At 37.8% G+C, this 144,179-nt stretch overlaps 2 protein-coding genes across 2 annotated transcripts; both read left to right on the forward strand.

Moving 5' to 3' along the window:
- Positions 1–10,862: 10,862 nt before the first annotated feature.
- LOC145982299 (uncharacterized) lies at positions 10,863–36,649 on the forward strand. The gene is made up of 5 exons (XM_083115870.1): positions 10,863–11,769; positions 25,468–25,554; positions 31,842–31,948; positions 35,291–35,432; positions 36,513–36,649. The coding sequence occupies exons 2-5, from the start codon at positions 25,479–25,481 to the stop codon at positions 36,647–36,649; spliced, it is 462 nt and encodes a 153-aa protein (XP_082971996.1). The 5' UTR covers positions 10,863–11,769; positions 25,468–25,478.
- A 1,025-nt stretch (positions 36,650–37,674) lies between these two features.
- On the forward strand, positions 37,675–84,477 carry LOC145984440 (uncharacterized). The gene is made up of 12 exons (XM_083118103.1): positions 37,675–37,893; positions 43,789–43,930; positions 50,938–51,179; positions 65,866–65,966; positions 67,272–67,407; positions 68,144–68,244; positions 69,553–69,688; positions 70,425–70,525; positions 71,833–71,968; positions 77,176–77,248; positions 80,538–80,596; positions 84,265–84,477. The coding sequence occupies exons 1-12, from the start codon at positions 37,789–37,791 to the stop codon at positions 84,325–84,327; spliced, it is 1,395 nt and encodes a 464-aa protein (XP_082974229.1). The 5' UTR covers positions 37,675–37,788; the 3' UTR covers positions 84,328–84,477.
- Positions 84,478–144,179: the final 59,702 nt, after the last annotated feature.

Below are 144,179 nucleotides of genomic sequence, written 5' to 3' on the forward strand. Positions count from 1 at the left end.
TATTTAAGGTAAATTTATAAATACAAAAAATAGTATTTTAAGGGATAAGTTCACCTAAATTCTTCTAACAAACATTTCGTAACGTTACCAAGTATACAGTACTAATGTATGGTTCGAGAATTATTATGACTTTTAACTCGGAGTTATTCACATAAAGTATTATAGTGAGTTTTTCTACAAGACCACTATTTTTATTTTTCAAAAATAGATTTATTGATATATTATGAAAGTTTACACTATTTGGAGCATTTCTGAAAAATCCTGAAGTTGACAGGTGCCACCGTTCCCGAGATATATCAAATCAAAAATATCCAATATGGCGGATTCTTTTCAAGATGGCGGCCATGAGCACGCAGATGGCAATTGGCTACTCGACTGAACATGTCTTAAGTAGTATAACAATTGATTCTACCAAGTCTCATGCTTATATGGAAAAGTCAATGATTCCGGACTTAACCGCTGGACTGTGATAAATGCACACTTTTTTGGTGCTGTCCTCCATTTGGAGACACATTTTATGGCGCATCTTTCATTAAAATATATTAAAACTGATATCGTTTTAAAGCTTATAAATTAGGCTACAACTTTTATTCGAAACAATTTTTTGTCATTTAATTTGTTCAAAAGTTACAAGCCAAAAACTTCAGACAGTACTAGAAAAAAATCACTTTTTGAAGATTATGTTTTAAATTACAGCAAAACCACCAACATAATCGAAAAATTAAACATAATCTTTTTTGTAGCCCATCTAATGAGGATTAAGACTAAAAAAGATTACCTGCCTCCGACCATTGACAGATATAGGTTAATAACTGAGAGTCTGCGAAATCGATGCTTGGAGGGCGCTGGGGGAGGGGAAGCACCGCGAGGAAGGGCGGGGATTTTTGGGATTTTGCACTACTAGTAGTGTTCTAACGACTGACAAAAATTCAGCTTTTACCGAATTATTCCCGACATTGGCCTTTTTTTGCCCATTGACTGGGCTATTAGAGTATAGAAGGTATAGAGAGAGCATGTGTGACGTCAGCTGAAGCCAAAATAGGTTGCGGCGGCCGCCACACGGCTGTTGCGTCTATTTGTTAACATTCAGCGAGAGGGAATTTCGTCGGGAAAAATTAAGGCTGCTTGTTATGTTTCTTTATGTTTAAATCGTCAGAAACAATAACACAAAGTTCTTAGTAACTACACTGCTGTTTGTGAAAATTGCAACACCAAGAAGGAAACGTATGATTGAAGTGAACTTTATAGCATAGATTAGGTACATGCCAATACACAAATGATTAGGGTTACAGACTTCTACATGGTCTCTGACCTTGAGAATTCAGTATGGTGTGAAGCCCCCATGTGCTGCAAACAGAGCCTCTGCACGTCGTGGCATGGAATCAAGGAGGGCCTGGATATGTTCCTGGGGAATCTCCCTCCACGCATTTTGTATGCGAGTCCACAAACCATCAACAGTGTTTGCTGGAGGACCATGACGATCAAGTTGCCGACCAAACATATCCCGGACATATTCGATGGGTGACATGTCAGGCGAACGTGCAGGCCAGGGAAGCAGTGGTACCCGTCATTCTTCGAAGACGGCTTGCACATTCCTCGCCACATGTGATCGGGCATTGACCTGCTGAAATATGGCATGTGGAGTTGCCTGAAGGAGGGGCAGTACCTCGGGCTCTAAAACCTACCTGACGTAGCAGTTGCTGTTCAGATTGCCTTCAACACGTATGAGGCGAGATCACATGTTGTATCCAATGGTGCCTCAAACCATTACACTTGGCGTTTGTTCGCTATGCCGCTCAACAATGCAGGCTGCCAGATTGCGTTCACTACGGTAGCATCTAACACATATGCAGACATCACTGTAGGACAAGTTGAAGCGAGAATCGTCTAAAAACACTACATTTTGAAATTCAGCATGCCAGCAACGGCGTTCACGTGCCCATTTCAGTCTGAGGCGTTTGTGGTTTCTGGACAATGGAAGCCGACGCAATGGCATGCGTGCCACCAGTCCACCCTGCAGCAGACAGCATCGAATTGTCGACGCAGACAAGTCCACAGCCGTTGCAGTGCTCCAGCGTTGAGCCAAGACTGCAAATGAAGCTGTACAGTCCGTTACAGCCATGCGGACAAGATGGCGGCCATCCTGTGCTGTGGTCACATTTCGTGGTCCAGTACCTGCCCGTCGCTGTGTACAACCCTCTTCTATCCACTGGCTCCAGACACGGATCACTGTTGTAGCAGCATGTCCTGTACGAGCCGAAATGTCATGGTATGACAAACCCGCTTCCAGGAGACTGATCTTTCTGCACCATTCGAACTCACTCCCATGCTGATATTGCACCCTTTGACGTCGACGAGGCATACCAGCAGTGTAGTTTTGACGAAAAAAACAAAGAGATCTAGACCTTTATATGTTCATTTACCATATGTAATGCTACGTTAGTATACTAGAAAGACTTTAATGAAATAACAATAGAATCAAAATAGGATCCTACACTCGTAAATGCATCACAAAACATAATTATATGAAAAAATGAGATATTGTACAAAGGTTAACACTATTTATTAACAATTTACGCCACCTCAATAAGTAAGCCTAAGTCAAGATAATAGGTACTAGATTTCGGAGTTAAAGATCAGGCGATACGCGACATCGTTCATTCAATGGAAGCATTCAGACCTAAGCGACAGGCAACAAGTGATAAGTGTCTCTTGGCAACCGACTCTCAGAAATGAATGCAATTTTTTAAACCGAAGCGACATGCCAAGCTGCACGTGTCGCTCGGACTGGGCCGTTTTCCTAATACAGCCCATCGTGTCGCCTCGGTTTGTTGGTGGCCTATGCACGGTTATTATTATTATTTTTTTTTTTTTGCTTCAGACTGAATGGACTCGTGTCGCTTGTCACCTCAAATAATAGAGTTTTCAGATCTAATGTACACGCGACTCGTGTCGCGTCGGAACGAGCAATCCAACGTTTACACCTGCCTTAGCGGCAAGACAGACAGCACAAGGCTGCATTGGTTAAATCCTTAAACTCCACGTCGTGTCGCTTTGGTATGAATTCTCCTTTAGACTTAAGGGGCCCTTGTCGCTTCTCGCTTGCCACTCCGGTGTGAATTCTCAGGTGCTCGCGCGACACATGCCGCTTGGGAACGAGCCAATCAACAGCAACGTTTCACGCCATAGAGACGTGACAGGTCGCACTAGGCTGCTTTCGATTGGTGAAAACCTTAAGCTACACATGCCGCGTGTCACTTCGGTGTAATATTTCCCTAAAAGCAAGCATTTACCGTGCTTGCGGTACAAAGAGACGGAGGCGACACGATAAACGCTATTGGAAAAACTGAACAGTCTGAGTGACACATGCAGCTTGCTGTGTTGCTTCGGTTCGAAAAGTTGCATTGATTTCTGAGGGTTCGCTTCCAAGCGGCACATGTTGCTTGTCGCTTCGGTCTGAATAGAGAGATTTCATACCCAAACAGCAAGCGATATAGAGAGATTTCATACCCAAACAGCAAGCGATACGTGCCGCTTTGAGGATTTCACCAATGCAGGCTTGCCTCTAAGGCAGGTGTAAACGTTGGCTTGCTCATTCCGACGCGACATGAGTCGCGTGTACATTAGATCTGAATACTCCATTATTTGAGATGACAAGCGACACGGGCTCCTTCAGTCTGAAGTAAAAAAAAATAAAATAACCGTGCATGCGCCACCAACAGACCGAGGCGACACGTACAGCTTAGCGTGTCGCTTCGGGTCGGAAGGTCTCATTTATTTCTGATTGTTGGTTTCCAAGCGACACATATATCTTTTTCCATGTCTGAATTCTCTCTTTGTTCGTTGAATGAATTTACATTCCACAACGTTCTCAACACGTATAAACATTTATAATAGTTACCTTTATGAAACGTCCAAACGATTTTCCCTATTCCGATATGTCACAATTTTGAATTAAAAAATTTATACATGCCGTTAATAATAATACCACTAATAAAATCACAGCAGAAATGCGTGTATAATAAACGTAAATATGCTGTAACTGTAAGCATGTTTATCTGGGGACCTCTCAATTCCTTCTTTTTTTAAATAAAAATTCTTGCCACTTCTATTGTTGCATCCGAAAGCTGCGCATAAAGGCATAGCTTCTTATTTTATTATCTACTCGCAGTATCACTGAAATGTACAGATATTATGAACTATAAACGAACATTCCACGCTCAAATCCCTACTCCCACCACTGTATCAGCTGTAACTGTGGCGCATCCCAAGATGGCGGTTTTACCTCACCCCCTTCTCCTCACGGCTTCATCCCCCTTGTCCAGAAAATACGCTTATGCTCTCTCTATTCCTTCTATACTCTAAGGGCATGGTCAAAGCAAACTATTGTAGGTGACTGCCAGCATCCCTGTTGTGACCCCACGCTTTTGATGGGCAATTGTTCTCCCATTTAAATACATGCATGGGGAATTTGATGCTGAAGGTGCTGCTATTACCTTAAATTACAAGTTTAACATTTTAACCTCAGAAATTGTGTCTGAACATCAGGCCCGTAGCTAGAATTGATCTCCAGGGGGGCTCAAAGGTTATCAGGGGGGCTTTTAAACCAAGTCCATTTTTCCAAAGTTTAACATTATTAAATGAAGGCAAATTGTGTGTGTGTGTTGGGGGGTGGTCATTAAGTTACATAAATTTTAGAAATATACAAATACTACATTTTTTTATATATCTTTTAAAATATCACTTGAAGTGTTAATTGAATGCTACTGAAATCGTCCCTTACTACACACTCCATACTACTTTTGATAATACAGATACGTATTTATATCATGCAAGAAAAAATGGACAATATTTAATCATAGTACCTACAGTACATTCCACCTCCGGCTGAAGCAATGAAGCACCTCTTCATTCCCAAAACTTGGTAGCTGTTAACCTTTGGTGTAGATTCGGAGGGAATTTTCATGATGACGTCAAAGTCACAGATTTCTGTATAAACAGGAGGTCGTAACAAAGGCAGCGAAGGTACAGATAAATAAGTTCCCCTATGAAGGAACTATCTAAAGTCTACAGAAGAGAATCTTCTAAATACTTGCCGCTGCTATTCATGCTCTGTGAATTTATCCTTCACCCAAGTTGTGAGCAAATGATATCTGCTGTCTACATTTTCACTCTTCACTGCAAAGAAATTGTACAAAATAGTTTTACCTAATGTCTAGGGGGCTGACGGCAATGCCAGGGGGGTCTCACGATACTTCCAGGGATGCTCAGCACCCCCTGGTCCCTGCCTGGCTACGGGCCTGCTGAACATGATAGTTGAATAATAAGTGCTGTAAAAATAAGATTTTTGAAATGACGAACGTCAACAACAGAAAATATATCGGAACTCAAAATCCGGTAAAAAAAATAATACATAATCATTCCGCGCGACTATATTTTTATTTTTATAGTTGTTTTAATAACTGACCTCTTCTCTTCACGTGATATCATACTTTTCAGCATGACTAGTAGATATGGCCCTCTGTTTTATATATACACATTTATCGAGAATAACAATTATTACAAATAAATAGTTTATGTTCTGTTTCATGTCTCGCAACCTCTAGGGCTTTCTTATTTAGAGGAATGGACATTTCTACTCTAACCTAAAATATGATTTCAACTGTATCACTGCAAGTCATTCATTTTATATTAACGTTGTGCAAGATAGTTTGTGTTAATTCGAAATAGTTTGCGAGAAATTGGCCTTAGAAGTTGTGCCAAATTCATTGTGTACGTCACGAAAACTGAACGGCCTCTGATTGGATATTCCAGTTATGACGTTCTCGTTCGGCACGGCAGTGAACCCGGTCGTCTGCTTAGCGCTCTAGAAATCCATGCCTGAAGGCGTTCGTTGATTCTAGTGTTTGTAACGCTTAATATTGAAGAGGATTTTCTGTGATTTTCAAAATTAACGTTTCGATTTATGACATGCGAGAGATGTACGAAAGCCAATTCCGGCAATCTAACATGTGAAGATGCATTCACGGTAGCTCCATATTTTTCACAATTGATACATGGACGTCCGCAGAATCATTACCAGGGAGGGGCAAGCAAGGTAATTATTTTCCAGGGGGTCAAGGGAGACATATTTTTCCCCATAATAGTGATGCCCCTTCAATGAACGGTATTTCAGTCTGAAATTATCATGTTCCTTCAACGTATTTATAATAATTAACATAAGTTGCTGTCGCTGAAATGAAAAGATGTGTGAAATATATAATTTTCAGGTGGACATTCATTTTCCAGGGGGGGTGCCCCCTTACCCCCCTTCCAGACGTCCATGGTCTTATGGCAAGGAGCTGGCAATATAAAATAATTGCTTAAATCCTTGCAGAAAAGGGTACGGAATTCTTTCACTGGATATATCTCCATAACAGTGCAAGATATGTAAACAACTGTAAGAATATTGTTTGTTCCGTTTTTAATTCTGAACAAAATATGTCTGTATGCAAAATTGTCAAAAACCAATTTTAAAGGAGTTATGATCGATTTCTTTTGTTGGTGCGTGAAGCGGCGGCCATCTTGAATATATGGGCCCCTAGAAAACTTGGGCCCGGTATGCCAGATGTCTACCCAAGACTTTTTCCTTTCTTTAGGCATGCCCTAACAGGATCAAAAGAGAAAACTCGACCACCTCAAAATTTTTGCGGGACTTATGGCCAGGGACCGGATTAATTCGCCATTAATGAAAATAGGTGGGGAAATAAATGTTTTTTCGTTGTTGTTACTTTACGTCATTTTTCTGTCGATTCTGAGTGATGATATGATGAAATTTATGAATGAATACTCATGTAGAACGCACAGGCCAGGATTCATTCTAGGGCCTCCCTGTCGTCGCCTTGTAATCAAGGGGTCCCAGGTTCGATTCCCGGTGGAGGCACATAGTGGTTCGGATCCCACTTTAAACTGTAGGTCCAGTCCCGATTAGCCTTACTGTGCATAAAGTGAACTTAAAACAACGAATCAATCCAATCCAAGGATCCATTCTAACCCGGAACCACTGCCTAATATGTTGGTGTTTCATGTCCACTTTATTCACAGTAAGGCTAATCGGGACTGGACCTACAGTTTAGAGAGGGATCTGAACCACTATGTGTCTCCACCGGTATCGAAACCGGGACCACTAGCATCATAGAACCCTGTGTTAACCATTCTTTTCATGAACACCAAAACCTTTAAGCAGTACTTTCCCCTATCTTCATATCTTTTTCTTATATCAGGTTTACTCAATTCTCTATTTTCTCATTTAAGTCAAACACAAATATACATTCTTTGTCTTGCCTGGGCCCCTTGTGCTAACCACTCCAACATGGAAGTTGGCAAAATAAGGTAATCAGTCATCTATAAAAAACGACACTCTGCAAACTAACACCACTCGGTGCACGTATGTTACATATGGTGTATTGAAGTACTTCATATTTCATGTTTAATATAACTTGAATTTATATTGCATTACAATATTTGATCTACTCAAATTGCTTCTGCATAAGTTTCACTCTTCTTTTTTTATATAGAGACAATGTGCATGGCAGCTCAGAAAACTCGGAAGCTGATTGAACAACAACAATGGAGCCGAGCGCCCGAGATAAGATATTTCGAGCATTATTCGATTGTTGTCGAGCGCGTCAGTTAGAAGCAAGCTTGTTGTTGAACGTATCGGACGTAGTTTTTGCTCTGCTTAGTTTGGCTATTAGGTAAGTAATGGCTGAGGAAATTAACTTTTTATTATGTAGTTATAGTAGTAGTTGCGAATGGAATGTAAATCTAGGATGTTCGGTAAAAGGCACAAACGTTATAAACTGCTATTTTCAGTTGCTTTCATTTAAATCACACTGGATCAATTAAAGAAAATGGTATACGTATAATTTTATATTAAGGACATGGGTAACGATTCTAAACAGTGAATATACAACATGTATATCATGTCTGCAATGTTTGCTATTAAAATAATAAACATAAATGACTGCTTTATGTAAAATTGCATTTCTGACTTGAGTGTTTTTTCCCGAACAGCCTAGAATTGTGCTATTAATGTATGTATTCAGTGATGTGTATGATGAATATTGTGATTATCGTTCATTGTGATTATTCATCGTGAAGCTCGGATCGCAAAGTGGCTTTAGTAGTTTAAATATATCATGAAACGATGAAATAAATAAGTTCCTGCTATTTATATAGATGACCCTTCGGTTTCTGTTAGTTTCCGCATATGAGCTATGTGACTTATGACGCCATGTCCACAGAATGATTGATTTAGGTGCGATTGATACTGTACAACGTGAGATTCGCATCGCGAAGTGACTCTAGTTTTCGATTTGGTTTACTTTACTTCATTTTTCTGCCATTTTTTGCTCATCGCGAAGTTGAGGATGAGTGATGATACAATGGGATTGATTCTCAATGAACGCCCATGTCCAACGGAGGTCGGTTGTGGTCACAGAAAGATTTCATAAATGTTAGCATGCGTTGCGTATGGAAACGTAAGAAATCATCGTTGAATTATAGGGGAAGGAGATCGCAGTGCATAATATACCAGTGTCGTACATATACAACATGTATTTCTCTGTATTACTGGTCCTCGCTTCCGGCATATTTAAATACTGTAAAGTGTTTCGTAGTTTTGTTTGACTTGTTGCTTTTACATAACATGTATCTACTGGTCGCTCAATAAGCTTAAAAACTTTAAACTTATTTAATGCACAGATATAAGCTACTCGAGAATGAACTGCAGTTTGAAGCGAAATCCGCCGGGAATCGAATGTAAAGTGAATCGGTAGTCTCTGCTGCACGCAAGGCAACGTACGTCAGAGGCGGTTTTAATTTCAGTGACGTAGGAGGTGAATTTCAAGGATGTTTGAAAGCATATTTCTCAAGAACAAAAAAAGATATCGCCGAGATATTTTGCACCTCATTTTTGTGTCATGATCCGTAAAATGAATGGATTTAACATGTTTTTTATGTTGTAGTGGAAAGGTCCATTCTATCTTGACAGCTAGGGTGACGAGGAGAAACCACGGAGATACCCGTACGCATTGCTTCTGAAAATTTACACAAACGTTCTAACATCAGCGCCTTTTTTTTTTTTTTTGACCTTTGAAATAGGTCTGAACATCTGCAAGATGTGAACCTGCTTCTTGACTAATAGTATCATTTACAGGTATCGATATTGAACTTTATTTACAAAATTCGCGGGGGGGGGGGTTTACATCATCATTTAATTTTCTCTCCGCAACTGTCGCAGGAGAGTACATATCTTGTGTTCCCAATACCCAAAAAAAGAACATAAAAACATTAAGCAAGACAAAACAGGACAACACTTTGGGCCTCATGGCACCATTTCGTCGGCGAGTTTGGCAATAACTCGTCGGCGAGTCGAAGTGTCCGATGCAGATCGAATTTGTTGCAATCCCTGGAGTAATTGCAACAGTCCAGGAATCACGTCGGGTTTCGCCAGCTCTTGAAGAAGTTCCAGTAGTGACGCATGATGAGATGTCGGATGTGTAGCTGGGCGTGGTGCCGGTCGAGGCGCTTGAGGACGACGGTCTCTCTGGCTGGTTGCAGGCTTCTGATTGGTCGAGTTGTAAGAATTGCGCGGACGATGTTCCCGGGCGGGTGTCGTCACGGGAACATCACGTCGAATGGGCCGGGGTTCTACTCGGCGTGGCTGGTTAGATCGGGTCTTGCGATCTTCTTTTACCTTTTTGAATAGGGCACATCCCCTATAGCTGGCATAATGTTGGAGTCCACAATTGGCACATCGCGGTTTGGTATCCCGATCCTTCTCTGGGCATTCGGCGAACTTATGCGGCCCCGCACACTTAACGCAGCGGGGTGTGGCGAAGCAGTGCCGCTGCCCGTGCCCCACCCGTTGGCACGCGTGGCACTGTAATATCATGGAAGAGCGGTACTTCTCCACCTGGATCTCATAACCGTGGATACGGTCCATTTTGTAGATTCGGTACGAGTCTGGAATATTAGGCAAAACCACCAATAAAAGTGGTGATGGTTGTTTTGTCGGAGCGGGTCGTTGTGACTCTGTTGAGGCCTGCTTCGGGCGTCGAATGGAAGTAGTAAGGTGCTGTATACTATGGATACGTAATCGAAATTCTGTTGTCAGGATTTCCTGGAGACAGTCGAGAGGGATATCAATCGGAAGGTTGCGAATGATGACTTTTAATTTTTCGGCTGCAGCAGAGCCGTAGGCGAATCCAATCTTGTTCGTTTTGAGGTAGTCACAAGCTTTTGTGAATACTCCATGGTCGAACGTGGTGATTCGGCAGTGTCCTTTCGTATATCGAAATAACAGTTGACCTTCAACTTGTTCATCTATATCTACAGCGAAGTCGTTAGTCGTCATATTATATACAGTTATGCAGGGGGGCCTGCGTGTCTTCTTAGGCTGAGCGGTAACTGGCTCGTTACCACTAGTCTGACTTCCAGAGCGGCGATTGTGCTGCGACGCTGTCTGTCTGTCGCTGACGAACTCGGCTGTAGTATCTGCTACCCCCTCTTCTTCTGCTGGTTGTTGTCGCTCATCGCGGGCTCGTTTTTTCCTACGCCCCCTGTCCATGACCGGGGTTTCGGAGACGAAGATTTCCCGTTTCTACCACAGCGTGGTATAATTTCCGTGGTGCGCAGACCTCGGCATCAATGGGGTGAGTGAAGTGGGGAAAGGGAAAGGGAAAGAACATCAGCGCCATCCTACAGTCTCTTTATAAGGTCTCTGTCTTCTAGACAACTGACTGTCTATAACTTCAGATGTTATCACCATGTGGCGACACTTTACATTTTGTTTTTTGGTAGTTTTGCTGCGCGTTCGTTTCAAAGATTTCAGTTCGTAATACTTCTGAAATTTTGATTTTTTCCAGTGCTTTATACTTTGTACTCCAACAAAAGCTTATGTGTACACGATGATAAATCATCTGTGTGTTTTGAAGTTCTTACAGTGCTTGGTAAAAGGCTTTATTTTCCCGTGTGTGCCCGTGCAAGTGCATACATTCTGTAATCAGTGACATTTCTCATCTTGGTAACACAAATTCGGAGATTTGTCACTACAGCCTATATCGAGATTGAAAGTTATTTTTAACATTTATTAGGCCAGAAGTATTGGTGAGGGCATGCCCTCTTATTGTCCTCCGATGTTGAAGAAACGCCATGAACACTCGGTACGAAAATTGCAGTACCGACGACGGAGGAAAAAATAATTTTTAACATGCTGATTTGGAAGACACTAATTTTTTTAAGGTATGATTTCGAACATTGCAACTGTATTCGTGAGAATACTGTACTCAAAATAAATACATTGAACTGGATTTGACAAGACAAGGACCTATTCAATTTTTTAAATTGTGGTCTTTTAATAAATAACTGAAATAATACAAGTTATGTTTTGAATAATAAAAGAACCCATGTTTATAAATTAAATATGTAACATTACATACTGTGCGGTTATGGCTTACACATTATTTTTCCTTTCGCACAGTTTTCACCAAAAAATATTTTTTTTCTGCAGTTAAAAGGTTTTATCGGATTCTTTCAATTTCATTGTTGAAAAAAAATATATTTGGAAAGAAGAAACATTTCCGACTATTTTTTTTTTACTGTAAATGACACTTGCGAATCATGTTATACAAAAAATATGAAAGTAGTAGTCTGCTTGGATTGGTTTGTAATGACAGAATCTTCTAAACGAAAAAAGTCGAATTGATTTTTGTATAATTGAAACAGGTAAATTAGTTATTATTAGAGGTGGATTTGATGTGTGAATTGTAGATGTGAGTATAGAAATCTTTGTGTAAAATGCTAACATATCTGTGGTTTAATATAAACACTAAATATAAATGAGGAATACCTAAGAGTTCATATCACACCTATTGTAATCTTTCTAAGTAATTACGGACTTATGCATTTCAAAAATGAGCTTTTAAAGGTTTGTTTTGGTAAGACTAGTTTACGTCCTTTGGTAAATATGCGATAACGCACGGACACCTTTAACTCATTTATTTCCTTAATTTTACCACTGGTACTTACCTTTTCTGCATTGCAGAACATTCTTTAAGGTGAAGTTATGCCTTTTTCCATAAAATAGTGTCAACTTTTCATATTACGAGTGATTATTTGTCTTCCTTGTTCCGCTTGGGTAACAGACAATATGGCATGCACTCGTCATGGATCATCGCGCCGTGCTTGTGTTTTGTCGTTTTGGAGTGGGTATGCAGTGTTTCAACCTACTTAACCGAAAAATACCTACTTTCATGTTCATTATGTCATCAGAAACCACTGACGGATAGCCCCAAAAAAACATTCACGATAGCCCCAAAAACCATTCACATTAGCCCCAAAAACCATTTCTGGCAAGGTTAGGTTAGGTAAGCATAGTTAAAAAAAAGAAAGAAATTCTCGTAAAAAAATGCACGTTTGGAAACACTGACGAGACCGTGTGACTTTTGATGCTCTCGCCATCTGCACGCACACAATGGAAACAATGGCATAATATGGCAGGCAATGCAAGTTTCTCACGTAAAAAGTGATTAATTCTTGTTCGGCAGCATTCAGATACGAAGTTTTTAGTTTCCCGTGAAAGAAAATACCTCCAAGAACATCCAGAATGCTAAAGAAACTCATTTCAGTAAGTACTTTCTCCTGTACATTTGAAGAAATCCGTCTGGGCGATATCGCATTTTTACCAAAAATACATGTTGGGCTGGTTAAAAAAATTGTAGAAATCATTGTTTGGTCATGTCAAGGTATGTTGTATTATATCTTATTGTATTTTTTATAGTCATGTTATTGAAGTTATTTTCACTAAGTAGATGAAGTCTAGTTTGGCATGTACTTATTTCAGTACATGACAACTGGATTTCATGTACTTAGTAAAATGGTGGCATGAGGTGTAAGCTATGCCTTAACTAAGTTAAATTGTTTAGTTTTAGATGTTCGTCTCTCTGATGGAAAAGAAATAATGCATGCAAGCCCTTGTGAGACAAGCAAGCACATAAATACATCATAGAAAATGGTAAAATCTCATGCAAAACATCATAAAAATATTCAAGATCTAGACACTACCTTGTGTATATATGTATCCTTTCAAATGCACATACATTAGCACAAGGTTAAGGCTAAAAGTAGAGATTACTGGTGGTCAGCAATTTTACTATATTTTAAACCCATGTGTATTTAATATTCTCGCCTAGGTGGGTTTGAAAATTCTAACTACAATGGATCCTCGATTTTATATGTTTCAAGTGACCAACCTAAAATAAAGCTTAATATGCAGGAAATGTAGAATCTAGGAAAATATTATACTTTGCTGTGTTAGGACCATCAGAATTGAATGTTTAATGAGAGAAAATGTAAAATCTGTGAACGTAATATCGAGGTTCCACTGTATTTATAAGGTACATGTCTAGACAATAGTCCTTGCACATTTTTGTGAACTGCTTTTTCTGCTTGACTTCGGGTACTTTTCAGCACGTATGTTTTTTTTTTGGTAGAGCATAATACCATTTTTTTTTACAATAAACTATTTAACAATTTACCATTTTCTTCTAATTGTGCTGTTCCCTTCCCGCAAGAGTGAGATAGATTTTTTATTTTTTTAAGAACTCCAACTCTCTTCTATGATTTTATTTTATTTATTTACTTGACGTAAATAAAAAAAAAATTATATGAAATCATGCACAAGAAGAATGCATAGTTGTTAGGTTAGGCCTGTTAGGTTTGGTTCTCTTAGTATAAATGTCATTGATTGTCATTCTCATGATTTTTAGCACATGGAGATGCATTGTAATTGAATAATTAGAGATTTTATGGCGTCACATTCGAGGAATGCCTACGTTGCTAGGTTTGGTTCTCTTAGCATAAATAACGTTGCGAGTGGAAAGTGTGCTACCCAACATGTTGCCATGTTGTGCTATGACATTTCAAATGTACGATTTCTTCAATAGAGGGCCTGCGTGTACATTCATGAGTTGCCAAGAACAAGAAATGTGTGAAGTGTAGCAGATGTTATTTTAAAAGATTTACACTTTTTTTTCATGGTAATAGTAATTACTTGTTATCCTTCGATATCTGCCATTTATTTCTTATATGTATGAAAATTTCTTCATATAAGTGGTGAGAGATGCAAACAATTGGACGTACCGTGGTCACATTTCAACAATAAATTACTTTCTTATTTGTGGTTTCCGCATGTTAAAATCATTTTCAAACAGCTTAAAACATCGAAATGTGCAGATTGGAAAGAGAAAGGTTGGAATTTTCGAGGGGGGTACGATCGGTCACCAGCTCCGATTTCACTTTAAAAAAGCAGGGTACATGAAGACCCAAGTACCTTTTGTTATATTGCGATTTCATGATGCTACATATGCATATTTTACATGGTTTGGTTTCAATTTACGTCTGTTAACACGCACTGCAAAATTTTAGCAATTACTGTGTGTTTCCTTGACACTGGATTTTCACTTCCAAATACTTCTGCAAACCCAGCCAGAAGTAGGAAATGGTGAAGGATTATGATACTTCTGTACTTGCCAAAAGTCGTTTGTTTAGTATCGTCTTAGTTATGAACTTAGATCGCTCACTGTCTGGTGTTCAATAAATGCTTTCGTAGTTAAGATTAGGCAGGTCAGGTTTAGTTCGCTTAGCATTTTAATAATTCGACTTTTTTAAAATGAAAACTGTGCTGATTAGTTGAAGGAAGGTTCCAATTTATTTCTACATTTATTCCCACTAGTCTACCATACTTACTGGTGCTTCTATCAACAGAGAATGCCTTGTCCATGGGAAGCATTCATGCTTTTGCAAGGTAATGTTTTTTTCAACACAATAACTTTTTTTGAAAAAATCCAAACAGTGCTAATTACTTTAAGGCAGGTTCAAATTTCATGTGACAATGATTGCCAAAAGTCTACAATAATTAGACACACTGCTAGGAGAATTTGGAAAAAAACATAAAACAATTGGAACCGTTACCATGAAAGCACTTATTGAACAAAATCTTCAAACATTTGGACTGCAAGAAAGTACAGACGTTATTCAGAATCGAACCATATAAAAAAAATGCATACGTAGCATGATGAAATCACAATAAAACAAAAGGAACTTGTGCCGAATGGAATGTGAACAATAATGGGTGAAATTTTCTGGCTCATTTTGTGCATTATTTTTGTGAGGCAGCTCAACTTTCAATTTATGGATGCCAGTCTTGTACATATGATTGTGCCTTTTCCATATTATCGAATCACTACCATACATGTACTCCTGCACATGCTTCATAATGAATACTTACTACATCTTCGTTGCAGCACACATTTTCTATCTTGTGTATTTCCATATACATTTTACATTTTATTTAAACAGTGAATGGCCATTTGTCATCCTGATAGACTAATGATGCTATCTTTGAAACATTGAGTATGCTTTTTTTTCTGCATTTTCATAAAAATTTCTTTCGCTTTGCTTGACACATTCCATCCATTTATCTCCTATCAATTAATAACCCCCATGGAAATACCAGAGTTGGCTATAGGCAGGTGAGCGATTGTATGATACCATGCTATTTTCTAACTTCCTTCTCCTCTTTTTTTAATCCAGAGAATTATCTTTTTAACAGTTCCAAATGTTTAATGATTTTTCGCAAGTTTTGTAGGAGTATTAGGAAGTGCTCTAGAATACTGAAACAATTCTGGGAGTAAGCTTGAAGCTTGGCGAAACTAATTAGCATGGTTAAAACATTCACTATGTATTAGTTACTGGAGAAATTGATTTGAAATGTAGGTTGCATGAGCTGGCATTCTTGGTTTCCGGTCAACTTAGACACAAGGTTTTTGTGGATTTCCATGGGAGACTCATAGGAAATTTTCTTGTTCGAGACCAGATATTATGCAATCAGGTGTTTAAAGTATTTAGGGGTGTTATTTTAATGCTAAGAGTCTTGACCCTGACCCACCTAACCTAACAACAAAAGGAAATTGGGTTATTTTATTGTGCTAAAACAATGCACCTCACCTGCCTAGCCTAACAACATAAATCATTTAGTGAAGAAATACCCCTCTGCACCCCATACACATGAAGTAGATAGCAGCAGCAATCTCTATCCAAGACGACAGTAAACAAATAGCTGCTCGCAAGCAAATAATCACATGGCGGTATATTTAAGGGGGAAAATATTCTCCAGAAAACATGCAGCAAGTATCACTAAGATTGTGAAGTATGTGTTAACAGGCTTGATTTGTTTATGCTACGACGAACTCTTCACGTGCTTAGCGCCAAGCGGCGTATTGTTTGAGTATTATCATGTGCGTTCTGCTGGGAAATAGTTTAATTTAACAAGCAAATGAAAAATGTCAATATTAATTTGAAAATTAGGTGAAAACATCTGCACTTGTTGCACTTGGCCAGCCGCCACTGCTGTATACCTAGTACAGTGTAGAAAGTAGAAAGTTTGTCCTGGTTGATGACTATCACATTTCATATGAACGTTTTCTGTTGTATTTCAGTCTCATGAATTTGCTATAATTTTGTAGTGTTTTTATATGATAGTGTTTACATTGTTACCAACTCCATGTGATATGAGCTGCATGTTGGAATTATGTATCTCACTCTTTTATTTGAATTGCTGTTTATAAAGTTTGTTGGTCCCAAGTTTGGATTGTTTAATCCTGAACTAATCATCATACATACCCAGTTTTTTTTTACATGATTCCATTTCTATTTGCCTGTTAACCCTTTCTAGGCGTATGACGAAATATTCGTCATGCATGGAAATTCCACAAGGACGGGGCTCATTTTAAGCAAAGTGTAACATGTTGAAAAGAGTTGTAATAACACGATAAATGCCAACGAGGGCTCATTTTATTCAGAATTTCCAAGGCTTTCATTCGGCAAGGTAAACATGTCTATGTGTACCCATTTTTGGAGCAACAGACAGAGGGATTTTTTCCCCCCCCAAAGTTTGGCTAGCTCCCATCCGGTAGCACTCATTGATCTGGGCAAAACGCTACTTGTCGCTGATTGCCCCAACTGGCAAATACATAGTATCAAAACGATAATACAAATAGTATTTTTTTTTTAAAAAAATGAAGAAATAAACTCAAGGTCAAGGAGAATGTTTACCACAACTGACCGGAAACTCCATCGGAAATTTGCCCATCGATCTGGACATACCACCACTGGTAGCTGATTGTCCCAAGTTATACAAAGGTGAATACGTAGTATCAAAACGATAATACAAATAGTATATTTAAAAAAAAGGAAGAAAAAACTCAAAATCAAGGAGAATTTTCATCACAACTGGCTGCAGAGACGTCATCAGAAATGCCCCCGTTGATCAGGGCAAACCACCACTAGTCGCTGATTGCCCCAAGTTATATAAAGGCGAAAACGACATCACAACAATTAGCCTGGCAATGCAAGAATGACGTCAGAGTCTACTTGGCAATGACGGCAGATGTGACCTGAAAGCTTGGAGAATAAACCAAAAAAGATTGCATGTGTTTTTTAAATTCAGTATCCTGTTTATTAAACTTTTATTACCAAAACATTTGTTTGACAAAATATTCATCCTCCGTCCTTGAATTACTTCTGGCATCTATAGGCCCTGCCCTGAAAGGGTTAACAGATTTCTGAATCTTAGTGATTACTTACTGCATGTCTTGTGGAGAACATTTTTTTCCCTTTCTCATACGCTCATGGGCCGGCCCCCGTGGTGGAGTGATTAGCACATCGCGCTACATCGCCAGGAGTCCCAGGTTCGAATATTTCAAGCTTACAATAGGTAACGCCACTCTCATCTTCAGGGTAAAAGTGAAGATGAGATTGATATTAGCTCTTGAAAGCTTGGAATCTTTTCCACAACTCACTTGGTCAATAGCTCAAGAGGATCTTTTCAACAATACACAAAAATGTTAGATTTCTTACCCAGATTTTACATTTTCTTCCATTTCAATTTTTTTAAGTCTCCAGCCACTGAAGAATGTAGAATCAAGATAGGTTGCACCATGTACTTTTAAAATAATCAAGTTGAAGAACTTAGAAGTTATTTTGCTTTATTGTGTGGCCTACAAAGAATTTGGTAACATGGACATTGTGAAGAATCCAGACAATTTTCAAGTTAATAAAATAAAAGAAGGAACAAATTAAGAAAGAGTAATTTAGATATTAATGGATTGATATAACAGCTTAGGAAGTGGATATGGTACTCGCATACATGTTATTCTTTTTAGCTAAAAGACCTAGAGTCGAGTGGGTTTAAGTTAGAAACCTACATAAGTATAGATGTTTTATTGGTTTATTTTCTAATTTTGTATTTTTTATTCCAGAAATCATAATTTAAAGTAATAAACATGACACTGCTGCATTTCAATAAACAATTTTAAAAATGGAATAAATTAAATATATAAATTGTTCCCTCAGAAATTAACTTCACATAACACCTGCTGGTTACAGTTAATTTTGTAATGCTTCGGGCAGTTGTAACTTTGAGTAACATAAAAGGATAAAGATTACTGAATAGTATGCCTCTACATCCAGTTACTTTTGTTTTGTTGCATGTGGTTTAGTTGAAAGTTAGCCAAGAGAATCAGGTGAAGGCTCTCTTCCTTCTCCTGAAGCTTATACAAAGTGACTGCATCTTGTTATCTCAATTTGTAAATGAGGATTGCCACTACTTCTGATAGTGGCTTCATAATGTATACCTCATTGTCATATACAGAAAATATACTCTGAACCATAAGTTTCTGCAGGAAAGTATCATAAGATTTGACTTTAACATGTAAAGGTGATGTCGTTAATCTGTTATTGGCTAATATCTATGATGTTCAGGACAAGTCACAAACTGCAATTTTCTGTTGCTTTCATTCAAGTCACACTGAATCAATTAATGAAAATATTACAATTTTATATTGGAAATAGTTAAGGATTCTAAAAAAGTGATTATTCAACATGTATATCATGTCTCTAATGTTTGCTATTAAAAGAATAAACATTAATAACTGTCTTCTGTAAAATTGTATTTTTTGACTAAAGTGCTTTTTCCCAAACAGCCTAGATATGCACTACTTTTTAATTTGAAACTCAATGTTTTTGTGCTGAAAGGATCGGAATTTAGGTAAATTTCATTATGAATTTAACACACGTGCATGTACACGCATGCACACACACACATACATATACACATGTATAGAAACAGATTGATAGAGGGATGAATGGATGCAACTGCTGGTGAAATTGCTGCACATGATAGTCTGTTTTACATTTTTTGTGTAAAATCTACATGGTAGATTAAAGTGGTCTAATTGCTACATCAGACATGCCAACCTCTGAAAATTGAGAAAATGCAGATAAAACTAAAGTCATCATTATTTAAATTTCTCCCCCAATAACATGATGTAATATTTCCTTTATCACTTGTACATTTATTCATATCTAATTTTACGTTATAATCTGTAAATTTTCATACACAGTGTGTTTCAAAAGTCACGCAACCCAAAGTTTGACTCTTGTAACCGGTATGTGAATTAAGCTTTATACTTGGAGGGGATGCCGAATCGGTGCTGTATTTGCGATTTTGTTTCCGAGGAGGGGGGATAGGTTTTTTTGGGTATGAAATTTTTGTATATGTTGCCAGTTAGTCACCATTACTATTTAAGTTTTAAGTACCTAGGACATTAAATCTTATGATAACATTTAGATGTAATTTAGAAACAGGATGTTTAGCTACATTCTAAGAAAACCCAAACCCATACACAAAAAGAGGAATATACTAAAACAGAGAGAAGTTAACAAAATATCTATTGCACGTTCAACTCAGGTGGTTGCAAATTAATTAGCGGTGCTTGCGCACCCCTTGGTTTTCTTCAGCACCCCTTTTTCAAAACCTATGTTCAACCAAAACCACTAATTCTTACAGTGTCATATTATGTCATGCTGTCACATTGAGCACTGAATGTTAGGTATTGAAGTGAGACCGCTGTTCTTGCCTCTCCCTGGAGAAACTCCTCTGGTCAATCCATGTATGTCATTGGCCTCCCTTGAACAAGCTGTTCCTTTCAAATTTCTATATACGGCATTGTATTAAAATCAAGTAAAAATGAAGCAAGTCACTAGTATTTTTCAGTTTTAATTGGTGCCTACAAAGGTTGATTAGTATTTTAATTTAGTGGCTAAAACATGCATACATGTTTCATTTTCTCTTTATTATTTTGAACATCACACCCCTAAATTTCATCCCGCATCCCTGCAACACCCCTAGATGATTAATCCTGACAATGCTGGTTCAACTCAATGATGGCATCTGGCGAGAAATGTGAGAAATGGTATACTATATGCTTTAATTCAATTTTCTTTGGTGGGGATGAAAACATCCCTGGCAGGGATTATATTTTTTTTGCCCGGGTTAATTATTTTGTACACTTCTTTCTCCAAATGTTACTTTACCACCCTGAAAGATTTCTAAGTCCAGGAATCGTTAATTTGGCAACATAGCCCTGCAGAACCAGCCGAGAGTAGCCAACTCTACTGCAGATCCCTCTACTAGATGAGAAACCCCGTCGTGAATGATTTACAGTCTTGTTTATAAGAAGAAGTCAGAAACTATATTCGCCCAACATATTAATAGAGAACAAAACTGAAAACTAAAGTATGAGGAATAATTTAAGAGAATACATGCGATTCGGCATGTTAAAATTGGGATCAGAGAAACTGTTGTGAGGTGGGAAACACTGCACTTGCTCATGGTCCACCTGGACGAAATCGTTGTCAAATTTGAACACAAAAGTGCATAATTACGAATAGTTTATGCAAATAAAATATAACACCACCTTTGCAAATACTGTGCAATGAGCGAAAAGTAACAATACTCACAATTTCCAGTGAAAATGTATTCGTCGGATGGAAAAGTGGTGGTTTGTGCAGTCATCAAGACCTTTCAAGGCATTTGCTACAAGCAAAGTTGTAGAGTATTGGTATCTTTTTTCCAATAAATTAAGGGTCGCAGGTTCAAATTCCAGGATCCTCCATACTTTTTTAAAACTTTTTTCTGTAAGTATGGCATTCAGATACATTGAGTATTTAGATTAGTAATTAAGTTGAATAATTTAGTTTCAGAATGTTCACAAAATGTAATTCGGTTTGGAATTTGATGAATGTTTCCAGGAGCTCAATGTATTTTTTTTTTTAGTAAGATATACAATTTATTTCAAAGGGGAGAAAATATGCTTTCATAAATAGATTTTTTTTTAAAAAAATCTATTTCTTTTTAATGCTAAAAGAGATATAACAACTTTCTTATACTCTGATTTGGAGCTATTGTTCATGTAAGGAGATGTTTATTATATTTATTTTGTGATTCCACGATAACGTGTTACAGGTGGACCATTAGTTCCTGTAAGTAGTATACGTAATTTTCCTTGCACTTAATTGAATAACCTACGTTGTGAAATGTAAAATGTGTTTGCGTTTTCCCGAATGGAAAGAAATATTGAAACAACAATGGCTTTTGTCCTCTCGGATGTAAATTATGCTCAAAACAAATAATATTCGAAGTAAAATATGTGTTATTTATATATCGGGAGGAGAGAAAGATTTACCAACTAAAATGCAACGTGCTTGGTTCATAAAGCAGTAGATATATACACTATAGCCAAAGTTACATGCTCTGTTCCATTCTGCGGACAAAATTGAATTGCAATGACACTTTGCTGGATACAATAAAGCGAAATGGTAATATTTTTATACTCCCTCTTCATCCCATCACAAGGTTTACAATGATATCAGCAAGAAAACTTCAGCGGGTCATATTTTCGGTTTGTATCAACACTCGATTGTTCTCAAGTTACTTTTCTCTGATTGTGCAATTAAACAATTTTACAATATGCTCTTGCAGTCATTTAAGACAAATTTGAAGAAAAAAAAATACATGGCATTTCAAACAGTAAATAACAATGACACACGATATATCATATATAAGGAAAGAAAGAAAAATGGAAGAAATATTTATCATCGTTCACCTTGTTGTGCATGCTGCTTCTTTATTATTATGGAAACAGGATTTTATGAATTGATTCTCCTGTCTTGCGGCATATGTTCACTTGCAACACATTTTACAAGCAAATATTCATTAGTACAGCCATGTTACAGCAGCTGAACGACGGTCAACGTCTGCTGATCGGAAAAGAATCGCAGGTCAACTTTGATCGCAGATCGCATGGACTTAATCTCAGTTCAACTTTTATACAACACAAAATTAGAGTTCAGCGTGACTGCAGATCAATTTTACTGGCTAATCGAGGATCAACTGTTTTATACAATCAGGCCCTAGTCTGTCAAGTGTGACCCAGGTTGCATTAATAGAAAAAGCAAGTCTAATTCTCTTGTTTAAATACAGCTTGAGTTTTCATCTTAACTGGCTTCTTGATGGGGGGGTTCATTGAATAAATTTATTTTCTTAATTGCTAATTGCCAAATAAATAAAGGCTAAGAAAAATGATTAAAAAAAAAAGGTCAAGAAAAAGTCAAGAATTTTGGATTTGTTATTTTGGTAGACACCCTGCATCCTTCTTCATGGCTGTTGTAGGAACAGCTATTTGAACCGGATGCTACATACGTTTGATGATGCAACTCTCTGTCAGTGTGTTCACCCACTTTTTTTTTTTAACTATGCTTGCCTAACCTAACCAAACCTAACCTAACCTTATCAGAAATGGTTCGTGGGGCTATCCGTGAATGGTTCATGGGGCTATCCGTCAGCTACCCATGCATAATGTACAATTTGCACACGTGACGATCAAGATAGTAGGTATTTTTCAGTGAAGAAGGTTGGAAACACTGCATACCCACTACGGTAGTGAAGATGTGTCCTCCATATTGTGTGTTAAGTAAGCGAAAGAAGGAATAAGAAAAATTACTCTGTATGTGAAATATTGTGTTTTTGTGTAAAAAGCATAATGGCATCGTGAACTATGTTCCGCAATACACAATTGGTAAGTACGAACCATGTGAAACACAAAATATCTGATTTTAATGTGTTTCCGATATACAGAACTGGTACCATATCTGATGTCCGAAGTTTTTGTGTGATTTCGGACAAACAATTATACAAACGGTTTGTCTGAATTTGTACCTTTCTATGGGTGATTTCAGACACAAAAATGAGTTTTAAAGACAGCACAGGGCTACATAGAGACAAAATACATGCATAGAAAAAAATATCAATTACATTATCTGCATATTAAACAAGACAATCACAATCACATCCTTTTGTGTTTAATTGTTCTATCTTAAAACATGCTTCCAGTAAAAAATCACAGAATATTGTATTCAAATGTGAATTTTCCTCCCTTGTCTTGTGGATTTGGAAGGACAATGGAATCTTCATCTTCTACGGTAGGAAACACAAAGACTCTTCTATTGTTATTGTAAAAACATAGAAATTTCACATCAACCTTTTTTGCATCCACACCAGTTACACCACCAACATATTTTTGTGATTCCTCTTTTTTGTTCTCTGTGTACATATAACGCACTGTTACCAACCTGTTTTCTTCTAGAACAGGATTGCAGGTTCCTGACATGGGCTCTATCTTGTTAGTCTGGTATTTTGGATTCATCACTGCTGTCTACGTACATTGATTCATCGCTGCTGTGTACAAATCCTTCTTATCATAGTTTCCATAATTCTGTCCTCCAACTTTTTATCTGTACACATGCAGCACTGTCCGAATTCACCATACTGATGCACTGTCTTCCACTTTCACTGCTGCTACACATCCACGTGCAAGTGCAAACAGCTTACACTATCACAGAACTGTCCTTACTCCTCCATTGTTGACACATTCCTGGAACAAAAATTCCTAACTTCCATTATTTGTCAGCTATGGCCCAAAGGACAACAATGTGAATTCTCTTTTAACTTCCAACATGCCTCACACACACAATGACACATGTGCACAAGTTCAACAACTCTAAGTTATCAGCTACATATCTCGGCAATGCCACAAGCAACAACGCGGGAACTGACAACAGACTGGTGATGTGTTTCAGGCTTGACAATGGAGGAAATACACTCTCGTCCTAATTCTCCCCAGATTACGGTAATGTTTTCTTGTTCTAATTGAAGGGAAACAGACTGATATCAGGTTTAGCATTGTTATGATGGTTCAGAAAATATGATTTTGCATCAACTTCTGAGCCCTAGTAATCACATTACATCTTTGACCAAATTCTTTGTGTTGAATTATTATTAGCATTCACTCTAAGTATTTTTTTTATTATTTTCTTTAAACATTAATAATTAATTCTTTTGATCTGAATCGATGAAAGTATTAATTATTGCTGTTTAAATCAAATAATAAAAAGAATTACTTAGAGTGAATGCTAATAATAATCAAGGATATGTTATGTAAATTAGTTTAACAACAGTTGCAGACTTTTCAAATCTAGCATGCCCAGATTGAGTGAAAAATTAGTGCTTTGAAATAAATCTCGTCTCTCTTAGTGCCAGAAAGATAGAAAAAAGCAAAAAACAACAACAAACAAACAAAAAAAGTTGAGCAGATGGAAACATTCATAGAATTCTACACTGAGTTAATTATTGTGAACATTCTGAAACAAAAATATTCAACTTAATGACTAAACTCCATACTCAATGTATCTCAATGCCATACCTTAAAAAGAATGGAGAGTCTTGGATTTCAATCTGCGACCCTTAATTCCTAGGGAAAGACAGCTCAGTTGACACCAGTAATCTACCAAATGCTCTACAACATCGCTGGTAGCAAACATCTTGAAATGCATTGATGACTGCACAAGCTGCCACTTTTCTATGTGACACATTTTTCCTGCAAATTGTGAGAATTATTAAATTTTTGCTCATTGCACAGTACTTTGCAAGGTATTGTTATATTTATTTTGGATAAAGCATTTGTTCATTTGTGTTCAAGCTTGACAGTGATTTCCTCCAGGTGGACCACTAGCAAGTGCAGTGTTTACAACCTCACAACAGTTTCTCTGATTCCAATTTTAACATGCCAAATCGCAAGTATTCTCCAAAATTATTCGTTACACTAAAGTTTTCCATTTTGTTATCTATTAATATGATTGTGTGGTGAATAGGTTTCTAACTTCATGTTATCACGAAGCATGTTAATGTTTTACCACAATGTTTCTCGTCTAGTATAGGGACTTCTTAACAGAAAAGTGATGTACAATATCAATAGAAATGCACGTCATTATAAAATGCCTTTATATGAATAATATATACTGCTATTGATTGTGTCTACTTCATATTATGGAACTTAACAGCATTTTTTTTTTTTTTACAATGAATGGTCAGGTATTGAAATTTTGTAGCTGTGTAATTATATTAGAAACATAAGGCTTTACTCATATATGAAATATGTGATCATTGTTTTCTTGTTTTTTTACCAGGAGTGGACAGCATGGACCCTAGGTACTTGCCTGAGATGATTCCCTATGAGGAATATAACAGTGAAGATGAAGACCTGAATCACTATTGTAAGTGAAGGGGCTAGTATTTTTTATTTATTTGGAATTACCTTCCTAGAAGTTAATTTGAAAATGTCATCACTAGAGGCATGAATATTTTGTTTTTGACGAAAACATGAAATGTGAATTGTGAACATTGTAATGTTAATTTTTCACATTTCTGAAATGTGTGAGGTGCATTTGACAACCCTGTTTTGTCACGAAATAATGCTTAAGGAACTGCAAAATGTGAAATAGACTCTCCAACTTGAAATTTAGTTTATTTACCAACCTGACACTTTCTGAATTTTGAATTATCCTGTGAGTTGTGCAATTCATCGAACATTGATTAAAGGCCGAATCACACGCAATTGGATTTCCAGTAGGAATGCTTTAGTTGGCACTGAACTGGCTATCTGGGTGGAAATTATGGCTGCCCGGCTGGTTGCTTGACTGGTTTTGAGGAATAGACCATACTATAATTGCAACTGGCTTTCCTTGACTGGATTCTGTAGAACAGCTAATCAGAGCAAAGTTTTTCCATGTGAGGATAATCTGTGAGTTTGCCAATGGAAAGTTTTTGTCTAGTTTCTGAGTATTGGTTGTTTTAGTTCACTTCTCGATAAAATAAAAAGTGACAGAGATGATTTGTGTTCAGTTCATTATTATTTAGGCATTTATGCAAAGTGATGACATTTGTACGTGACAAATATAATTAGCCGATAATGAAAATCCTTATTGTGTATTAAATGATTGTGACATTTAGTTGAACAAAATATTTTTTTATGAATGAATTCTGTTAATCTCGTGTATGAATATGCATACCTGAGTTTATTTAAAAGCTTGTTCAGTATGCATTGTTTTTTTTTTTTGCACAATACATGTAAATAATTATATGTTTTCCAAAGTTTAATATATTTTTGATCAGACCCTTTCTTTCTATAGTCTATACATAGGATGTTATGCTGCTTATCAAAAGGAATTTCCATATAAAGTTTTCACATCAAAACAGTGAACGTGTACTTTTTTATTTTCTTATTATTTTTTTACTGATTCATTGTTTGTGCTTAATTTGAAGAGCAGGATGTAATATGTTGTCATACTTCTCATAAACGACCTCCATGGTGGAGTGAAGGGGTGTAAGGGGTGACCTTTTCCAAAGACACCCAAATGTAAATCTCCCTTCAATCACTGCATTTTGCAGACTAGCGAGGCTTTGACATTTGGCCAGTACAACTTCTGTGGGGACCATGTTTGTCATCCTTACAGTGTTTGTCTTTTCATCCATTTCATTTTATCACCATTCATCCTCATCTTTTCAATTAGCCAAAAGTGGCAGAAAAGGGAAGTAAAGTAAAGCAATCAATCAATCAATCAATAAATCCATGGAGTGATTAGCACAGCACGTTATAATGGAACCACAAGCAGACCCGCGACTTCTGTGCGATACTCCCACATGGAGGGGAGGGTTAGAGTGGAGCATGCTTCCTTATGGCCCAAGTTGAACTGATGAAGGGGGAGGTGTGTGGAGACTTTTCGCCTAAGGTTCTTTTCCTTGTTGTCACTGTATACAATGCCAGGGGTCCTGGATTCAGATCCTGGCTTTGGAATTGTTGCTGTTTGTGAGTGTCCCTTCATCAGTTTCATAATATCACTCACCCTCGTCGTGATTAGCCAAAAGTGGCAGAAAAGTGGCTCTAAATAACAAGAATTAAACCTTACTTCTCAGGAAACTAAGATAATAGATTTCCTTTTTGTATTTTAAAAGCTGTTTGTGGCAGAAGACTGCTTGCATACTTTCATAGAACTTAGGGTTTTTTTCAGATCTTAAGCTCTGTTGAAAGGTTACCCTACTTGTTTCTGCCCTTTGATTTATGGACTTTCTCCACCCAGAAATCTAGGTACTTTTGTTCTAGTAAAAAACAACATTATGGCTACATACAACTGTAACTTAAAATAGCAAGGAATTAGTCTTATAATACTAACAACACATTTTTTTGGGTCCTTGTTTACTGAATTTTGTTGATTTTTTTAGATGATACTTTGCTGAATACAGGGTAATTATAAATGATTCATCGGGTTTGAAAGGCTGCATTAAAAAAAATACATATAACATACAATAAAGAATGATACCTGAAAATAAAGAGAAACTGTCCACATTTTAGACATACTTTCACAAATGTTCAATGTGGCTTCCTTTCAACACATGACACACATCTATGCGATAGTCTAGTTCGCCCCACACGTGCTCTAGCATATCCCTACTAATGAATGTAAATGTAGCTGTAATGTGATCCTGCAGCTCAACCAAAGTTGTTGGTAGTGGTGACACATACACTGTGTCTTTCACATGCCCCCAAAGAAAAGAAAATCACAAACTGTTAGATCGGGAGATCTGGGAGGCCATGGGAAAAGCGCTAAGTCATCTTCAGCACATCACCCAATCCAACGGTTTGGGAGTTCTTAGTTCAGGTAGCAACACACCTCAGTGTGCCAATGGGGCGGTGCCCCATCAAGTTAGAATACGAAGTTATTGGAATCCTCTTTCACTTGTACAAACAACCACAACTGCAACATATCGAGGAATGACATACCTGTCACAGTGTTCTCTGTGAAAAAAAAGGGACCCTACACCTTTTATTTAGACACTGCACCTTGTGGTTGTTTAGTACCCCGTATACGAACATTATGGCGATTAACCTTGCCACTCAAATGGAATGTTGCCTCGTCACTAAAGAGCAGAATCTCAAGCAAACCGTCGTCCTCCATAGTGTCCTGAATGGAATTACAAAATTCATATCATTTGATGAGGTTGTCCAGTTGTAACATTTGCAATAACTGTATGCGGTACAGTTTCAGTCGCAATCGGGTTCGCAAAATCTCCCTGACAGCTGGCTGTGGAATATCAAGTTCCCGACTGGCACGGTATGTTGACTCACCCTAACTCGCTCCACTGTTTCATCAGAATTGCTTGGATGGCTGGTGCTTTTACCTTTACACAGGCAACCAGTTTCCTTAAACTGTTGATGCCATCGCAGAATGTTTTGGTGACCTGGCGGTGCAGTTGCAAATGGTCTCTGGAATACACGTTGTATGGTAATAAAGGAAAAACACGTCTCATGTTCCAAAACACAGAATGCTTTTGGCTGCATAGACGCCATTTTGGAAACTAGGTTTGTGCTGCCATCTGTCAGCAGGTGGCAATGTTACAAATATGAAATATTTAACTTTCAGATGTGTTCTTTCGTTTCATGATTGCCACTCACGTGTTATATTAATTGTTTTGGAAATATTTCACTTTAAAACCCAATGAATCATTTATAATTACCCTGTACTATCATGATAATGACACTATTTACGGTTTAATAAGTATTTTGTATGTATTTCTACACAAAATGTATGCATTACGTATATTAAATTTTGTGTTTCCACAATACACAATTGAATAGTTTTTTATTCCAATTGTGCAACATGGAGATACAAAACTTCACTTACATAATAACTTAAACAGCGTTTACTGCATCCATCATGAAAATGTATGCAGTTTTTTTTATGTAAAAACATGATTGTGTTGTGAAGCATCATAAATTTAGTGTGTTTAACAATATGTTAAATAATAGTAATAATAATAATTATTTTTATAGATTTTGTTAACCTTTAAAGTCCCATGGCGCTTATGCAGTTTTTACCTCTGTCCCAGGCAATTTAAACTAGTTTTGTAAGGTTTAGCAAAAATCGTTATGGCTTCCTTCCTATGGCAGATAATTTAGTGAAACAAGAAACATTTTACTAAATATAAAATGTACTTTGACACAGAAAAGACTAAGTGTTGATATCTGTATGTATTTGCTATTATTCGTGGCTTCAAATGTGAAAATTGAAAACAACAAAAAGAAAAGACAAAATTTTGCCCCTCCCTCTCCTTATTGAAAAATGGGACAGGAACAAATTCTATGTCCTATTTGCAACCACATGTCTACATTATAATTCAATATTTGTTTTGTTCCTAATACCTTTTGCCATCCGTAGGGAAAAAAAACCTAAGTGCACGAGTTATTTTCGACAAGGGTTGCCAACATTTACAATGAAGTGCAGGAGTTATTTTCGACAAGGGTTGACAACATGCACAATGAAATGCACAAGTTATTTTTAGCCCCAATCCTACCTCTTACTCCACCCCTTTCATTTTCCTTCCGAAGGAGGAGTGGTTGTCTTCTGAAGCAAGTGTTGTGCAAAGTCCATTTCACTCGCTGAAAAGTTATTGCCGCAAACACTTTTGACAACAATGCCCCCTCCGACCATGACCTGCTTCAGCATATTGAGAAGGAAAACAATAGACAAAACTATTTCCTCATACGTTACTTTTCCTGCAAGACATGAGATTGTAAACAAGCATTTACAATGGTGCCAACTCACTTCTTTGAGCTTTGTCATTCGATGCCTCTTTTACTGCATCGACAAAGAGGAGGTGTAAGTTTAACAGCTGCTGCTGACGTCATTAGGTGTTTAAGAGCACCAGGGTCACTGTCGATGCATATCGACTTGGTTTCAAGTTCCATGCACTTTGAGTACAGCACCTTGAATAACCTAGTGTGGAAAACGACCCAAGAAACTGGTTCCCCGAGACGATGACGAGTAGATGGCAGTGCGATCGACCCAGGTGCTAATTTTGTTATGAAAGTAATGCGGCTTAGTTAGTTTTTGGAATATATTGTGTAGATTTGTTTCTCTAGAAAGGCGGTAAGTGAATTGATGGAAACAGTTATATTTGTGGAGTGATTTGCAGTCACGAAATGGCATTAATTTACACAGAAAAGTAACATAAATACGTTTTATGTGCAACGCAACACGAGCATCAACATATCGCATGTGAGGCTGGACGTCAAACGGATTGTGTACACAAGTTTATTTTTGTGTACTAATAAAACTGAAATAGTGTCATGAAGGAGAAAAAATGTTTCGTGGCATACATATTATGAAGTCATTTTCCCGAAATGCAGATATTCGAAATAATTTAATTTCATATTCCATGCAGTTCAAATAGCCGATTAGGATGTACCTTGTCATCTCTATCAACAAATTGCTTGACATTCGTGTCGATTGGTAAGTAGAACATTGGTGTTAAGGACTGTGCATAATCTCTGATAATGTATTGTTCATCGAAATGCAATTCACAAACACCAGCTGTGTCATAGAGTTCCTTGTCAGCTCTGGGAATTGCTCGATTCCACTTGGCTAATTTATCTTTTTGTTTGGGAACACTAAATATACAAATACCCTTTTCTTTACTTGAACGATATCCACTAGAACAACGAGGCACAAAACAGTGGCGACAGTTTCCAGACATGGTGAAAATATAACTCAACCTATGCGTTGTTTACATTTTTCCAGTAAGTGGGAAACGAAAAGTGTCATATTTCACACTTGCGAGTTTTTGGGCGGTAAGTTGGACAACACGCGAGTGGATGTAAAACAATCTTTGAAAAATAAACGAGTATTGTCTGTGTGAATTTCCATAAAAATAATATTTGTGACAATGACAATATTAATGAACCTTTCAGGATAATGCATACACAATACTAATTCTCGCAGCAATTGTCATGTTACAATCCATACCTATGTTTTCTTCCGTATTGTTAATAAAAAACTCAAGGACAGGTCATGATCGACGGTTCATAATATTCTTTAATATTTTCGCGACTACTGTACCAAATATCATAAAAATTTTTTGATACAAAGAAATGTTACAAGGAAAAGAATCAGACGTTGCAGCAAAAACCCCATTTACTTCCATTATAAGCAGTCGAACACCAAGCACTGGGGTCAACACCATCGCCTCTAGCGGATCATTTTTGAATGGAACCAGCCAGAGTGCGCAGAACCATGCCGTTTTCCACACTACGTTATTCTAGGCGCTGTACTTTGAGTCATGAGCATAGAAAATGAACAGGGTTGCAAGGTGACAAAAAAAGGTTTTGTTCCTTTGGTCAACATATGATAGATCGAGACCGTGGCCAAAAATGCCATCGGTCAGCACATGACCGATCGGGACTTAAAAGGTTAATAGTTCAGTATAATTTTGTGTGAAGAGACTCCAAATGGTTAGCATAGTACACTCTGATTGAGAAACTAAATATGCTGACCAAGGAAGAAATTTATTTTATTATGAAACATAAACTAAACATTGAGGAACTAAGAGTTCTGATTTTGAATTCTACTATGTAAGGTATAAATGTTTCCTTGAAGTTGTTCATTTTTCTTAATTGTCTCAAAGCAACTTGAAAGAACTAAAAGTATAATATATTTTATTGTTTCAGGGGATGACTTTCCCTTTGTACAAACACAATTCGAAAACACCTTCCCTGTGCATCCATCTGCCATCGGATTGTATGGACAAGAAGTGTCAAGAAGACGCCAGTACCAGGTATGAAAATTTATTTTAACATTCTCACTTTTAATTCCTGTGTCTGGTGCTCATACATACAAACGAGGGTCGTTCAAGGAAAAAGTTTCCTTTTTTTTTGGGGGGGGGAGAAAGTACGAGCCCGATAAATGAAATGAAACTAGCAATGTGTTATTTCGTCTTTCCTCTACATTTACACACAATTCAATGTTCGTACAGGCATGTGATTAGCGTGAGTCATGCAGTGAAAAATGTTCCTTGACCATAAGGAGTAGCGAGTCATGGCGGAGCAACTTTTTAAATTTTTTTTTGGCGGTGTGGAGTATTGCTCACAGAGTTTTTGAAGAAACGGGAAACAGTCAATACTGCACGTTATTGCCAAACACTGAAGAAAGTGAAAAAAGCAATTCGCCGCAAACATCCTGGACTCCTTTCTGCTGGTGTCATTCTTTTGGATGACAATGCTCGTTCCCATTTGGCAGCACTAACACAGGATAAACATCCATCCATCCATCCATCCATCCATCCATCCATCCATCCATCCATCCATCCATCCATCCATCCATCCATCCATCCTAAGCCTCAATATTTTGTCCCCATTTTCAGAACCTTTTAGCTTTCTCAGAAGCTCAAAACACTAAAAGTAACTCAGTAGTCGGGTTAAAAGAGAAATGTTTAAATTCAGAGAAGTATTGTATGTGATATTAGCATCACACTGAAAAATGCTCTATTGTGAATGGTTGTCGTTGAAAATTGCTGTCCTGGTGATGCTTGGCAAGAGCTTCTGTTTCAGTATGTGACTGATGGTGAAGCATTTATCCAGCATGTTGTTACTAGAGATGAGACCTGGGTACATTTATACAAGTCATAACTAAAGTGACAAAGCATGGAGTGGTGCCACACCTCATCTCCAAAAGTGAAGAACTTGTGGGTGCAGTGATCTTCAAGCAAAGTCATGTTGACTTTCTTCTGGGATCACGAGGCTGAACTTAGAGTACTAGATGTTCAGAAGAAGAATTGTGGCCAGTGTCACGTATTCAACTTTCTGAGGGAAAATCTGAAACCAGCTATTTACCATAAATGACACAGGTTGTTGGTAGTGGGAGTGTGTCTCCTCCACAACAATGCGAGAGCACTTACTGCTAAAGCAAGTGTTGACTATTGAGGAACTGTGAACTGAGTGCATCCCACATCCTCAATACTTGTACTGTCGGATTTGCACGTTTTCGATACACTGAGTAGAATGCAGTTCCAGGACGATGATGAGGTTCAGTTGGCATGTGTGATTGGCTGCACACCCATCCACATTTTTTCCCCATGTTATTTACGTGCTTGTCAAATGCTGGCATAGGTGCATTGAACTAAAGGGGACTAGGCTGAACAGTGATAATACATTTATTTCAGTGTTTGCAATAAATACTCTTGTGTAAATAAAAAAATGTAACTTTTCTATTTATTGAGCCTTGTATGTTCATCAGTAGAAAATTATAAGAGTAACATTGGTATTGATTTAAAATGTGGCTCAATTCTAGTGGAGAGTTAATTTTGCCCGATGATTTTGCATGAAGACAGTTTTCTGCATAGTGCCATTGATAAGATCATCCTTACAGTTTCTGTTTCAAGTGAATAAGTTTCTTTGTGGACTGTGGCTAAAAGAAACTTACAATATATAGCAAAATGTTACATATAATTTTCCTGTAGGAACAGGAAAGAGAAATATTTGAAGGGGGAAAATAAAATTTGCGAGCATAAAATTGGAGTTTAACTGGACTCTTAGATGAACAAGCTGGTTGTATGAGTGTTATTTTTTAAGTAAGGTCCATTTTGCAATAAAAACTAAGTAAGTAATGTTTTCCAAAAAAAAAAAAAAAAAAACACATTTATTTTCTGAATTTACATACTCTATGTTTCTACATTATTTCCTTGCCGGTTTAAGGATTTATCGTAACGAACTACGAGATTTTGGATACCCTTCTCATAGAACTCTGCTGCCTGTGATGATAGCCAGTTACTTACAGAAGCTGAGTTAATTGTTGTTCCTGGCAGCAAAAAGTCCACTAGCAAAACACCCTGCCTGTTCGAAAACACAGTTGCCATGATGCTGCTAAAACATTGCCGGGAGTCTGTGCGTGCACTCATTCCCACGCTCACATGCAATTTCAAATGGTATTCACAAACAGTCCTTGCGCCTAGTGACTACCACCTCTTCCACCATCTGAAGACTTTCCTGAAAACTACCATGAGAAACTGGATATCATCACAGCTGGCAGAGTTGTATGAGGAGGGTATCCAAAAACTCTTAGTTCGTTATGATAAATGTTTAAACTGGCAAGGAAATATGTAGAAAAGTAGAGAAGTGTATGCAAATTCAGAAAAGAAAGGTTTATTTTAAAAAAATACATCTACTTACTTCGTTTTTATTGCAAAACTGACCTTACTTAAAAAAATAACCCTTGTATTATTTAATGTGCATTTCATTAGGAACAAATAAATTATTTATTTTGGGGATGGAACTGAATTCTATGAGTAACTATTTTTTAACACAATTTACACATGTTAAAACTGAAATAAGTACAGTGCATTTGAAAAGTTATCCAGCAACAAATTTGTTTACAACGCAAAAACTAGCCATACAACTATATGAAAATTAAATATAAATTTAGCCCAGAAATTAAACTGTCAAGTGCCAAGTATGTTGCACGTGCCCAACACTACATAATTTATACCACTGATCTCTTTTAAGTAAGATGTCACCAGGTACCAGTGCAGCTGGAATGAAGCCCAGGGGAATCAAAACAGGATAGCCATTTTCAAGTAAAAACTCACAAGTACCAATTCAGGGAGATGATATAATTTTTGATGTTACTCATAAAATTGATATTCTTAATCCATTAATTGACATCCATACATCCACCCACCCCCTCCCACAATCGGACACAAATCACAATGTAGTAAGTTGCCACTCAACGATGCAATAATTTATCGCTATTTCTCCTACAAGATTTGCATTCTGGAAAAAAAAAAACACTAATGAGGAGGCAGAAGATGCTTCAGAATGCAAAGAACCCAGTACGAATCTCCCTCCATAAGCAGTTAATGAAATGCTTGACTTCTGAAACATGCTGTACAAAGAAATCTAATGTCATGCACAATCTTTGAGTATTTGATCACATTTTTTATTCTAATTGGATGTGTGGAAAATTATTTCCTACATCTGCTATAGATCTCTTCAGGCATTACATGTAGTTTACTTTGGCCATTTTAAACATCTTATTGACATTGCAATATTTAAATGCTTATGTGGATTTGTTTTTTTTTTGTTTTTTTATAAAAACTACCATATTTATTACTATTATTACCTAGCACTCGGAGAGATCTTTGAACTGCATCATGGCAGGACCTGGCATAGGCAATTCATTAGAAATGATGCTAGCACACCAGTCACCACAACAGGATGCTATTGCAAATATAGAGTATGGTCCTGCTCTCAGTTTGAGGCCACAGAGTAAGTTACTTTTGTTTTTTCTTTTTCTCTTTATTTCTTTTTATTTTACCTAAAGTTTCAGATACAGTACTGAATGACCATTTTACACTGAAACAGGAACAGCAGGGAAATGACAACAACAACAAAATATACTACAAGATGGCACTGAAAACAAATCAAAATTATACATACATGGTTAACAATATGTTAAAACTTTGTTCTGGCAAGAATATGTCCACATTTGGAGGCAGGTTATTATATGAGTGAGGAAGCCTGTAGAAAAGAGACCGCTGTACAAGGGAGAGCCTTGTGGTGGGATTGTGATGTTCTTCTGTTGTTAGTTCTGGGTTAGGGAAGGGGATAGGGCTGAGTAGATAGCTGAACATTTTTCACAATTTAAAGTTATTGAGAATAGGTAAAATTTAGCAGTTGATGCAGAACAAAATTGAGTGACTCATAATTTCTTCAATGTTCTTTTTTCCTGATATGGTTATAATGTGTGTACTTAGTTTTTAAGTAATTAAGTGCTCAAAGAAAATAGCCACTTGCTATAGTATTTCCTAAATGCCTATTTAATGTGTTCTTCACAAGAAACATTGTATTAATGAGATTTTATGTATGGTAGGGATGCACCCACATGAAATTTTTGCCAATACCAAATACTGACATTCAGCTTATCCGATATGAAATTGTAAATGTTCCTTGAATAACATAATGGTTAGAAAACCTCCTTAATTATGGTATGTGCCCAGATGGCTGAATATTGTTTTGTGTTTGAAAAAGGAACTGCACATTTAGACATTTACTTTACAAAGTCAGAACATCTGAAACACATTTATATTCATAAATATAAAATTAGCCAAATTTCACACTAAATTGTAGGGTTATTTGCTATATTGGATAGGTAATTTTAACGATAAAGTGATGTGCCTGTAGTGCAAAATATCGACAATGGACCAGTTAATCTGTTCCATCCTTAATATGTAAAAAACTTTGCAATTCAGATAACTTTGTGATGCCACAGTTACACTTACTTCTTTTGAGCTATTGAAACTCAAAAATTCCCAACACTAAAATATTTGGTATTTTCTCCTACTGCAGGAGGAAGTTGGATCCCAGGTGGTGTTAGAGGATCTTTGCAACAACAAAGTGGTGGTACTGTAACAGCCCCATTAAAACATCTTCAGCCAGTTATGGCTTGGAATATTTTTATAAGAATTTACAACAGTTCATGTTAACAAATATATGTGTGTTTACTTGAATTATTTCACATGCCTTAAGTCTGTCTAAATACATTGCACTGGAATATTTTTTTTAAAAAAAATGCACCTAGCAATTGAGACACATTAAATAATTCAAATCCATGGTAGAGTGTAATTGAGCTCTGGAAATTAGCAACCACTGAAGTTATACACTTATACTAACTAACTAACTCTCTAGCCTTCTTAAACCCGAAGGTTCATGGCTGCAGCAACACAGGCCTTCCATCTGTCCCTATCTTGAGCAACATCTATATACTCTTTTCCATCCCTACCGATTTCCCTTAGGTCCATCTCGACGTTGTCCTTCCATCTTCGTCTTGGCCTTCCTACTGGTCTCGTACCATCAGGTTTCCCAACAAGAATCCTGTAAACTCCTCTTTCCTCTCCCATTCGTGCCACATGGCCTGCCCACCTAAGTCTTCTTGATTTAATTATTCTAATAATATCTGGACATGAATACAAATTATGTAGTTCTAAATTATGTAACCTTCTCCACTCACCTGTCTCCTCATCCCTTTTAGGTCCAAATATTTTCCTAAGGATCTTATTTTCAAATACTCTCAATTTATGTTCCTCTTTCAATGTAAGGGACCAAGTTTCACACCCATATAATACTACAGGCAAAATTACTGTTTTGTATATTTTAACTTTTAGTTTCTTAGATATTATACGAGAAGACAAAAGTTTATGAAGAGAGAAGTAACATGCATTTCCTGAATTAAGCCTACTTTTTATTTCCTCTTTAATATAATTTTCATTTGTTAATATTACTCCTAAGTATTTGAATTTGGAAACTCGTTCAAACGAGTTGTTATCAATAATTAGATTTTGATTATTACCTAACACTTGGTTTCGGCCACACTGTTTTTGTTTTTAGCTTTTTTTAACCATTAGTAACCTGTTTTTATTCTGTATTATATGTATTGAATTATGTGAAATTTGCCTTGTTACTTGTCACATGCATATTTATCTTTGCAGTGCGCAAGTCCAGTAGTGTTTGGAGCAGTTTTGTCCCATGTCCTTCCACTACAGCACCTTTGGCCCAGGAAGGCCGAAGCCACTTTCAGAAGGGAGCAGGAGCTATCCATCAAGGATTACCTTCTACAAGGGCCCTTATGACAAGATCAGCACCCTACACTGCTCCCCTTGGCCCTGGGCTCAGACAGATTTGTACAGGATCTTTACCAGATCACTTGAGAGTCTTCAGTTCTCCCCCTGATGTAAGTAGAAAAATTGAAGCAGTTCTTTTTACAACATTTGTCCCTTTGGATCTTATGACACAAAACACAACATATTAGTTTAGTAGTTTTGATTTACCTGTTTTGTGCTTGAATCACAATTGTGTGCCTTACTACAGCTACCATCTCATAAGCAGTAAAATATTTCAGTGGAAACCTGATTTTATGTTCCTGGATTTTACATTCAACCTTGATGGTCCCTATACAGCAAAATCTTATAAAATTTTCCTTGATTTTTACATGTTACTGGATTTTAAGTTTTTTCATCTTGGTGCTTGAAAAATGTAAAATTGAGTTTCCATTGTATATTCAACTGAACTTGTTATGCAGATTATCTAGAGACACACACACAACATATAATAACTTGCAGCAAAGCTATGTAAAAGTTATGGATCAACCTGGAACCAAACCTGGGTGTTTGGCATTTCGTGCCAATGCTCTACCATTGAACTACAAAGCCATCTCAAGTCTCAACAAACAGTTTAGGAACTGTGTGGATTAATCAATATCTGTTGGTATCTGCAAATGTAGGTACATCTCCATGTATCATTTTCATTGCTAAGATTAACATTTTACCAATCTGATAATATCTATAAATAGCTTGTAATTTAGCATACAATTCTGACATATTAATGTTTTTTGAATACAGTGAAATCTCGGTTATACATTTTTCCCACTTCTTTACCCACGCTTTTACTTAATCCTTTCTATAATAGACAGGAGGGAGAGAGATAGGAAGGGAGGGGAAACTTGCTTGGAAAACTTTCCCTTGTTGTTTGCCAGGCAAAAGGAAGAAGTATTTGCCAAACCCTGTTATCTGATATTGGTTTAGGATGGAGTTAGAAAAGAAAGTCCCAAGAGCTCATTAATCTAAAACTGCTGGGCACGGCTATGCAATAATTTCATGAAGCAGCCTTTTTTTTATTCAGCTATCTGCATAGGACACACTCATGTGTCCGTTTCAATACAATAATCCTTCCCCCTTTGTTTCTGCAATTTGGTTAGATAATAAGCCCGCTGCTGGTTTAAAAATAAATACAGTTGTAGTCCATTGTCTCTTATCTTCACTTCACTCCTATTCCACCTGTCCATTTATTTATACCAGTCTATCTGGAGGGAGGCTTCTACCTGCACCAGTGGTATGTCTGGCTGTTCCAAAAGCAGTTCCTTGCCGATATCACTTCTGACAGCAATGACTCATCCAACATAAAGAATACTATGTTTTTTCTTGTGCTGCCTTGTGATAAACAAAACCATAACTCTTATTGTGCAGATAACACAAGAATAATCATTTTAAACACTAGAGCCAGTGGCGTGCTCTGGATTTTCCGGTGGAAGGGAGGGGGTATCTTACGTATACATTTTTTTTACCTCCCTGTTGGTGTTGTGGCAATGTCGTCACCTTGTAATCAAGGGATCCCAGGTTAGATACCCAGTGGAGAGACATAGTAGTTTATATCCTACTTTAAACTGTAGGTCCAGTCCTGATTATCCTTCTGTGCGTATAGTGGACTTTACAATACTTTTACAATACAATAGAGAAATGGTTCTCAACAATCGGGGAAAAAGCAAGCACGTGGAAGCATGTTAGTCTAAAATGGATCAATCAAGGTGGTAAGGTACCCTTGTGTAGTGTTTCTCATCCATCGGGCCGCAACCAACCTGCTATCTAGCACTCGTATCAACTATATTGAGCTGCGAAAGGTTCTGCTGTAAGTGATTGCATTATTTGAGTTCTGATTTTTCATTTTTTAAGTCCATTTTATGCAAATTAATTTCAATAACTTTCATCCATCTTTTACCCCCCCGCCTGCTCTGACACATCTTTCCGCAGGCGATGGGAAAGGGCCTATATAGCAGGCATGCACGCCACTATACCCCCCGGACTCAACCTAGCCAACCAGTAACCCTTTCCTCTCCTCCCCGAAACTACCCACTCACCTTACAGTAAACACTGGTTAAAGTACTTTTCGTTATCTATCAACTGTTTCTGGCAACACTGATCGTAGAGACTCTATTCTGTGCTTCTTCGCCAAGTGACGACGATCTTTTTTCCTTCTATCTTGAAAATGTGACTCAGATTGCGAAATATAGAATTATTTCTCTTCGTGTGGTAAGTGTTTACTGTCTCCTTCATCATTTGTGTGTGTGTATATATATATATAAAAATCAAAGAAGGTAAAAGGAAACACTCACCGGACAGTAGAAAAATTCAAAATTTTCGCTAATTTCATAGCATCATCGGTGTGAGGAGAAATAGATGGAACCGGAAGTTGGGGCCCTGCAGAGTTGCCAGGTCCCCATCGAAGAAGAAGCGGTGCGTAGAACGAAAAAAACACTGTTTCGTCACCAGGCTCGTCGTAAACTGTGAGTGTGTAGGATGACTTGGGAGGGGGGGCGGGAGGGGGGGTGAGGGTTGGGCATTAAGGCTCGTCGTAAACTGTGTGTGTAGAATGAGTTGGGAGGGGGGGAAGGAGGGTGGGTGAGGGTTGGGCATTACTGGGTGGCCTTGTTCAGGCCAGGTGGAGTGGTTGCACTCATGGCCGATATATAGGCCCTCTCCCATCTTTTGCGAACAGAGGTGTTGGCTGGTTGGGGTAGGAGATGGATGATCGCTACCCGGAAGCAGTCGTTGAAACTGATGTTGTGGTGGTTGGTGTGGACGGCGACAGTGAAGTCCAGGTTGTGGGTGGAGGAGCGGTGGTTATTGATGCGGAGGTTGAGGGCCGTTGATGTTTCCCCCAGGTAAAAATCACCACAGATGTTGCAGGTGAGGATGTAGATAAGGTTTGAGGCATGGCAGGTCCCTTTGGGATGGAGGGTAAATTTGCCAGTGGCCGTGTGCACCTGGAGGGTGTGAGAAGTGATGAGGATGGGGCAGGTCTTGCACCTGGGGCGGTTGCATTTATGGGCAGGGGGGTGTTGGATGTGTGGTGAAGGAGTGTTGTGGACCAGGATGTTTTGGAGGTTGGGGGGGCGTTCCCTCAAATTCACCTGGACGCACTCCCCCAACCAGATCACCTTCTTGGATGTGGACGTGCACATCGAGGGAGGACACCTGACTACCTCCATCCACATAAAACCCACCAACCACATGCAATACCTACACTTCTCCAGCTCCCATCTGTTCCACACCAAAAAAGCCATTCCATTCTCTCTGGCCCTCAGGGGACAGCGCCTGAACACTTCACCCACCTCCCGCCAGAATTATAACCTCCGCCTACACCAGGCCCTGGTTAACCGTGGATATCCCTCCATCCTGGTCACCAAGCAAATATCGCGAGCTGCCTCACATACCACCACCACCAAGAAACCTGCTGCCACCAACCCACCTGCACTCATCACCCAATACCATCCCCACCTCAACAAAATCAGGCACACACTGCACTCTCTTCTCCCAATTCTCCACAGTGATCCCGAAACCAAAAACATATTTCCCGACAAACCCAGAGTGGTTTTCAAACGCCCCCCCCAACCTCCAAAACATCCTGGTCCACAACACTCCTTCACCACACATCCAACACCCCCCTGCCCATAAATGCAACCGCCCCAGGTGCAAGACCTGCCCCATTCTCATCACTTCTCACATCCTCCAGGTGCACACGGCCACTGGCAAATTTACCCTCCATCCCAAAGGGACCTGCCATGCCTCAAACCTTATCTACATCCTCACCTGCAACATCTGTGGTGATATTTACCTGGGGGAAACATCAACGGCCCTCAACCTCCGCATCAATAACCACCGCTCCTCCACCCACAACCTGGACTTCACTGTCGCCGTCCACACCAACCACCACAACATCAGTTTCAACGACTGCTTCCGGGTAGCGATCATCCATCTCCTACCCCAACCAGCCAACACCTCTGTTCGCAAAAGATGGGAGAGGGCCTATATATCGGCCATGAGTGCAACCACTCCACCTGGCCTGAACAAGGCCACCCAGTAATGCCCAACCCTCACCCACCCTCCTTCCCCCCCTCCCAACTCATTCTACACTCACAGTTTACGACGTGCCTTAATGCCCAACCCTCACCCCCCCTCCCGCCCCCCCTCCCAAGTCATCCTACACACTCACAGTTTACGACGAGCCTGGTGACAAAACAGTGTTTTTTTCGTTCTACGCACCGCTTCTTCTTCGATGGGGACCTGGCAACTCTGCAGGGCCCCAACTTCCGGTTCCGTCTATTTCTCCTCACACCGATGATGCTATGAAATTAGCGAAAATTTTGAATTTTTCTACTGTCCGGTGAGTGTTTCCTTTTACCTTCTTTGATTTTTACTTAGCCCTTTTGGCCCTCCTTGCTTTTATCCATTATATATATATATTTAAGTCATTGGGCTGGATCCAAAAAAATTCCTCTTAAATACCTAAGATTTTATACATGATATACCATGTACCCATGAAATGAAATATTGATAAATAAATTCTGACATAATCATAAATAGTAATAATAATTTGATTATGTGTAGGATTGTTGACCAATAGAAAAACATAGATGACAAAGCAGTAACGTTGTCTCCTAATAAATAATGATCCCGGGTTTGATAACAGGTGGAGGTAATAGTAGCACAGATCCCACTTAAAACTGGATTTCTAGTCCTGGGGATTGTGTTAGTTGTCAACCACTTACAGCAGAACCTTTCACAGCTCAGTATAGTTGATATGAAAGCCTGGTAGCAGGTCGGTCGTGGCTCGGCGGTTGAGAAACACTGCACTAGGGTATCTTACCACATTGATTGATTTATTTTGGACTAACATGATTCCATGTGCGTGCTTTTTCAAATAATTTCAGTCATGCCCTAAATGGCCAAAACAAGACACCTCTACATGATATTGAAGGCAAATTACAGCCGATAACTGCACCAACAAACTTGATAAAGCAAAAGGAATGCTGTGTTTAAATCTTAAAACATTGCATATATCCATACTTTATTATGTCAACAAATTAGATTTTCAAAAATGTAATGATAGGTTGGGCTCTTCTCTAGAGTTTAAATACTGGGTGTTCACTGGGGGTGAAGCATTCACAGTGCATGTACGAACGACAAACTGAGGTGACATGATTCTCGGTATTGAGAAAACAGCCCAGCCCAGTTCGAGAGACATGCAAGTAATATGTGCAGCTTGCTGTGTCTCTTCCATTCGATAGGTTACATTGGTTACTGAGGGTTTTCTTGCATGTGACACGTGTCACTTGCAACTTGTCAATTGTTGCGTATCATTTCGGTGTGAAATCTCCGTAAGTCTCGGCATCAACATTTAGGTCTCTTTTATGTACAACACAATGTTTGAAGGGGGTAAAGTAAAATTGGTGAGGATAGAGTTGAGGTTCCACTGTACTCTAGGATGCACAGGCTGGATGTATTATCTAATGTGCACATCATTAGGAACAAATAAATTATTTATATTGGGGATGAAATTTAATTTTATAAGTAAGTAATGAATTTGATTACAACACTGAAACTAACCTTATAACTATATGAAAATAAAATATATATTTATCCCAGAAATTATACTGTCAAGTACCAATTATGTTGCACCTGGCAACACATCTATAATTTATACCACTGATCTCTGTACAAGTACGAATCTCCTGCCATAAGCAGTTAAAGAATTACAGGACTTCTGAAACATGCTGTACAAAGAAATTTAATGTCGTGCACAATCTTTGAGTATTTGATCGCATTTTTTATTCTAATTGGATGTGTGGAAAATTATTTCCTACATCTGCTATAGATCTCTTCAGGCATTACATGTAGTTTACTTTGGCCATTTTAAACATCTTATTGACATTGCAATATTTAAATGCTTATGTGGATTTGTTTTTTTTTGTTTTTTTATAAAAACTACCATATTTATTACTATTATTACCTAGCACTCGGAGAGATCTTTGAACTGCATCATGGCAGGACCTGGCATAGGCAATTCATTAGAAATGATGCTAGCACACCAGTCACCACAACAGGATGCTATTGCAAATATAGAGTATGGTCCTGCTCTCAGTTTGAGGCCACAGAGTAAGTTACTTTTGTTTTTTCTTTTTCTCTTTATTTCTTTTTATTTTACCTAAAGTTTCAGATACAGTACTGAATGACCATTTTACACTGAAACAGGAACAGCAGGGAAATGACAACAACAACAAAATATACTACAAGATGGCACTGAAAACAAATCAAAATTATACATACATGGTTAACAATATGTTAAAACTTTGTTCTGGCAAGAATATGTCCACATTTGGAGGCAGGTTATTATATGAGTGAGGAAGCCTGTAGAAAAGAGACCGCTGTACAAGGGAGAGCCTTGTGGTGGGATTGTGATGTTCTTCTGTTGTTAGTTCTGGGTTAGGGAAGGGGATAGGGCTGAGTAGATAGCTGAACATTTTTCACAATTTAAAGTTATTGAGAATAGGTAAAATTTAGCAGTTGATGCAGAACAAAATTGAGTGACTCATAATTTCTTCAATGTTCTTTTTTCCTGATATGGTTATAATGTGTGTACTTAGTTTTTAAGTAATTAAGTGCTCAAAGAAAATAGCCACTTGCTATAGTATTTCCTAAATGCCTATTTAATGTGTTCTTCACAAGAAACATTGTATTAATGAGATTTTATGTATGGTAGGGATGCACCCACATGAAATTTTTGCCAATACCAAATACTGACATTCAGCTTATCCGATATGAAATTGTAAATGTTCCTTGAATAACATAATGGTTAGAAAACCTCCTTAATTATGGTATGTGCCCAGATGGCTGAATATTGTTTTGTGTTTGAAAAAGGAACTGCACATTTAGACATTTACTTTACAAAGTCAGAACATCTGAAACACATTTATATTCATAAATATAAAATTAGCCAAATTTCACACTAAATTGTAGGGTTATTTGCTATATTGGATAGGTAATTTTAACGATAAAGTGATGTGCCTGTAGTGCAAAATATCGACAATGGACCAGTTAATCTGTTCCATCCTTAATATGTAAAAAACTTTGCAATTCAGATAACTTTGTGATGCCACAGTTACACTTACTTCTTTTGAGCTATTGAAACTCAAAAATTCCCAACACTAAAATATTTGGTATTTTCTCCTACTGCAGGAGGAAGTTGGATCCCAGGTGGTGTTAGAGGATCTTTGCAACAACAAAGTGGTGGTACTGTAACAGCCCCATTAAAACATCTTCAGCCAGTTATGGCTTGGAATATTTTTATAAGAATTTACAACAGTTCATGTTAACAAATATATGTGTGTTTACTTGAATTATTTCACATGCCTTAAGTCTGTCTAAATACATTGCACTGGAATATTTTTTTTAAAAAAAATGCACCTAGCAATTGAGACACATTAAATAATTCAAATCCATGGTAGAGTGTAATTGAGCTCTGGAAATTAGCAACCACTGAAGTTATACACTTATACTAACTAACTAACTCTCTAGCCTTCTTAAACCCGAAGGTTCATGGCTGCAGCAACACAGGCCTTCCATCTGTCCCTATCTTGAGCAACATCTATATACTCTTTTCCATCCCTACCGATTTCCCTTAGGTCCATCTCGACGTTGTCCTTCCATCTTCGTCTTGGCCTTCCTACTGGTCTCGTACCATCAGGTTTCCCAACAAGAATCCTGTAAACTCCTCTTTCCTCTCCCATTCGTGCCACATGGCCTGCCCACCTAAGTCTTCTTGATTTAATTATTCTAATAATATCTGGACATGAATACAAATTATGTAGTTCTAAATTATGTAACCTTCTCCACTCACCTGTCTCCTCATCCCTTTTAGGTCCAAATATTTTCCTAAGGATCTTATTTTCAAATACTCTCAATTTATGTTCCTCTTTCAATGTAAGGGACCAAGTTTCACACCCATATAATACTACAGGCAAAATTACTGTTTTGTATATTTTAACTTTTAGTTTCTTAGATATTATACGAGAAGACAAAAGTTTATGAAGAGAGAAGTAACATGCATTTCCTGAATTAAGCCTACTTTTTATTTCCTCTTTAATATAATTTTCATTTGTTAATATTACTCCTAAGTATTTGAATTTGGAAACTCGTTCAAACGAGTTGTTATCAATAATTAGATTTTGATTATTACCTAACACTTGGTTTCGGCCTGTAAGCATATATTTAGTTTTTTCTTTGTTAACTTCCAAACCTATCTCTTTAGCAGTTTTGAAAAATATTTTAGCATTATTCTTAATTGTATTCACATCATCCCCCAGTAAGTCTACATCATCTGCATATGCTAACAACTGAGTCACACCATTTAATTTTAGTCCTTCTTTAGTTTCTTTTACCTTCCTAACAACATATTCTAAGGCAAAATTAAAGAGCAATGGAGATAATGCATCTCCTTGTTTTAACCCATCATGAATTGTAAATTTGTCAGACATATTAATACCCACGAATTTTACTTTCTGTTTCACTGGTGCATATTTTTATCATACTAACAAGCTTCTTAGGTATTCCAAACTCTACTAATATATTATATAATTTATCTCTTTTGACAGAATCATATGCTTTTTTGAAATCAATGAATAGCTGATGGACATTTTGATTATATTCCCACTTTTTTTCAAGTGTCTGTCTGATGTGAAAAATTTGATCTGTAGTTGATCTGTTACGTTTAAATCCACATTGATAATCACCTATAATTTCATTAGCATATGGTGTTAGTCGTGTTAAAATAATGTTAGATAATATTTTATATGTTGTTGAGAGTAGAGAAATTCCACGGTAATTATTGCAGTTCATTTTATCACCTTTTTTAAACACAGGAACAATTATGGATTCTTTCCACTGTTGAGGGATTTCTTCTTTATTCCATATTAAACAAATTATTTTATGAATTTGACATATTAATGAATTTCCACCATATTTAATTAACTCAGCCGGTATTAAATCAATGCCAGGTGCTTTGTTATTCTTTAGCCTTTTAATAGCATCTTTAACTTCAGTCAAGTTAGGTTCTGGAACTAAAGGTTCTGCTGTGTGTACTTCATTCACTTCTGATTTATCTCCTACATGGACATTTAAAAGGTCATTAAAGTAGTTCTTCCATCTATTTAGAATATCGCTTGGGTCAGCAAGAAAATCACCGTCTTTATCTTTTATCAAGTTTACTTTAGGTTGCCACCCCTTCTAAACTCATTTACACCTTTATATAAATCTCTGATATTTTTATTTTTGCTGTTTGTTTCAATTTCGTTAATTTTGCTTTTCAAGTAATCTCTTTTTTTACTTCTAAACGTGCGGTTAACTTCTCGCTTTATTCTATTATAATTGTTTAGATTTGTATCATCAGAGTTATTTAACCATCTAAGTCTAGCCTGATTTCTTATTTCTATTAGATTATGACATTCATTATCAAACCATGGCTTACTTTTTCTCGGTTTATGGTATCCTATACTTTCTTTAGCTGCTGATTCTATTGCATTACGTATGTGCTCCCAATTCTTATTTACGTCTGTTTCATTTATATTTTCATCATCATTTAAATCCTGCAAAACTTCAAATCTATTTGACAGTTTAATTTGGTAATCTTTCTTAATTCTTTCATCAGTAAACTTTCCTGTATCAAATTTTAGAACTTTTAGATTTTGTTGCTTATGATTTATCACTGAGAGTCTTTCTCTTAATTTAGCAATTACTAAATAATGGTCACTGGCACAGTCAGCACCTCTATGTGTACGAACGTCAATTATACTAGTATGCCTTCTCTTATCAATGAGAATATGATCTATCTGATTATGAGTTTTACCATCTGGAGAAGACCACAGCGGCGTGCATTCAGGATACGCAAGGTACTCACTGCGTACCCACAACACCGTAAGAAAAAATAAACATTTTTTCGTCTTCCCCGAACATGAAAATTCAACAATTATTGCTCCGAAAGCAGTTCCACTGCAAGAAATTCCGATTTCCGCACGAACACGCTGCTGGCTTTCTGAAGGCAGTCCCGAATGATCCCGATTGTGACCGACACCCACCCGATCCGCGTTCCTGCAGATTTCCGCAGAAAGACGCTGTTTCTTCTGCTTGGTACCCTAGAAATTCGGAAGGTAACCCCATTGTCTCATATCAGCCCGACCACGTGTTTGGGTCTGCCCGCGCTTACCCTCTCTCCCACTCCTTTCCAGGTTCTAAGCATCGAGGGTACCCAAGATTTTGACAGCGTATGCAGTGTTGACAGCAGTCAACATATTTTTTCTGGAATGCTTAGCTTACTAGCATTTAGCAGCCACGCGTAGATAGATCACTGTTGGGTTGCAATAAAAATACATTATAAAAAGTGATACAGGAATCAGACAGGAGGGCAAGAATATGTAATGGTGGAAGATCATATTTAATATACGCGTAAACTATCACATATAAAATATTTATGTGAGGTTAAAGTTACACTAGCAAGTTTTTTTTTTTCGTATAGGGAGGTGAGGACCAGAATGGACTGTCACTGTGTCGAGGGGAAAATATGTGAACAATTTGCAAGTTTCGCACAATTCTCAGAGTATGAGAGTATCTGTTTATCTCCTTTCGGGATCAACATTTCCTTTGAGTTCCATAGCATGGGTGTTGATTGTTGACCCAACGATATGAATGAATGATAAAAGAAAAACATAATAAAACACAATGCTTACAATGGGATTAGAATGAGCCCCCCCTTCTTCCGCCAGACATTGCAAAGTGATGTACGGTAGTTTAGCTTGTGAAGTGTTCTGGGATGTATGCTGACGTATTTTCTACTTGTCCTTAATTATCTCCCTTCTACAAAATACTTTGTCGACTGGCAACTCCGATTCATTCGTCCACAAGAACGCGTGGTTTTCGGGCATAGCGGGATCGGACACAACGTACCGTGGGAGGTTGACTTTTGCTTTCTTCTGTCGTGTGAAATTTGCAGCGAGTGTTTCGTTCATATTATTTACATTACAGGATCTCTATTGTTTGTCGGTGCTGTGAAGTGATAAAATAGAGGGACCGGGAGTTATTGATGACATACTGGAGAAGGGATTTTCGGAATTTACGAAAAAAGTGTAAACAATCCGAAATGGAACGTCTGTTCCTGATTTGGAAAAATTGTTTCAGGCAGGAGTTGTGAAGGATGGTAAGCAGTATATTAGTCATTTTGATTTTTGAGAAGAAGAAAAAATATCTCTATAGAGTGATTGACTGAGTAGAAAAACAGTGAAACTTTATTGTTGGCCTTATTCGTTGGTTTCCTCTGCGAAAGATGTTGTGAAATAGTACAGGATACTGAGATTTATCAAATTTATTACATGAAATTTGAAAGGACGGAAAATGATTGAGCCATTTCCTTCCCGTTCAATGTTCATCGCACTGCATGAAGGAAATAATCAAAGGTGAATTGTTGGACTCTACGTAGCTACTATCAGAATATATTTGCGAATATAAAATATCATACATATATTTTACCTCGTTACATTTGGATATTGATACAAGGATGAGAAATTTCCCATTATAAAATTGTAGAAAAAAGTTATTTTCTAAATAACATGATGGCCAGGGGGGGGGGGGGTTCTGGCCCCCATAATTCATTTCGGTTGGCCACTTGTTGCGTACCCTAGTTTAAATGTCACCGCACGCCACTGGAAGACCAGGTATATTTATGGATATCTTTATGTTTAAAAGTGGTACTTTTCACAATTAAATTCTTTGAGGTTGCAAAAGTAATCAATCTTATACCATTATCATTACTTAATTCATGAAGACTTTCTTTACCAATCGTGGGTTTAAATGTCTCTTCTTTGCCAATCTGTGCATTACAGTCACCTAACAGAATTTTCATATCATACTGAGAAAATTTATCAAAGACCTGTTCTAACTCTGTATAAAAATCATCTTTAGTATTATCATATTTATCTTCCGTTGGTGCATGTATGTTTATTAAAATAATTTTACACCACCTACCCTGTAAAACTGCATATGATATCCTATCATTAATAAATTCTACTATTTTAAGAGCCGAGATAATTCTATTATTTATGAAAAAGCCTCTTCCAAAATTACGATTTTCAGTACCACCATAGAAAAAAGTATAATTTTTAGTTTTACAATTCCCTTCTCCTGGCCACCTAACTTCCTGGACAGCTACTACATCTAATTTATACTTAAATATCTCATTAACTGTACACTGAAATGCCCCAGGCCGGTAAAGGCTGAGAACATTCCAGGTGCCTAATTTAATATCCTTATTCCTAACGTAGATCTTATCCTTAGTCCAGGGACCTCCCAAAGTAGTCCCTACCCGGAGATCCGAACGGGGGACTATTTTACCTCCGGAATATTTTACCTTGGGAACATCCATGGCCTTATATTGCTCATTCTTGACATGGCTTTTTACAGTGCAGAGTTGTCAGCTCTACGCCTAACCCCCAATATGAATGGAGGAACTACTACAGAAGACAAACACAAACACATTAGACAGCACAACTACTACACAAGACACTTATGGTATATGGTATATGGATTTGATTACCTTTTGAAGAGTATTTTAAACATTACGTACGTGAAATTTAGAAATTTTACACTTCTGTGCTGCACAATTTAATGATTAAATTCTATTAATTTTGAAGATCCACTGTCTTCATTCACAAAAGGGTACGAAATTAATAGGATTTAACCATTATATTGTGCAATGCGGAAGTGCAAAATTTCTAAATTTCACGTAAGTAATTTTAAACCATGTTTACGGCATCCATCATGAATATTTTAATGATGTTCTGAAGCATTGGTTAACATTAAGTTAGAACTCACCATGAAAAATTGCCTTATTGATTCAACTTGTATTTCATTATTACTTTGTTTTTTCAGCATTGCCCTAAAACATATTTGCTTTTTGTTATCATGAATTGCATATTTGAAATTTTATAGTAAGTTGACCCACACTGTTTTTGTTTTTAGCTTTTTTTAACCATTAGTAACCTGTTTTTATTCTGTATTATATGTATTGAATTATGTGAAATTTGCCTTGTTACTTGTCACATGCATATTTATCTTTGCAGTGCGCGAGTCCAGTAGTGTTTGGAGCAGTTTTGTCCCATGTCCTTCCACTACAGCACCTTTGGCCCAGGAAGGCCGAAGCCACTTTCAGAAGGGAGCAGGAGCTATCCATCAAGGATTACCTTCTACAAGGGCCCTTATGACAAGATCAGCACCCTACACTGCTCCCCTTGGCCCTGGGCTCAGACAGATTTGTACAGGATCTTTACCAGATCACTTGAGAGTCTTCAGTTCTCCCCCTGATGTAAGTAGAAAAATTGAAGCAGTTCTTTTTACAACATTTGTCCCTTTGGATCTTATGACACAAAACACAACATATTAGTTTAGTAGTTTTGATTTACCTGTTTTGTGCTTGAATCACAATTGTGTGCCTTACTACAGCTACCATCTCATAAGCAGTAAAATATTTCAGTGGAAACCTGATTTTATGTTCCTGGATTTTACATTCAACCTTGATGGTCCCTATACAGCAAAATCTTATAAAATTTTCCTTGATTTTTACATGTTACTGGATTTTAAGTTTTTTCATCTTGGTGCTTGAAAAATGTAAAATTGAGTTTCCATTGTATATTCAACTGAACTTGTTATGCAGATTATCTAGAGACACACACACAACATATAATAACTTGCAGCAAAGCTATGTAAAAGTTATGGATCAACCTGGAACCAAACCTGGGTGTTTGGCATTTCGTGCCAATGCTCTACCATTGAACTACAAAGCCATCTCAAGTCTCAACAAACAGTTTAGGAACTGTGTGGATTAATCAATATCTGTTGGTATCTGCAAATGTAGGTACATCTCCATGTATCATTTTCATTGCTAAGATTAACATTTTACCAATCTGATAATATCTATAAATAGCTTGTAATTTAGCATACAATTCTGACATATTAATGTTTTTTGAATACAGTGAAATCTCGGTTATACATTTTTCCCACTTCTTTACCCACGCTTTTACTTAATCCTTTCTATAATAGACAGGAGGGAGAGAGATAGGAAGGGAGGGGAAACTTGCTTGGAAAACTTTCCCTTGTTGTTTGCCAGGCAAAAGGAAGAAGTATTTGCCAAACCCTGTTATCTGATATTGGTTTAGGATGGAGTTAGAAAAGAAAGTCCCAAGAGCTCATTAATCTAAAACTGCTGGGCACGGCTATGCAATAATTTCATGAAGCAGCCTTTTTTTTATTCAGCTATCTGCATAGGACACACTCATGTGTCCGTTTCAATACAATAATCCTTCCCCCTTTGTTTCTGCAATTTGGTTAGATAATAAGCCCGCTGCTGGTTTAAAAATAAATACAGTTGTAGTCCATTGTCTCTTATCTTCACTTCACTCCTATTCCACCTGTCCATTTATTTATACCAGTCTATCTGGAGGGAGGCTTCTACCTGCACCAGTGGTATGTCTGGCTGTTCCAAAAGCAGTTCCTTGCCGATATCACTTCTGACAGCAATGACTCATCCAACATAAAGAATACTATGTTTTTTCTTGTGCTGCCTTGTGATAAACAAAACCATAACTCTTATTGTGCAGATAACACAAGAATAATCATTTTAAACACTAGAGCCAGTGGCGTGCTCTGGATTTTCCGGTGGAAGGGAGGGGGTATCTTACGTATACATTTTTTTTACCTCCCTGTTGGTGTTGTGGCAATGTCGTCACCTTGTAATCAAGGGATCCCAGGTTAGATACCCAGTGAAGACACACAGTGTTTTATATCCTACTTTAAACTGTAGGTCCATTCCTGATTAGCCTTTGTGCATAGAGGGAAGTGAACGAAAAATGTTGTATGTAGTGATGGTACATATCTACAACCATGTAAAGTTTTGTTGAAATCAGACTTATACTTGTTGAGTAAAAAACAGGGTGGCGACAGACCTGGAAAACCTGGAAAAGTCAGTGAATTTGAGGTGTCAAAAAAAGTCAGGGAAATGTGAGGGGATTTCGTCTTCATTGATTATTTTCTTTTTTAATTATTTACTTATATAAGGATATCATTATGGAAATCTCGTTCGTAAGTTTCGGCCTCAACTTTTAGGCCCCTTTTATGTGCAACAGAACCACCGTGCCAGAAACCAGTGATTGGGGGGGGGGGGGGGGGGAGGTGGGAATTTTAAATTCGAACACTCTTTGGAGGAAATTTGTTAAAACTCGGGCACTATGGGAGCAGTCTACTTTGGATAATTTTTGTTTTGCAACTAAAACATCAGCACATGCAACCGTGTACAATTAAAAAAAAACACCGGACCGAGGAAGGTATGCTTGGTGGGGGGGGGGGGCACGTCCCCCGAATTTCAATGGAAAGAACAAAAATCTGGAGTTTGCCCCCTCTTCTCCCACTATTTTGGGGAGAAGACGTGAACTTAGTATTCTTTTCAAAGAATGGACATTTCTCAAGAGAAAGAAACATGTTTCATGTTCTTGGGTGCCATACAAGTTGAATAATAAGCCAAAAAGTGAATTTTTCATTTTACGAAAAATAGGTAATGTGAATTTTTTGAGGTAAAATGTTATAACTCTGGCACTATGGGAGCAATCTACTTCAGATAAGTTTTGTTTTGCAACTAGAACATCAGAGCATGCAACCGTGTACAATTCAGAACGCCGGACTGAGGAATAGGGGCTTGGGGGCGGGAGCCCCGAATTTCAATGAAAAAAAACACATAAAAGTCTGGAGTTTGCCCTCTCTTCTCCCGCTATTTTGGTGAGAAGGTGCAAACCTTAGTATTCTCTTCAAAGAATGGACGTTTCCAAAGAGAATGAAACATGTTTCATGTTTTTGGGTGCCATATAAGTTGAATAATAAGCCAAAATGTGAAACTGTTTTTTTACGAAAAATAGGTAATTTGCATATTGCTCAGAATATTGTTATAACTCGGGCACCATCAGAGCAATGTACTTCAAATAAGTTTTGTTTTGCAGCTAGAACATCATAGCATGCAACCGTGTATAAGTCAGAACGACGAATCGAGGAAGATGGGCTTCGAGGTGCGACAACCAAATTTCAATGAAAAAAACCCATAAAAATCTGGAATTTGCCCCTCTTCTCCTGCTATTTTTAGGAGAAGGTGCAAACCTTAGTTTTCTCTTCAAAGAATGGACGCGTCCAAAGAGATTGAAACATTTTTCATGTTTCTGGGTGCTATACAAGTTGAATAATGAACCAAAATGTGAAACTCTGTTCGGAAATGTGGATGGCTATGTTGCGTGGAGGGGAGAGGGGGGTCATCAATGTGAATTGCTCCAGACCTGTGTTAGAGTTTCCACCAAAACATAAGAGTATGAAGGTCCAAAAAGCACATTCATTTCATAATCAGCACCATTATACCATATGGTATCATCGGGCGAGTACGACGTTACTCTGATGATACCGTATGGTATCATCGGGAGAGTAAATATTACGTGGAAAATGCATTGAATTATCATTTTTTCTTGTCCGTATGAAAGTAGTAAGGGGACTTGTCAACAGATTGAGGGGATAAGAGTGGGTGGCACCATCCGATAGTTGTCGGACGTCGTAGTAGGGCATTTTGTTGGGCAAACTGAAGGAACATGGAAGCAAATAGGTTCCTTTGATACATACGATTTTTGTCGAATATCGCCACCTGACAAAGTATCTCACTACACCATGCGACAGAAATTGCATGGACTGCAACATCTAACAAAAATCGAATGCATAAACAAGAAGAGCTTTAGACTGCAAATATGCTGCTGGAATTTTATTACTCTTCTGGCTCACTTCACCTTATTTAATGTAGCAGTGCTTACGAAGGTTTTCTGTCATCATCCTGACGTATTACTGGTTTCGCACAAGTTAACATACGTTTACAATGACATTGCACTATCCCTTGACAAGGCTTCGGTCAGCTCTAGGGAAGGGACGCTGCCATCTGGAAAATGTCAAACTGACCTCTCGCCCTCCTTCCTGGGAGCACATTCCGCGTGCAGTGTTGGCAGTTCAGCGTTTGAATACCTTATATATTTCTTAAATACATTACAGATTCGTAAATTCAATTATTCAACCCCTGAGTCAATGAAATTTACATTTCGTTGCATTTTCCTTTCGATTGTACGATAAAAGTAAGGGAATAAATTGAAAGATATAGGTTTGACTCCTTGTAGTGAATTCTGTTACTATGGTTAGCAACACTATTTTCTGTAACTTGGCGAGATGAATGATTTTGGAGTGGTAGAGAAAAGAACAGTCAAATGCCTTAGGTCAGTCTCAGTGTAGCATCTCCGTTTGTGTGTTGTCGTTCTGTTTAGTGTATAACAATGTCTGAAACTTGACTGCAAAACTGTCTGAAGAAGATAGAGAAAATGAAAAACCTGACAGAAAGAAACTGAAAGTGGTGAGTAGAAAATCAGTGACGCTATATGTAGGTATAATTTCTTCCAACCGATATTCATAAAGTACCAATATAAAATTTACTGATCGAGTATTCGATATGAAATGGCAAGTATTTCATGAAGAACCTAAGTGATTCATTAACGTCTATAGTTTATGACCATTTTTTTGGCTCCAAGAGTTCTTACCTTTGTAAAAGAAATGATATACTATTAGAAAGAGAGTTGTAAAAAGGGGAGGGTCCACTTGGGGTGCTTCTCTGGGCTAAGTACAAATGGGGTGCCAAACAAGCAAAACAGATAAAAATAGAAAAGCGTTAACGTCGTGGTGCCCTGTGAAATTACTGGTACCCTATTAAATCAAAGCTATTGTCAGTTTGCAAAGATATAGCTTTAGTAAAAAATGTCTTTCTCTTTGTATCTAGTCGGTTCCCTGACATAATGACATGTTTAATTTTATTCAACTTTTCAGACGAAGCAATGGAAGTGTAAGCGGCTCGTAGCTAGAGGGAGGCAGGGGGCAACTGCCCCCCTGAGAGCCTGCTTTGCCCCTTCTGTGAAAAATACAGAACACCTGGAATTCTCACTAATCTTTACAATTACTCTAAGAACATAAGAAAGACACTTATTGATTTTGTGATTTATGAATGTGTGTGGGATTCAGTATAATGTCGTATCAGGATTGGGGGGGGTTTCCCTTTTTGGTAATAGTGATTCATGTGGTAGAGAGAGGGAGTGGATATTTGATTTTTGTTACTTAGCGTTGATTTTCTGTCACCTATAGCTAATCGCAACAATGAATGATGACGTGAAATTGATGAAGAGACACTCATAAACAGTGCCGCAACCACAGGGCGGCAGGGGGAATTGTCCCTCCCACCACCACCCTCCCAACCTTGGATGGAAGTCCATTCTAGGGGAAGCGAACATTGAAGTAAAAAAACAAGACTAGGAGAATCTAAGAATAGCAGGACAATTGGATACTCAAGATGGAATTAGTTTTTACGAGTTCCTTGCATTTTTCTTCGAGACGGCCAAGGGCACTTCCAAGGGGCAATTGCCCCCCTCTCGATTTTAAATTTTATACAAATAAAAATACATTTCGTAAAATTTTCTTACTCGCTTCACTCGCAATGTCTTCTGTTCTTATAGCCCAAGTTCAAAGCCATAGTTATGGGGCAATGGGAGTCGGTTCCACGAACCAAACGATCTATATGAGAAAAAAAATGTTAAAGATAATGCCATGGTGCTCTGTAAAATTATTTGCACTCTATTAAAACAATTTCTTACTATGAAACTTAATATGAAATATTAATGATGACACTGTAATCCAAGAAGTCATTGATCAATCAAGGGATTCCTATTTGTTTGTCAGGTGTCAAAACATGTATTTCGACTATAATATAATACAATTCACACAATATTTTGCAAAATGGTTTACGTATCCAGTAGGCAAACATTGTCTGTAGTGATGCAAGACTCTTTCCCTTTGAAGGAAATAGAGTCCGTGGTGGACTAAGGGACCCATATTTTAATGTTTTAGCAAGTACAAAAAAAATGTATTACAATTTTTTACACAATTCATCAAAGTGTAGATAATATGTAACCATTATTATTTAATTAATTCGATTTTTCTTGCATAACACAACACAATGGTGTTGTTGGATTCTCGTTAGATTCCTTTGTGCGGAAAAATCTTGCATACTGGAAACTAGAAAGAATCATTATGAAGCATGATTGATTGATTGAATTGGTGTTTTAAGTCCACTTAATGGACACTAAGGCTAATCGGGACTGGACCTACAGTTTAAAGTGCGATCCAAACCACTATGTGCCTCCACCGGGTATCGAACCCGGGACCACTTGATTACAAGACGAAGACGCTACCACTGCGCCATCGGGGAGGCCCTGAAGCATGATTTATAAAGGGCTCCCTTAATCAGGTCTGCAGAGAGGCCCAATAATCGTCTATTAACATTATCAACCTGTAAATATCAAGTATTAGCCTATTCATGTTAAACTTTATATTCTTTGGCAAATCTGGAAAGTTCATTATCGAAAAAAATGCCATTTGATGTTGCTCATTTTTTTTCCCCCTGTTGCAGTTTCAAGATATCATCCCTTTTCTGTTACTTATCTCTTTTGGGGGAGGTGTCAAGTGCCTCTGTGTACCCTGCTATATCTGCCAATGTGACACAATATATTAAAATTTGCCCCCTCTAGGATTGACTTTGTCCCTCCTACAAAGAATTCCTGGCTAAGGGCCTGAGTGTAAGGAATTAAACACAAAAGAAATGTATTTTACATTAAGTCCCAAATTTATATCTGACCATAGGCGCACCAGTGAGGGCACGACGGTGCTTGCCACTGCCTTCTAGAAAACGTGGAGAGAGAAAATTTGTTTGGTTCATTGTGCTCTTTGTGTTGGATAGTGAAATAAATGCTATTCAATTTTTAAATAATTGAAAATAAAGCATTCTTCAATTTAGAAGTGAAAATTCCTTGCCTTCATTTTGCAGTTAACATGCCATGCATTTATTTGCACATGTTATTTTGTTTTCTTTTAAGGCAAAGAGGCACGTGACTCCTAATTCCCTGGAGTCTCTCATTTAGTGTTTGAAAGATAAACTCTCAAAAGTGCCAAGCGTATTTTCCAAAGTTTTGTAAGGGTATAATGCATATGCGTATTATTAATTAAACATAGCGACAGTATCACATGATGTTTACTCTTTACAATCTTGCTTTGCTCGTTCGGCATCCTCTTTACCTCACCACATGCCCCCTACCCCCTCCTGTTCTAACTGTTAGAAAATATGCATGTATAACTTTAATAGTTCTATGTAGCGAGTGAGTTCCAAATTCTGCTGGTGTTTTCAAATCTCTGTTTAAACGATGATTCACAAACTGAAATAAAGTAATGAAACTCGATATATTTAGAGCATGGCCATGAAGATGTTAAATATAGTGGGAAGTTGGGATGCACGTTTGATAGATACCTGATATTGCTTTTGAACGAAATTTGTCAAGGAATTTCATATTGAAGTCTTCAACGAACGAGCAAAGCAAGATTGTAAAGAGTAAACATCATGGGATACTGTCGCTATGTTTAACTAATAATATGCATAATCAGTTTGCAGAGAAATTGTTCTAAAAATTTTCTTGCTTGCTTCGCTGACAGTGTCATAATTTATTTAAGTCATATTATATCTGAATTTATTACTATTACTTCAGACAGGCAAGTGCGTGCACACCCATGCAATGCATTCTCACTGATATTTCAATTGGACACCCCCAAGTTGAACTCCGACTTACACCTACGTCAAGAACGATACAAATAAATTAAAATATTGCACAAGTGTTCCTAATGTTAAAATTTTGTGTTTTGTCTAATGATTTATTAAATCAAGTACTGAACATTATCGGAAGGAATGCAATACTCAAAACGTTAAACTGAAATGTTAACATTAATCTATTTTCCATCTTTTCCTGTATTTGACATCTTTTTTTCTTCTGAAATGTTACATGAAGGGAAGGGAAGGGAGGGGGTGGGGTTAATCTCTAGAAACATCCATGAACAAATTGAATTAGGGCGAACATTTTTAAAACGGTCCCAAATATGTACTTAACTTCCCCAAACTTACACCCCCCAAAAAATTTCCAACCCCCCCCCCCCCCCCCCAAGGGAAAAATCCTGTATAAACCCGTGATTCAGAGCAAATTGACTGACAGTTCTAATACTTCGATGTGTATCCTTTGGCTTTAATTACTGCTTGACACCTGTTATTCATAGAATTAACCAGTTTCCGACATGTTTCAGAGCTTATTTTATTCCACTCGGCTTGCACAACAGTTTTCAACTCTTGTTTGGACTTGACGCCTGCTTTATGGACTCGCCTCTTCAAAATTGCCCATAAATGCTCAATGGGATTTAAGTCTGGACTTTGAGCTGGTGTTTGTTGTAGATTGGGCACATTCCATATTAGCCAATTCATGTTAACTCGCGCCTTATTCTTACTGTCATTGTCTTGTTGGAATCTGTAGATAGGCAGGATGTCCATTTCTTGGGCACTCTGCTTTACATTGTTCTTCAATATGTCCAAATAAACATATGCATCCATGATACCATCAATAAACTGGATGGTACAAACACCTTTGGACAACATACAAACCCAAATCATTAATGACCCACCACCATGTTTAACTGTTGGAACTGTGTTAATGTGATCATTGTCTTTATTTGATTTTCCACAGACCCTATTTATCCCATCTGAACTGTATATATTAATCTTGGACTCGTCTGACAATATTTATTTATTTATTTATTATGCCCTCAACAGAGGTAAACCTCCAATTACAGACGGCAGAAAAAAAAAAACAATACAATTAGCAAATATATAACCATACATATGACACTATCCCAAAATTCCTGGTCCTTGTGGATGTGCTCTTTCGTGAATGAAAGTATATTCCTGCGATTCACCTTATTTACATATGGCCTCTTTCGTGGTATTCTGCCATGATATCCATGCTTCCACAAGGCACGTCGGACAGTTTGATCTGACATCATCTTGCTAGCAACATTTTCCACTAACGGTCGTAACTTAGAAACACTTAGTCAGGGGTTTTCTCGCACTGTTTTTTAAAATAAAGCGTTCATCACGTTTATTCAACCGTCGCTCTTTTGGTTTTCTCGGCACATACTGTGTTGAACCTTCCTCTCTAAATTTGTTTACTATGTATTGAACTGTGGAGTGTGATTTATTGACTGTTTGTCCAATTATTCTTAACGAATAACCTCTAAGGGCCAAATTTATAACAACATCCTTCAGATCTGAACTAAGTTCATTCACCTTGCCCATTTCGAACACGCTGATAAATAGACGATAGACCTACAACAATACCTACACCAGCATTCCGCTTGACGGGGAGCGTGCCAGCATGTTCAAACTTGTTACGAAGTTGCAAACTGCAGGAAATCGCCCGAATAGCAGTGGCGCTGTATGCTAGGAAGATTGAAACTCTGGCCTGTACGAATAACAATGTTGCATGAACAGCGTGTTTTTCTCTTTTCACACAAATTATATGCTTTGTTTATACACTTTGAATGTACATTTTTATTGACATTTGTTGGTGAAACCTTCATTAACATTAACTTCCAGGTAGATATGAAAATGATTATATTTACAAGTAGATATGACATTTTTTTCCTCGGAAAATTTATGTGTACGAATAACAATGGTACATACTGTATCACGAAAAAGTGAAACATAAATTTGCATTGGTGAAAGTTATAAAAATTGGCAAGTGCAACCTCAAATTTAATGCAACACTAGTATTGCAATAAAATTAATGTCACTCTCTGTCCTGTCTGTTTAACCTTCTAGTGGGCGCGTTCATAATCGTGTCACCAGCGGGCGCGTGACGCATTTTTTACGTCATTTAGTATCATTCATTATGAGCGAGGATTTTTATAATATAAACGTAAATGTTTTGGGGTCTACATTTATTTATATCATATCTGAGGTTAATATAAATGAAACATATTGAAATAGAAGTTAGAATGCTGAAAAAACAAAAAAAAGTACGTAACTTATTACATATTTATAGCGCACCACTGCTTTTCATCAGCAGGCGCGTGTCATACTTTTTACGACAGATATTCCTGCTGAAAACCTAAATGTTACAAGTCTATGTACAAACACTTTACAATCCAAGTTCAAGAGAGATCGAGTCTAGTAAAAATTCTCTACGTCATATGAAAAATTATGGGCAGTCTATGGCAATGTCCTGTGTACTCACTCCCGCTTCTCCCTTCCCTCACCGCGCGCGCGCGCATGCACTCTCTCTCTCTCTCTCTTTCTCTCTCTCTCTCTCCTCTCTCTCTCTCTCTCTCTCTCTCTCTCTCTCTCTCTCTCTCTCTCTCTCTCTATATATATATATATATATATATATATATATATATCGTATAAACTAAGTAAAATAAACCAAATAATAAGAACTTACTTTCACATTTTCAGATATGTCCGTCCCCTCAAAACATCAAGGGAACGAGCCTAGCTACCAAAGTAGGTCAAGTCACGATTAGCCTTTCTGTGCATAAAGCAGACTCAAAAACAAAATCAATCAATCTATTCTATTCAAGAAACTTGAAGGATATGTTGAATTTCGCTAATGTCTACGTTTTGTCGACTCATTTTCAACAATGACCGGAAGAAATAATTACTGAACAGGAGCAGGCGCGCAGCGCAAACTTTACGACACGGTGATCTTATCTGAAATAAACAACAATTGACAGAGTATAACATATGGATTAGTAACAATGACTGCTAATATGCAACACAAAATACCTATTTGAGGAATACATAAAAAGCATAGGTCGACGAAATCAAAGGAAACACAAGAAAATTAAAGAAAATTACTTTTGGCGTAAATTTTGTGCAGGCGCACCCGCTCGAAGGTTAAACTCATGAGAGGTTGTCATTAATCTCTCGCTGAGTAAGGTTAATGTCCAATATTATGAAATAAAATACTAATAATGAATACGTAAATAGTATCAGATTTACTCGAATCATTCAATCATAAAAGCAAATCACTTTCTTCAAGAATTGACTTTTCTCTGCCAGCCCTTCTAAATTTTCACTTTCCATCTACTGATTTATATGAGGGGTGGCCAGAAAGTAATTTCCAATTAGTAGGGATATTGATTTTTCACAAACGCCAAAACCGTGAAAAATGGTAATTGCTGCGAAGTTATGTTTATGAATGTGCAGTGATGTCTGGACACATTTTTCGCCCATTCGAAATATCGAAATAATGCGATTTTGGCATAAAATGTGAATTGTTGCCGTTTTAGCGATTTTTTTAAAATAAATGTCCTAAAACAACGAAAAATTCCATGAAATCCACCTTTCTTGTCTTTTCTAGGCCATATTTGTGTACATAGAACATGCAAGTTTTCCAACATTTTACTCAAGAGTAAACTATAGAGTTATACGTGCATGGAATAATTCCGACAGCCACATGAAATCATGTATTTCCCACGATTTTTTCAACTTCTATCAAAACCATTTGCATCACAGAGCAATGTGGCAGGGTTCTAACAGGAGATTGAGTGCGTATCTACCATCACACGGGAACCACATCTTCGTATTTGTCGCACGACATATGTTTTGAATTACCAAGCTAAGTGCGCACCATCAGCATTTATCGAGTGAGTAATAATGGAGCTCAGTCGTTAGGGCATCTAACTAGTATGCGAGAGACCCAGGGTCGATCCCCTGCGGTGGAGAACCGGGATGTTTTGCACCTATTCAAACTGATCCGGCGCCCACCGAGCATCATATGAAGCTGGTACCTTGAGGAAACTTTGAGGGATCAAGGTAGCCAGGAGCATGGTGCTGATCACATCACCCCTATCTTCAGCCGTGATCAAGAAAGTGTGGGTCCCTAACTCCACACCCCTACTATACACCTTCATGGAAAAGTGCAGGGGAGCACTTTACTTTTACATCCTTCCGATATCTGTTCCAACATATCAAACTGTCACGAAAATACATAGACCATGTGACCTACAATTTAAAATAATAGTTTAAAAGCACAATGGAGTATTACGTTTCAGTATCTTTGGCAGATAAATGTTCGAAATCAAAAACGTGAATTTTCAGAAACGTAACACTAACAAGTCAAAAAAGATAATGCCAATTTTTGGTGCCATAATATATTGGTATCTGTCACATGAGAGTGATTGATTTTAATTTTTTGTGTGCATCGCCACTTATGGTCATTATGCACCCTTCAGTATATACGGGGAAAATTCCATTATCTAAAATCCTTACCTTAAAATTAAAAAAGGGGTTATGGAAAATAACTTTCCCTAAATAACTTTCAAGATATCAAACTCTCACGAAGAGGCGTAAGCCATGTGACTTACAATTTGAAATCGTAGTTTAAAATCACCATGAAGGTATAATTTCAGATATTTGCAAGAAAAGGCGCTAAAATGAAAATGTGAATTTTGGGAAAAATAACACTGTATAGCAAAAAATAAAAAAATAAGCAAATACACAATTTTTTAAAAAAATAACAAAATATCAAGGTCCCTACCGAATAGGCATAAATAAAACAAGAATCCTTGTCCTGCCAGAACCTCTTCTTCAGTTGAACAAAGAGATGAACGTCGCTACATGCAAGGACAGGGCTGTACAGGAGTGGTCCAAGGTCTCTCACCTGAAGTGATGCAAAGGACCTGCGTGTACTCAGCTGTATGGGGTTGTGCACATTCGATTGGCCTTCTGTAAATTGTCTGCACCATCATCTGACCTTACTATCACTCACAACGTCTGGTCTGCATACCTCACACGATTGCAAGTGGCGCTGTGCCAAATTCTGAGCATGCAATGTAGGCTACATCACAGTCGGTGGGAGACTGTATGAGAGCTGCAATCTTTAACCTAGAACTGTCCTAAAATGGCTGCATTGCAACTGTACCAGATTACAGCTACATGCCACTTCTTCCTGCTTGCATTTGTGTGTGTCGCTCTCCGACCACTAGTGCTGCATATAGGCACCATTGGAGCTTTTTTCAGGATGCCCCTCGTATATGAACTTTCAGAAGCTTTTATTATTAGTGTTCCTGTTTTAATGTGTGGTTAGCTAAATCAGGTACCTATACAATGCAATTCTATAAATTCCTTGTGTTAAATTTCTAATACCTACATACCCTTTTCATCAGCATTAGTGGTATAATTGCATGTTGTCTGTTTCATGGTACTTCATTTGGATATACTGTACTGAAGCAGAAATCCCATTGATAATATAAGGAAATATGACACTTTATTTTGTTCGATTCAATTGTTTCACTTATATGCAAGAGTTAAGTTGTTTCCTTTAGAGAGAAGAGAAAAGTAGCTTTATGCATTAAAAAATGAGTCCGCACTCTTGGTTCTTGCAAGCAGAGGGTTCCAAACCTCAGTGGAAATATCAACATATAATACCGAGTATTATATAAAAGTATTTTATTTTAAACTTACTGCGTATGTCAAAATTCCGTAATCCTTCCCTAGCTTGTGAATTGTAATAATTTTCCAAATTCACTATTTTGCAGTTTGAATTCAAATCATAGAGAATAGAGAAATTAAGTCAATTTCATAGAAGATAATGTTGGTACTTAACAAATCCATACCTGGATCTGTGTGAGTTTATTATTTCCATTTGCAAAAACATCGATTTAGTTTAGTTTGTAATTGTCAGGGAAAAATGTAAATTTTGTCCTGGAAAACCTGGAAAAGTCAGGGAATTTCATTTCTGCTTGTTTGTAGCCACCCTGAAAAAATAACATTTATATAAATTAGCAGTGTTGCCAGCTTGGATACAATGTCTGGAATTTTGCTTCTAGCATTGGCCCTATGGATCCTGAATAGACCAAATTTGGAAGGAAGCATGATAAAGGACCACTCTATGAGAGTATATAATTCTCGACCCGCAACATGGGGGAAAAATAAACAGATATCACAGCATTCAGAAAGTTTGCGTAATTATAGAAAATTTCAATCTTTTGGCCTTTGCCCCTGCTTACACCCCCTCCCCCCGAACCTTAGTTGTTGGATGTTACTTAAAATATTGCTCTTTGTTCATTCTTACATTAAGAATTTAAATTTTTCCAAATAGATGTAGTGGTTTAGCAGCTATAACCTTTTTTTTCTTCAACTTATCACATCGTAACAAAAGGGAAACAAAGTGTTTTTTTCAAATTGTGCTTGCAGAAAGAAAATGCACACAATGTTTAGTATGATAGATGCTTTTCTTTAGAACCATTCACATGCTAAAAATAAGTCGCAGTGTTCAATAAACTACTCTGGCTTCAATAACCATATTATCTTTAAAAATGATGGTAATAAGACACAGTACAACTTTTCCCCAACTGCAAGCTACTGTTGACTCCTACCTTTCTTCATCTTGTTTGTAATGTTTATGACAGGCTGGGAAGTGTGGTGCCAGTGACTTGTCTGACAGCTTGAAATATATCAGTTTCTGATCTGCTCTAGGCAGATACATCTTGGCCAATGCAATGCAAAGAACAAAAGCAGGATTTTTAGCACAGGCCAATCTGGTTCAAGGGTACATTGCCCATCCCTACCCTCCAATGCAATAAAGTTGCAAGTCGAGAGCCTAAGAAAACCTATATGGGAATGGGTGGCACATGTTATCATCATGGAAATCTTGAACTCCAAGAGCAGCATTCTTTCTAGCAAGCACGCTTAAAAACGTTTAACTAAAGTTTTTCCTTGTTCGGGCTGAATTTATTGAATGTAGACCTGGAGTGCGCAGTTGGCAAGGACTGCCAGAAAAGAATGTACTAACGAGAAATACGTACTATCTTGAAACATATATCTGTGATTTCACTGTATAAAACTTAAAATCTGTACATCCTGTTTTTTTTTTTAAACTAAAAAATACTTTTTGGCGTTTATGTTAATGTTCAGGAGTCAGAATTCAAAAATTTGGAAGTAGATGAATTTAATTAGTAGTGTGCATACCACCCCTTTGTGTCTTACCTTAATTTTGTAACGTCTGTTCTTTCAGATGAACAGAGGAAGCTTTCCAGGTGGTGTAAGGCTCCCTTCCGTTTATCCAGATCCACTGAATGTGACGTCTCAACCTCGACACCCAGCCCCTGAAAACAGGTAAGATATATTTAGACAACAATAGGCATGTTTTTTTAAATTTAAATCACAAACATCTATTTAAATCAAGAAAATCATGAAATGATTTTTAATAAATATCTTGATTTTTTTCCACCATGGACTCAATCATTGTTCCAATGATGAACTTCATTATTGTTCAAGTAATTCTTGCCCAGGATAGGGACATATGGAAAGCTTGTGTTGCTGTAGCTATAAATCTTCGGGGTCTGAGAATAAGAAAGCTTGAGAGTTAGTTATCATGAACTTCAAAAGTTGTCTTGATTATAATTTTATAGCTGACATAACCAAATGAATTATTATAAGGTGGTTCAGCATAAGACTTGTAAATGTGCAGTTTTAAAATTAATTTAAGTTCTTCACAGGTGTTCTTTATTTCTCTTGCTTAAACTAAAACTTTGCAACTGGATGACCAAAGATGCACTTGGTTCACTTTATGAAGCAAACTGTTGGGGATTGAGGGTGGGGCCCTAATTGGGAACGGAAGGGGATTGTGGCAAGCACTACATAATTTCAAATTTTGTACTGAAACCATCCTTGATGTTGCAGGTAATACTGAGGAAAGTAGCCTGGCATCTAAGGATTAAACTCTAGGTCCAGTTCAGGTTAGCCCCTTGAGCATAAAGTGCACTTAAAACAAACTTTGAGAAACATTTTTGGCTCACACCGAAGTGAGAATGCGAATAATTTGGTTACGTGAGAGATCTGACCAAAGGATGTACTGTTTACAAAGTGTGTAGTGATGCCTAAGTTTATGGGTAAAGTATTTTTCTATTCATTCACCTTTGTGATTTTTGTTGTAGAATGTGATGTTCTATACAATGCATATACATGTTAAATATCAAGGTATCAGGGGATGTAATGGCAATGAGTAATGAACGTCAGTGATGTGTTCTCTTAATGCACGAAATCACAAATATAGTGGCTCAGAAGAAAACTACTTTTAAAATGAGGACTTCTTTTCCACTAAGATTGAAACCCCTTGAAAACTTCCATCAATTGAATTTTCTTTCCATCCACCTTTTCCCATGAAACACAGAACTTTTCAAGATTTTGAAAATCAAATTGAATTTTATTATTCGATATGAGACAAATGCTTACTAAAAAAGTAATATTTCTAATACTGTTTAAGAACATTTAGTATTGTTTTTGTATTATTTTTTTTACATGAATTGAGGTTTCTGAGCACAGCTAATCAACTGACTGAATTGTTGATTTAATGTGGATAACTGATTACATAATAACAAGTAATGAAGTGCTATAATTTATTTAATTTCTAAATTTCAGTATGATAGTGACCTTGAGTGACAATGATGAACGTACCCATGCAGATTCACACAAGCAGAGAGGAAAATCTGGTGAAGGATATGAAGGAGAGAGAGAAGCAGAGAATGGTATTGATGGCACTCGAGATGAGGGAGGAGTAAGTCTTTCCATAAGAAACCATGCATTCACAAGTTGTGTAATTACTAGGGCTGAATTGTTGCAGATTCTGAGCTTTAAGTATCAGCCAATATTTTTCCTAGAGTCTGTGCATTTTTGTAGAGCCCAGTATTGTAGGAATTATGCAAAATTTGAAGCTTTTGTTTATTTTTCACCATCGTGGTGTGAGAAATGAATTTTGTTGTTAAATATTCAGATATAATTTGTGCCCTACACATGCATAGTGTACTTGTAATGGTGGAGAACAGGAGAGGCTTTAGGTGCTCCCCAAACTGCAAAAGTAGTAAATATATGTACAGTCATGAACACTTACGGTTTGTAACAACCCCACTTTCAATAGAATCATTACAACCCAGAAATGTCCATTACTGTACAAATGCATTTAAATGTACTTCATTATCAATATTAATTACTATTTTGAACAGCTTCATTTGTATCAGTGGGATCCAAGAGTTTTGGTACTAGTTGAAAGTGGTATCGACCTAGCCCTGGTAAATATGCAGGAAATTTTCCTGTTCTTTTTTTTTTAAGGGTAGTACTGTATGAACGTAAAATCTGTACATCCTGTTTTTTTTTTAAAAGTAAAAGACCTTTTGTCTTGAATGTTAATGTTCAGGAGTCAAAATTCAAAATCTTGGAAGTAGATGAATTTAATTAGTAGTGTGCATACCACCCCTTTGTGTCTTACCTTAATTTTGTAACGTCTGTTCTTTCAGATGAACAGAGGAAGCTTTCCAGGTGGTGTAAGGCTCCCTTCCGTTTATCCAGATCCACTGAATGTGACGTCTCAACCTCGACACCCAGCCCCTGAAAACAGGTAAGATATATTTAGACAACAATAGGCATGTTTTTTTTAAATTTAAATCACAAACATCTATTTAAATCAAGAAAATCATGAAATGATTTTTAATAAATATCTTGATTTTTTTCCACCATGGACTCAATCATTGTTCCAATGATGAACTTCATTATTGTTCAAGTAATTCTTGCCCAGGATAGGGACATATGGAAAGCTTGTGTTGCTGTAGCTATAAATCTTCGGGGTCTGAGAATAAGAAAGCTTGAGAGTTAGTTATCATGAACTTCAAAAGTTGTCTTGATTATAATTTTATAGCTGGCATAACCAAATGAATTATTATAAGGTGGTTCAGCATAAGACTTGTAAATGTGCAGTTTTAAAATTAATTTAAGTTCTTCACAGGTGTTCTTTATTTCTCTTGCTTAAACTAAAACTTTGCAACTGGATGACCAAAGATGCACTTGGCTCACTTTATGAAGCAAACTGTTGGGGATTGAGGGTGGGGGCCTAATTGGGAACGGAAGGGGATTGTGGCAAGCACTACATAATTTCAAATTTTGTACTGAAGCCATCCTTGATGTTGCAGGTAATACTGAGGAAAGTAGCCTGGCATCTAAGGATTAAACTCTAGGTCCAGTTCAGGTTAGCCCCTTGAGCATAAAGTGCACTTAAAACAAACTTTGAGAAACATTTTTGGCTCACACCGAAGTGAGAATGCGAATAATTTGGTTACGTGAGAGATCTGACCAAAGGATGTACTGTTTACAAAGTGTGTAGTGATGCCTAAGTTTATGGGTAAAGTATTTTTCTATTCATTCACCTTTGTGATTTTTGTTGTAGAATGTGATGTTCTATACAATGCATATACATGTTAAATATCAAGGTATCAGGGGATGTAATGGCAATGAGTAATGAACGTCAGTGATGTGTTCTCTTAATGCACGAAATCACAAATATAGTGGCTCAGAAGAAAACTGTACTTTTAAAATGAGGACTTCTTTTCCACTAAGATTGAAACCCCTTGAAAACTTCCATCAATTGAATTTTCTTTCCATCCACCTTTTCCCATGAAACACAGAACTTTTCAAGATTTTGAAAATCAAATTGAATTTTATTATTCGATATGAGACAAATGCTTACTAAAAAAGTAATATTTCTGATACTGTTTAAGAACATTTAGTATTGTTTTTGTATTATTTTTTTTACATGAATTGAGGTTTCTGAGCACAGCTAATCAACTGACTGAATTGTTGATTTAATGTGGATAACTGATTACATAATAACAAGTAATGAAGTGCTATAATTTATTTAATTTCTAAATTTCAGTATGATAGTGACGTTGAGTGACAATGATGAACGTACCCATGCAGATTCACACAAGCAGAGAGGAAAATCTGGTGAAGGATATGAAGGAGAGAGAGAAGCAGAGAATGGTATTGATGGCACTCGAGATGAGGGAGGAGTAAGTCTTTCCATAAGAAACCATGCATTCACAAGTTGTGTAATTACTAGGGCTGAATTGTTGCAGATTCTGAGCTTTAAGTATCAGCCAATATTTTTCCTAGAGTCTGTGCATTTTTGTAGAGCCCAGTATTGTAGGAATTATGCAAAATTTGAAGCTTTTGTTTATTTTTCACCATCGTGGTGTGAGAAATGAATTTTGTTGTTAAATATTCAGATATAATTTGTGCCCTACACATGCATAGTGTACTTGTAATGGTGGAGAACAGGAGAGGCTTTAGGTGCTCCCCAAACTGCAAAAGTAGTAAATATATGTACAGTCATGAACACTTACGGTTTGTAACAACCCCACTTTCAATAGAATCATTACAACCCAGAAATGTCCATTACTGTACAAATGCATTTAAATGTACTTCATTATCAATATTAATTACTATTTTGAACAGCTTCATTTGTATCAGTGGGATCCAAGAGTTTTGGTACTAGTTGAAAGTGGTATCGACCTAGCCCTGGTAAATATGCAGGAAATTTTCCTGTTCTTTTTTTTTTAAGGGTAGTACTGTATGAACGTAAAATCTGTACATCCTGTTTTTTTTTTAAAAGTAAAAGACCTTTTGTCTTGAATGTTAATGTTCAGGAGTCAAAATTCAAAATCTTGGAAGTAGATGAATTTAATTAGTAGTGTGCATACCACCCCTTTGTGTCTTACCTTAATTTTGTAACGTCTGTTCTTTCAGATGAACAGAGGAAGCTTTCCAGGTGGTGTAAGGCTCCCTTCCGTTTATCCAGATCCACTGAATGTGACGTCTCAACCTCGACACCCAGCCCCTGAAAACAGGTAAGATATATTTAGACAACAATAGGCATGTTTTTTTTAAATTTAAATCACAAACATCTATTTAAATCAAGAAAATCATGAAATGATTTTTAATAAATATCTTGATTTTTTTCCACCATGGACTCAATCATTGTTCCAATGATGAACTTCATTATTGTTCAAGTAATTCTTGCCCAGGATAGGGACATATGGAAAGCTTGTGTTGCTGTAGCTATAAATCTTCGGGGTCTGAGAATAAGAAAGCTTGAGAGTTAGTTATCATGAACTTCAAAAGTTGTCTTGATTATAATTTTATAGCTGGCATAACCAAATGAATTATTATAAGGTGGTTCAGCATAAGACTTGTAAATGTGCAGTTTTAAAATTAATTTAAGTTCTTCACAGGTGTTCTTTATTTCTCTTGCTTAAACTAAAACTTTGCAACTGGATGACCAAAGATGCATTTGGTTCACTTTATGAAGCAAACTGTTGGGGATTGAGGGTGGGGCCCTAATTGGGAATGGAAGGGGATTGTGGCAAGCACTACATAATTTCAAATTTTGTACTGAAGCCATCCTTGATGTTGCAGGTAATACTGAGGAAAGTAGCCTGGCATCTAAGGATTAAACTCTAGGTCCAGTTCAGGTTAGCCCCTTGAGCATAAAGTGCACTTAAAACAAACTTTGAGAAACATTTTTGGCTCACACCGAAGTGAGAATGCGAATAATTTGGTTACGTGAGAGATCTGACCAAAGGATGTACTGTTTACAAAGTGTGTAGTGATGCCTAAGTTTATGGGTAAAGTATTTTTCTATTCATTCACCTTTGTGATTTTTGTTGTAGAATGTGATGTTCTATACAATGCATATACATGTTAAATATCAAGGTATCAGGGGATGTAATGGCAATGAGTAATGAACGTCAGTGATGTGTTCTCTTAATGCACGAAATCACAAATATAGTGGCTCAGAAGAAAACTGTACTTTTAAAATGAGGACTTCTTTTCCACTAAGATTGAAACCCCTTGAAAACTTCCATCAATTGAATTTTCTTTCCATCCACCTTTTCCCATGAAACACAGAACTTTTCAAGATTTTGAAAATCAAATTGAATTTTATTATTCGATATGAGACAAATGCTTACTAAAAACGTAATATTTCTGATACTGTTTAAGAACATTTAGTATTGTTTTTGTATTATTTTTTTACATGAATTGAGGTTTCTGAGCACAGCTAATCAACTGACTGAATTGTTGATTTAATGTGGATAACTGATTACATAATAACAAGTAATGAAGTGCTATAATTTATTTAATTTCTAAATTTCAGTATGATAGTGACGTTGAGTGACAATGATGAACGTACCCATGCAGATTCACACAAGCAGAGAGGAAAATCTGGTGAAGGATATGAAGGAGAGAGAGAAGCAGAGAATGGTATTGATGGCACTCGAGATGAGGGAGGAGTAAGTCTTTCCATAAGAAACCATGCATTCACAAGTTGTGTAATTACTAGGGCTGAATTGTTGCAGATTCTGAGCTTTAAGTATCAGCCAATATTTTTCCTAGAGTCTGTGCATTTTTGTAGCGCCCAGTATTGTAGAAATTATGCAAAATTTGAAGGTTTTGTTTATATTGCACCATCATTGTGTGAAAAATAAATTTTGTTGTTAAATATATAATTTGTGCCCTACACATGTGATGGTGGAGAACAGTAGAAGTTTTAAGTGCTCCCCAAACTGTAAAAGTAGAGTCATGAACACTTATGGTTTGTAACAATCCCACTCTCAAAAGAATCATTACAACCCAGAAATGTCCATTACTGTACAAATGCATTTAAATGTACTTCATTATCATTATTAATTACTATTTTGAACAGCTTAATTTGTATCAGTGGAATACAAGAGTTTTGTACTAATTCAAAGTGGTATCGACCTAGTCCTGGTAAATATGCAAGAAAGTTTGCTGTGTTTTTTTTAAAGGTAGTACTGCACGACTTTATAAGTTTGTTCACATGATAAATGTTAGAATATTCCTACTCACCGAAACAAGGCCATGTGAATATGTGGTAAAATATTGCAAATGAAAATCCACATTTACGTCATATTTTTGGCATGAATTTTTTGTGAAGTTTGTGCATACCTCACAGGAATCATGGACAGGGAAAAATATTGGACAATAATATTGATTATTAATGTAAACTAATACAGCACTTGCAATATCAGTTCAGCTCCAATTGTACTAGTTGTACACTAGTCTAGTATTAACCATGTGCAGTTAATTTCCAATCTGATGTCTGTGATAGGGCTAAAGGTAAAAAGTTTCTTTACAATGTAGAATGAAAAATTTTTCTGACTATACACATCAAAGAATTTGGGAAGTTTTTATAGTTGAATGTAAGATAATGCAAAGTGATCATTCAGAAACTAAAAGAGTCATTGCCAGAGTAATCAATGTAACAATAAGTCTCATTTCCAGAATTCATGGATTATAGGTAGATGCTGTAAATAATATAATTTCAAAGGCCCACTGTTTTCATTGTCTGAGGTGTCTCATTCAGCCTTTGAGATGAATACATTTCAACCAGTGGCGTATGCTGGATTTAAAACCTGGGCTATCTCTTTTTATCATAATGTTCAAATGGGAGGCTCTTTTTCATTCAATTTCTTTGATTTTAAGGTGATTCGACATTGCGATTAAAAATACATACATTACAATTTACTAATAATTATAAAAATATCACTGTTTCATTAATATAGAAACAATAAGGAAAAATTTAAAATATTTCATGGTTATTTATAAAATATAGAGTCCCTTATTGTGAAATATTTATGTAGGCCTACGTGCGAGACTAAAATATATGTGTATAATAAACTTCTTACCTTGAATATTTAATTTTGACAGGAACTCCATTTTTCTCTTGGCAACCTCTGTGGTAAAATGGTTATTAGCACAGCGCACTATGATGCCAGGGGTCCCAGGCTCAAAACCAGGCATGGACATGGGTATTCTTTGTGAATGACCCTTCATGAATTTCATCGTATCGTCACTCATTCTCATCGTCGCAATTAGCTAAAGTGGCAGAAGAGCAACGCAAAATAACAAATCAAATCCATTCTTCTCTTCTTTGCGATGCCAGAGGCCTGCATATCTTCACGATTTGAAGTTTATCCTCATGCAAAAGCAGAGTAAATTGTTTCAGCAATAGTTCATTAATTATGTCATTCATTTTCGTTCACTACACGATGCAGCACAGATCATTCAAAACATATATACGTAATTCACTCACTCAATACATTTAAGAAAATCCACACATTAAGAAACCTAATTTTCTTAAACTTTCTTCAACGCAATTTCCACTCACAAATTGCCCTTTGTCATCTCCAGCCAGTCAGTCTACCCCAGCCTGTCATAAAAAAAAGCAGCAGAGGGGTTGAAAGAAAACATCTAAAAGTGGATTGGTTGAAGGTCAGCGGCCTGTGAGTTCTGCATGTGTTCGATGGGACAGTGTTGTTTTGGTCTAGAGGACAAATTCCATACCACATGCCAGCCACTCTTTTCCCGTTCCTGTAATAGTAGTTTAATTTCAAAATTTCCCTTAACCTGGGAAAATCCCATGCTGGTTACCACATTGGCATCGCTGTAAGGTTTTACCGCCGTTGTAAAACGAAGAGTTCCCTGTCTAAGAAGCCACTACAAATATGCCACCATCCACCTTCAGGAAGAAGGTGGGAAGAATTCGGGAAGAATTTTTCTGCTGAAGTCTGGTGGTAGTTTTAAAGGAAAGGAGTCCATCCCCATGTATAGAGCGAGCACAAGGAAAACAAACCTTGGACGGAAAATCCCTCGCAGCCTTTTCTTCCCTTCAGCTTGGGCCATGGAAGCGGGGAGTACGGTGCACAGGAGTCGCAGTTTTATACTATCATTTTTTCCCGCGGTCGTTGTTTGAGAGTGGAGCATCAATCACATTTGATAGTTGATTATTTTCTGTATTTAATCTGGGTTTCACTGATAGCCTAGGTAACCTAGAATATACGCACCTGATTTCAACCAAGTCAGGGTGGCAACAAACCTGGAAAACTGGGAAAAGTCCAAGGAATTTAAGAGCTCAAAAAAAAGGCAGGGAAATGTTAGGGAATTTTATCTTGATTGACGTTTTTTTGTTGTTGTTTCGATGGAATAATTGTGCCAGGTGTTTGTTTTGAAAGATGCCATTATGAATGCTGCATGGGAACAGGACCTCTTGTTTCTAAGGGAGATTTCACACCGAAGCAATACACGACATGTTGCACTAGCATTTCACACCAAAGAGACAAGCTCCACATGACATGCTGCAAGATACACTTGTTTCTTTGCCCAGTTTGCATGATAATACCGATAAAATTACATTAATAAATGTATTATTCACCCAAAAAATGCAACAAGTGACATTGTTATGTGTAAATCACATTGTAAAATTTGTGCAAGAGAGGAACAGGCATGTTGTGCATGAGGAAACTGAGATATCATATGCACTGACCTCAAACTGGAAGTGCAAAACTTTCTAGCCTCGATAAAGCAAAGACCTAAACACTGGAGAAATGGTTCTCAACCATTGTGAAAAAATGTCCCAGTAAATAAATAAATAAATAAATAAATAAATATCCTGGATTCAAAGAATTTTTCTTGTAAATGCCTAAGATTTTATACATGAATTAACATGTATCCATGAAATTAAATATTTAGAAATAAATTCTGGCATAATCATAAATAGTAATAATAGTTTGATTATGTGTAGGATTGTTGACAAATATAAAAATATATTCATGTCGAGGGGAATAAATAACGCGGTTGATAACATAAGACGTAAGCGAGTTACTAAAGATATATCCGCGAAACTTACTTGTAAATGTTCTATTAATTTTGGTGGCCTGCCACAATCCACTTGAGAACTCGATGCTCTACTGTTAGGTTGAGTTCTGGTTCCTGTTGTTGACTTCTGGTTCCTGTTGTTGTTTCCTCGACTACCACTAGGGGTGCTGGTGTAGCCATTTCATCTGCTGTGCACAGTGGGTTTGAGCTGTTGCAAAAGCGGGAGCCAAACATATGAGCCTGCCCACTGTCGATATTCAGTTCATGTGGAAAGTGCATAATAGCATGCGTCTCTTTGATTTTGGTGTTGATTAGGGTGTGTGATACGTGCCTAACTGAAACTTTTTGGATCATATTATGCACTTTCCGCACGAGCTGAATATTGACAGCGGGCAGGCTCATCATGTTTGGCTTCCACTATTACAACAGCTCAAACCCATCGTGTGCAGCAGATGAAATGGCTACCCCAGCACCCCTAGCGGTAGTCAAGGAAACAACAACAGGAACCGGAAGTCAACCTAACAGTAGAGCATAGATTTCCGAAGTGGATGGTAGCAGAGGCCACCAAAATTAATAGAATATTTAGAAGTAAGTTTCGCGGATATATCTTTAGTAACTCTCTTACGTCTTATATAAAAATATAGATGACGAAACAGTAACATTTTCTCCTTCTAATTAAGTGATCCCAGGTTTGATACCCGGTAGAGCAGGGTGACGACAGACCTGGATAACCTGGGAAAGTCAGGGAATTGGAGAGGTCAAAAAAAGTCAGGGAAATGTGGGAATTTTATCTTGATTGACAAATGTTTCTTTGTTGAACTATAGATGCAATGTGATGCAATGAACCTGCCAGACATTTCATTTTGACGAAGTCTTAATAAATGCTGAACTTAAATGGAAAATCATCTTGCCAGCCTTTGGCATAAATTTTAGGTCTCTATTATGCATTGGACACAAACACGGTGCCAGAAACAAGTGATGGAAGGTGAGGTGGTGGGGGAGGTGAAATTTCCATTGAGACAGACACATTTGACTAACCTCTAAATGTCACATTTAAAATGTACTGACATATTTTTTTTCTTGTCTATGTGAGCTATAAAAGGTCGGACCTATAGACCAGAACGGTGCACCTATTCTGACACCATCCAACAGATATACAACACCATAGTATGGCATTGTGTGGATATTATGAAGAAACATTGAAACGAATGAGGGCTTTTATCAATACTGAATGTTTTGTCGTATGCCGTAGAACGACATTTGATCCACCAAGTGTTTAGGCTCCATTGATGCATGTGCTTTTTATTTGATAAATGTCATTTGTCATTAATAATTAAAACAAGTCTAAATCTCTTGTTAAAGTACATCTTCAGTTTTCATTTGAACCAATCGTATGGTAGGGGTTTTACATTAAATAAAAATATATATTTTCTTAATTTCCAACTGTAGGGGGTGATTAGATACATGTTAAGAAAAAGGGGAAAATGGTCAAGAAAAAGAACAGCACAGTCAAGGTGAAAAAGTGACGAATTTTTGATTCGTTATTTTGGTTGACATCCTGTAATATCAAAGATATTTATACTGCAAAAGGGACACATGATGTTTTTGCAGATCTGTGAAATTCCCAGAATAAATAAAATGATGAGAAGAAAATAAAAAAGTTCATTAAATTTCAACCAGTACTCTCTGATGGCAATACTGCTGGTGTTGACCAATATCAATTTATTGCAACATCTCAGTCCTTATGTATACAATGCACTTTACTAATTTTATTAATTTAAAATAATCAGTAAAATACATATTGTTTTTTTTTTTTTTGCAGGTTCGTGGGGTGAAGGTGTTTCGCTCAAAAGGAATGCACAAAGAGTTTCCTCCTGGTCTGCAAGGTGTTGGAGGCAAGTAATTAAATTAATTAATTAATAAACTACACTAGCAAGATTGTATCCATGTTCATAATTATGTATGTAATGCCAGGATGTGTAGAGTTTTTATTTAAATGGTGATAAGTGCTCTTGTCTGGCGATAAGCACATAGGTTAATTCCATTGTGGATAGTGCAAGGGAAAAGTCTTGTCATATCTGATACAAACTTACCCAATCAGCCCAATCACAAAACTGAAATTTTTATACACTGATAGAAACACTTAAATAGTCTTTCTTCATATTACAGGGTGGCTACTCACAAGAAATTCCTTGAATTCCAGGAATTATGCATGAATGTTATGTGATTTTTTTCTCCGTAGACGTGAAAAATTGCAACTTTTATTCATCAAAATCTCATTAAATTTATACATATTTACTAATGCCCTGAGGCAAATTTATCACAGTTCAGCATGGAAAATAAAACTGAATTCTCTCAGTTTGTTTGCTTTCTTATTGTCCTTTGCAGAAAAATCTGCATAACAGACAGACAGAAGATTATTGCAGATGATAGGTAAATTTGAGATTGGAATTCTTAAACAATTATCATTTTTTTTCATAGATTAATATGTCCCGTAGCATTTGTGACTTGTGTTTGTAGATGTATTTTGAGTCTGAGTATGTGAAATGGCAAATGTAAATTCTGCATCTTAAATTAAATATTTTATATATATATTGAATTGAATTAGAATTTTTGAATAAATTGGAATCGCACAGGCTCTTTATATTGTTAACCCTTCAGGACTCAGGTGGGGTGGTGTGATACACCCAAAAAATTTTACTTTTAGTTGTTGCCGATACAGTGTGCATCAGATTGCTTTCTACCTTTACCAAAACAAGTTAACAAGGAAAAATGTAACCTATGTCCACACTCTATGGACAGAAGTCCAAAATTGAATTGAAAAAGTGCAAGGGGATTATGTGTATGGAACATCTTATGCTATGTTTTAGTAATTGTGCGGCTCAAAGTGAGATCGGTTAACGATGCCACTATCTAATCAAAGTGACTGTACATTTCTTAACTCAATATTTCATGTTTCTATGATATGCACTCTTCACTACTTCTGATAATTCTTTTCGTTGTGTACTGTTATTACTTGATATATGAAGAAAGACAAAATGGACTTCGAACAGGTGTTCTCAGGTTACCAGCCAGGTTAAATTGGAGTTACCTTCCAACGTTTCTCATCTTCAGAGAATGTTAAAATGGAGACCAGTGTGGGTTTATATATGTATGACTATGATGCGGCTGCGTTTGGACTCTGTCTTTCTATTGGCTCACTTTGGATCCTGGTGTTCTCATTAGCTGGTGTCTTGTTTTTACGAAGTAGTGGGTTCCAGGCGTGACTGAGCTGGAGTCTCACGTCCCTGTTGAGATTGGTGCTTTCCCGTGAAATGGCTATGGCTTGCTTTACCCGTTGGTCCCAGTGACCGGCACATTTAGCTATTATTTTGGTGTCGGCAAATAAAATCCTGTGTCACTCGGTGATGCTGTGTTCCTCAAGTCCTAACTTTTCTGGTTGGAACAATCGGATATTATGCTGATGTTCATTCCATTGCTGCACTCCTCTCTTTCCATGGTGTTCCAATCTTGTCCTCTTTTCCTAACACTCTCCACAATCTGCTCTTTACACCGACATCTTGGCATCCCCCTTGGCCTTATTCCCACTCCTTGTGCATGGTAAGCTCTTACTGGTAGTCTTTCTGCATCCATCCTCTTCATGTGTCCGAACCACCTCATCTCTGCCTGATCTATTCTGTCCTGAAGCTTCACTACACCCACTGTCTGTCGGATCTCCTCATTCCTTATTCTATCCCTTCTAGTCTTCCTTAATATACCCCTTAAAAATTTAATCACTGCCTGCATCTTTCTTTCGTCTCTTCTTTCATTGTGCAAATCTCTGCTCTATACATAATTATTGGCACATAGTATGTGTTGTATATTACCTTCTTGCATTTAATAGGCACATCCCTGTTCCATCACTTTGGTATAGTCCACCACCCATTTGTCCTCTTCTGTTTACCTCATTCTTCCACATCTCTCAATTATGCTTCCTAGATATTTGAAGCTCTCCACTACCCTCAACTCTTCCATGTCCATTTTTATTCTTGGTTCATTCTCGCTCTTTTCTGCACTGAATATCATTCCTGCTCTTTTGATTTCCTCATTACAACTATCAAGCTGTCTCTGTACTTCTTCTTCCCTGTTCCCCATATTACTAAGTCATCAACAAACAACATGGCCTTCATCTCTTCCTCTCCTATCTTCTTCCCCACCTCTTTGTTAATTCCATCCATTGTAATTATGAAGAGCAGTGGGGAAAGTGAACTTCCCTGTTTAGTCCATTACTTATACTGAACCACTCTGTTCTTCCCACTGGTGTCTTCACACGGCTCTGGTTGGCCTTGAATGTGCTCTGCACTCTACACACTATCTCTTCCTTGACTCCTTTCTTTCTTAGAGCCTTCCAAATCTGTGTTCTGTCCATGCTATTGTATGCCTTTCCTATATCTAGGAATGCCATAATCAAATTATTTCCATACTCATAGTGCCTTTTCTGCATTTGCCTTATGGTGAATATCAGATCTTCTGTTGATCTGCCTCTTCTAAATACATACTGTTCCTCTCTCATGTTCAGCTCTGTTACTTCCCTTCTTCCTTTCTCTAATATTTTCTCATACACCTTTGCTGAGTGGTACATAAGTGTTATTCCTCTGAGGAAAACAAGTAAACTCTAGAAATTCATGTTAATTGTTCTTTCCATCACACTCAGAATTCAGAACTTTTTTTATACATTATTGCTCAAGGACACAAGTAACACTATGATATCTCCCCAATAGCATATTTGTAACATTGTCGCCTTGTAATCAAGGGATCCTGTGTTTGATACCTAGTGGAGTTATGTAGTGGTTCAGGTCTCATTTTAAACTGTATATCCAGTCACGATTAGCCTGTCTGTGCATAAAGTGGACTTAAAACAACAACTCGACCAACCAACAAGTAACACTATATTGGAATGTAAAATTGTTCTAATTAATTGTCAGAGATGTCAGATTATTTTTACTTAACCAAACAATTGAACTGTATGATGTTGTATTTTAGTTGTTTTTGTATTGTTTTCCTACTTTGATCACCTACTCATTGATCAGGATTGATGATTTCATGTGCATGAAAATTTGATATTTTTTTTATTTCATAGGTATTTATCATGTTTGTTAATACATCAAATGTAATTTTCACTATCATATTTTCATCCATCCACAGATCGCCGTTCTTCCACAGTGCCACAAAAGGAGACAGGAAGGTTGTGGTCAGATGAGCAGGTATGTTGTGTCAGTTCTGTGTGTCAGCACAGAATTCATTTGTGCCAGAACAGTAAAACACTTCCATTGTGTTATGGAAAACACAAATGTACACATTTTTACTAAAATTCTCATCTTGTCCATGTTGTTGTGACCTTCATAATGCACTACAAAGTCCGAGGACTCAGGGTTTGGATGGATCAGCCATCAACTGCCTGAGGTTTTGTGTAAAGGGGCCTTGTATCAGATGTTAATTAGGTCTTTAGTGTTTATTACTCGCTTATTTAGAAGTATGGATTTCAATTTTTCAAGATTCCATGAATTCATCTGTACAATATTATTTGTTATTTATAAACATTCATAAAATCTACTCCAAATCACTGATAAGCAGGGTGGATGAAAATCATTTTTGATGTTTTTTTTATTTAAATCAGATTTTTTTTTATTTAATCAATTTTTTAAAATTATTTGTATGCTTGTTGACATCATGGATATGTTTATGAATGTGTTAATGGAACTACATAATTTCAGTAACTTTTCTTCCAATATATAAAGCATTCTACAATTGTAACTTAAAATATATTTTATAGTTTTTGTGACTGAATTTTGGCAATTTTTTAATGCAAAATATCAGCTGCCATGTTTATTTACAGTTAGTTTAATGATAATGACACTATTTACGGTTTAACGTAATTAGTATTTTGTATATTTTTCTACACAAATTGTTTGCTACTTTTGCCAATAAAAATTATTGAATTTTAAATCATGCAAAATTTAGGTGTGTTTACAGTTAACATATTACATTTCCTTTCATATGAGCTTCACTTCATCAGTAAATGTGTTTTGTTTCCATTCTTAGAGCCTAATAAACCCCATTAAATAACTATAATGCACTTTCACCAAAAGGGATTCTGATATCTACAAAATACTCATGCACATTATTCTATAAATTGTTTATTTAAATCAATCCACCTTTCTGGTAAGTGAGAAATGAAAAATTTTGAAGCAAAAATTAAAAGAAGGAAGACAGCAGCAGAAACTTTTGCATTGAGAAATTACATTTTATCCATTCCAAATCTGTGCATCCTAGTTCAAAATCTGTTCCTGTATCACAATACTGTAGTTGGTTACCCCTCTTGTGATTCTTTTTTCCCATTGTGGGTTGCTTCCAAACTGAATTTTTGGTCTAAATAATGAAAGTGTGATTTTCAGGATCATACAATAATTACAGTCAAAGTAAAAATGTACAAAGATGTGAATGTGAGACATGCAAAGTGGCACAGTGTGAAGTACTTATGTACTTATGTAGTACTGATTCCCATTAGTGCATTTTTAGCTTTTTTTCTAATGGTCTGGGCAAAGGACAGTCCCACGTTCTCATTTCTTATACTTGTTCACTTTGTCTGTAATTATCATCATCAATTTTTAATTTACCCTGTACTGTGTGGTATTGCAATGCTATAGAATATTCCAGCCCAAGAATGTGGCATTTTCGGCTACCAATGAGGCTTGAAAGGTGCTCGATACATTGAAAATTTAAGCACATTAGATTGAAACTTACCTATTTCCAACAACACCCCTCTTTGCATTTTTTTTGCAATGTGCACTAATAATGGAGTTGTCTGTGGGAAAAGACATTTGAATCAGTCTGTATTTCTAATAACTGAAAATTTAAACATCATATTCATATACATTAATTCAGCCAGTATTATACATGATATCCGTTAGACTTTTACTTTTGAATATTAGGAATTTGTCTGTCAAACTCTGTCATCGTGTATTATCTAATGTTCTCTACCCTAACCTAACCTAACCTAACCTAAATCTAAAATAACTTCGGATCCCACTGGTGTTCCAATTTTAAATTTTGTACAGTTATTGAGTAATATCATATGTATGAAATATATACACTATCTGGCCATTCGTCACCGGACACCTGGAACGAGTACTTTAATCCGGTTTCAGGCGTCCGTCAGTATCGTGTGGGGCCACCTTTCGCAGCAAGTACAGCCGCAACCCTCTGAGGAAGACTGTCCACCAAATTGCGATAGGTTTCGACGGGAATCCTGCTCCATTCCTCTTGCAAAGCGGCGAACAACTCTTTAGTGTTTTTTGGGCGGTGTGGCCTGGCTCTCAACCGGCGCTCCAACTCGTCCCAAAGATGCTCAATCGTGTTGAGATCAGGACTTTGGGCGGGCCAATCAAGTTTTTGCACACCCATATCCTCGAACCACGTGTTGATCACACCTGCCGTATGACATGGGGCATTGTCGTGCTGAAACAGATAAGGACCACTACCGAATTGTGCCCACAATGTCGGTAGCGCAGAATTGTCCAGGATCGTTTGGTATGCATCTGCATTCATGTTTCCACGCACTAACACAAGAGGACCAAGACCATACCAGAGAAGCACGACCACACCATGATGCCACCTGATGGGGTGTCCGGTGACGAATGGCCAGATAGTGTATATATATATATTTAAAATTAAAAGACCTGTTTTTGAGAAAATAGCTACCAAAATTTTCTTTACATCACCTTCAATTGTTTTTTTTTTACGCCGACATAGGCATGCTATGTGTCATGTGAAAGAGCACTTCAAAATCTTTCTATGAATCACATCAATAGGTGCCCTGATTGTCAAAATATTGCAATTTAAAGTCAACAAGATGTTGGAAAAAAAACAGTCAAAATTGCAGTTTGCAACACTGTAATTTTGGAAATACAAAATATATGGATCTGCAACTTTGCATATTTTCCTACCTCAGGTGGCCCTTCCAGTATGCCAAATTTCAAACGAATCAAAATATGTAAGGTTGAAAACTGCCTCTTCATTTGTTGATTTCACATGGAATGGCCCCACAGTGACTGTGGAGACATAATGTTTATCATTGTTCACATTAAAGAAAAATGTAGGTACACTCCAGCCTGCACCAGCTCTGGCTGATAACCCCACCCTAAAATTAAAAACAAGGTAGGAACCAATGAACATATGTCTGTCCGCTTAAGTTCACAAATTTTCCTGAGTTTTTCTCGTGTTGGTTGAGCTGTACTGACAGTGAACATGGATTCTTTACATATCTGTAAAGACGATTTGATACAGCAGATGTTCATAAGTAATACTTTCAAATATGGTGTTTCTGGCATCTGAAACCATTGCTCTCATATTTCCACTCAAATCATATAGTGTAAACAAAGTTAAAACATTACAGAATAGTCTTGAAGTTTGTTTGAAAATACTGAAAATCCTGAGAAAATCAGTACGTTTATTATTTATTGATTGAATTTAAAATTTGTGGTACATCAGACACTAAAGTATTTTGACTTCAGTTAAATGCTGAGGCTCTAAAGGGGCACTCAGCACAAACAAGGATAAAACACAGGACAACACACACAGTCCTACAAAGATTATACTGGCCAGATGCCAGAGCCTCATTAGTCTGCAAAGTGCAGTCCAAGGTGTACTAAATGGAAGTGAGTTTAACAAGAGTGTACTATGTGGAAGGGCCACCCTTTACACCTCGGTAGGTATTTGTTAGATAGATAAATTTGTATTTAATTTCTTACCATTCAAGATATTGGTTCATAACTCCCCATCTGTCCCACACCTTGTATTGTGACTAGAAATATTTTTGTAATGACTGGACTTTCCTAACTATATATTTATTGTATCGTTCTTGTTCTTTCAGCTCGATGCCCTTTTACGCATGGCGGACTTTATTTGTATGGGAGGTAATAATAGCTCCATGTAAGATTTTCTTTAGTGTTTGCATTTTGTTGTTTAATAAGTATAGTGAGATTTTGTAAACTTCGTTTGAAACTTTTTGGAGCAACTTCCAGTGAATTTGATGTCTTTGTTCAACACAGTTCATATTAGCTAGTTATCAAGCACGAAGGGCTTTCTAGATAGTTTATTTGTTTACATTTTAAGTAAAGAAAATTGTATTTTCGAAAGTGATATTAAAAATAAATTCATTTGAGTCAACATCTTGTGTCTTTAATGGTAACTCTTTTTTATGAAGATGATATATTATTCCTATTGTACATTTTTTTTTATTTTCTTAAATTTTGGCTGTCACATACATGTTACATCTTTGACAAGAGCATCATGCAGGGTCAATCCATACCATAAAAAACAAAAAAAAAACAATATAAATAATTTCTTGCACATGTTTCTCACCCAAAAGTGCCATTCAGGAAAAATGTTAATGCTGATTTCCACCAATGATTAATTTTTAGAATTTCTTGTATGGAGTAAACTAATAATGTTAAGATTGAAAAATATCTCCATGGACAAGGTTTTTTAACACAGGAAATAGTGTAATTGGTTTGTCCATCATTTTTTAAAATTTTCATTTGTTTGTTGTTGTAACCCCTATGCAAGGGTAGTTCAAAATAGACATTATTATTTATAAAAACACATCCCTTAGTCTGAGCACCCAACTTAGACTCATACGGCTATGGTGCAGGACAGAATTTTGATAGTCCAGGCAAAAATGTTAATTTGGAAATTCACTGCACTTGGAACAATTCAGATCAATCGAGGAGCTACTGGAGTAGTTGCAGCTTTCCACTAATAGTACCCTGCTTATATATCTTAACCTACTCAGATAAATCTCTGCCTTACCAGGGGCAGCACGGCGCATGCCTTTCCAGGCAGACAGGGCACATTTTTCTTTTGGGTGGGGAGGGGAGGAGGGCAGATAACCTCTAAATTTCTCTTTAAGGTGTTTGAGAAGAGTTATTTGAAATAGAGTAAGTTAATTGTTCGAACAATGGGTCACTATTTGGAATGAAATGTAACAAATTCCGATCTAATATCAATACCTAACTAAAGTCGGAATCACGAACCTTCCGACCCTCTGTAAACAAACGTCTCACTTCGAGTAATGTATCACTCCACGTCAGCTCTTCGTGAATGCCGTGGCCATCATATGTTGTTCACTGGCACTTCACCCGATCTTTAATTTTACATACCATGGAAAAACGTATTCCTACTTTAACTTATACACATTGAACTATAAGATAAGTTATTAAATATGTGTTCTTGTTCAAGAATGAACATATTTTTCTATGCCAAATGTTCCATATATCTGACACTGAACAGTTCCCCTTCCCCCTCCTCTTTCAGTATGACATCGCCAAAGTAAAACTTACAAGAGAGTGAGAGAATCGTTTCAGTAAATTCAAGCCTTTTGGTTTTGTTGCTGCCCCTGCCACCAAATTATTGCTCAACATTGTTGACATACAGTGTATTGTTTTCTCCTTTGTGCAACAAATATACCGCCAGTTTTAGCAGAAGCTAAACAAAGATAAGCCAAGGAATAAAATGAAGATTGTTTTTATTTCTTTGTTTCTAGTGCACTGGAAAACAATAAGATGATGATAATCACATTATTTAAAGACCCAAGTCTCGTGCAAGTAATGTATTTTCTTACCTTGATTCAGCAGTTCCTTTTTGAACTGGAGGCATTTTCGGTGCTATACGGCGTACGCTTTTAGAAGGAACATGAGTTCGGCCAATACCCAGCCAGTGCTACTGCGCTGTTGCCAAACTAACTGCTAGCGCAATTTAGATCTCAAAAATTTAATTCTCGCGGCAACTATATCACCCCTTTCTAACACAAATTTATGCCCATCATTGTTTTGTTTTTTTTTATATTTGAGGCCCAAGCGTTTTAGTGTTAACCCCATAGAAGTAGAGGAACCAGTGTAATTAATTCTTTCCCTCATGACACGCTCAAGTTTCTTGATAGAAGGATATTCGCCGTTGTCATACATTTCAAATATTGTAGGACGGAGTAGATCTTTCTCGGAGTCATCTAAGCTAGTAATACTTTTCTGTTTTCTGGCATGTTTCCCAGGAGATTTAAATAGGGGTTCACCGATTTCTGTGGTAGATATTTTACCCTGTTTTACAATACGCGACACAGTATGAACACTTACACCACACGCTTTAGCCGTAAGTTCTCTATGTAAAAACACTGTTTCTACACGCACTTGTTCCGACGCCAATTCCTTGGAAGTACAAATACACTTTAAAAATAATATTTCTCCCTTGTGAATGTATTATTTTACCCTTGTGCCTGTACTACTGGTGCTAGGTTTTGAGAGTGACATTATTTAAAATAAAAAGAACACATGGAACACACACTATTGCATGAAAGGCCTGTATTTAATCTTCTCATGACTGTTCTTTGTGGCGCACGAGTGAACGATAAGCGAATAATTTTACACCGGCCTTGCTACGAAAATGCTGAACTCAAACTGACCCAGACTTTCAATGTTTGAGAACTCCCAGGACAATGAGGGATCATTGTTTATATCGAGATGAATTTAACACTCACTGTTTTCTCTAGACACAACAACTCAGCTGCGTCAACACGGTGGCAACGAAAAAAAACAGGCGGAAGGAAATGAAAGGTGATGTTTCCCTTGTTTCTTCAAGGAGCGATAACTCTGGCTGTAGGTGACGGAAATTCATGGGACTTGGACAGTCAGGTTCAAAGTGTCTTTCCCCTTTTTCTGGTGAACCTTAAAGTGGCGAGTTTTATGAAAACTTCCTGCGCGCAAGAAAAATACAGAACACGGCTTTTAACTTCTGCGTTGCAGTATCCTAACTGTACAACGTTGCACTCCTGAAATTGGCTGGTCGCCATGCACACCCTCCAAGTGGCCCCGCCCCATATCGCTTCTAAAAGCGTGCATCGTTATAGACAACTATATCGTCCCTGTCAATGAGTGTCGTCTGTCAAATTTGCTTTCCCAAAACGAACTCAATGTGCTACAAGAAGCGATTTAACATCGAACAATGCACCTTGGGCCATATTGCGCTTATCTCAAAATCAGTGTACTTGTTTATGCGAGCAACAACGTGTTTCTTCACGGGACTCACAACTTGACCGGTCGTTTTCCTTTCTTTCACCAGACCGAAAACAAAAGATGCAGACACAACACTACACTCGGACACTAACTTCACTGCTTTCTCAGGATACCACCGACACAACATCATATACACGTTAAGATCAACCTGCTTCTCGCCACTTTTCTAACGGCTGTATTTCCGAAAGAAACTCTGAGATCACGGAGACCTTCCTGCATGCATGGAAGTCGCCATGTTCGAAACTGGCGCTATTTTCTTGCTGCTCACATGATCGGTTGTAATTTATACAATCATCACGTATTATTATTATAAAGAGAAACCTTCAATGAAAATATATTTTAAAATGTATATCCCAAATTTACACGTTTTTCTTGCATTAGCGTACTTTTATAAAACGGAATACATGCTGCTAAAGAAATCCGTTATTAGGCTGTTGCCAAACTCAAGACTTCTCACTAGGTGAAGTACAAAAACGGAAGTGGTATGTCGAATGTCGGCATATAATAATGTGATTTCACATTGTCAGTGAGGATGATGATGCGGAGGGAGGGGTGGCGGAGGCAGAGGTGTTCACACTCTGGAATACCTTTGCGTGTGAAGGAGGGCGAGTCGTGACGATGAGGGCAGGCCGTCAGGGTGGGGAAGGTTGAATTAAAAGGAACACCTCTCAACAAGGGAAAGAAAAAAGTGACAATATTTAAGAATTCACCCCCAAATGTGCATCTTATTTTGTATGTAGGGTACAAGAAAACTTGACTGCCTCAAAATATTTGTGTATCTTACCATCTTCTTTCCCCACTTTTTTTTTGCTGTTTGCCAGGGACAATGCTTCACTAAGTTTCCGTTTTAGTTTCCCTTGGTGTTTTTGCTGCATAAACCAGCATTTTCGAACATACAAGTGTGTTTTTGGAAGATGTATCTTTAGAGACGTTGAGGTACACTCTGGAGGATACTGGAACGTGTGGCATTGAGATGTAGATCGACCCCGTTGTGAGACACGCACACATTTGTCATTAGTTGTATTTTGTATTTGATTTTTGTTATTTAGCGTTGCTTTTCTTCCATTTTTGGCTAATCCCGATCATGAGGATGAGTGATCGTCAGATGAAATTGATGAAGGGACACTCACAAATAACACCCATGCTGGGATTCGAACCAGGGAACTTCGGTAGCGAGTCCGAAAGTCGACCACCAGGCAAGGTGTACATTTTGATTTTTCATTTTTTACGTATGTACATTTAACTCCAACAGGTCATCAGTGGGACACTGCTTATTCCGCGTTGTTTGACAAATGGTATATCTTTGCACCTTGTGGCTATGTGGGGTATTTTATTTTCATAAGTTATCAACACTGTTAAGGTACACGTGCGTTTGTTTACAGAAGGTCTTAAGTTCTATGATTTTCACTTTAGGAAAATTATGCACCGTTAAGTTCAGTTGCAACACTTTTTATTGGCCATGTACCCCCAAAAAAGGTTCGTTTATACTTACGAAGAAAATTTGCATGTCTAGTTGTCTGGAACACAGACACAACCACTCAAATAAATACACACATACAGTAACTATAAACTCTAGTAAAAGGACTAGTTATTTCATAAGCGATCAATACGCACACAGATGGAACGCAAAGCAAACTCACACACTAACAAATCCAAATCCGTATGCATGCAAACGAAAGGAAGGATGATTTTTTTGAAAATACTGAGAGACTAGTTTGTGCAATAAAAAGTGTTGTCAACTTTTCAGGTCGCCGGAAAAGCATTCGAGGGATTTTTTTTCCAGCTTATTGCTGCATCTTACTGCGGAAGGTGAAAGTACGAAGGCTGGAAGAACGAATGAAGTGCCTGCCAAGAGTTGGAAACACTGAACGGTGAAGGAGGCAAAAATGAATGGGCAGGGCACCTTGTCCACTGCCGAAAGATGGCTACGAATTTTGCGCTTTTCCATTGCCTATGCTGTAAAGCTTTGGATCAGTCAGTGATGTCACGTCCCAGGGCAGAGCTGAGATCGGACTCTCTCCAACAGAACGCAGAAATATATTAGACTCACACAGGATGCACATCCTGTACATCTGGTTGCAGCAACGTAGGAGTGGAGGGAAAAAAATAGTTATATACCAATCGTCTCTTCAGATGAACTTTTTATGTTAAAATTGTTGCGGGGCAGTGCCCTAGTTGCCCTTTATCTAGCATCGCCACTGTTCCTTACACACCTGTTCATTCATAATAGTTACCAACAGGCTTATTATGCCATTAGTATGATGTAAGTAATAAATACAATAATTTTAATTGCATGATGGTTCATTAAAAGTAAATATTTATTTGTAACTAAAATAATGTAAATTTGTCTTCCCCCCCCAACTTCGCCCTCTTGTAATTTTATTATCCATGGATTATCAATCTCATTTTTTACAGGTAACTTTCTTAGTGCCTTTATGCTGTAAATTCAGATTTTTATTCCTCCCCCACCAGAGACGTTGAAACACAAATTTTGAAGGAAATGAAAACTAACATTTTCAAAGAGGAAATAAGTGTCGGGGCTCAAATACTTTCTGCTAAAATTTGTGTGTATATGTTTCCTCTAAAATATACATATTGCTCTTATATTACATTACTTCACTTCCATACTTTAAAAAAATCCTAAATTTTATTTTTTTCTCAAAATTTAATATCAGCTTTTCCCTAATTTCAGCCATTTGCATTAAAGATGATGATAAAAGGTACAAAACATAAGATGTATCTTGAAATGTACTGAAAACATACTTTTTCACCACAGCTTTCTATCATTTTTCTTAGTTGAGTTAATGTCGGCAAAGGCCATAAATGCTGCAAATCATGAAACAGAAATGGCTGCAATTTTTAAACAAAGTAAAATTTAGAAAAATACCTGCTTTGAACTATCCTTGCATAGGGGTTAAAATAATATGAATAATATAAGCAATAAAAATATGGAAAAAAATTAAAATGGTCGAGCAACCAGTGCTGCACCGTTTGGTATGGATTGACCTGCAGGTAGCACAATTGAATGTGGAACTTGATCCTAGTTCTATTTATAGGCTTCTGGAAAGAGATGAGAGAATAAATGGATGGATAAATGTGGCAGAAGTAAACTTCAGAACACACAAGGACTCTAATTTTGAAAACTATCCAATATTTTAACAACTCTGTTTTAAAGGAGTAGAAATTTTGTAAGGATACATGCAGTTCTCACCAATATTTTCTGAACAGTAACATTTTATAAAATTTCAGCATTGTTACATGAACAAGATTCTCTCTCTCTCTCTCTCTCTCTCTCCCTCCCTCCCTCCCCCCCCTTTGCAGATGCTACCTTATGGGAACACTCATCAGTTGTGAATCCACCTTGTGGAGACCACACAGACTTGTGGGTACCAAAATCCGGTCCCCCCAAGGAAATTGTTAAGGAAATGCCTTTACAAGCCTGGGATCACTGTCCTTGAATTTTTGAGGAATGATAACGGATTTACCTAATAGGAAATACATGCAAGAACCTGATGCATAGCATCCTTAGCTGGGCAAATTTGTTTTTCACGTGTCCCCACAGGGTGGTAAATTTCAATGCAACATGTGGGATGAGCTTACCATTTTCCCCACCAGGTGGCAGAAAAATCGCATCCACATTACACACCCACACACTCTGGTTTTATCGCCCTTGTTGGTACCCGGGGGAAAGTGGAGTAAGGGGGGAGGTTTTGGGTGGTGGTGCTGTGAGAGGGGGAGCGCATACACACGATTTCTTTACGCGTAGCTCTTGTTGGTACCGGAGAATCACCTCCCGGTCAAAGGCCAAGATATTTAAGGTGTATTGGTGCTCGTCAGGAGAGGTTGAGACAGTATCTGGCTGAACGTCACTTTTGCCCCACAGCTTTCTGGAATTCGATTTCTGAAATATTTTTAATTCTTATTATTTGGTGCCATTGCCCTCTATCTAAATCTATGTTTCGGAACCGGTGTGCCTCCACAAGGTCACTGGTGTGCTGCGAACTTTTGTCTGTAGTAACAAATTTAATGTAAATTATTTAATCTGACTACCATGCGAGAGACCCGAGTTCGATGCTCAGCGGGGGAGAACCGGTATATTTTCCATCTGTTCAAGCCGTTCCCGACGCCCACCCAGCATCATATAAAGTTGGTACAGGGATAAAGGCAGCCATGGATGTGGTGCTGATCACATCACTCCCACCTTCGACAGTGATCAAGAAAATGTAGGGTCCAAACTCCACACCCACTTTATGCCTTCATGGCATAGTGCAATGCACAGGGAAGCACTTTACTTTTTACTTTACAAATTTGTTTTCTTACGTTAGTATTTTTCGCTCTGTCATTGCCATGACTTAAATAAGATGCTCCTTGATTGCAAGGGTCAGTTTGTTTTTACACATATATAATCTCGACAGGCGTTTCGGATTCATATAATCAGCTGCATGAATCATTTCAATAATAATAATACCAAAAGTACCCTATGAGTGCAGTGAATTGGATTATTATTATTATTATTATTATTATTAGTAGTAGTAGTAGTAGTAGTTGTTTTATTATTATTATTAACTGATTATATTGTAACTCATTCCTAAAGTCCTCATTTATATCAACAGTGCTGTAATGTATGATTTTTTAGAGAAATAAATTTTATGATGTGCCGTGTTCAGTACTGGATAATTTATGGTATTTGGTGAGGACAAGAAGGTTGCAGAACATTGCTCAATATCCTGTATACCCTTTACTTTTACAGATGACCGAGTATTTTGAGGGGTTTAGAATTGTCAGAAGGAAAAGGGGGGACCCAAAATATGCCCTCCTCCACCCGCATACTTTCAGAGGTATGCGCTTATGTCCTGGTACCTGAAAATTAACTCAGGGCGTGAGTTCCGCGGTTTTCTTACGGATTCCTCTACTTTTCTTTGATTCATCCTTTATTTTCCTTATTTTCTTGTTTACAGTAATTCACTGTGTCATTGGCATGAAGAACCAAATTTGATCTGTTTTCCTAAACAAAGTTGGTTTTACAGCATTCTATGAGGAGATAAGTAAGATTAAATTAAACGTTAGTAATAGTAAGAGATAGATGTGTGTTATTGGTCAACATTAAAAATATTCAGGGACGTAGCTAGGTTGATCAATTTGGGGGGGGGGCAAAAACTTAAGATTTTTTTCTATCAAACCATTAAAAACTAACAAACTATTAATATACCATATAGGCCTACATAAGTATATGTACAGTATGTGTATATATATATATATATATATATATATATATATATATATATATATATATATATATACACACATATATATATATATATATATATATATATATAATCTTGTTGGAAGAGAACATTATTTTCTCCTGTAAACCCAACAATTTACGGATATAGACTCGCGAAATCCACGGCCATTATTCGGGAATCTAAATGCAGAATGAACTTATTAACTTAATGGCATCTAGAAAGTCTTTAAAAATCAATGCATTTTCTCTTATGTTAGATTTTTGAGACACCAAGAACAATGTCATTAGTCCTTACTCCTTAGATTTGTAAATTTGCTCGAAGAAAATTGAGGAGTAGAGAAAACTCTCTTCCGTGGGTTTAGATATAAAAGGGTGCTGGTATCAGATGTACGTACAAGTATGACAACGGTGCGAAAATGAAATGTTTGTGTAATGAGTTCAAGATAGGCATCCCATCTATATTGCTTATACCAGAATCGAGTCCGGCGGCCTTTATTCTATGGGACATGCACGAGTCTTTTGTGGCGTCATACTGTTCACATTGGAGAATGATGAAGATATATGTGAAATTTTATGCACGCATCTAGTTTCTTAAAAGTAATCTTCTTTGCGCGTGCAAAACTGAATATATGATGGCAATAGAAACAACAAAATTCCCGCGCGCTCAAATTATTGCGCTCTATTCTTTCAAGGTTCGATCCCTGGTAGAAACTCCAAAATTTCTGTGATGGCCTAACATCGTGAGGACAATTGGGAAGCTACTTGAAATCAATATGTAAGCGAATTCACTCTCAAAGCTAGATGGGACTCGATGTGATGACCACGCGTCACCGAATGGAAAAACACTTCCGAGGCTTTGTCCTTCAAAATTAATTGTACTGAATAACTGTACTTTTCTTTAGAGGACCTAAACATGGCTTTTTTGCACAGTACAATGTTGTTTTCTTTTACCCTACTTTTATAGTTTTTCATTCAAAGGATTCCACTCCCGATGCATGAGCATGACGCACTACGAAACCAGAGGTCCAAGGTTCGGACCTTGGACAGGTGTGGTTGCATCATGTCTCGCATCGCTATTCCTTCGGATCATCATTCAATCTCATCGTCGCATTTAACCCAAGAGGGAGAAAGCGGCATAAAATAACGAAATAGAAATTATTGATTGACTTGGTTCATTTTACTTCACTTTTCTGACACTTTTTGGCTAATCGTGAAGATGAGAATGAGTTAAGATTAACTTAATGAAAGGACCATCACAAAGAAGACACATTGTCAGGCCGGGATTCGAACACGGGACATTCAACACGGAGTTGTCGGCCCAAATAGAAATGAAAATTAGAAATGCCGTCTTGAATTTGCAGGAACCGAGTTCACCAGCAAGGGCAAATGATTTTCGCTCCTACTAGGATAGGCAAATAACAGAAAATGCTTGATAAGTAATTTGGCTCTCCGTATTTCATGCTATTATTATGTAAGCAACTATTATTCGCTATATACCTTTGGATAAATTTTATTTGTATGTCTAGTCAACTTTCCCGCCTAAGCAGCAGCCACAGCGTCTGCATTTGCGGGTGGAGGCCAGAGTTGTTAAAGGTCCAGGCATTTTAAATAAATCCAATTCCGGTCCAGGAGAGAAAATCAGCAAGTGTAAATGGGTTCTAGGCCTCAATTCGGTCCAGGAACCTTTTTTCCGTATGAGTTTAAATACGGTTCAGGAACCCTTTTTTTCGGTAAAATTTAAATACGGTCCAGGAACCTTGTTTTGCGGCTGAATTTAAACACTGTCCAAGAACCTTTTTTCAGGATCAATTAAAATTTGGTGCAGGATTTTTTCCGGATCAATTTAAATACGATCCAGTAACTTTTTTTAATGGAACAATACACTACTAGGACCGAATTTAAATTGTGCGAGAAAAAAGGTTCCGGTCCTGCAACGGAACCAAATAGAACCCATAGAAGTTATGGGTAGATGGACCTTTGACAACCCTGGTGGAGGCTAAATGAAGAAAAATCACAAAATAAGCAGAATTTTGAAACATATTATTTCTAGAGCATGCACACTACTTTATAAAGTTGACTACATACCTCGTTTCCTTCCTTAATTGAAATGTGACTTATTCTTCATCACATGTGAGATCAACCGTCCTGGGAGTCAAGCCCGGTCTCCTGTGTGGTAGTCGGACACCAATTTAGAAAGTCAATGTGTTGGACATTTGGTTGATCGGTCGATCCTACTTCAACTTTTTCGAGACGAAAACAAGCTGGCAGCTTCACAGTCGAAATTTCACTTCGCCTACCCCCGTGGCGGAGAGGTTAGCACATCGTGCTACGATGCCAGGTGTGCCGGGTTAGAATTCCGGACTGAGCATGGGTGTTTGTTGTATCCATTGATCAATTTAATCATATCATCACTCATCCCCATCTTCGCAATTAGCCAAATGTGGCAGAAGAGCAAAGTAAAATGAATCAAATCAATCAAAATTTCACTCGCAAAGCATGAAAATGAGATCTCAAGCACTCCGTGATCCTACCGGAATCTCACGTTTACAGAAGCTAACTATGAAACCACTTCTTGGATCAAACTGTTCTTCGAACTAGCTGGCAGTCATCAATTGTCGACCAATCAACACAGTAGGGCAAAAAGAAGCAGATTTTTCTTGAAAATGAGTGGAAAGTTACCAAGGAAGGATATTCGTAAAGTCCATTACAAAGGCTTATTATGGTCTTTCCTTTCATTGCAGGTTATGAGCACAAGGGTTGAGTGTGGGAACCTGAAGGATCCGCGACATCTTTGTCATTCATCTCCCGCCAGAAAAAGAACAAACAGTAGAATTTTGTCTCTTGCAATTTGAAAAGCCTATGTCCATGCTGAACCATAAAGTAATTAACCCAGAAAGTCCTAGCTACCTGCAGTGCGTTTCGGCGCTGCCGATAACCAGAGCCAGATGAAGAGAAGATTTTGTGGGAAGGGGTGACCTGGCATCTGGCTTAGGATCCCTGGTGTGCATGAAGGGAAAGTGTGTCTTCAAAAGTTCCCCGACTTCCCAGAAAGGGACGGCCCATAAAATCACTGTATTTCCTACCAATGCATCCGTTTGTGTTCAATCAAAGTGTATGTCACCGTAGGATCCGAGCGCTTCGAGTTCTGTCGGTTGCGGGACTTCTTGAGTCTTTTGTCAACATGTTGCCAATCAGAGTTTCTTTCTGCCAAGGTCGTTGCACCTATTAATCGGCTCTTCAGCTTGAGTGGCAAAATACATGTTGTACGGAGGAAAGTTGCACCGGAAAAATTACCTTCTTAAATACGATGAAACCTGTAAAACATCCACAGATATTTATTCGAGGGTGGTCCCTTTGACAAAACATCAATATTCTCAAAATTCTTCGAACGGACTGTGTAAAACATTGCAATACTCCAAAAACTGAACCTGCTCTGCAACACAAGGAAAATGCCTCATTTAGCAATCAATGTGCCTTTGTTGTTGGTAAGTTCAGTATGGCACTACATTTTAAATAATGCTGATGGAATAAATCAATAAAGTTTGTTAAATGACAACGACTCCTTACCACAAGAATATAATTATTCTTTATGGATATCCCCTATAACGGTTGGGGGTTCGACGTGCTGACCCCACGTCACCCCATTACTGGTTAAAGATCTCCACACCTCTAAAATTTTAGGTAGGATTGTGGGAGGGACTGGCAGTCGGGAGATAGACCAAGGCCCTTCCAGGGCTGTCGAACCACGGATTATTATATATTTATAGATGCTTAAATATATGTGCAACCTCACATGTCTTTCCAGTGACTTATTACAAGGGTTTGTTATTGTACTTGAGTCAACAAAATAAGCTTACTGTGTGAGGCAGATTCATACGAACCAAAAATACCCAAAATAATAACAACAATAATAATAATTTACTTCAAAATTACAAAAATGTATTTACTTGTTCTTGTTTAAATTTTCGATTCTTCGAAAAGTTTGTTAAGGAGTTGAGTTGAGTTGGTGTTTTTAGACCACTTTATTCACAGTAATGCTAATCGGAATTGGACCTACAGTTTAAAGTAAGATCCGGACCACTGTGTATCTCCACTCATGTATCGAACCCGGGACCCCTCGATTACAAGGCAACAACGCTATCACTGCGCAATCCGGGAGGTTAAGGAGGATTCTCAAAATCGGTCTTCACGATATCGAGAAAAATATGCTACTCGAGAAATCGAACAGTTTGTGAAGATAATTACTTTTAACACGTTGCGTGTTTTAGACTGTTTCAATAGTAGAATAGTTATTTGGTGCGAATAATACTACCTTACCCGGAGATATGAGGCATCCTGCCACCATTATACTTATTTAGCGTGTATTGCGCTCTGATTCGGGACCAGTTGTAACTGCTTGCATATATGTGGTTTACCGCTGCACAAGCGGTCGTTCTTCAATCTACTCAAGCTCAAAACTTTGTTTGGACGCAACGGCAACACTCAACGCCCAACCCTGCCTGTTGTTGACCTGGGACTGCTAGGGGAGGAAAGACAGCTCCCTCAAAGTTTCGAGAAACGACGAAGTTCTAGGTTCCTACACTGACATCCACTATAGCTAGAACCAGGAAAACTAGAAAGAAATGTGGTTTTGGGTTCATGCCACTCAAATTTAGTACAGTGTTTCTAACTGAAAGAAAAAAATACTGAAAAACTATTTTGCAATATTTGTCATGAAAGTAAAATTTTCAGCAAATGTAGAACAGTTTGCCGGGGCCACGTGAACGTTTCGGGGGGCCAGTGCCCCCCGTACTCCCCCCTAACGACGTCCCTGAAAATATTTATGAATACAGATACAAAATTACATAAGTATGTAATGGTTGGGTAATGTATTGTTAGGATAGGTTATATTGTGTGTTGTGTGCCTTAGTGTTAGTGTTAGTGTTAGTGTCAGATGGAAGTCAGGCTTAAAAGACGTCCATCAAAAGTGTAAAGGTAGAGAGGCCCTATCACGGGTAAATATATGTTGGTTAGTTATTTTGTCCACTTAGGCCAGCCGCACACCGTATCTGACATGATGAGTTACGCCTCTACGCAACGCAACATGACGGGTCACGACGCAACGCAACACGACTGGACACAAAGCAACACAATGAGTCACTTTGCTTCCAACAAAACGAAACAAATATTAATTATTCTTATCCAGTGGCGCTGGAACGGGGGGGGGGGGTACAGGGGTACATTGTACCCCCTCAAATTTTTGATGGGGGTACTTTACCCCCTAAATCCGAAAATCCCGTTGTACCCCCTGTACCCCCTTTAGATAATTTGACAGACGCAAGGTGCTACTGTTAAAGGAAAAAAATTAAATTCGCTCAATAAAAAAGGTTTAGGCATATTGTTTATAACTTACAAGCATTATCTAATTTATCTTACTTGGCTACCACAGAAATTCAAACCATTGTAAACTTATTCTACTACATTGTGCTTGCTACTATGTAGTTAGTTCATTGACTAGTGTTCTTGGAAACCTATTTAAGGAGATGAAAATTGTGTAAAATTTCTGTAAAACGATGGAATCAGATAAGTTTACTCTCAGAAAATCACGCTCCAGATGAATGCTCCTTTGCGTAAGGGGGGGGGGGGGGTACACTTTTCTAAAGAAATGGTCGCGTCGATTCAAAGATAATATATAAATCTTCATCAGAAGAGTATATGACTGACCTTTACTTTTGAATTTTTCAAATGGAATTTTCCGAAACGAAATACTTACACAAATGAGACGAGACTTTGGGGGGTACAATGTACTCCTGTACTTCATAACTTTGTAAGAGGGAAAACTATACTTAAACCTATATATTAAGAGATTTTTGAACATAGAGATGATACTGAGACAAGAAAAGTTTGTGTTTCCTCTCAAATTTCGAAACGAGACTGAAATAAATCTCTGCAAAATCAAAGCGTGGCGATACTTGATGTCCGAGATGATCTCGTTCGAAACTCTGGTATCATATTTGCAGTGGCGTAGCATGGGCATTTCGGGTGGGAACGCCAAGTCCGAAGGAAAGGTCGGCCCTTTTTTGGTTAATAATTTACTTATGGAATTAGTCGCCACAGGTGTTGTTTATTTGCCTGAAGTCAGCTGGGTTTGCAATAAAGCATCATCATCCATGCAGTTTTTAGCTAGAAAATTAGATGCCTCGCTATGCAACAAATGTTTTGAACTCTGGTGTTTTATACCTTTCGGCATGACACAAATCATTATAAAACCTACCTGAATCACAAGCCTCTGGACAACAGTAGACGTCATTGTTGTGAATGATCCAACTAATGATTGATGTGGTTTACTTTACTTCGCTTTTCTACCACTTTTGGTTAATCGCGAATATGAATATGAGTGATGATGATATTGATGAAGGGACACTCACAAAGAACACCCGTGCTCACCCCGGGATTCGAATCACGGGCTTCTGTCGTCTTGGCGCGCTGTGCAAAACACTCTGACATGGAGGTGGGCGGATGATCCAACTATCGTACACTCTACTAACATAACAGTGCCGATTAGTAATTCAGACCACTGTTTATTACGTCTTGAGAATGTTGATAAACATTTTAAAATAATTTTGTCCAGAGACCATTCGATGTTAAGAGTTTTCAAATGAATGCTAAACATTTCCATTGACACAATATTAAGCAGTTACATAATAACTAAAAAATAATAACCCGCAAAACTATTATTTTTTTATTATTATTAAGTGGTAGAGCAGCCACAGGCTGAACTTCTACCGCGAGGACTTCAGCAACTTATTTGACAAAAACTGTGTTGATCTTTTAGTTTTTAATGCACATCGCTGTTCGTGCGATAAATTATACAATGCAGTGGCCATTAAGAAGTGCTATATTTCAGTTTGGTAAAGTTACGTCAGTCAATATTGCGTATTGTAGCAACACATATCACGAGTGGCACGAGCGCGAAGAGCCCGATCCTGTGGCCGAGCGGTCCAGTCTGGCGAGAGCTGCGATACAAGGAAGTTGTGCGAACGCTCGCTCGTACAACTCCCGATCACGCGTACGCGTAGCCAGTGCTTTACGTAAGTGTCTTGTGGAAGTTTAATACGTAGACGTCAAATGGCGATTAAAAGAGTCAACACTCTGAAAATTAATTTCAGCAACATCAGAGACAAACCCACGTCGACGGGATTACACCAATGGATAAACGACACATTGAAACTAACACCGGATCAGGTCGTGAGTATCGAGTTAGATCACTTTAGAAAATGTTTGTATCTGAAGCTAGTTTCGAAGCTTGTGTGTGAACGGTTGTTGAATCAATCGAATGGATGTTATGTGTATAATGATTCGGAAGGTGCCCATGAGGTTTTAATGACATGGGCGGACAGTGCAACAGTAATAGTTCGACTTCATGTGATCCCAAGTGAATTAGACGATGACCCGATACGAGTAGTGTTGAACCAATATGGAACCATACATACATTAGTAGATGAGAAGTATAATGATGATTATATATATCCAGTACGTACGGGCAGAAAAATTGTAAAGATGACCTTGACCCGTTCAATACCTTCTTACGTGTCTATAAGTGGAGGGAGGTATTGGGTCACACATAATGGTCAAGCTAAGACTTGTGCAGCGTGCGATTCCCAGGAACACTTCTTCAATCAATGCCCCAATCGACAGCGATCATCAGCAAGAGTGGGTGACAATTCGTATGCAGGAAAAGTCCGACCCATCCCGTATAACCTGAACAGCACAGAAGAAGTGATCACCAGTGAGCCTACAATACTCTCGGGTGTAACGACCAAGAAACAAAACGAACCACCTGCATGTGTCAGTGATGAGACAATACAGGGTGTTCCACAAATGTCGACCAGAAAAGAACAAATTGCGTCAAATGAGGAAAGTACTGAAGAATGTATGGAGAGTTCAGTGTCAACCAAAGACGAGGATCCCAGTTTACCGATCACCAACACTGTTAAGGAAAGAGAACCAAGGGAAACACTTGAAGATGCACCGACAATAGATGAAAATTCCTTGCAGATGACTACCAGGGACCAGTCTCCAGCACGTTCATCAGTGCAGATCGCATCATCACCTACAGTGGGGAGGCAGAGACGGAGGATGAATCGTCGCGTCGAATCGATCAATGGCCCTCCAGCAAAGAAACCAAGTGAACAACGTTCCCCTTCGCAAGTGAGGGATAACCTGTCCCAAAGTGTACCCAACAATCTGGAAACAACCCTTGCTCTTGATGATAAACATATGAAGAATGGCTCTACAGAAAGTCTGTAAGTACTTTTGCTATCCAACATTTGACATAAAAGATGTGTTATTAACTACAAGTGTTCATGTTCCCTTCTCTCACCCCCTTTTTGTTGGTATTGAGTGTAAGAGAAGGTTTTGTTTACGGGTTAAGTTAAAAGATATATTTAACAGAAATGTTAGTAACGGGTACTTTTTGGTGTGTATTTATATTACTTGTCACGAATAACCTAGATTGGAATACCATAAACGATATGGCGCAAGAGACAATATTTTATTTAGCCACGATTAATATGAATACATTTCAGTATATGATGTTTGATCAGGTGATTGGTGTGAAATATTCTGTACATCGCCAGAGTATAAAGTATAGCTATTTTTTTTTGTTATATTTTAAGAATCTTTGTGTGTAAGGTAGACCTAACAACAGTAAAACAATGTATATATTTAACAGTATTGTAAAAGCAAGTGTTTACATATCCATAGTGATGCTTACCACCATTAGACTTGCTAGTATAAACATAAACAAACTACAAAACAAAACAAAACAAAGTGCATTGGGGGACTTTCTAATTCAGTCCGCTATAGATATTGCTCTCATTCAAGAAGTAGCAATAACTAATTATGAGTTACCCGCTAGTTATATTGTCTATAATAATTCCACATATTCAGCGCAAGGAACAGCTGTATTAGTTCGAGACAATATACCTGTATCAAATGTAGAATACCATCCGAGTGGTAGAATTACAACTGTACAAGTGGAAAACCTGTGGATATATAATCTGTATGCACCTTCTGGTAGTAATCAAAGGCAGCAACGCAATGGATTTTTCGCAACTGAAGTAGCGACGGAACTTCAAGGTAATAAGCAACATATTATTTGTGGAGGCGATTTTAATTGTGTTTTGTTGCCAAAAGACCAGCGCCCAGGATTTAATACATCCAATGCGCTGCAACAGTTGGTAACTGGGTTCCAATGGAAAGATGCATGGGACACTTTGCACCCAACAAGTGCAGGCTTCACATATGTAAAGGATGGGGGTGCTTCACGGTTACATAGATTTTATGTTTCACCATCAATTATCCCTAATATCACTAATGTTACTATGGTGCCAACTTGCTTCTCAGATCATAGTGCAATTATAATGGCGGTAAATATGCAACTGCCAAATATACAATATGGGTATGGATATTGGAAAATGAATGTATCTTTATTTGATGATCCACTTTTTGCTGACAAATTCCAAGGGAAATGGAAGTATTGGGAACGATTAAGGGCGAAACAAATAAATATAATTAAGTGGTGGGTTGAATATCTAAAGCCAGCTATCACACGATTTTGTAGACAATATAGTAGGGAAAGGAACCAGGATTGGAATAATAAATACAATTTTTATTATAAAGTGTTGAGAGAGCTAACTGATGAAGGGGTAAGAGGGGGAAAAGTGCAACAGAACATTAAACAAGTACAGGCAATATTGTTGCAATTACACGCGCAAAAAAGAAGTGGGTGCAAAATACGTAGTAAACTTTTACCTTTTGACCCTCTTGAAATGGCAAATATTAGTCATGTTCTACAAGAACGTAATCGTGGAAAACGCCAAACGATTCATAAGATAATAGACGAAGGTAATTCAGAGTATAGTAATGTGACTGACATAAAGGAAATCTTTTACCGCGCTTATCACTCTAGATTTCAAGGAACAAGTTATGATCCAGCTCAGGAACAAATATTTTTACAACAAGTTCCGGAATTTTTTTCTGTTAATGACAACTTGCGGATTGAAAAGACCTTTACAGCTGCTGAGGTGTACGAAGCGATTCTGGGAATGAAGAATAACTCATCGCCAGGAATAGATGGTATTCCCATAGAATTTTATAAAAGATTTTGGTCACTTGTAGGTAATATTGTGACAGACTGGATAAATGCAGTATTTAATCAACACTGCTTGGGAAGGACGAGCAACACAGGTGTAATCGTCCTGGTTCCCAAAGTTCCTAACCGTACGATAGTAAAGCACTATAGACCTATATCTTTGTTGTGCACGGATTATAAAATTTTTGCACGATGTTTACTTCGTCGTCTTTTTCCCTATATGGAAAGAATGATCGGTGTCCATCAATACTGTTATGGTAATAATAGATCGATCTTTACTGTTTTACAGACAATTCGTGATGTCATAACTAGTTATAGACATACAAACATACAAGGTCACCATGGTATAGTGGCATTGGATTTTCAAAATGCTTTTGATACTGTGCAGCACGAATTTGTATATGCTGTATTTTTAAGGATGGGTTGTAGTCCAAAATTTGTAAATGCGATTAAGAGTTTATATACTGATGCCAAATCGTGTGTAAAAATCAATGGTTTTTTAACTAAGACATTTCCTATACAAAGGGGTGTCAGACAAGGTGATCCCATGTCTATGATAAGTTTTTGTGTAGCGTTAATGCCATTTTTAAAGGTACTTGAAATGCAATTGCAGGGGTTAAATATTCACTCAACAACGATAAAATTATTAGGTTATGCTGATGATGTCACGGTGTTCGTGAATTTGCCGACAGATATGGAAATACTTCAAAATGTGATAGAAAAGTACAGCTCGGTGGCTGGACTAAAGATTAACTATAATAAAACTCACTGGATGCACTTAGATGTTACAAACCACTCGTATCAAAATGATAAAATTCAAAAAGTAAATGCACTGAAAATATTTGGAATAATTTTTACCCACTCTTTACAAGAAATGATTGCTCAAAATTATTCAATATGTATTGCTGGCCTGAAAAGTGTGCTTAAACAAAACAAACTTCGTGCCCTTAGCTTGGTTGAAAGAGTAGCCTTTGTAAACATTTATGCGAGTTCAAAGCTCTGGTTTGTGGCACGAGTGCTTCCGATGAGTAAATTGGATTTTGTACAGATAAGGAGTGCGATAAACTGGTTTGTTTGGGCACACCAAATGTTGCGGGTGAGTCACGAGAATGCATGTCTGCCGGTACGGTGCGGGGGGCTTGGCTTGATTCACGTGGATTTAAAAAGCCAGGCTCTTCGAGTACAAGCAGATATGTCAATGTTAGTAAACTTCCCAGACAGTTTAACGGGCGTGATACTTAAGCAGATTTTGGACACCATACCATTGCAGTCTCCGATGGCTATAGCAACGGTGCCACCGCAGTATAAATATTTACAAGAATCAGTGCTAGAAATTTGCTATCTACTACTTTCAACGAAACCTCTTGAAATACCAAAAGTATCTCAATTATACCAGTCACGTTGTTTGGCAACATTGCCTAGCTGTAAGATAATGATTAATCAACCAACCCATCCCTGGCACAAAATATGGAACAATGTTCACGCACCACATTTATCGCCCTTGGTAAAATCTGCGTGGTACTGTGTGGTGCAGGATATAGTGGTGACGGAAGAGAAATTACATAAATTAAAACTGTTACAAGACCCACTATGTGGTAGGTGTAAAAAAAATGGTTCGATTTCACACTGGCTAAGTGAATGCATACGGACACGTGAAACATGGAAATATCTGTGTGTGTTATTAGGAAAAAATTGTCACACCCATCCCAATGCGTTTACTGTGCATAACATAATGTTACCTACGTTTTCGTATTTTCCATGTACTAAATTGCGTAGTGTACAATGGTTAGTTGGACATTATATATTGTTTGTCTGCATATATAAAGGTATAGATTTTCATGATCAATTTTTAATATATGTTAAACAGGAATATCATAAAGTGTCTCAAGATAAAAGAACAATATTATTTGCACATTTTTTAAAGGTGCTGATGGAATGTTAAAAGAACTATTGTTATCCAAAACCTGTAAAATTACTGTATGAAAGAAAAATGGTAAATTACTGTGTTGCATAAGAATGTAATTTTGAGAAAAGTTTGTGTCAAAAGTCATCACAATTCAGTAGTAACGTCTACTATTAAAATTTATAGAAGTGTATTTACAAATGTGCATATGAGCGAGTGATTGCATTTGTTGTATAAATATGTTCTTTGTGATACTAGCAATATATAATTTGTATTGTATTTGTAAAGCAATGCAATTTTTGTAGTGATTTTTCTTGTAAATGTATCTGAGGAATAAAAAAAAAAAGCGGTTAGCACATCGCGCTGCGACGCCAAGGGTCCCGGGTTCGAATCCCGGTCGGGTTTGGTTGTTTGTGAATGTCCATTCATCAATTTCATCATTTCATCACTCATCCCCATCTTCGCAAATTAGCCAAGAGGCACAAAACGCGAAGTAAAATAAACTACATCAATCAATCAATCAAACGAGCGCGAAGAACCGGGTAGAAATTCTACCGCTGTCGTCTGCTTTAGAAGGCAGGAAGGGTCACGTGAACCAATCACGTAGCCCTCTGCTCCATACGCGGGCGTAAGAGAGAGCATTTGGACGCGTGCTTTAGAGGTCCAAGCTTTCCCTCCAGAAAGGCAGCAAGGAATATAGGGTCCTGTACGCCGAACCTGCTCGGCGTTCGGCCAGGAAAGGCATTTAAAAAAAATGCTAGAACGAGTGTTGTTAGTGGAGCGTTGCAAGCGGATCGCGAGATATAGCTATTATAATGCCATGAAGGTCAGACATATATGAAATTAGTCAAGATTTACTTTATATTTACAGCATTTACGCATTTTTTTAAATATTAAATCTGGGAACGCCGGGCGTACGGGCGTACTATAACGCTACGCCACTGCATATTTGAAGAAATTGGTAAAAATACATTTAAATTACTGTGTGTCTTATCAGACATACGAAGCGTTTAAATTTATTGACTTATTTTTTTCAAAATGTCGTGTATTTTATTTACTGTAATTGCAAAGTTAATGCATTAGTAATAATTGCGAGCCTGTGCTACCCGGTTTAATCTATTTATAATATAATTCCAAATTTCGACGGTTCACAGCATCGAAACAAGATATAAAGCAGAAAAACGTTATTAAGAAAAGTATTGATTTAATGACATATACGTTGTGAAACTTTGAGTGGTGACACGATGTACGTGTTGCTTATACTAAACATTTCGTGGGTCAGGACGAGATATCTCGCCTTATAATTGAAGGATCCAACATGCACTGAGCTTTGGATTCCACTTTAAACTGCAGATTCAGTCCCGATTAGCCCATGAAGTGGATATAAAGTACATAGAATAAGTTTTAACAACTTGTGAGTGGACACCGAAACAAAAGAAAAACCATAGAAAAAAACAAACAAGAAGGAGAAGTACATACCTCAGCACACCGGAGGGCCTCCCCGATGGCGCAGTGGTAGCGTCGTCGCCTTGTAATCAAGGGGTCCCGGGTTCGATACCCGGTGGAGGCACGTGGCACAGTGGTTCGGATCCCGATTAGCCTAACTGTGCATAAATGGACTTAATACACCAACTCAAACAAACTCAAACTCGCCACACAGGAGACGACAGGCTGTGACAATTCTCGACTCGTCTCATCTCGATGTTATTCCTAGGTCAAATTAAAGGTTCCCCTTTCCTAGACATTAGAACAGAATTTGTGACTTTATCAGAGGACGATAACTTTTACCTAAGTATTAGATATAGCTAGTACTTAGAATTGGACATTAATAGCTTAAAGTCTACTTTTGATATCGAATGCAACACAAATACAACGCCATTTGAAGTTAAACCCTAAAGTCAAACTGGAAGAAAATTACATTATTCAAATGAATGCACGGGATAAATGAGACTGACTGCAGGTCCTATGGTTTGCCAGTTGGCTTGTCAAGACCACTGTGTTATCTAGACTAGACTTCATTCAATTTCTTGCAAATTTTTGTGCATGAAAGCAATGCACTGGGGGTAAAGTAAAAGTATGTTTAAAACTTCTAAGTTATTTTTCAAATCAGTTAATGTTAGGTTTATAACATTTCACATTTGGTTGGTAGATATTGATAGATTTTTGATTGAATTCACAAGGTCTTTGAGCAAGATGGGCATGTTTGATTGAGTGATTTGGTTTATTTTACTTCAAATTTCAGCCACTTCTGGCTAATCGCGAAGATGAGAATGAGTGATGATATGATGAAATTGATGAAGGGACACTCACAAATAACACCCATGCCCAGGTCGGGATTCGAACCGGGGACCTCTGGCGTCGTAGAACGCTTTGCTAACTCCTCCGCCACGGAGTCCGGCGGGGTGGGAATGTGTTTTGGATTTTCTTTGTAGATGCGAAAATCTTTAACTGAGACGCGCATCCTTTTGCTTACATTAAAGTTCACCTTTTCACGTAAACGAGGAATTGTCAAGTCACCTTAAAACATGCATGCATATGCATTTAATACTACTAAATACGAAAAGAAACCTTGGCCGCCTCTTTATATTATCCACCGAAGATTGAAAAGAGAAATAAAACAATTTTCGAGCGTTTGGCTTTCCTTGCTTGCTCTGAGATCTGAAGGATTTCGGTTTTGTATATGTAATGATAGTATTTTCAGTGCTTGAAGAACGTCGTTAGGTACAAATAATTATGTTGCAAATAAATGCTTTGTCAAATGTTTTACAAACATTCCAAACTTAGACTTCTTACGAGTTGATCGGGAACCATCTCAACCCAATATTTTCTTTAAAAAAATACAACACCCTATAGAGTCTGAGTAAGTACCGAATACATGGTTTTTAAAAGGCATTGGATGTGGTACACATCTGCCATAATTTGTTTAAAGATATTTTTATGCTTAGCTATGGGACTTTAAAATTAAAATGAACTGAACTGATGTGGACTGTATAAGTATGATATATTCAATAATATGGTTTCTATATCCAGTTGGTGAGAGACGATTATTCCTGGTTGGGATAGCTGAAGATAGAGGACAAGGGGGAATCCTTCTCACCCTATTTAATCTCACCTTGCATTAAAAATCAATAGCTGTATCTTTGTTCGCAATTTTCACCTTTTGAACTCCTGATATTCCATTTCGTTAAATTCAAAATGAGCCCATGAACAAGGTCCAGAGCTTTATATTTTTCGGAATTGTTATGTTGCTGGAGGATGTGCTTCTAGTTACAAGACGTGACATGATTTATCAGCATGATGACTGCCCAGCTCGATCCCCCGATCGATTTGACGCCTTGCGACTTTTACATTTGGAGCCACATGACAAGACACCGGAGCGCAGTGGGCAAGTTCTTAGAATATCGCTCCTCGCTCCGGAGCAGAGCGTCACAAGGTATCGCTCCGCTCCGGAGCGCAGTGAACCGTTCCCTAAAATTTCGCTCCAGAGCGGAGCGAACCATTTCTTAGAATCTCGCTCCGGAGCGTGGGCAACAGCCGGAGCTCTGCTCCGAAACCCTGTCTTGAAGTAGGTGTTGAGAAATGAATATTATGCAATTTTGAGACCCTGAAAAAAAATGTCCTACCCTGTAGAAAATGTCAAAGATCATGCTGTCCATTTTTCATGAAAAGTGAAATATGAGCAAGTTTGGAGTGCTGTATATTTGGAAAGCCACAACACCCCAAAATTCTGTTTTCATATACTGCTATATTAAGACTGTTTGCTTGTATACATTCAATTGTTTTTATGGGGCATTGTTGCTTTCCATTATTATGCAGCAATTAAGAGGGTCCAAAATACAGTTTTTGACTTATTTCGGCCTATAATATTTTGGTTAATCAACACTTCCCATTTTCTTACTGGACATGGAAGCTCACTATTAGCACTCACTGAAATAGCACATTACTTGGATATTGACGCTGTTAGCAGATATAACCCTTTAAATACTAAAATATTGTGAAATCCGCAACTTTAGAATTAGGCTTTTCTCAAAACAGCAAAAGGGAAGGGAAAAACTTAGTAGGCTATGCCATTTTGTAGCTGAATATATGTACGAGCACATGGAAATAAAAAAAAAATCATTGGGGCCTCGTCCTATTTTGAGGGGAAAAAATCAAAACTTAAGAAATGTCAATGTAAATTATCACACTTCCTCCCCTATCAGAAAGAGGAACAGTCCTTTCTCATCCCCTTCTTTGTTCCAAATGGAACAGTTCCTATCTTGAAAAGTTGTGGGACAGTTCCAGTTTTTCTTTCTTTGATGAGTAGCGTAGTGGTAATGCCACCTCCTTGTAATCAAAGGGCTCCGGGTTTAATGTAAGGTGGAGGTACAAGTTGTTTGGATTCCACTTTAAACTGCAAGTCTACAGTCCCGATAAGCCTTTATGTGCATAAAGTGGGTTTAAAAATAAAACTCTACATACAGTGGCAAAACAAGGACTTTCAAAATTTTTTAATCGTCAGCCATCATTTTGCCACCTTTTCCTGCTTTTGACAACTTTTTACTGGGCCAAAGAGGGGCTATGATCCCCTCCACCAGGGATGCCCATCCTCCTCAAGGCCCCGAACGCAGTTTCCCCCAAATTCGATCATCATAACCCCCGCAATAATATTTTGATAAATATAGTAATTGATTTTAATTTGGATGCAATAGCCTGTCAAGTGGTCGATAGTTATATCTTAAAATGTATATTTTCGACACGCAGAAAGCTAGAACATTGATTCTTTAGATAATTTGAAATGTCAGGAAATAAATTATGTGTAAACAGTGTTTTTGGATGGGGCATACATGTTCAAAAGCCCACAACTTAATGATAAGACAGAAAAATGTAACTGGGCACACCACTTCCATACGCATGATTCTTCTTTTCGGAATTGTAAAGGTAGATATTACATAGCTGCGTTCTGGGAGGAGACTGGATATAAAATATTTCATAAATATCATTTTTTCCTTTTTAAAGTTGTTCAAAGACAAATATGGTAATCGGGGGTAGTTTTGAGGGATGTTTGCTTTTATTATTTTGCCCTTCCTGAGTTCTTTACTGCTTTCATTTGAAAAATTTGATTTTCTCAAAAATTTCAGAATTTCAAATTTTATCAAAATTCATAGGTAATTAAGCTGCAGCACCATCATCTCCCCCCAACCCCTACCCTGCGTACACCAATGGTGCAACTAAATACTCATGCTGCAGTTGTCTTAACCAAAACTTGTTTGTTTGTATGACTGATTCAATTATTATTGTTTCATACACAGAGCCGTAGATAGTAAAAATATAATTTGGTGCCTCCTGCAACTAATTCTCCTCTTAGGTTTAGAGTATTTCAAAGTAAAAAAAAAATAATTCTGGATTGTATCTCACGTGCAAAATTCACTTCCTGCGACAAGTTTGATATGCACATTTTACATTATATATTTTTCTGTTGTATCGGGTTCTTTACAATGTGTTAGTATGAGGTTTGTATTTAGTACAATTATGACAGCACACGGAACACACAATACAGTAGTATTTCTAATATAACTACTTTGTTAAAATGGTGCACCTGCAGGAAGAGGGAGTTCAACTGGAACCTTGACAGGATCAAGACGTACGTACGCAGATCCTCGTGCAGTGGTTACACGTTCAACTAGTTCTCGCGATTTTGCTACCAAGTGATAGTGTAGTGAACAGGTATTGTATAGGAACACATACCGCGTGGTTTAATAGAACAGTGATACGCATACCTTCAACCGGGTAGCCGACCCGAACGGCCATGGACGGGAACGAATCCCCGGACACCGACATGGACCATATAGATCAACCCTCATCGCCACCCAAGACTAACCACATAACACCCTCTCAGATAAGTGCGGACAAAAACACCCAAAAACGTCACCGGGATGAAATGGAGGAATCGATCCAGCCCGACAAAGTTCCCCGCGGAGACACTATTTCCGAAATTCAACCCACTCTTCCCGAATACTGGTACGACAAAGACATGCCGGGACCATATGTCGTCCTTCTGGACGGCATTGAGAAAAACGCGAAAAGACTTGCCGCAGGTAGCGTCGGAAACATTCTCAGGAAAAAAAATGTGACCGTGAACTTGGTAGAACAATGTGGTATCAATCGGGTCCGGGTAACATTCAAAACAGCAAGGGCTGCTAATAATTTCATGCTGCAGACTGCTTTGCATCGGGAAATGCTGGTTCAATCGCGGGTGCCACTTTCATTAGTTCAAAGGGAGGGTCTGGTATTTGGTATTGAACATGATACCTCCGAACAAGATGTATTGGAAGGTCTAGAAAGCCCCATCAGAGTTCTCACAGTCAAACGCTTGCCGAAAAAGATCTGGCGAGAAGATGGGACTTTCGACCTCGTTCCCACAAAACTTTTCTGTGTTACCTTCCGCGGGAACCAAATACCTGATAAAATCATCATTAATAGCCAAATACACGAAGTAACACCTCGAACAAGAGCAGTTTTGCAATGTTCCCAATGTTGGCGTTATTCGCACCACCACAAACAGTGCCGTTCGAAACCCGTGTGTGCCAATTGTGCCAAAGATAAACATGAAGACCAGTGCGACAGTTCACCCTTGTGTATTAACTGCAAAGAACCCCATTCTTCTTTATCAAAAAATTGCCCCCGACGTAGACTTGAATCAGCCATACAAAACAAAATGGCTGAAGAAAACATTTCATACCACGAGGCAAAAAACAAACTACAAGGGATTTTTATTCCCAGCCCCACCAGGGAGGAAGTTCTCCGCCCAAGATTCACGGGTGCTAATTTCCCCCCATTACGTCTTCCAAGGTCGGAACGTTCGGTGGACAACACTAGACTTGACTTGCCCCATTCTACACAAACGGTCAATAACTATCAGATATTGAATCATACGCAATCGGTGCTCACAAGGGAAGAACCAGTATTAGAAAATACTTCCCCTCCTGATGCCATTAAACCGTCAAGGCGACCCAAAACATCCAAAACAAAAAGAAAAGACGACCATCAACCCCGCAAAACGTACAATAGCAAGAACTGGTATGATGATGATGAAGGGTTACTCATGACCTCCAGTCCCACCTCCGACACAGACAGTAATTATTCCAAACCGATAGGACAAAATGCCCGGCCCGCTGCTTTGACAAGTAAGAGGGAGATAGATAGAGTGAATCCTGTTCGGCCACCAACAAATGTGTTCTCGAATAACTCAACCCCAGAGCATATACCAATAGAGCACAACCTTATCTACAACTCGATTCTAGACATGATTCCCAATTTATGGGACGCGGTGCGGGAAACAGAAAACAAAAATCGTCGCATTCAACTCATCAAACAAATCCAATCTTTAACATCTAATCTCCTGGCTATCATAGAATCCACACATTGACAGAGCAAGGTTTCCGATGGATACCGGAAATGGAAACAATAGTACAATGGAATGTTAATAGCTTCTCCGCGAGGAAACTTGAATTACTAGACTTAATTGCCGAATATCAACCCCAAATTCTCTGTTTACAGGAAGTTAAAGGTACCAAACGCGAAAAATATCGTCTTGCGCATTATAATCTATACGGTACACCAACAACTAATAGGGGAACGGTAATATTCGTACACGAAAAAATTCAACATACAGAAGTCCGGATTCCGCATGACATAAGATTAAAACAAGATTTCCAAGCAGAAATAGTAGCTCTCCGCGTTTCTATCTTCCTACGAACATTCACAGTCATATCGATATACATCCCTTCCAATACTAACTCCCAACGCATACGAGCACGAGACCTTCAAGAAATGATACAACACGTTCCCGGACCTATTGCCCTTTTAGGTGACTTTAATGGACACCACTCAACGTGGGGGGACAAACATAACGACAGACTAGGTAACGCAATAGACACATGGATCACTGAGAATAACCTCATTCTCTGTAACGATGGCACCCCCACCCATTACCCTCTGAACGGAAATAACCCATCCTGCATCGACCTGACGATAACGTCTCCGGAAATTTTCCCTCAGTTCGCGTGGTATAAAGACGCAGACTTACGGGGAAGCGATCACACACCCATTCTCTTGATCAGACGTCGTCACAATCTCCGACCCCCAGGCTTAGCGAACAGCCAGACACCCCCAGTACGGCGATGGAATAAAGCCTCCATTAACTGGGATGCGTTCAAAGCCACGTTCTCACGGATATACATGCCAATTTTATCATTCCGAAATATCAACCTAGTTTACTCCAATCTCATCGAAATGATTACGGTCGCTATGGACCACAGTGCTACTCGTACCCGCTTTAGTATCCCGGCCAGATATCCATCCATAAGTTGGTGGACGAGAGATTGCGAAACCATTAAAATCAGAAAACGACAACAACTCCGAAAATATGAACGACGCCACCTCCGAGAAAATTTGATTGAACTAAAACGCCTACAAGCGAAAGCGAAAAAAACTTACCTCCAGGCGAAGAGAGCAGCATGGCAAAACTTTTGCAATACATTAGATCGCAGCGATAGCATAAGCTCCATTTGGCACAAATTTAACTCCATTCGCAAACCCACCCAAAGTAAGGTGAAAACGCTAGACCGAACCTGGGAAAACGACTTCATATCTTTATTAACACCCCCCTCGGTTAGCTCGGGTTATAAACACGACGAAAGATTAAACGCAACATTCACAGATGACTTTCCCGCGGTGACCGCATTAGAACTCACAAATACCTTGGACTCCCTCAAAAATACCGCACCAGGATATGACGGCATTACATATGACGTACTTCGCCACTTGCCGGACGAAGGTATCCACCTCATTGTACAAATTTACAATGAAATATATCGCACCGGTATTATCCCCATAACCTGGAACAATCATGTCGTAATTCCTCTCCTCAAACCATCCAAACCTCGCAACAACGCACAATCGTATCGACCCATAGTATTAATTCCGGTACTCACCAAACTTTTTGAAAAAACATTACAACGTCGAATAAACTGGACCCTGGAAAAGCAACAATTTTTCCCCCCAACACAAATGGGATTCAGGCTCAATCACGGCAGCCAAGATGCCGTATCCACTCTCACAGTAGCAATACAAAATAGTCAGATAACTAAGGACTATTGTTTTAGCCTGTTTACAGACATTGAGAAAGCCTATGATTCGGTTTACGTCCCAATACTATGCAATGTATTAGACAAATTATCAATACACCCTTCCGTTGCTAATATTATCTGGAATTTATATAATGAACGAAATCTTGTCTTTTGGTTCGATGATCGAGTGGACGGGGCCAGAAAAGTACGAACCGGAATACCACAGGGGTCCCCCCTCAGCCCCCTACTATTCAATATATATACCCACCACATCCACCAATTAGATCTCGCTGACTTTAAAGTATTACAATACGCCGACGATTTATGTTGTTATAAACAAACTTCTGATGCCACTCAAGGCATACTTGCTCTAAAAAGGGCTATTACAGTACTTCGGGATAACCTCTGGAGTATAGGACTAACCTTCTCACCCTCCAAATCAAAAATCCTAATTTTCAATCACCGACAACCTTTAACTTATCCAAACAATATACCAAGTATCCAAAATATACCTCTGGTAGACTCCTATAAATATCTCGGAGTTTTTTTTGACAGAAAACTAACGTGGAGACCCCACATTGAATACCTCAAAGTAAAAGGAAAAAAAATTATTAACATATTACGAAGCATATCCACCACTAAGTGGGGGAGTCATCCATACATTATGCTCTTATTTTATAAAAATTGCTTTCGATCATTATACGATTACGCAGCCCCAGTATACGGTGGGGCAAACACAAAAACCCTAAACTCGTTAGATATCTTACAACGACAGGCTATACGAACGTGCCTCGGCCTAATGCCTTCCAGCCCAAACGTGAGTGTCTATCTCGAGAGTAATGAACAATCACTTACTCACAGACGAAAAAAACTCACGGTACAATTTTTACTCAAAACATGGGCTATACACCCCCACCCTTTCAATAGAGAATTTGCCATCCAAAGACAATGGGAGATAATAAAGCGTATAGATCACTCAACCCCCCGATATTATTTCCTATACTGCTATTTCATAGACACAGAGGCCTATCAGCTGTCATTTACCCACGACCACCCACTCATATATCAATTAAATATCCCCATAGAGCCAAATCTAGATATTCATTACGCCGACCGCGGTGAACATGGAAAATATCAAGAAAGATGGCCGGAGTCGACATTAATATACACGGATGGATCAAAAGATGATACCGCAGTAGGTTCTGCATTTTATATCCCGTCCCAGAACATAATTAGACAATTTAAATTACCTCCCGACGCGTCAATTTTTTCGGCGGAATGCTATGCAATATATAGAGCATTACTTCACATCCTCGCGTCGGGCCTGCCACAATGTCTTATACTGACCGACGCCTTGAGCGTGCTCCAAACGTTGTCAAGAGCAGGCACTGCAGCCTATAAACTTACGATTTTCCCATATCTTATTCAAAGTGCAGCGTTACGGCTCCGAAAACGGGGACAAGAAGTGACCTTTACCTACATCAAGGCACATTCCAATCAAAACAAATCTCACGACTTCGTAGACATCTACGCAAAGCAAGCTCGGACACTCGAACACGTAACCCCCTTACGCTTGCCTTACACAGACTTGCTCCCTCGCGTAAAAATGAAAATCCAACACGAATGGGATGAATGGTGTGCACACGAATTACAAAACACAACCACCTATAAGTGGAACACGCACATCGGCACAAAACAACCTTGGTATCAATCCTTGAAAATGCCTCGGGCCGTGATTGTGTTCACCTTGAGAATGCGCACGGGTCACGTTCTGGTGAATCAACATTTGGCAAGGATAAATGCGGTACCTATAACTTCCTGTCAATGCGGAGAACCCAGCCAAACAATAACTCATCTGTTTTTCCAATGCCCCTTACGACAAGCCCATCGGGAACAGTTGTATCAAACCCTACTTCGACTAGCTGTTCCATTTCCGGCGTCAATCCCAACCCTGATAAGTCAGCCTCGAGCTCCCATCATGTGGACGCTATATAGCTTCGCACGAAAACACAACATCTCAATGTAAACAAAAACAATAAGGAAGATCACAGTGTAACATACCTAACAGGATACCCTCCCATAGTGAAAATCAAGAGTGAAAGTGAAAGTGTATTGTGCAGGTGCCATAAGGAACAACGACAGGAGACAAGAAGAAGTCGGATCAAATCAAGCGGGCCCGATGGCTAGAAACCGCAAGGATAGGCGGTGTGAGCCACGATAAAGCAAGCAAGCAAGCACCTGCAGGAAGAAATCGCACGGGCCAAGTCCTGTGAATTGGCTGGATGGGAAATAAAATTCGAAGCAAAATTAGTGCAATTTTGCCATTGGGACGCTCTATTTGTGGGACGGCGCGTTTTCCTGGCACTTTTTGGGCTGTTTGGAAAGTGTGGCTTCATCTCCTGAAAATTTACTAAAATATTGTCATCACCAAGAATATTGATCGTGTCTGGTAATGTAGCAGCCGACCATCGTGGCGGAGTGGTTAGTACATCGCGCTACGACGCCGGGGGTCCCGGGTTTGAATCCTGGCTTGGTTTGATTGATTGATTGATTGATTTAGTTTATTTTACTTCGCGTTTTGTGCCTCTTGGCTAATTTGCGAAGATGGGGATGAGTGATGAAATTGATGAATAGACTTTCACAAAACAACCAAGCCCGACCGGGATTCGAACCCGGGACCCTTGGCGTCGCAGCGCGATGTGCTAACCGCTTTTTTTTTTTTGAAAAGGAAATACCCCCTACACGGAGGTATCCCCCACCATTCACACTTTTTTCTCACTTTTACACTTTTCAATTCTTACATTTTTCTTTGTTTCTTATCAACTGGACGAACACAAATACCCATGTCTTACCCGGGACTCGAACCCAGAACCCCTGGCGTTGTAGCGCGCTCTGCTATCCACTTCGCCACGGAGGTCGACACCACTCGGCCACAGGGTCGGGCGAATCCTGGCTTGGACATGGATGTTTGCGATTGTCTGTCCTGAAAAGTCCTGAAATTGAATTATGAATGAAATGATATGAGTGAATGAAGTGTGATGGGGAAAGCTTCCGCATAGGGGCTCTTTTTTAAAAAAAGAAAAAAGGAAAGTCGGTAACGCGTCTGAGTACCATGCTCAAGGTCACGGGTTCGATCCCCGGCCGGTTCAAATCCGGGAACTTTTCTAACGTTGGAAGCGGCCCCGGCGCCCACCCAGCGTCGAAAGACATGGGTACCTGGGGGAAACCCTGGGGGGTAAAGGCGGTCAGGGGCGTGATGCTGATCACATCACCCCCACTCATGACCGGATCAAGAAAGTGTCGGGCGTTACCCCCACACCCCCTATACGCCTTCATGGCGTGGTGCTAAGCACAGGGGAGCACTTTTTTTTTAACAAATCAAATAGTAATGTAGCTACAGTATAATCCTTCGCAATCATCATATCAAGACGCCAAACAGGGACAATGGCGAACGAAGCGAGTAGGAAAATTTTTATTTATATTTATTTGCAAACTTACAAGAATATTACATTAAATTAGTTTAGCGTCAATACTTTCATAGGATGCCGTGATATTTATTATTTTCAAACTTTTTCTCCATTTGCTCAGTGCATCACTAAGAAATGGGGTGAAAAAGTGGTAAAATATCATGTAAATGGTAAGACAAAAACTACAATAACTGTTTTGTATATAATATCACAAAATGTGAACCGTGAAAATTGTACAGTTTTTTTTGTGCCTTCCAGCACTCTATGCCCCCTTTCTTGAATCCGCGGTTGTACACTGTGCGAAGCACTGCAAACGAAGTGAGCAAGAAAATAGGTATTAATTAAGAAACTGGAAATAATACTAATTTAATATGGAGTAAATATTTTCGCACGGTGCCGCGACCTTTACTCCTTCCAAATTGTTCTCTTTTTGCTTCTTCAGCACCTACTTTGTTGTCTCTGAGCTCGTGGCGCCCCCGTACCTGATGCTTTGTCAAACCATCTCTCTCACCTTCATTATCCTAAAGTGGCAGAAAAGTAACGTAAAATAACGAATAGTTACACGTGGACTTCTTATTTAGTAGTCGGTGCTCTATTTTACTTCACTACATTTCAATGCATCAGATGTTTGTTTTAGGAGAGAAGGAAGAAAGGCGGAAGGTTATGACACCCACCGCCACGCCCCATAGCGAATAATCCAGAGTAAAATCCACTTTAAACGATACGATCATCAAATGGTATGGTGCCAAAATAATGATCATCATACGAATTTTATACCAAAGCGCTAAATATTGATTGCCCCCTCCACGAACTTCAAAGTTCGATCCCCTCGTACTATGGAAATTCTGTGCTGATCTAAAACTTAACATTGATATCCAATATCTGGATATCCCCCCCCCCCCCCGTCAAAGGATACCCGTGATAATCTAAGACTTAACGTTGATAATGAAGAGTTTCACAGTGCCCCCACCCACAAGAATTAATCTGACAATTTAAAACTTAATACGAACTGAGCACTGTTTTCCGCCCCCCCCAATAATACTTATTGCCTGTCCCTTAGCAGTATACGAAGTGATTATTACATGTTAACGAAATTCAACTTATTTCCAATGCTGAAATTTTCATTCAGTCAAATTTCCATCACAAAAGAAGCAAGTAAAAAATCACCCCAAATTTGGGTGGACGCAACCTGCATCCCCAAACCCGCCCACCACCACCTATTTTTGACACGCCACTGTATATATTTTTTGGAATTTATGCGATAAGAGTACGTTTGTAAAAGATTCTGTATTATAGTACCAAAGATAACAGAATTTTCTTGTAAAAGTCTTTACTTGTAGCAGTATACTGTGTGCGTGTCCCAAAATAAACTAAATTTTAATTCAGGTAGGCCTAGGAGCGGACCTTCATGGTGGAGTGGTTACCACAGAACGCTACGACGCCAGGAGTCTTGGGCTCGAATTATGTTCTGGTGATGATTGCTCGTTGTGAGTGTCTCTTCATCAATTTCATAATATCATCACTCATACTCATCCTCGCGATTAGGCAAAAGTGGAAGAAAAGCGTCGTAAAATAGCCTACAGTACTATCAAGCAATGAATCTTAAATAGGCCTAGGAAAAGCAGACTTAGGATATTTTCATCATCTTTAATATTGTTACTGCAAATAATCAGTGCGATTTTGTCACAATCATGACCATTGTTTTGAAGAAACAACATCAACATCTGACATCTGAATGGTGTCGTCTACAAGCCAATTGCGATAACTGATGTTTTTAAAAAGATTTGAACTTCAAAATATGTTTCAAATATATTATTATGTTGTAGCTTGCTACGCCCCTTGTGGGTACGTACTTAAATGTTATTTACCACGGCTACAGATATCTTAATCTCAGGGGGATAGGTTCTTTGTTTGAGAATTCCAAATAAGAAAGCGTTTTATAGCCAAGAGGATATAGTAAAATGCGGATCTATATTCTGAGAACTTAACAAAATACAGAGAAAATATATGTATTTGTATAATCGAAAAGGCTTCTTCTTCTTTTAAATGGCTTCTTCTTCTTTTAATATGGAAAAAGCTTCTTCTTTTCTTATGGAAACGGCTTCTTCTTCTTTTAAAAGGCTTCTTCTTCTTCTAAAAGGCTACTTTTTCTTTTAATATGGAAATGGCTTCTTCTTCTTTTACTTTGAATTTCTTCTTCTTTTATTAAAGCGTAATCTTATTTATGTGCTCGCTTTCCCCCCGCTTCTTTGTCAAACAATACAAGCTATACTTGTAGAAAGAGTAGGGTCGACTAAACTGACAACAGCGCCACCTCCTATTTGACGACCAAAGGGGAATAACCAGGATCGCTAATAACGAGCGCTGCCAATGGCCCAGTGCGACTAATAAAAAGCGCAACCGAAAAGTGCTTCGGGGCGTCTAATTTGACACAGCGCCACCGGGGAACGGACAAATGCAAAAGCTGACGATGTTCTCCTCGTCAGAGAATCAAAAAGAAATTGAGATACATTTCTGAATTCATTTGCTCGCTTAATAAATTTCCTAAACGTTTGATATGCGGCTATATTCTTAATTCTTTTAAATTACTATATACATCATTCTATTTACTTCTATTATAGTATTTGAACTCTTCTTTTATATATTTCTCAATTTACTATAATATATATAATCCCTCTTCTCCGCTCCTAGTTTGTACAATGAGCTCTGCTCTTCTTTATATGGCGTGCTGCCATCTATCGTCGATTCCGAGAAACCATTCCTCCTTGCAACCTTCATTGTGTCATCGAAACTGGCACGTGACACAATATCCCCCTCCTTGAGGATGAAAAATTTATATATTGGAAAGTTCATTTGTAAATTTATAAATTTTTCCCTCGTTCTATGCGACTTCTCTTACTGTTTCTTTTATTCATTAACTAAGCTCTTTTTTACTTCCTCCGTGCAGTTGTACCTCCTGATATTTTCCAGGTTCTCCCTTCTCTCTATATTTGTTTCTGTATGCTTTACTACTGCTGTGTTCCGAAACAAATTCAGGACTTCGTATGGACCTTCATATATGAAGAACAATTTCTTGATTGCTTTCTCTGATGCTTTGCTCATTGGGTGTGTTTTGCAAAATACTAAGTCTCCCTTTTTTAATTTTATTTTCGTACCATTCTCTGCTTTCTTGTTCATTTTCTTCATTCTCTTAATGTATATGTCTAGTAATACTTCCTTAATCTCTTCTTTGGATATTACTTCCCTCGGCCAATCAAATTCCTTGAAGATTCCGGGTTCTTCCATATATCCCAGAAACAATTCAGCTGCACTCTTCTTTGTTTCCTCCGATATAGAGTTATTTATCCATCTTATGGCTCTGTTAACTGCTGTAGACCACTTCGTATGATTATCATGACATAACATTCTTAGAATTCTTACTATTTCCCCGTTATATCTCTCTATCGGGTTCGAACTTGGATGATACCTAGTAACGTTTATCATCTTAATTCCTTTAAACTTCATGTAATCCTTAAAATATTCCGATACAAATTGTGTACCATTATCCGTTAGAATTTTTAATGGAACTCCATAGTGTTTGACAAATCTTTCTTCTAAATATTTTACTATTTCCTTTGCTGTAGCCTTCTTGAGGTTATAACATATTACAAACTTACTGCACACGTCGACGCATGTGAGAATATATGTAAATCCTCGCGATCTTGGGAGAGGTCCAATCAGATCAATAGATATCATATCTAGAGGATTTTTTGCAGTTACGTGTAACTCTTCTCTTTCCATTTTCAATTTTGAAGGTTTAGTTTTTATACATAACATACAATTTCTTACATGATCCACCACGTCTCTCTTCATACATTTCCAGAAGAAAAACCTCCGGGCAAGCCTCAATGTTTTATCAATCCCGAAATGTCCAGACTTCTCATGCACTTCTGCGAGTACTTTTTTAATTAGTGCTCCAGGTACGCAGAGTTGCACTTGATTGATTCCTTTCTCTTACTGATATATTCCCTAATCTTTTTTCCACTTCTTCGATTCTCTTCTCTGTCTTATTCATCCTGGATACTGTTCCGTTTATTTTTTTATCCATTTCCTTTCCTCTCTTATCTGCTGCACTCATTTTGGCTCGATTTTCCACAATCTCCTTTTCTATATTCAGAGTTTTTCTTGAGTTTCTTGAAGTCCATGCGAGTTTTCTTCTCTGAGTTTTAGAACTTCCCTTTCGATTCTATTATTGCTACATCAGGGATTCCTTCAATAAACTGAATATTTGTATTTTTGCTTAATTTTAATCTGGGAGGAACCGCACCATACGACCATATTACTGTTTTTGGAACTTGTGTAAACATTTTATGTTTATAAAATAGAAGCTTATCCACAAAAGTGGTTTTTCCACTTTGTGAGGGCCCACAAACCATCATTGCAAACGGGTGTGTAAAACGCAATTCCATGTTGAACAACACACGTTCTCTGCTTGAAGCGCAGACACACAATGGCCCAAATATATACCACAAATTAATTTTATCTTTTCTTTTCAGGATGAAATAAAACAAGAATGTGTTATCTGCTGGGAGGTGGGGTTCCGAGGAAAAAAAGCCCTCATGGACCATATAAGGGCGGAACACCGCCTGCGCCCGGTGTCCCCTCCCTCGTCGCGCCGGAGGCGAAGAACATCTGACAGATGTAGTGTCTGCGCCAGGCGGAGGATCGAGGGGGAGTGCCCCTGGATAAGGACCCAAATAGAGATTTTACAGATGGCCCTTGGACTGTAAAGAACAATAAAAAATAAAACAAAACACTCGTTTTTTATTTAGATTCCATATGGAACCGTCTCAAAATTTTCAATTTTTCTTCGTTTTGTGTGGACTGCTTGGTGTGTTTTCTGCTCAGATTCAGAAACAATTTCAAAATTGGCTTTTCGTTTAATTTTACGGGGGTTCTCAACAACTCGCTTTTCAATTTCCCCTTTGACCAGTTGCTTAAAATAATCAAAATTAATCTGGAGTCGAGTTCTGTAATTCATGGTAATGCCCCTTACTTTAATAACATGTTTCTCATCCTGAGGATCATGTTTGTTCACCATTTTATATGCATAGTTTTTGGGACCACCACCCAAAAAGCATGTAATTTGGTAGGGCTCTTTAATCTCATCCGTCATTTCACCAAGAAATGAGCCTGTAGGAATAAGTTTTTCATGTTCTCTTTCTACATAGAACACAGAGTCCGTATCCACGTAGTGAATACTTTCCTTGACTTTGTCCATAAAAGAATATAAGTGCATTCTTCCATAAGCAGTAATAAACGCAGAGACAAGTACATTTGAAAGTACTAACGGTTCATTTTTGCTTTCCAGATCAATATAATTCACTAATAAACAAGATTCGGAAATAGGAACAACATTACTGATTTCATACTGTGGATTAAACACTATATCATGGAATTTCTGTTCTGTATTTACAAAAATAGACTTAGTTTTTAAAGGATTTTGGGCAAATTTCCCGTAGATTGAATTCAGCAGAATTTTGGAAATAAAACGAAGTCCAGGGTTAGGTGCAATTTCATCTTTTACAAGTTGAATTCCCTCACGATCGAAATAATCTTGAATATACTTGTCTTTGTCATGTTCTGAACTGCAGCCGGAAGGATATCCTGAAGACTGTTGTTTCAGTCTAAGAAATGTGTCTACATAGTCTTTGAACACATTATCATTCTGGTCAGCCGAAGGAAAATCCCAAATTTCATATATTTTGAGTATTTTGTACCCTTTTTTTGCAGCTAGTTTCAGTTCTTCCGATACGCAGGTGCCATGTAAGTATCTTTCTTTATCTGCGTGTGAACATTGTTCTTGATTCTCGCTTTGTGCACAAGTTCTGCATAAAGCAAACATTAATTTGTTATTGCATGACATGCCCAGTACTGGTAAATATAAATCTTTAGGGGGGAGAATATCACATTTTACAACCCCAAACACATTATCCAAGGTAGGAAACTCTGACGTGTAAATCACTGGTTTCCCTATAGGCATTTTTCTTTGCTTCATCATTGCAGGGTAAAGGGAAACTACATCTAGCAGTTTCATGCTCGTATTTTCATTCTCTTGTTTTTCATAAACTGCCCTGAAAAGTTCAGTGCGTCCCCCATTAAAAGCTTGTTTTGGGATAAGTGGGTTATTCAGAGAATAACAATTCTCAGCAATAAATTTGCGTAATTCTGGATCTTTTTTAATATCCTCATTGAATTCACATTCCCATTTTTCTACAACCGTGTACCCCATTTGCTCTAATATTTCTTTACGGGTAACAGTACGTTCGTACCTATGGTCAAGGGTCTCCCCAGTCTCGTTAAGAGGCTTATCTCTGTTGTCAGGAAGACAAATCCGGCAAGCATGGTAGTAGCAACCTTGGAAACTATAAACAGTTTTGCTTTCTTCATGGAGCCCATCCAACTTATAACGTCCTATTTTAGCCTCCCCGAGATTCCCTGCGTGTCTTAGAGTGATTTTTTCAGTATTTTCTACCCACTTTAACCACTTTAAGGCAATTAGAGACTGTTGGTCTTGTTCCCGAAATCCAAATGGGGGGACTTTAATAAGAGTGTTTTCTTTAAGATATTTACTTCTAAATATCAAAGACGCTAACGACGCAAGAGTCGCGCAGCGAACAAAGCACTGTATTCCAGTCAGATCTTCGATCAGATTAGAAAATTTAATACATGCAGCAGCAAGAATTTCCACATCTTTAATACAGTATTCACGCAACTCTTTTTGAAAATCAAACATTTTCCCTACTTGCACCGTTTCCTCGTGCCATTTTAGCATCTCTTCTCTTTCTTTGGGGGACTTGGAATCTATATCATAATATTGAATATCAGGGAATGGACCTACATAATTCTGATTTGCAGGGGTTGAAAACAAATACGGAAAATCACCTTTCTGCAAATCTTCCGCTAGTCCCAGACTTGCAGGCAGATTTTCAATTTCATGAGCATGAAATTCAACGAGTCCCTGAAAACTATTTTCTTGGTAATAGACATTTCTATTATTTTCCTACCCTGCATAATTACGGAGGGGGTAATATTCTGTTTAGTAATCAAGTAATTTAAAACAAAATGTGAATCGTATCGCCCTGCATTATGTGCAATACACACAATTTTATCAAACCCTTCCCTTGGAGTTTGAATATATTGCATAAATTCTTGAATATTGGGGAAAATATGGACACGGGGACCGCACGTCTCGCAGAAATCTGCATCCGTGTCTTTACAGACATAACAGGCTTGCTTAGCAACAGCCAAATTAACTTCGTGTTTCTGGTCATTTTCTCTTTCTACCAGCATACACTCGAAATCATAGAAAATGTAGAGAAACTTTGCACTTGGTTCGGGTTTTACAGGCTGAATATAGCATTTGTGTGCTGGTTCTACAAAAGCATTACAGCTTTTACAAAAAAATTCATCGCATTTGTGTGGTGTTTTGCGATTTCTCTTGTTCACTACTTTGTAACAAACGTTACATTGGTGAATAGATTGGCAAACACTGGATTTCCGCCCTTCTGTACGCAAATGATTTTCATAACATTTCGGGGACAGAAACTTCCTATTACATGCAGTGCATTTTCTGGGGATAGTGTTAGTGGCTTCATTGTCATCATGAGTGTATTCACATAATGAACAATACCTAGTGCATTCAGTATGTTGAGGTTTATTATTAAATCCGACTTGGCATTTTGGGCAGTAGTAATTTTTCACAAGAAGTGTGGGGACAGAATTAACTATATCAAAATGTTGATCGTGATACAATAAATTAATCTGTTTAGGGGCGAACGGAGTTGACCGGATAACTTCATACTCTCTTTCCCCCTCTTTCATTGAAAACACTACAATTTGGTACTCTGGGCCCAATTGGTTTTGAAATTTAACGATGTCCTCTACAGTGCATCCATTGGTTGGATCAACGCGAGCTTCATAGCATAACCGCATAGCGGCTTCTTTCAGTTTATTATCGTATCTACGAAACGATTTGATTTTGTTTGTGTTCTTGTCAATTTTGGCTTGTGCAAATGCAATAGCGCGTGGCAAGCATAAATTGTCATCGTTAGTCAGAACAGTGATAGCCCGCTGTCTCTGGTTAGGATTGTTTATTGATAGTAAAGGGGCGTATTTTCTATAAAGGGGGTATTTGTTCTTCCCTCTACCGCGCTTGGGTTCGACAATATGCGCCATGCATTTGATGGTGTTATCCACAAAAAAAGATTCATTGCTGTTCAGCACTTTGGTTACATAGTGTTGAATAATCTTGGGATTTAATGCCGAAAGTGGGCGCCGAAAATAATCAAACCAACCTGACTGTCCGGTGCCACATCAAAAAAAATCTTTTTCATCAAAAATTGGAACATTGACCCAACCAAATATTCAGGGTCGCCCACAACCTGATTAGGTATTTCAATGGATACCTCCCGCCCTAGCATTCCGAATCGTCTAAAATATCTTTCTCTTTCATCCACAATAGAAAATTGACTTGCCCCCACCCCTAATTGACACATTGCTGTTTGCACTGTCTCACAGAAAAAAGTCGGATCACATGAGGGGATATCGTCATGGAAAATAACTCTGTCACACATATCATAGTATGCATTAACAAGTTCTAGTGGGGAAGTATACATTCCAGAATGAAAATTACATATAATTTCGTTCGAAGTACTCACCGCAGTATGGTTAGCCTCGTTTGTGGAGCTTGAAGACGCCATTTTTCACTAACAGATTCTTCCAGTCGCACGCACACAGACAATAGAATCACCTGTAAAAAAATAGAAAAATAGTTGTAGTACTTGTTCACATTACGCATATTTGTTTCTTGCTTCGGTTCATTATTTGGTTTACATATTATTTAAAACGCACCATATAATAAAAAACACTTACCTTAATTATAGCTTCTTTTGAGTTCTTTGTCTTCAAATCTCAGACAATAATCACAAGTTGATGTTGATATCTTTTCTGACACAATGGTTCAGAAATTCTTCTCAAACTAACATCTTCTCGCTTTTACGCGTTTTTTTATACTTCATAAGCAAACTGACGCTTTCTCTGATTGGTTGAAATAAAACCGACGCGTTTTCTGATTGGTTGAAATATAAACCGACGCTTTCTTTGTTCTTGCGTTCTAGTTCACCTTGAACTTCTTCCCATCATCCTTTGTTCTAGTGTTCTCGGTAACCTTGGCATACTTTGACAGAAACATGTTGTAGCCTGCAAGCGACGCGCAGTTTCAAAAAAATTTGACCCTTGCTGTGCATTTCCAGACATCCTTTGTTGTCTGGTTCAATCCCTCCCCTGCCCTACAGTATTGCATAGCTTTCCCCTGTTCTTGCGTACTGGTTAACCTTGAAAAAACCGGTTCTGAAAACCTACCGACGCGTTCTCTGATTGGTCAATCAGATTCTTCCTTTGTTCTGACGTTCTGACGTCATTTGACCTTGAACGCACTTCCCCCAAATTCCTTTCTCGTCTACCTGCGCGGAATATTAATTCATTCTCTCTGTCTGGCATCACCGCACTTCCCCAAATTCCTTTCTCGTCTACCTTCACCGCCGAGTCGAGATTCTGAGACAGTATTCTGTCTGGCGTGTGAAACCACCGTCTTTCATAACATATAACATTAAAACATAGTACTAATTAATAATATTACATATCGCGGGTTCGAGTACCGGGACCGTCTTCTTTCGTAATTGGACCTGTACCTACACCCATTAACACCGTTCATAGCGGTTCATAAACCATAGAAAACTTATTTTCAATATTATAAACATTAATATTATCGAATCATACATTACATACTTTGTAGTAATGAATATAAAACCATATGCATAGCGTTTAGTACCTCTAATTACCTTTTATATACATATTTTTCATAAAATAAATAAATATATATTCATAAAAAGTTATAAACATGCAAATACATAAATGTAAAGTACTCTAAGTACTTGCAAATAAATTAAAACCCGTGCAAATTAGTTCTAAGTACGTGCAAATTAATTAACACCCGTGCAAATGAATTGCGAATATTAAATAGCGACCGGCCTTATCTCAGATAACCTCTACTCACACTATCCGGATGGAAACGTATCGCACCAAACCCCTACCCATTCATTCGACCGGAAAAGAACGCGAGAACTGACAAACCCAAAGTTATGTTCACTGGTGCCGGCTGGACCCACCCTCAAGTTCGGCGTGGGTATCATATGGACGGGTTAAAATTACAGTGGTGTAAGTCACTTTGAAAAAAAAAAAAAAAAAAAAAGACTTCGCCACGGAAACCAGATCTATATAAGTCAATCTGTTAACAGAAAACGTGAAGTAAATCAGAGATTCATTCAACTGTCAACATATTACAGTTTAAGGTCTAGTGAAACAGCTGTTGTGTTGATCAGCAAAGTGCTGTGAGTCAGACTTTTTTTTTCTTTTTAAGAAAGTGACTTACACCCATGTCCAGCGAAGACTGCGACTTTTCGGTGTTGACTGAAATGTTTTTTTTTTTTTTTGGTCCTTCTGGTCAGTAGCAGAGGGAAGGAAACTAAAATTTCACTTCAACAGGTAGTAACGAAGCTCCTGTTGCGGAAAATTACGTTTATCTTGTTAATGAGGGAAATGTAACTTAAAAAACATACATGCAGCACTTAAATTATTAGTAATATCAATCATTATTATATCCCCAAAATCCATCATTAGGGCAGTTGGGGAGGGGGCGATCGCCCCTATCCCCCCTCCGTGGATCCGCGTTTGGTGCCAGGCTTATCTTTCGTTTGGTAGTCCTCAAATATCCAAAGCGATATGCATACCTCGGACGAGGAGTGGATTTCCCAGAAGCGAGAAGATAAGCTTCTTGGAGGAGAATTCTTTCCTATTGCTGTTAGTTTGCCATTGCCAGTGGTGTGCTGTGAAGTGTCTCTTGTTTCTGTAGTTTGTTCCTCTGTGGTGTAATTGTTTCTACGCGATTTCATTTATCTGAGTTCCTGATAATTTAAAAATGGAAGTAAAAATATATCCGGTTAGAATTTGCCTATTTACGATTATTTAGCATATTTTTCTGGAAATAATGAAAGAAGTAATATATTTTGATAACTACTATTTGTTTAAGATGTAAATGAGAATTTACATCAATTTCCTGAAATGACAGATGTGACAGATCTTTACTTTGGATGCAATGATAGTAATAATAATGAGCACTATTGTTATTGACACAACAGTGAATTACAACATTCAAGTGGCAAAAGGAATGAATCAGGAAGACGCAATCAACATTCTCGCTTGTTTATGTAATCGTCTCAGAGAGAACTGAATGTCATATTCACCTTCATTGATAACGCACAATTATAGGCTATTACATTATCATTTTAATCATTTTCTCGTTCATAAGCATTTGAAATTGTACAACAAATTTATTTCTCTCTTACGCACCCTTTATGTGCAACAGATCTCTCTTGTTAGAATATATATTCTATATGAATTCGTAACTTTATAAGTGGATAATGTTTTAAAGCTCATAGATAATCTTCGAACACAACTGAATTAAGACACATGAGGCCAGTTGGAAGGTGGTATTTTTTGTTAGAAATATTTTTCTGTTTCAGCATACGTCCTCAAGTAGTATTAGCGAACAAATATCATTACTAAAATACAGAAAAATCTATATTGAATTCATTCTCTTGATCAGTTCCAAATCAAAAATGAATTAATAAATGATGTACAGTGGGATCCATGAGTATTAACTTTGCAAATTGTCCATCACCATGTTCATTCTCTTTATTTGACCCAATAAGAGCTTCAAGAATTAAAAGAAAACTCAAAACAAGCTGTTGACAAGTTCTGCACCAGGACACATAAAAAGCCATCGCTTAAAAACACATAGGATGTAAGAGAAAAGTTAATGAAAATGGTCATGGACAATTTGCACGGTAATACTCATGGATCCCACTGTACAACACAGCAGTGGGTTCCAAGACGGGGGGGTGGGCAAGGTACAAAATGTAGGGCGGCAAGAACAGTTTAATTTCCCTTGGTGCATAAGGCTAGCGTGGTGGGGGAGCAAAAGTTACAAAAAGTAGGGGGGGCGAAGCTATTCTTTGTGAATGTCCCTTCTTCAATTTCCTCGTATCGTTAGTCATCCTCGTCGTCGCGATTAACTAAAGTGGCAGGAAAGCGACGCTACAAAACTAAATCCAATCCATTCTGCTTTTCTTTGGGATGCCAGGCCTGCATATCTTCATGATTTGAAGCTTATCCTCATACAAAAGCAGAGTAAATTGTTTCGTCAATAGTTCGTTAATTATGTCACTCTTGTTCATTCAGTACAGTACGCAGCACATATAATTCAAAACGTATAGGCCTATGCCCCTCAGTGGCGCAACCATAGGGGGACAGGGGGGCATTGCTCAACCTTGGACTGAAATGGGTTCTGGGGGGGGGGCAAACATTGATGGCCAAGTGTACCTGCAGTACCGCACACAACTTTAAATTTTATGCAAATAAAAATACTTTTCGTAAAATTTTCTTTCCCGCTATGCTCGCAATGCCTGCTATTTTTAGTCTTATCAAGTTCAGAACCGTAGCTAGGGTGCCGCGGGAGTCGGCCCTGGGCGCCGAACGATCTAAATGAAAATAAGTTGTAAGATTGATTGGTTATTTTTTGGTTTTAAGTCCGCATTACGCACAGATAGGTTCATCGGGACTGGACCTACAGTTTAAATTGAGATCAGAATCACTGTACCATGTATCGAACCCGGGACGCCTTGATCACAAGGCGACGATGTTACTACTACACCATCGGGGAGGCACAAAAGTTGAAAATGAGAGAATGAATTGGCGTCCCGTGAAATCATTTGCGTCCTATTAAATCAATATTGATTTCAGCCTGCAAAGAAATTGGACCCAAACATTTTCTTGCTCGCTTCGCTCGCATTTTGTCATTCTTCTTTGTAATCCATTGTAAATTACTAGACAGAAAAATGAGACTTGTCTTAATTGATTGTGTTTTAAACACATGAACAATTCTTTTGAAAAAAGAGAGCGTGCACATTTGAGAGACAATTTATGTAATTTTTGCTGTTGATTTATTGTGAGATGGATGAATTGGATGTATAATGTATTTAAATAATATATGTTGTATATAATATTATTATAGAAACGTTGAATATGTACACAATTTAATGTCCACGTCGCTCCATGTTGCTGTATGCAACATATATCGTGCATGAAAGTTATACAATACATGTTAATGTAAAAAAAGAATTATATTTGGAAAGCGCTTATCAAGGATTTTCTGTCTTTCAAAAATAGTTTGTGATCTTGTGTTCCATTATTAATGTGAAATTCAACGTGTTGAAAAAATAATTAAAATCGTTTGATCGAACACAAATGCTTTAGCACCAACTTCTACCCCCTTTTTGCATAATTTACGAGGATAATAACATCTTTGATATTACTACTACTACTACTACTACTACTACTACTACTACTACTAATAATAATAATAATAATAATAATAATAATGTTGGTCCCGGGTTCGAATCCCGGCTGGGCATGGATATTTGTGAGTGTCCATTCATCAATTTCATCATATCATCACTTATCCCCATCTTCGCAAATTAGCCAAAAGTGGCACAAGAAGCGAAGTAAAATAAAGCAAATCAATAATAATAATAATAATAATAATAATAATAATAATAATAATGTTATAATAATATAATATAACATCATTATTATTAGCATTATTATTATTATTATTATTATTATTATTATTATTATTATTATTATTATTGGTACGTTTATCCTGGTACTTGCCCCCCCAGACAAAAAATCGTGGTTGCGCCTCTGATGTAACTCACTCAATACACTAAATAAAATCCACACAGTAAGATGCGTAATTTTCTTCATCCTCCTTCAACGCGGTCAGACACTCCCCCCCCCCCCCCCAGTCAAAAATGAAACAACCGAGGGGTTCAAAACTTTGTCACCATTGTAAAGCATGATTGGTTGAAGGTCAGCGCTCTCGCTTCTGGATGTATTCAATGGGACAGTATAGGTCCAGAGGGAGAAAAATCCCTGTTACTTTGCCAGCTTTTCCCATTCCTGTAATTGTAGTTCCGTTTAAAAATTTCCCTTCTCTGAGAATAATCCCATGCTGGTTAGCGAATTGGCATCTCTGTAAAGTATTACCGCCATTGTAGAATGAAGAGTTCCCTGTTCAAGGCTTGGGTTTAGAAGCCACTACAAATACGTCACCGATCGCCTCCAGGCGCTGGTCGGGAACGAAGAACCCTGTTGATAGTTTTAAAGGAAAGAAGTCCATCCCCATGTACTTTCGTTTTCTCCCTCAGTTGTTATTTGAGGGTGGAACAATCAACAGTCACATTTGCTAATCGGTTATTTTCTGTATTTATTCTGGGCTTCGGATATAGCCTAGCTAGCCTGGAATATACGCGCCTGGGTTTCGGGTTCGAATTCCGGTTCGGACAAAGTCGTTCTGACTACCATGCGAGTGACCCGGGTTCGATCTCCGGTGGGGGAGAACCGAGATTTTTTTCCACCTCTTCAAACGGCTCCGGAGCCAACCCAGCGTTGTATAAAAAATGGGTACCTGGAGGAAACGCTGGGGGTTAAAGGCGGGCAGGGGCGTGGTGCTGATCACATCACCCCCACCTTTGGTCGTGATCAAGAAAGTGTGGGGCCCTAACTCTATACCCCCCTATACGTTTTCATGGCGTGGTGCAAAGCATAGGGGAGCACTTTACTTTACTTTATAATAAATATAAATAAAAGAAGACTTATATTATGTGCCAGTAATATAAGTAAAACATATGTGTCTTCACAATATTTTATTACAATTAATGATCGATTGTGTAATTTGGTTGCAAGAAAATTTCCAGCAGAAAGTAACTGTAAAAGTAACTTACAGTTACTTTTGTAGCACAGGAAACTAACTGTAATTGACGTGAGTTACTTTTTAAAATCAGTAACTGTAACTCTGTTACTTTTTCTAGCAAGTAACTGTAACTGTAATTAGTTACCTTTTAAAAAGTAACTTTCCGAACACTGTTGAATAATTAGATCCCATGATCATGAAAGTGGATTTTTCCGGATTCATGTTAAGACCGTTAGATTCACACCAGTTATTGACGATGTTCAAGTCGGAGTTCAGTGACCGCAGGTTATATTCCAATGAAGCGTGATGATCTGAAAAGTATAACTGGGTATCAACTGCGAAAAAATTTGGAGTGAAGAATTTTATGGCTTACTGCAAATCTGCAGTATAAAGCAGGAGCGATTCCTCCATGTAGGAAGTGAGGAACTTCCTACAGTTCATTTATACATATTTCCAGTTCTCTATTATTTAAGAGTTCAATGAGCGTTGTAAAATTATGAGCGTAATGTAGGTTTGCTACTCAACTGTCAAGTGTCAATATGCTTTCTCTCGCTCGCTCCGATCTGCTGCCCAAAGACGACCGTCTTTGCCTGCAACTGAGGGGCTGAGGAAGTTTTCTCGTCATCCTACAGGCAGATGGGTGAGGGGTAGTGCAAGGGAGGGAGGGGGTTGTCAAGTTATAGGGTCCGCGAGGAATCTCTCGTAACTTCCTAAATCAGTGGTGCCAACCCTAGCATAATAGTTCTAAACTTAGCAAAATTTGAACTTGGTTCGCACCTAACACTCTGTGTTTGGCATAATGGTAGAATCCAAATGAAGATATTTTGAGGAAATATTTTTATTTTTTTATAAATCTCCAGATCTTGTTTGTACTTTTCTATTGGTGAGCCCAACTTAAGAGTTCAGTATGGGGCTTATGGCAACAGCGTTGCCGCATGGTGCGCAGTACAAGAAAGCTCCAGCGCGCATCGAGCGTCTGCTGTAGTACACGCCGCAACAAAAGTTAGTGGTCAACGGGGCTGTTCACTGTCAAACTTTTCCACTATAGGCACTAGCCCTGTTGTGTCCCTAAATAATTACGTTCGTCATCTGGTTGCCCTAAGCTTTACATTGGAGCGCGATAGGATGGCTATTCAAACGTTATTTTCAACGAAGGTAAGAATTTTTCGTGTAAATCGATAACAAAAATTGTTTAGCAAACCTTTAGGATTATGTAGCAAGTCATAAGTTTCTGAAAATTACGTTCTCCTGAACCTAAGAATTAATATATTAAAGCGCAACGACAGGGTAGCTCAGACGGGCTAAATATAGTATATTTATGCACAAAGAGCACTAAACTTGACGTTATTTTGGTCGTCCCTAGCTGCCATGGGTCTATAATAAAAAAATAGATTTTTGCACTACGCTTTTATGTTTCCTCTTGTTGCGACTTGCGAGTATGTGCAATTCAACGGCGGGAGTAGGAATCGGGGAAACTACCCAAATTACAAGGAGAAAATGTATTAAGTGGAAGCGCATAATATTTATTATTATACACTATTATTATCCATAACTTAATATTAACATATGTTTTCTTTGTATTAAGCAGATATTTCCCCCTCGTATTTTCGTCCTTTTAAAATTATAATTCCTGTAAATAAGAAAGTCCTAGAGGTTGCGAGATATGAAACAGAATGTAACATATTTCTTGTAATAACTATTCTTCTCGATAAGTGTGTATGTATAAAATAGAGAACCATATTTACTACCCATGAGGAAAAGTATGATATCACGTAAAAAAATGAGTCGGGTATTAATAACAACTAGCTATAAAAAAGTGCAGTCGCGTGGAATTATTATGTATTATTCTTTACCAGATTCACAAGAATAAAGCACTTAAATTGTGAAATTTCAAAGTGACGTAAACAAGTGCTGTGCAAATTTTAAGTCTTTTTTTAGTTCCGATATCTTTCCCGTTATTGACGATCGTCTTATTAAAATTCTTAGTTTCAGAACACTGATGTTCCGACATAATTTCCGATGTTAAGATGAAATTAAAGTTGCAATTTAATGTAATAGCAGCACGTTCAGCATCAAATTCCCCATATATTTAAATTGGAGAACAATTGCCCATCAAAAGCGTATGGTCACAACAGGGATGCTGGCACCTACAATAGTTTGCTTTGACCAGGAACATACAAGAATGCATGACTTGGTGGGAAGCTGTTCATTCTTGCAGCTGTTGGTCCAGAATAATGACGGTCCGTGGAGGAAGATTTGAAAATAACTGTTTCCGAATATACTTTTCATATGTCTTGCTCTCTACTTTATCACAGTGTTTTTCTTTCCTTTATGCACAGAAAGGCAAATCGGGACTGGACCTACAGTTTAAAGTGGGATCCGAACCACTATGTGTCTCCAACGGGTATGAAACCCGGGAACCCTTGATTACGAGGCGACAACGTTACCACTGCGCCATCGGGGAGGCCTCTTTCACATTTTTCGGTGCACTGTCTCATTTGAAACGGAACAGTGTTCATTATAATACCGGCATACACCAAAGCAGCCCGGTCGTCGCATTTTAATTAAGAGATTAGGGTTCCATACCCGGTGGAGGCATATAAATGTTCGTATCTCACATAAAACCGTAAGTCCGTCCAGTCCCAATTAACATATCTGTGCAGAAAAGTGAATTTAAAACTCTATTAATCAATTACTAGAGGTGTGAAATAGATGAAGTTCTGTTGTATTTGTGTGAACAATGATAACAGAAAGAAAGAGATAGACATTGGAAATATTCAATCTAAAATGCTCTCGCTTTGTGTCCATCAGTTAACGTTATTGCCTTGCAAGCAACAAGTCCCGGATTAAATTTACTTAGGTATCTCATAAATCTATTCCCTATTTATGCATTTGCGTCAAACTTTACTATCTGGAAAAGAACTGCTCGATCATTTTATGTTCTTTTAATATAATGATATCTAACTTTTTATAATAGTTAGTCATCCTTTGGGAAGAGCAAGTGAACCGGGAGTATTCCCGCTAGATCCGCCAATGCATACAATGTGCCTGTTTTCAGAGAAAAATTCCCCAAAACGAGAAAACGCACACACAAATAATAAATTTCTTGACCTGGCCCCAAGACGGAAGCCTATTCACGAACTTTTGCCTGGCCATTCCCCACCCCCTTCCCTCTTCCCAACACGTGTTTGCAGCGAGTGGCAACAGGCGGATGGCTGTTATTTTTGACTCCCCAAATCGCGCTTAACATAAGAAAGGAAAGCGCATTTTTTGAATGTTCTGAATTGTAATAGAAGGTATAGACCATCAAAACCTTACTTTTCCTCTCCTTTTTGCATATTTAATATTTTCTCTTCGCATGTTAACGACTTTTGTTTCTGACAGAATGGGGGTGGTGATCTCAAAAGTAAAAGCCCATAACATTGTTTCAAACAAACGGACAAGCTTTTACAGTCCCTGGTACATCCTCTTCTTTTAATCTTTTCTTTTTCCTCTCCAATTTAACAAGTGAGGAAAATTTTATGAAAGGAAATCGTTAGAAAGTAGGAAGTCACAAATAATAACAAACGGACGCCGTTACTAGTCGTCGAATTTTTTTCAACTTTTTTCTAGCACTATACTGAACCCATTTTATTAAAGGGTTGAAATTCCTAATACTGCTTAACTATACCTAATAAATAATCAATAACACAGTTCACAACTCCGAAATAAATTGAACTTAAAAATACTACAACCATCAGAAAATTATCAATTTAAAATAATTGTATAATAATAATAATAATAATAATAATAATAGACACCAGCATAATTTGATCGTATTTAGCGTAATTTAAGAGTTGAAAGAGTACTTTTTTTCTTATCAGGAGGTTTGAATTGGCAAAACTGTACTCATTTCACACACGACAGACAGGGAGAGCCTTCGAAAATTTTCCTCGGTCTCAGGGACGTCGTTAGGGAGGGGCACGGGGGGCACTGGCCCCCCGAAACGTTCACGTGACCCCGGCAAACTGTTCTACATTTGCTGAAAATTTTACATTCATGACAAATATTGCGACTTTTTGTGATCTTTCTTCATTTAGCCTCCACCATTGTTGTCAAAGGTTCAGGAACCCATAAATTCTAATGGGTTTTATTGGGTTCCGTTGCGGGGAGCTTATTATTGAAACTCGTTACGGTAGCTAGCTGACGAGTTGGTGGCTGAAGTCGGTTGCAAGACAAACGACATCGAATATACCGTATTATTGAAACTCACTCGTTCGCTGGCTCTCGAGTCGTTCCGTTCGCTAGCACTCGGTAGCTCATACCCAACCGAGATCAGTCGTTCGGTCGAGTCGTTTGCCATAATTGTCGAAGGTGGATGTATATTTATGTTTGCTTTTGGTACTTGAGACAAGGATAATGTGAGATGCAAGAGAATACTTACATTCCGGGCCATCTTAGGGTGAGTATGTTACGATTTGTATTATTATTATTATAAACTTGCACATTAAAATAACAGTAATCAGCCATGTAAATATGCGGTTGTTAATCAATGCATTTTTTTCGATTTCTTAAGGAAATATTGGTTTCCGCGTACACATGCTTGACTTTGTTGAAGACATATTTGTCAATGTATATTGTATTGCAGTAGTACAAGGTGTAAATAAAAATATATTTAAAAAAATACAATAGGTTTTTCCAATGTTCTTCTAAGTTGCCTTCATGACACGGTGCTATATCCACGGAAAATATTACCTTTGCCCTTTTCTTGTGTAAAAAATAATATAAAAGCACTTTAATGCTCATGGGGTAAGGCGTTAATATATGATCGTCTCATCATATATATGTCATAAGTTCGCAGTTATTGTCGCGATTGATCCATATGATAGAAAAGCGGCGCAACAAAAATTAAATTGAAAATACAGAAGCACTTTAAAGGTCATAATTGAGAAATAGAACACTAGCAGCTAACCTGAATTATGTTTAACTACAAGAACACGTTTCGTGTTGATCAGAGTTACAAAATGTATAGAGAAATTTTGAAATAATGGAATGGATATAAAATGCAAATGTATACACACTTACTACTGAGTACTGATAATGTAGAACTAAATTCGAACATTTTTAGCATGTTTAGTGATGTTTATATTTGCTTTTTTTACAACAGGCAGCTACTAGTTGGCAGTGGCAAGAGATTGCAGAATTTCCATTTTCCAGGCCAGAGTCAGGAATTGCATCAAGCAAGACTTTCTCCCAAGAAGGGCAGAATACAGTGGAGAGGGTGAGTGTCTTTTTTAACACATTTATTCATGATTTCCAAAATTTAAGAAATGTTATTTTTGCAAAAGAAATGTAGAAAAAACTTATTTACCACACATGGAAGCGAATGTAGGCATTCTATTTTTCATTGATATGTGGTAAAATTTACATTTAGAGGTGTTCCACTAATTTATAACAATTGTTCCAATACTGACAATTTCAGAGGCCAACAAAATTAAAAATTAATAAATACACATCAGTAATGTAAGTACTAATATAATCTGCATTTTTAAAAATATGTAGCAAACAAAACATTGGAACGTCAACTTATTCCTCTGTGTCTGACACATATACCGTGTATTAACAAAACCTTCCATGTCATCATCACTAAAACCCATAGCAGCCTCCCCGATGGCATAGCGGTAATGCAGTCACCTTGTAATGAAAGCATCCCAGGCTCGATACCTGGTTGGAGGCATATAGTGTTCCAGATTCCACTTTAAACTGTAGGTCCAGTCCCAATTAGTCTATCTGTGCATAAAAGTGGACTTAAAACAAAACTTAATCTCAAACTAAAGACCTCTAGCAGTTACAATTGAATGTATTACATAAATCATGACACCAGTATTCACTAGACTTTAAAAACTGAAACAAAATAAACAAGAGATAAGTTAACGTCAATGTCTGAACTTTTTCTAAGCAGTTAAGAACATGGTTGACTGGAAGATACTGAGAATCCTCTCTTCTATGACTATGAGACTGGACTAACTAGTGTTGTCCGCGGGACAAGACGGGACAGGCTTTTAAAAATTCGAGACGAGACGAGACAGGCCAAAGTCTCGTCTCGTGGGCAACACTAGAACTAACATGAAAGTTGGATGGTTAATGTAGCTACATAACAAGTTAGTGAATAACCACTGATTGAGATTTGCTGTGTTTATAACTGACAATACTCACAATACTTTGCTGCTAAAAAAAATCTGCTTCTAAATAACAAATTTCTTGCTGATTTACAATATCGGAGATGAAATGCATGACATTATTTTAGAAAGTATTTAGAAAATGGCTCTGTGGAAGTAACTTCCCTTTTGAGGTCCTTAAGTTATATTCAATCTTAAGATTTTATGTTCATATGAACTTGATGCACACATAAATTCCCCTTGCCTTAACAATATCATCCAATTTGTATTTACTGCGCATGTAACCGCAGTTAATATATATTTTATAATGTCAAGTTTCATGGATTTAGAAGGCCACAATTCTTGTTCTAGTACATAATGACACACTTATGCCATAAATGATTCCAGTAAATGTTTGAAAAAATCAATTTTTTAACACGGTTGTGGGGATTACGGTAGTGATCCACTCGTTTATTTTCACATGCTTCTGTAGTTTGGCAACACTAATCACTTTGACTCCCAGTGTACAGTGGGATCCATGAGTATTACCGTGAAAATTGTCCATGACTATTTTAATTAATTTTTCTCTTACATCCTAAGTGTTTTTAAGCGATGGATTTTCATGTATGCTGGTGCAGAAGTTGTCAACAGCTTGTTTTGACTTTTCTTTTAATTCTTGAAGCTCTCATTGGGTCAAAGAAAGTGAACGAACATGGCGATGGACAATTTGCACGGTAATACTCATGGATCCCACTGTACCTTCGTGGAAGAGTGCAGAAAGTCTGTTCATCCATTATGTGAAATATATCCATTGTTGACTTGTTATAAAGCTCACATTTCAGTGGAGCACAATAGGGATCCATGCAACCATTAACGGGAGTGTTTTCAGACACACAGTATTTCTACATATACTAGTAATAGTTTCTAATATCCGTTATAAATGTATGAAATCCAAACTACGAAAAGCATGTGTGAATTTTGTAGGGAAAAGTAACAATAAATGTAACAAACTAAGTTGTTATTTTCATCATATTGAAATGTAATTCATTAGATTTAGAATTTCCTTACCTCTGTAATGTATTGAGTGAAATGACTTTTTTTGCTAACGAAACCAGAATACTATTCATAGGACATTATTGCTGTAAAACCATGCTAGCATTTCACATGCTGCTGTTATCAAGCTGGTGTGTGTGTTTCTTTTTGTAATAATCCTGTGTAAACAAAAATGAAAAATCCAGAGATAAGTGGGAAAGTTTCTTTTTCCCATGGCATGACGGGTCGTGATGAACCCCTGATCATTGTCGTGGGTTTCCATGACCAGGTTACGCTACTCTTTCTTAGCTCCCCAATTTCCTCACGATGGCTGGTGGCCATGGGTTCCATACACAGGCTGAAATCTTGGGAAAATTTGTTATGCTTCCCCCAGGAGACCCAAACCTATGCATACCCCATAGTCAGAGCCAAATGCATGACACAGTGCAGATTAAACTTTTTTCCATTTATGTGTACGATATATATTTTTATAATCACAGTTTGTTACGAATGGGACAGCCCTAACGGTTAAGCATTAGTAGCAGCCAACGTGAGCATATCACATTGGTCCACCCCAACCATATATATATATATATATATATATATATATATATATATATATATATATATATATATATATTCCATTTTTCTCTTTGTGATACATGTACTATTTATACTCTTTTATTTTTTAGGATTTGAATATACTGCATGGCAGACAGACATGACCCTGGAACATATTGACACTGTGATGTCAGATTACAGGAACTTGCGAAGGATTTCAAGTGTCAAAAAGCAAATTTTACTGAAGACTTTCAATGAGAGTGCAGTTTTATAGTGGTCCCAGCAAGTTAACCACTTTAATGGCGGTTTCCCTGTGTTGAGTGTACATGGGAGTTGTTCAGCATCCTGAATAGTAGACAAGTGGTGAAATGTCGTGTATATAATCTGCAATACACTAGGAAACTGGCAAATTTCAGAAAACAAGTCGAGCAGGTGATTGGATATGTTTGTTTGATTACAGAAAATATAGTATCCTGATATCAACAATACCTGCCCAATTTGTCAGTGCTAAACCAGGTGATGTAACACAAACAAAATTTTTCAAGTGTGTTGTGCTTTAACAATTTTTTGTTTGTCAATGAATAGCTACGAATGTTGTTTTGACAACAGTGGAATTGCTAAACCCATGCAATGAATTCAAACTAATCTATTCTCTAAATATACTATTGTGTATGGTGCAGTTTGGTTATTCACAGATCAACCCATATGCATAAATATTTCTAATAATTGTAATTTTTTTCTCTCTGGAAAGTGTGTATGTCTCTCCATATGAAATATTTTTGGATACAAATAAAGTACTATTATAGAAAAGTAGGATTTATTAATTTATATAAAAATAATAATCCTGTGCGTAACAGCCCATGAAGGGCCTTGGCTTACCTACCGGCCTCCCTCCTATGCTTTCCTTCATCACCACTAAGTGTGGAGATCTTCAACCAGGATTGGAATAGTCGGGGGGTCAGCGTGACGTATCCCCAGCCGTTGTAGTAGGTCTTCGTGACCGGATTATGCTTACTCATTCGGAGCTCCCCAATTTCCTCATGATGGTGGATTGCCACCGGCCGAAAATTCCTGGAGACTGAACTTGGGATCGAACCCATACCGTCCCGCAGCTGCCATCCAAAGCAAGGTGTCTTAGAAGGCACGGGCACAGAGGACTTAATTTATATAGGTTCACAAAATTAATATAATTGCAGTAAATTACAGACTATTTAGAGAAATATTGGATTGGTAAAAATATCTAATTTTACTTGAGAGTATAACTGCTCTAATGAAAGTTGAGGTTGGCAGTGTGATTGGTATCTTCTGCACACTAATGTAAGTTATTTTTTTCTGTAAAATATATTTAAATATGCCCCCAGCATGGCAGTCAATGTCAAGGTTTAGTTGTGTGTGACCAAGAGCGGCTCTGCTGTAGTGCTTGTTAAAATATTGACCAAAGTGCTGCCTACAATGAAAAAAAGTACAGCAGGTTTAGCTTAATTGCTTGTCAGTTTTGATTTGGTGAATCCTGCAATAACTGAATCGGTTACACGAATGCTCCCTTCATCAGACATTTATTTTTGAATAAATGTAAATAAAACTAAAAATAACAGTCTGATTAGGGGAGCATATGATCTGCTGAAACGTCACAATGAAAAACTGTGTTTTTATGCTTGTAATGACTGTAGACTACAAGAGAAATAATTCTACAATGCAAGCAATGCGTACATACAAGAAAATATATATTTTCCAGAATATAGTAGTGGCACATTTTATGAACAGATGGAAAAGTTTTCGGAACCATGGAACTTCCTGTTTGAGGTAAAATGTATAACATAAAACAACATGGGTGATAATTGGTTTTCTTGGGATATCAACATGGGTGATTGTTGTGCTGTTTCTGTGGCATTGGGTTTTTGCTGAATACAGCATTCATTGTGTGACCAATTCACCTCATGCAATTAAATTTCAAGTACATATACTCAAGAACCTTCATTTCCTCTCAGTAGACCAAATGAATATGTTACGTTTAGTTGTTCACAACCAAATAAGAGCCCTTCAGCTTCTATGGTGCTTTCCACAACCATTAAGACTGAAGGGTGGCTGTGTAAACAATGCTAACTGATAAAGTATCAGGGGGAGGGAAATGGTGACAGAATTAACTTTTGCTAGCCAAGTTAGGATGAAATTTCATTTCACATAGACGATGGTTCACCAAGTAAAATTTTAAGCAAAAAATACAGGCACGACCAGGACTCGATCAGAGCTACCGAAAGAAAGGTTCACCATGTATGTCAACCTCATCTATAATAAATGTCAGCACCTTAATTGTAAAGTACATTTCCTTCCTTTTGATGCACACAACAATCACCACCAGAGATCTTTCAGAAAAGCCATTCACGAATGTCTCGCTTCCCATGCCAGCAGCACAAAGACATCCAAGCAGATTTTCATCCGCACCCATAGGATGTCAGCCAAAGGGTTGCAGGAAGCTTTGAAATATATTTTGCTTGTGAATTATTGTATGTTTGAAAAGAAATTGAGAACACTTTCAAGCACAAATAGAAACATTTCTTACAATTGAAAGGAACAGTCCACATAATTTGTCCTTTCAAGTTCCAACAAATGAATGAAGGTAGCTTTGTTACAGAAACCACTGTCACCAGAAAATAAGAAGAAATGTACTTTTAACTATTGTACCCCTTCGAGAGTTAATGTTTTCCTTTTTAATCAACCAATTTTGATGCTTTACGAAATATATAATTGATTATTACATGCAGAAAACACAAATAACAGATATTTGAATCCAAATTATGGCCAGCACAAGTAGAAACCTGCCATCTCCGAATACTTTTGCTGCTTTTTATTAGTAAAAATTGCTTGTATGCACACTAAAATAATGAAAAACATGGAACTTTCTATAAGCTCCAAACCTAAGGCCCCCAACATAGTTGTGGAATGTCTTGTTGGGTGCTATATTCATTGGGCTGTGCTCCTTCACAGTAAAGTAACACGTTAAGGTATCAAATGTACTTTACTTCACAAAAACATGTTTCCGAGAGCTAAAAACAACTGAAAATGTTCACAGCAAAACATTTCACAGGTACAGAGAGTTAAGGGTACCAAACATACTTCAAATGAAGGATGAAAATACCCAAACAAAATTTCTACTTTAGCAAACACTTTTATTGTACGTAATAAACTAAGTAGAAAAGATTTTTTTTTGAAAAATTTACTGTTTTAGTTATGCACGTTTCTGCACATCTCACTAGTCTTTTGTAGGTTTCGGAATGTTTACAAGAGACTGATATTTCATTGGTGATTTCGGTATCACTTGTCATGTCCAACCTTCTTTTCTTCTGCACGGAAGCAACGAAGTCCATGATACTTATTGAAATGGTTAGTATTGTTTACATATGAGGAAGCAGCCATGCATTTTCTTTTTCAATGCATGATAAATTATCCCTTTATTGTACACCAGGTTCAAGCATGAAGATGATTGCAGAAAGATGAGACCTCTCCAATACCAGCCATACACAAACACAAGCCATATTTTACTTCCCCATCCTCTTTCAATTGGAGTTCTGGGAATGCTTAATCTGAAACGCTGAAAGAAAAATGAAACGAATTAGAATGAAAAATATATACATAACTATCTGAAGTAATACACTAGCTAACATGGTAATGATTCAGATTGTGTAATGAAATTTGCAAGTTGTACAGAAAGATAAGAAATACATTTAGAATACTGAAAGTAAATTTAGAGAAACTGGTAACAGTTTAGTATATCGGAGACCCATTTCTTCAATTTTACAGAAGACACTACTTACGGAAATGAGTTTTTCCAAGGTTTACAATGTTCGTCAAGGTATTTTCTTGACACGTTCTAACGACTAACTAACTTAGAACGTACGCGTCGTATTATTATACTATTAATATTAACTTAATAATACTCAGCGATGAACGATGAGACTCGGTGAAGTACACAGACTCCTCTCAGGTACAGGGGTAGTGTTAGGCAAAGACAATATTCACTGCACAGAGAAATAAAATCACATTATTGCAGTATATATAAACTGAAAGGTTTTATTCTTTATTCATTGCAATTATAATGCAAATATACTTGAGATGAAAGCGAGGATTTCGCTTTGTCGATGAATTGACTCAACTAAAACGCATAAACTCAATGCGTGGCTATCGGCAAGCCTATGATTGCATAGACCTAGCTTGCGCCCCGAA

Source organism: Lepisma saccharinum, chromosome 2 (genome assembly GCF_977018435.1).
Source record: "Lepisma saccharinum chromosome 2, izLepSacc3.1, whole genome shotgun sequence".
Lineage (NCBI taxonomy): Eukaryota > Metazoa > Arthropoda > Insecta > Zygentoma > Lepismatidae > Lepisma > Lepisma saccharinum.

Bases quoted from the DNA above. Each gene is read 5' to 3' on its own strand.
- LOC145982299 (XM_083115870.1), top strand. From the start codon at position 25,479: ATGGACCCTAGGTACTTGCCTGAGATGATTCCCTATGAGGAATATAAC. The intron at 31,949-35,290 runs GTATGAAAATTT...ATTATTACCTAG, and splicing joins CAAGAAGACGCCAGTACCAG to CACTCGGAGAGATCTTTGAA. The intron at 35,433-36,512 runs GTAAGTTACTTT...CTCCTACTGCAG, and splicing joins TCTCAGTTTGAGGCCACAGA to GAGGAAGTTGGATCCCAGGT.
- LOC145984440 (XM_083118103.1), top strand. From the start codon at position 37,789: ATGACAAGATCAGCACCCTACACTGCTCCCCTTGGCCCTGGGCTCAGA. The intron at 37,894-43,788 runs GTAAGTAGAAAA...ATTATTACCTAG, and splicing joins TCTTCAGTTCTCCCCCTGAT to CACTCGGAGAGATCTTTGAA. The intron at 77,249-80,537 runs GCAAGTAATTAA...ATCCATCCACAG, and splicing joins TGGTCTGCAAGGTGTTGGAG to ATCGCCGTTCTTCCACAGTG.